General features: G+C 48.8%; 2 protein-coding genes across 4 annotated transcripts in view; one reads left to right on the forward strand and one right to left on the reverse strand.

The window, feature by feature from the left end:
• Nucleotides 1-17,257: 17,257 nt before the first annotated feature.
• Nucleotides 17,258-71,034, forward strand: apcdd1l (adenomatosis polyposis coli down-regulated 1-like). Its single transcript, XM_038802352.1, has 4 exons — nucleotides 17,258-17,336; nucleotides 52,604-52,736; nucleotides 66,582-67,101; nucleotides 70,067-71,034. Exons 1-4 carry the CDS (start codon nucleotides 17,258-17,260, stop codon nucleotides 70,832-70,834), a joined length of 1,500 nt encoding a protein of 499 aa, XP_038658280.1. The 3' UTR covers nucleotides 70,835-71,034.
• A 43,659-nt stretch (nucleotides 71,035-114,693) lies between these two features.
• vapb (VAMP (vesicle-associated membrane protein)-associated protein B and C) overlaps nucleotides 114,694-144,179 on the reverse strand; it is a 147,012-nt gene continuing 117,526 nt past the window's right edge. For 2 of the 3 annotated variants that reach the window (XM_038802953.1, XM_038802955.1), the window contains 5 exons: nucleotides 131,188-131,291; nucleotides 128,682-128,762; nucleotides 126,553-126,579; nucleotides 123,867-124,040; nucleotides 114,694-115,861 (listed from right to left, as the gene is read on the reverse strand). In XM_038802953.1, the coding sequence (XP_038658881.1) occupies nucleotides 115,703-115,861; nucleotides 123,867-124,040; nucleotides 126,553-126,579; nucleotides 128,682-128,762; nucleotides 131,188-131,291 (545 nt within the window). In that variant the 3' untranslated portion in view covers nucleotides 114,694-115,702. The remainder of the gene's footprint in view (nucleotides 115,862-123,866; nucleotides 124,041-126,552; nucleotides 126,580-128,681; nucleotides 128,763-131,187; nucleotides 131,292-144,179) is intronic. The other variant, XM_038802954.1, reaches the window with a different exon arrangement.

The raw sequence follows: 144,179 nt of genomic DNA on the forward strand, positions 1-144,179 counted from the left end.
AACATACAGTAAACATCTTAGCAACCATTAATTCAAATACAGCCCCCAAAGAATACAACACTAAGTAATTATTAAGCTGTCCTTTTAACATCCATAAGACTTTTAAAAAAACCTTCAAAACAGAAAGACATCAGGGTAAACTTCGCTACTGAGAACACTTATAATTCTGAATTCACCAAATGATCAAGGGATAGTCTTTTGATGGCAGAGAGAACAGCAGTACACCTGCTTGGTCTGGCTTCAGCTCCAACACTGAAAACAAAACTAAAACACCCCGTGCAGCAAACAGCCTAAAGTAAAAAGCTGACAGACAGCCCAGCCCCACCTACTCTCTGACATCACTGCAGTAGTAAATACCCATTCTTACAGGTACTCTCACTACAGATATTTATATACACACACATTTATAAACACCCATTTCTTACAGGAGAATGGGCAGGACTGTGGAGTCAAGGTCATGATGAGATCAGCCATGATCATATTGAGTGGTGGAGCAGGCTCGAGAAGCTAAATTGCCTACATCTGCTCCTAGTTCTTATGTTCGAAGATGGAACTACTCTGTCTAATTCCACCTTCCAGCTCTTGGTCTGTAGCCCTGTAGGTAACAGCACCTCAAACACAAATCTGGTGTTCTTGATGAATAAGGGGATCTAGGGTTAAGGGAAGAAGGCAGGAGAATGGGGATGAGGAACATTTCAGCCTTGATCAAATGGCGGAGCAAACTCGATGGGTCGAATGGCCTAATTCAGCTCCTATATCTTATGGTCTTATCGATATGAAAAATGAAAATCGCTTATTGTCACGAGTAGGCTTCAATGAAGTTACTGTGAAAAGCCCCTAGTCGCCACATTCCGGCACCTGTCCGGGGAGGCTGGTATGGGAAATAGCCTGTTGACCAGATTGAACCAAAGATAAAACCTTCTTCAGCAGGGAGGAGGGTGGGGTCAAAGGGCAGAAAGGAAAAGCCTTACGGGAAAAGACACAAATATGAAAATATGAAAGAGGCCAGAATTCGAATGGAGGAAAATTAGCAGGAGAGAAGGAAAGTATTGCAGTAATTATGGCATGAAGAGTAGAGATAGTGCTCAAGCGAAGCTCCATTTTGTCCCAAATCAAGTTGAGGTCAATAATCCACTGCAAAACCTTTTTGGATGTTAACAGTCCAATAGTAGCATGGTAGCATTGTGGATAGCACAATGGCTTCACAGCTCCAGGGTCCCAGGTTCGATTCCGGCTTGGGTCACTGTCTGTGCAGAGTCTGCACATCCTCCCCGTGTGTGCGTGGGTTTCCTCCGGGTGCTCCGGTTTCCTCCCACAGTCCAAAGACAGTTAGGTGGATTGGCCCTGATAATAGATTGCCCTTAGTGACTAAAAAAAGGTTGGGAGGGAGTTGCTTCCGGTCAGCAAGCGGAGCGGTCGCAAGGGCAGGGGCTCCCGTAGCGGCGGAGAACAGGGAAGGGAAGGGAAAGGACGCGCACCCCCCCCCCCCCCCAACAAACCGGTCATCGAAGGATCCTCGGCAGCGGCGGCAGCAGCAGGAGAGGCCCAAGCGGCGGCAGGTCCACACCCCCACCCCAGGGACAGAGCGGAGCGGCGTCTACACCCCCCCCCCCCCCAAGGAGCGGAGCGGCGTCTACACCCCCCCCAAGGGCCGGAGCGGAGTCTACACCCCCCCCCCCAAGGGCCGGAGAGGAACAGAGCGGCGTCTACACCCCCCCCCCCCCACCAAGGGCCGGAGCGGAGCGGCGTCTACACCCCCCCCAAGGGCCAGAGCGGAGCGGCGTCTACACCCCCCCCCAAGGGCCGGAGCGGAGTCTACACCCCCCCCCCCCAAGGGCCGGAGCGGAGCGGAGTGGCGTCTACACCCCCCCCCCCCCACCAAGGGCCGGAGCGGAGCGGCGTCTACACCCCCCCCCAAGGGCCAGAGCGGAGCGGCGTCTACACCCTCCCTCCCAAGGGCTGGAGCGGAGCGGAGACTACCCCCCCCCCCCCCCAGAGCGGAGCGACGTCTCTCCCCCCCCCCCAACAGGCCCAGAGCGGAGAGGCGTCCCCCCCCCAAACAGGCCCGGAGCAGAGCGGCGTCTCCCCCCCCCCCCCAACAGGCCTGGAGCGGAGCGGCGTCTCCCCCCCCCCAAACAGGCCCGGAGCGGAGCGGCATCTCCCCCCCCCCCCCCCCCCAACAGGCCCGGAGCGGAGCGGCGTCTCCCCCCCCCCCCAACAGGCCCGGAGCGGAGCGGCGTCTCCCCCCCCACCCCCCCCAAAAGGCCCGGAGCGGAGCGGCGTCTCCCCCCCCCCCCCAACAGGCCCGGAGCGGAGCGGCATCTCCCCCCCCCCCCCCAACAGGCCCGGAGCGGAGCGGAGTCTCCACACATCCCCCCCCCCAAAACCGGCAGCGACCACCACGTGGCAAGAACAAAGGACTGGACAGAATCCTCTCTCTCTCTCTCTCTCTCCTGCGTGAGAGAGGAAGGGGGAAAGTGGGGGGGGGAAAAAAGAAGAGGACTTTTATTTTAAAAAGAACACTGTTAAAGAGAAAGGGGGAGGGATATATATATTATTTTCTCTCTTTCAACACCCACTCCCATCAAAGTAAGCCCACCTGAGGGGAGTTGCATAAAAGGGGGGGGGGGGGAGAAAATAATTAATAAACAAATAAATAAAATAAAAATCGGGCACGGAAAAAGGGGGAAAAGAAAAACAAGGGCAGAAGAAAAGATGAAAGGGAAGGGGGAGAAAAAAACGCCAGAAGGGAGCCAAGGGAAAGGGGGCACCAAAAGCAGACGGGACAAAGGGCAAGCCAGCTCACGCGAGCGGATTAGCACACGAAGCGGCGGGACGGATGTATCGCCGCATCAAAAAGAGTCGGACAGACAGGTACCCTCTCCCCCGGGACTAGAGGGGGGCCGGAATTGGAAGGAAGCCTTTACTGAGGTGGTGAGGGAGCAGCTGCAGGCAATCAAGGCAGAGTTGAAAGCAGACGCGGAAGCCGCAGTACAGGCAGCAGTGGCCAGGGCCATGTCAGGGGTGCAGCAGGCTCTGACCAGATTGGAGGAGAAAGTGGATGCCCAAGGGAAGAAACTGGAAGCTCAAGGGGGGAAACTGGAAGCCCAAGAGGCAACCATTAAGGAGCTAGAGAAAGCAGCGACAGACATGAGCGACCGGTAGGGACGAGGGGCCCCTGGCAAGGAGCAACGGCACGCCAATGGGTAGGATGGGGGAAGAGCAGGCAGAAAACCGTAGAGGCCAGGCAGAGGAGAAGCGAGACAACAACCTCCGAGAGGGGAGCCACCGTAATAGCAGGAAAGCTAGCGCCGGGGGCACGCAACAAAGCAGGGCCGCAGCGCACCCCCAACAGGGGGGAAGGCGCCAGGCAGGGGAGGGGGGGGGAACACCCATCAAAGTCGGGAGAGCAAACGGGGACAGGAATAGGGTATAGAGGAGCAAAGGAGGGGTATACAGGGGAGGAGGGTAGAGGGAGAGCCCGGGGGGGGGGGGGGGGGGGGCACACACAGGGAGGGAGAGACCAGGGAGGGGAAAGGTAGGGACAAAGGGACAAAAGAGGCCAGAAAAGGAACAGGGCTACAAAGTACCACAACCAAGGGCTCGGAACAAGGAACCGCTGTGAGCACCCACCCAGTACGGTCTGTGGGCAAAGGGGCCCCCCAGAGTGCAGGGGACTACCCGCGTGGCGGACACACAGTGGACGGCCATGGCGGGTGCCCCCAGGACAAGGGGAAACCCCGGAGCGCAGAGACCCGACCGCATGGGGAGAGCAGTGGTAGCGGCCATCCTGGACGGCCCCCTAACAAAGGGAAACCCCGGAGGGCAGGGGCTCGTCCACCAGACAAACATGGTTAATCCCACAGGAACGAGGGGGCAGAAGCCCCCCACCAGGATAATAACCTGGAACGTAAGGGGACTTAACGGCCCAGTGAAGAGTTCTAGAGTCCTCACCCACCTCAGAAACATGAGGGCCGACATAGTCTTCCTCCAAGAGACGCACCTGAGGGAGCAGGACCAACTGCGGGTAAGAAAGGGCTGGGTGGGACAAACCTATCATTCCTGTTATGGGACAAGGGCCAGGGGGGTGGCGATACTGATCGGCAAGAGGACAATGTTTAGGGCGACAAAGACGGTTACGGACCCAGGGGGACGGTATGTCATGGTCAGCGGGGCCCTGGATGGGGCGCCGGTAGTTCTAGTCAACGTGTACGCGCCCAACTGGGACGACGCGAACTTCATCCAAAAGACCATAGCAGAAATCCCGGACATAGCGACGCATCGACTAATCATGGGGGGGGACTTCAACTGTGTACAGGACCCAAAGACGGACAGATCAAACCCCAAAACGGGGAAAACCTCAAACATGGCAAGGGAACTCGGTCACTTTATGGAGCAGATGGGAGCTGTGGACCCCTGGAGGTTCGCCCACCCGGGGGAGAAAGAATTCTCCTTCTTCTCCCCAGTACACAACGTGTTCACCAGAATTGACTTCTTTGTGGTGGGGAAAACGGTGCTTCCAGGGATAGACAAAGTGGAATACTCCGCAATTGTGATATCAGACCACGCCCCACACTACATGGACGTGCGGCTGGAGACGGGAAGGGCCCAGCGCCCCACATGGAGGTTGGACGGTGCCTTACTAGCTGACAAGGCCTTCAGCGAAAGGATAGCGCGGGCCATAGCAGAGAACACGGAGAACAACCAAAACGGGGAGGTATCATCCTCCACGTTCTGGGAAGCGCTTAAGGCCGTACTAAGAGGGGAAATCATTGCCTACAAAGCGCAAAGAGATAGGGAGGAAAGGGTGGCTGGGCAGTGGCTGGAGGTAGACCGTAAATACTCCGAGGCCCCGACCGTAGAGCTCCTGGCGGAGAGAAAAGAATTACAAAGGAACTTTGACCTGCTCTCCACCAGGAAAGCAGTGCACCAACTCCGCCAGGCGCGCGGGACCCTGTACGAACACAGAGACAAAGCCAGCCGCCTGTTGGCACACCAGCTGAGAAAGCAGGCAGCCACCAGAGAAATTGCGCAAATCAGGAGTACCAGAGGCACGTTGGAAACAGAACCAGAGAGGATTAACAAAACCTTCAAGGCCTTCTACCAAGAGCTGTACACCTCAGAGCCCCCAACGGGGAAGGCTGGGATGAACTGGTTCCTTGATGGACTGGACATACCAGTCGTGGGAGAGGGCAGGAAACGGGACCTGGAAGCACCACTAGCACTGGGAGAGATCATGGACAGTATCAGCTCCATGCAGACGGGGAAGGCGCCGGGACCGGACGGATTCCCGGCGGACTGCTGAACGTGATAATGACCCCCTCCGGGGAGAGAACACAAGAGGTGATCGTCTCCCTGGACGCAGAAAAGGCCTTCGACAGAGTCGAATGGAAATACCTCATAGAGGTACTGGAGCGGTTTGGGCTTGGAACAGGGTTCACCGCTTGGGTAAAGCTCCTGTACAACGCTCCCATGGCGAGTGTACAGACCAACAATACCAACTCCCAATACTTCCAGCTGCACAGGGGCACCAGACAAGGATGCCCACTGTCCCCGCTGCTGTTCGCACTAGCAATCGAACCGCGAGCAATTGCGCTCAGGGCAGCAAAAAATTGGAGGGGGATCCGAAGGGGAGGCAGAGAGCACAGAGTCTCACTCTATGCAGATGATCTGCTCCTCTATATCTCGGACCCACAAAGCAGCATGGACGGAATCATCGCGCTCCTGAAAGAGTTTGGAGCCTTCTCGGGCTACAAACTCAACATGAGCAAAAGCGAGATCTTCCCAGTACACCAGCAGGGGGGGGGGAGGGATCTTCCCAGTACACCAGCAAGGGGGGGGGGGGGGGGGGGGGGGCAGCACTAAAGGGGCTGCTGTTCAAACAAGCCCGACATAAATTCCGCTACCTGGGGATCCAAATAGCCCATGACTGGAAAGGGATCCACAAATGGAACCTCACCAGCCTGGCGGAGGAAGTAAAAAAGGACCTGCAAAGATGGAACACACTCCCACTCTCCCTCGCGGGGAGAGTCCAGACGATCAAAATGAACGTATTGCCCAGGTTCCTCTTCCTGTTTAGATCCATTCCGATCTACATCCCCAAGGCCTTCTTCAAAGCGCTGGACAAACTTATCATGGCGTTCGTATGGGGGGTAAAAATGCTAGGATCCCAAAGAAGGTCCTACAGAAAACAAAATCCGGGGGGGGGCTAGCCCTCCCGAATCTACAATTCTACCACTGGGCGGCAACAGCCGAGCGAGTAAGGGGATGGATCCAGGAGCCAGAAGCCGAGTGGGTGCGTGCGGAGGAGGCCTCCTGCATGGGGACCTCCCTCCGGGCCCTCGCCACGGCAGCACTCCCATCCCCACCCAAAAAACACTCCAGCATTCCAGTGGTGACAGCCACCCTCCAATCCTGGAACCAACTGCGGCGGCAATTTGGCCTGAACAAAATATCGGACAAGGCTCCCATCTGCTACAACCATAGGTTCAAACCAGCACTGACTGACGCCACCTTCAAAAGGTGGAGGCAGGACGGGGGGACACTGACAGTCAGGGACCTATACTCCGACGACAGGATCGCAACACTGGACGAACTGACAGAGAAATTTCGGCTAGCTGGGGGGAACGAGCTACGGTACCTGCAGCTCAAAAACTTCCTATGAAAGGAGACAAGGACGTACCCACAACCGCCACGACAGACACTACTGGAAGACCTACTGGACGCAAGTATCGTAGAGAAAGGGAACTGTAGCGACATGTATGACCGACTGGTAGAAAGGGATGACACCGTACTGGACGCAACAAGAAGGAAATGGGAGGACGACTTGGGGATGGAGATAGGGTGGGGACTCTGGAGCGAAGCACTGCATAGGGTCAACTCCACCTCCACGTGCGCAAGGCTCAGCCTGATGCAACTAAAAGTGGTACATAGAGCCCACTTAACGAGAAACCGTATGAGTAGGTTCTTCCCGGAGTTGGAGGACAGATGTGAACGGTGCCAAAGAGGCCCGGCCAACCACGCCCACATGTTCTGGTCTTGCCCCAGACTTGTGGAGTACTGTACAGCCTTCTTCGAGGCTATGTCCAAAGTGGTGGGGGTGAGGGTGGAGCCATGCCCGATAGTGGCGGTCTTCGGAGTTTCAGACCAGCCAGATCTATTCCTGGGGAGGAGGGCGGACGCCCTTGCCTTTGCCTCCCTCATCGCCCGCCGTAGAATCCTGTTTGGCTGGCGGTCAGCAGCACCGCCCAGAGCTGCAGACTGGCTGTCCGACCTCTCGGAATCTCTCCAAATGGAGAAAATCAAATTCGCCATCCGAGGGTCAGATGACGGCTTCCACAGAACGTGGGAGCCATTCATGCAACTGTTCCGGGACCTGTTTGTGGCCAACGTACAAGAGGAAGAATAGTCGGGGGAAGGTAGCCGGGGGGGGGGGGGGGGTGCTATGGGTTCGTTATGGGGGTTTGATGGCTAGCTAAGGCCCAAAACCAAACTAAATAAATGCCAATAAACATGTGCCTCGGCCATATTGGGGAATGTAAAATATGTATGCCGGCTAAAGGGGGGAGGCCACAGTTATTATTACGAAGATGCTTACCTGTAAATATATATGTTAATTTTTGCGTGTTCTTTTTTTTTCTCTCTCTCTAACAATTTGTAATTTGTTCAATATAAAACATGAAAACTGAATAAAAAACATTTATAAAAAAAAAGGTTGGGAGAGGTTATTGGGTTACGGGGATAGTGTGGAAATGAGGGCTCAAGTGGGTCAGTGCAGACTTGATGGGCTGAATGGCCTCCTTCTGCACTGTATGGTCTATGTTCTTGGTCTATGTTCTATAAACTTGGCTCAGGGGTGAAGACACCCTCAACCTTAATAAACCCTCCCCTCCTGGCTATATCTTACAGCACTTACTTGCCTCAATCTGCTATTGTGGCAGTGTTATCCTTATCAGCAGAGTTTTGGCATTAGAATGCCACAGACTCCCTACAGTGCAGAAGGAGGCCATTCAGCCCATTGCACTTGCACTGACACTCTGAAAGAGCTACCTACCTGGGCTCTCTCCCCTGCCCTATCCCTTCAACCCCACCTAAACTGCACATCTTTGGACATGAAGGGGCAATTTTAGCATGGCCAATCAACCTAACCTGCACATCTTTGGACACTAATGGACAATTTAGCATGACCAATCCACCTAAACTGTACATCTTTGGCTATTCTCATTGAATGTCAAGGTGATGGATTGAGACCCTCTCTTGTTGGGAGATGGTCATTGCCTTACATTTATGTGGCATGAATGAATATGGAGTCTCACAAAAACACAGGTAAAATTTTCAACAACTATTTCAGTATTTATGTGTTTTCTATACATTGGGCAATACTTTGAAATTCAAAGTACAATATTGTTCCTCTGGTGTAAAGCCGATGGGCACTATCCTTTCCATCTCAGGTTGTTCCATTACTGCATGGAGATAAAGCCGCAATGGTGTCTGCACTAATTCCTGAGATTTACTGTTATCATTGGAGAGTCTGTGAAGGGTTCTTACATTAAACTGAGTGATTCTATACCTATAATGGGTCCAAGCCCTTGTCGGATTAAAACCATCGACAATCACAGCGGTCGGCAATCAGTGATGTCATTCTGTGTTCAGTGATACTTGTCATGATATGCAAACGTGCATCCAATGAACACTCAGAATAGGACACAACCAATGGGCAGTCAGGACACTCAGAGGTTGCATAACCACATAAACACTATAAAAGGGATGAGGCACACACACCCTGCCTCTTTCCACAGACAGACATCTAGAGAGTTGGACAGGGTTGATCAGCAGCATCACACCCCAGCACGTGGCTTAGAGCAAGCTGGTACAGTTAGACTGAGTTACTACAGTTAGATTAGCAGAGAGTCGAACTCATTGGAAAACTGTGTTAACAGTTCAATAAACATGTTGAACTCATTTCAGAGTCTGGAGCATCCTTTAGTTAAGACTGCATCAAGTAGCAGCCTGTGTTATCTGAATCAGCGTAACACAACAATACTGAGCAATCTGTGGTCTCACCTTATCTTTGGAGATTTTCATGGTTTGGCGCAGTCTTCAAAGGATTTTGTTAACTTGCACAGAATCTGCAGCTGTAGACAGGAATTGCAGTATAGAAAGCTGAATAAACAGCATGGTTAGTTTATATCCATTAGCTGGTTTAGAACATAGAACATAGAAAAATACAGCACAGAACAGGCCCTTCGGCCCACAATGTTGTGAAGAACTTTTGTCCCAGGTTAAGAACAAATTAATCTACACCCCATCATTCTACCGTAATCCATGTACCTATCCAATAGCTGCTTGAAGGTCCCTACTGTGTCCGACTCAACTACTTCCACAGGCAGTGCATTCCATGCCCCCACTACTCTCTGGGTAAATAACTTACCTCTGACATCCCCCCTATATCTTCCACCATTCACCTTAAATCTATGTCCCCTTGTAATGGTTTGATCCACTCGGGGGAAAAGTCTCTGACTGTCTATCTATTCCTCTATCTATCTATAAGTCTCTGTCTATCTTACAAACCTCTATCAAGTCGCCCCTCATCCTTCTCTGTTCTAATGAGAAAAGGCCGAGCACCCTCAACCTTTCCTCGTAAGACCTACTCTCCATTCCAGGCAACATCCTGGTAAATTTCCTTTGCACCTTTTCCAAAGATTCCACATCCTTCTTAAAATGAGGCGACCAGAACTGCACACAGTACTCCAAATGTGGCCTTACCAAGGTTTTGTACAGCTGCATCATCACCTCACGGCTCTTAAATTCAATCCTTCTGCTAATGAACGCGAGCACACCATAGGCCTTCTTCACAGCTCTATCCACTTGAGTGGCAACTTTCAAAGATCTATGAACATAGACCCCAAGATCTCTCTGCTCCTCCACATTGCCAAGAACTCTACCGTTAACCCTGTATTCCGCATTCATATTTGTCCTTCCAAAATGGACAATCTCACAATTTTCATGGTTGAACTCCATCTGCCACTACTCAGCCCAGCTCTGCATCTATCAATGTCTCGTTGCAACCGACAACAGCCCTCCTCACTATCCACAACTCCACCAATCTTCATATCATCTGAAAATTTACTGACCCACCCTTCAACTCCCTCATCCAAGTCATTAATGAAAATCACAAACAGCAGAGGATACAAAACTGATCCCTGCGGTACACCACTGGGAACTGGGCTCCAGGCTGAATATTTGCCATCCACCACCACTCTCTGACTTCTATCGGTTAGCCAGTTTCCCTGGCCAAATTTCCCACTATCCCATGCCTCCTTACTTTCTGCATAAGCCTACCATGGGGAACCTCATCAAATGCCTTACTAAAATCCATTTTATAAAATCCATAAAATTTTCCCCCATCAAGGTCAGACTTAGTCAGCCGTCCTGCACTGGAGAGCTGAGCTCGTCTGCAGGATTGGATCTTTGCAGATTGGGGTATCATTTTGGAAGATTGCCCCGATCTCTTGAACCCCTCCTTTTGGCACCACCCGCCCCGGCTTTCAGGACCTCCCCCTTCACTCCCAACAACCTTTTCTGGGACCCTAAAAACTCCCTTAACCTGCTCTTATGGGCAAGCCAGTCCCAGCCCGACCACTGGCACTGTCAACCTGGCACCTGGGCACCTTATCATTGCCAGCCTGGCACACTGGCCGTGTCCCTACCAGACTCATGGTGCCGGACTGGGGACCCTGGCAGTGCCAGGGTGCCAGGGTTAATCACCTGTAAGCCCCCGCCCCCCCCCCCCCCCCCCCCCCCAAGGTGCCATCACGTTTGTGTGAACCAGTAACGAACAGCAATACTTGAGGCCTTGCAGGGGCTGTGAGATCCAGATCGTGGCAGGCCTCTCGAACCCGGTAACTTTCACGAGGTGTTTTGCCTGCTGCGAAGGCTGATTGCGGCCTTGCCCAGGATTCAAATGTTATGTCCTGACTCCAAGCTGGGTGCAACAAAATCGCTGAATCATGCCCTACCTTTGTCACAGTTACATTGGATTTCATTTGTGACTTTGATAAGAGCTATCAGTGCTGTGGCAAAGGTAGAAACCTGATTGGAAGGAATAATACACTGAGTTCCAGGCAAGAGGAGAAATGACTTGGAAGCAGCAACAAGTTTGAGGAATCTGGGAAAGTTGGTGTGGAGATATGACAGCGCTTTGCAAGGACTGAGGGCCACAGGGTTAGCAAGAGCATGAGAGCTCCAACATGTCTGAATTTTCCTTCACAACATCTTGATTTGGAAATATATCACCTTTCCTCCATCATCACTGGATCATAATCCAGGAACTCATAGAACACTGTGGATGTACCTACACCACAGCGGTTCAAGAAGGCATCTCACCACCACCTTCTCAAGGGCAAATAGGGATGGAAAATAAATGTTGGCTTCGCCAACAAAACCCATGTCCCAAGATTTAAAAAATAAAAGACCGCAGACTGGCTCTGCTCGAATCAATGGCAGCTATGCCCTACATAATACATACAAACATGCAAATTAGGAGCAGGAGTAGGCCACTCGGCCCCTCGAGCCTGCTCTGTCATTCAATAGATCACGGTGAATCTGATTGTAATTTCAACCCCACAGTCCTCCTGACCCCCGATAAGCTTTAACCCCCTTGTTAATCAAGAATCCATCCAGCTTTGCCTTAAAAATATTCAAAGATTCTGCTTCCACTGCCTTTTGTGGATGGAAGTTCCAAAGACTCACAGCCCTTGGAGAGGAAGAGGTCCTCCTCATCTCTGTCTTAAATGGGAAACCCCTTATTTTTAAATAGTGAACATTTGTTGTAGGTTGTCTCAGAAGGGGAAACATTCTTTCCACATCCACCCTGTCAATACCCCTCAGGATCTTATATGTTGGTTTAGCACACTGGCTGGTTTAGCGCAGGGCTAAATAGCTGGCTTTTAAAGCAGAACAAGGCAGGCCAGCAGCACGGTTCAATTCCCGTACCAGCCTCCCCGGACAGGCGCCGGAATGTGGCGACTAGGGGCTTTTCACAGTAACTTCATTGAAGCCTACTCGTGACAATAAGCGATTTTCATTTCATATACCTTCTCTGAACTGTTTCCAATGCATTTACATATTTTCTTAAATAAGGAGATCAATACTATACATAGGGCAGCACGGTAGCATGGTGGTTAGCATAAATGCTTCACAGCTCCAGGGTCCCAGGTTCGGTTCCCGGCTGGGTCACTGTCTGTGTGGAGTCTGCACGTCCTCCCCGTGTGTGTGTGGGTTTCCTCCGGGTACTCCGGTTTCCTCCCACAGTCCAAAGATGTGCGGGTTAGGTGGATTGGCCATGCTAAATTGCCCTTAGTGTCCTAAATAATAAGGTTAATGGGGGGGGGGGGTTACTGGTATAGGGTGGATGCGTTGGCTTGAGTAGGGTGATCATTGCTCGGCACAACATCGAGGGCTGAAGGGCCTGTTCTGTGCTGTACTGTTCTATGTTCTATGTTCTATAGTACTCCAGATGTGGTCTCACCAATACCTTGTATATCTGAAGCATAATATTAGGATCCTGGACCGGACCCCAACAGTGGCTAGGATACAGGACAGAAACCCCAATATTATATTTTAATTTTGTAAGACTGGGAGGAAAGGATATTTCACTCCACGAGTGATTAAACAATGAAATAGGGATATGGTATATTAAAACAAACTTTATTACGAACATATTTTTAAAATATATTTAACATCACACAAGAAAAATAGCTTACAATTACTCTTAAATAATGCGAATCAATACAGTGACACAACGACTCATGTTAAGTAATGGGTTAAGAGACATTCCAATTAGTTGTCTCATTTATGTTAAGTATCCAATAATTGACACTGTTTACGTAAAGAGGCTTCAGGTCGCCTTTGTGTCAGGTGATGTGAAGATAGAGTTTTGTGCAGTCTGTTAAAGTGAAATAAAGGCGTTTGTAAAAAGGAGAAGGACCTTCGACTCTTTGTACAACAGCAGCTAAACGTCTAACAATTCATTAATTAACTGATATCTTTACTTCCATGCAAACAACAGAACACTGTCAGATCTCAATCCACTTGTAAATACAGTTAGCACAGGGCAGCAGTGTTAGCACTATTGCCTCACAGTGCCAAAGTCCCAGTTCAATCCCAGCTCTGGGTTATTGTCCGTGTGGAGACTCCCCGTGTTTGCGTGGGTTTTGCCCCACAACCCAAAGATGTGCAAGGTAGGCGGATTGGCCATGCTAAATTGCCCCTTTAATTGGAAAAAGTGAATTGGGTACGCTAATTTTTTTTAAAAATACAGTTAGCACTCAGGAATATTTACTGTACAGAGATGTCTTGAATATCCACTTTGAACAAGAGAGATCTTTTGACTGCTTTAAAGAAAGAAACCCGACCCCGTCGGAACAATGCAGAAACTTTGGCTGTTTTTCCTCAGAAGCTGCTTCTCAGCTTGTTCCAGATTGCCTTCCAGTCACACAGCTAACTCTGAACTGCTTGGAAAAAGCTGCTAATCTGTCTACAGACAAATCTGCAACTACAGCAGCACGGTAGCAGTGGTTAACACTATGGTTTCATAGCACCATGTTCCCAGGTTCGATTCTCGGCTGGGTCATCATCTGTGGAGTCTGCACAATCTCCTCGTGTCTGCGTGGGTTTCCTCCGGGTGCTCCGGTTTCCTCTAACAAGTCCTGAAAGACGCACTGTTAGGTAATTTGGACATTCTGAATTCTCCCTCTCTGTACCCAAACAGGTGCCGGAATATGGCAACTAGGGGCTTTTCACAGTAACTTCATTGCAGTGTTAATGTATGCCTACTTGTGACAATAAAGATTATTATTATTATTATTAGAACTGTAGAGCAGATGCTTGAGTTTTGTTCACACCCCAATCTAAAATTTAAGCTGCGTTTGTGCAAAATGCCTGGTACTCTTGCTCCTCCCATTAACTGCATAATCTTACTATCTGCACATAATATATCTAATTAACAATTCTGAAAAATGAAATGAAATGAAAATCGCTTATTGTCACAAGTAGGCTTCAAATGAAGTTACTGTGAAAAGCCCATAGTCGCCACAATCCGGCGCCTGTTCGGGGAGGCTGGTACGGGAATTGAACCATGCTGCCGGCCTCCCTTGGTCTGCTTTAAAAACCAGCTCTTTAGCCCTGTGCTAAACCAGCCCCTCATTCTTCAGCGAACCCTCAGAATATTCACAGAAATCCATTCGCCCAAGTTTTTACGATGTCTTAATGCACCACTGGCTCCCAAAAAGCCGAGCTGTCTTGCAAGCCAGGATTTTTTAAAACACTACTACAGCAGTCATACACACACTTACCCAGGCTTTTAACCCTTGCTGTACCAAATATATATAATTAGATAGAATTAGATATAGTGCTTGGGGCTAAAGGGATCAAGGGTGTACGGAGGGAAGGCAAGATCAGGGTATTGAACTTGATTATCAACCATGATCATAATGAATGGCTTGGCTGGCTCGAAGGGCAGAATGGCCTCCTCCTGCTTCTATTTTCTATGTTTCTATGTAATACAATATACTTGAAAATCCCTACATTCATCACAATAACCTTCCTCATTTTGTATTCAATACTCATTGCAATAAACAATAACATTCTATTAGCTTTCCTAATTACTTGCTGTTCCTGCATTCTGACCATTTGCAATTCATGCAACTGGACACCCAGATCTCTCTGTCTCTCAGAACTATGCAATCTCTCACCATTTCGATAATATGCTTCTTTTTTCTTCTTAAATTGACAATTTCATATTTTCCAACATTGTACTCTGCCTAGACCCCTTCAGGGGCCAAACCCTATATTGTATACGGTTCCCCTCCTACACCTTGGAGTACGAACACTCCAGGTAATGGGGGGGGGGGGGGGGGGGGGGGGGGGGGGGGGGGGGGGGTTGGCGGAGCCTCTCCCCTAACTGGGAGGAACCTCACAGGATATAAACCGCAACATGGGAGCAGGTCAGGAAGAGTGATTCTGCAGGGTGAGGTGCAGTGAAATTGTAGTATTGGGATGAGATTAAATTAACCAGGTTGTATCCTGCCTACCTGGTGATGTATGAAGTCCTTACCTTTGGCTATCACATTCTATATTTAGCACATCTTTGCTCATCACTTAACCTATACATATCGCTTTGTGGCCTCCTAATTTTTTCTTCACAAATTGCTTTCCGATCTATTTTTGGGTCATCAGCAAATTTAGCATCCATACATTTGGGCCCTTCATCCAAGCTATTTATATAAATTGTAAAAGCTGTGGTTCCAGCCCTGATCCCTGTGGCACACCATTTGTTACATCTTGTCAAGCAGAAAATAGATGACCTGTTTATGCTGGGTCTCTGTTTTCTGTTAACAAGCCAATCTTCTACCCATGCAATATGGGCTTTTCACAGTAACTTCATTGAAGCCTACTCGTGACAATAAGCGATTTTCATTTTTTCATTTCATATGTTAGCATTGTACACCATGAGCTTTTATGTTGCAATAACCTTTGATGTTGAACTTTATCAAATGCCTTTGTCTTGTGGCGCAGTGGGTAGTGTCCCGGTCTCTCGACCAGAAGTTCCAGATTCGAGTCCCACTCTAGGGCTTGATGGCCAAGAAAGGTAGGTTCGATAACACAGAAAATAGATTGAGTGTGTCAACCTGCAAATACTACCAAACACACCCCTCAAGCTGTACGTCCCTGGCGACAGACTAGCGACCACTTCCGGTAATTACTAGCTATGGAAACAAACGAAAGCCTGCCTTAACGCACCACTAGGTACGGGAAAAGAATTGGAATTGGAAAATGCCTTCTGGAAACCTAAGTACAGTACATTCACCAGTTCCCCTTATCCACAGCACATGTTACATCAAAGAACATCAAAAAAATGATTTCCCTTTCACAAAACCATGTTGACTCTACCTGAATGGGGGCAGCATGGCGGTGCAGTGGTTAGCATTGCAGCCTCAGGTTCGATCCCGGCTCTGGGTCACTGTCCGAGTGGAGTTTGCACATTCTCCCCATGTTTGCGTGGGTTTCGCCCCCACAGCTCAAAGATGTGCAGGCTAGGTGGATTGGCCACGCTAAATTGCCCCTTAATTGGAAAAAATGAATTGGGTACTGTAAATTTATTTTTTAAAAAGACTGCCTGTGGCCTTTGCGTCCCTAGTAGCCCGGCGAAGGATTTTGCTACAGTGGAAGGACGTGAGGCCCCCAAGCGTGGAAACCTGGATCAATGACATGGCGGGCTTCATTAAGCTTGAGAAGGTTAAATTCGCCCTGAGAGGGTCGGTGCAAGGGTTCTTTAAATGGTGGCAACCTTTCCTCGACTTTCTGGCTCAAAGATAGGGTACTGGGACAGTAGCAGCAGCAACCCGGGGTGGGGGGACGTTGATTATGTTTGCTTATTTTATTTAAATTTGATTTATTTAATTTTAATTTATGGTTAAGTTCTCTTGTTGGGGGGGGGTGGGGGGAGTGTGATACATGTGATGTTACGGTATGGGGGGAATTGTGGGTGTTATGGGGCTGTTAGTTGCATATTATTGCCTGTTGCTATACTTGTTATATTTTTATATTTTCTGTAAAAAATTCCAATAAAAATTATTTAAAAAAAAAAAGACTGCCTGATTAGTTTGAATTTTTCTAAATGCCCTGCTATAACGTCTTTAATAATAACTTCTAACATTTTCCCTCTGACAGATGTTAAGCTAACTGGCCTGTGGTTTCCTGCTTTCTGTCTCCCTCCCATTTTGAATAAAGGAGCCACATTTCTAATCTAATGGAGCCTTCTGCAAGTAGGGAATTTTGGAAAATTAAAACTAGCGCATCAAACATCTCACTCGCCACTTCTTTTAAGACCTTAGGGTGAAGTCCATCAGCTCCCAGGGACCTGCCATCCTCAGCACCAACCAGCATTATGTTCAGTACCACTTTCACAGTGATTGTAATTCTCTTCTGTCCCACCCTCCTGATTTACAGCTATTTCTGGGGTGTGACCTGTGTCCTCTGTAGCAGGCATTTTCAAAGTCTGGGGCACGAACCCACGGGTGGGTCATGGACGGGTGTAGGGAGGGTCCTGGAGCCATCCGTCGCGGTGCTCCCAATTGCGCAAATTCGAGTGCAACATCGAGCAGGCACGGATGCGCAATGCAGTCGCATTTTTTTTATATGCTTCCAGCCTTTTTGAAGGCCACAGCAGCCGGCATTGTTAAAAGCCGGCTGCAAAATGTTTGGGGTGAATGATGTGATTGGTTTCTTTCTGAACTTTGATGCTGATGAAGTGGAAGTCTCTTACTCCAAGAATGGTCAGGATCTGGGTGTCGCATTTAAGATTGGGAAAGAGTCTCGCTGACAGAGCCTTATTTCCACAGGTCCTAAATTGTGCTGTGGAGCTTAACTTTGGACAGATGGGGACCATACTTTCCGACACCAGAAGACTTCACCTTAATCCAACAGGTTCCATTGGAACGAGGGCCAAATGGACCCAAACTCATTTCCTCCATTTTGTCAGCAGCAAACAAGGTAAGAGAAAATGGTGGGTCGCGAAGGTCGGCCGGCGTGGATCGCCAGGCGTGGTCGTGAAGGTCGGCTGGGTTGGGTCCCGAAGGTTGGCCGTTTGGTAAAAATGGGTCCCCGGAAAAAAAGTTTGAAAAACACTGCTCTACAGTGATGACCAATGCAAAATACCTGTTCAATTTATTTGCCATCTTATTTTCCATTATTAATTATCCAGACTCACTTTCTACAGCACTCGTTTTGTTAGCTATTTTCTTATTTAAATGTAGAACCTCTTACTGTTTTTATATCTCTAGCTAGCTTTCTGTCGTACTCTGATTTTTCCATCCTTGTCAATATTTTCGTCAGTTTTTGCTGGTTTTTTTATTATCCTGTCCAATATTGGACATTGGACCCTGAACCGATTAGCTTCGTCCCAGGATCCAGCATACCCACAGCCACTTCAATCCACTCCAACATACCCCTCCCCCCCCCCTCAATGGCCAAAGCCCCCCCCACCCCCGCCCCCCAAACAAGGTCAATGCCCCCCCACAAGGGTCCACCTCAACGGGGTAGAGTTTTAAAAACAGTCACAAATCCTTTTTACCCAAAATAGCAGGGCCACTGGAAATCTGAAGGTACAAGCGAAGAAGGTTGAAAATAGTCAGCAGGCCAGGCAGCCTTGGAAAAATAGCAGGTGACATTTCAAAGCATTGGAGCTTTCTCAAGACGAGGGGACTTTTGTCTTGGATGTTGCCGAACACGCTGAGTGTTTTCACAGCTTTGTATTTTCTCTTGCAAAAGATGAAAGAGAACAGAAGATACAGAGTTGCTCACTTCAACTTCCCCCTCCTCAGTTTAAACTGAAGTTTTGTTGTCATTTGTAATTGGAGCAATTCTATAAAATCACAGGTGATCCTTTGGTTTCCGAAGCCAGGTGAATAACTACAAATTCATTATGAACTGAGAGTTTTTACTCCTTCCCCCAGCTTTGAGCCGTTTACCTGAAGGGGAAGATGTTAAAGCATTTAAGCTGCTGTTGCCAAGGAAACAGGAGTGTTCCACCCCCCCCCCCCCCCCCGCACTGTGTTTGTGTGAGATTTGTGTCTCTGAACATGAAAGGAAGTACTTCACAATAGCACAAGCCAAAATAAAACGGTAATGTGAAGCTTGAAAGAAAATGCAGAATGTTCTCCTGACATTAGAGATTGCTTTGGAGATGCACAAACAAGTGAGAAAAGGCAGCACGGTAGCACAAGTGGTTAGCACTGTGGCTTCACAGCGCCAGGGTCCCGGGTTTGATTCCCCGCTGGGTCACTGTCTGTGAGGAGTCTGCACATTCTCCCGTGTCTGCGTGGGTTTCCTCCGCGTGCTCCGGTTTCCTCCCACAGTCCAAAGACGTGCAGGTTAGGTGGATTGGCCATGCTAAATTGCCGTTCGGCAGCACGGTAGCATGGTGGTTAGCATAAATGCTTCACAGCTCCAGGGTCCCAGGTTCGATTCCCGGCTGGGTCACTGTCTGTGTGGAGTCTGCACGTCCTCCCCGTGTGTGCGTGGGTTTTCTCCGGGTGCTCCGGTTTCCTCCCACAGTCCAAAGATCACAGGTTAGTTGGATTGGCCATGCTAAATTGCCCGTAGTGTCCTAATAGTAAGGTTAAGGGGGGGAGTTGTTGGGTTGCGGGTATGGGGTGGATGCGTGGGTTTGAGTGGGGTGATCATTGCTCGGCACAACATCGAGGGCCGAAGGGCCTGTTCTGTGCTGTACTGTTCTATGTTCTATGTTCTATTGGCCATGATATATTGCCCTTCGTGACCAAAAAGATTAGGAGGGGTTATTGGGTTACGGGGATAGGGTGGAAGCGAGGTCTTAAGTGGGCCGGTGCAGACTCGATGTGCCAAATGGCCTCCTTCTGCACTGTATGTTCTATGTTCTATGAAACGTCATAACATTATTAAGGGGTCACCCATTTAGCTCAGTGGGCAACACAGCTGGTTTGTGATGCAGAACAAGGCCAGCAGCACGGGTTCAATTCCCGTACCAGCTTATCCGAACAGGAGCCGGAATGTGGCAACTAAGGACTTTTCACAATAACTTCATTCTTGTGACAATAAAAGGTTATTATTATTAGGGCAGCACGGTGGCACAATGGTTACAATGGCACAATGAGGATCCGGGTTCGAATCCCGGCCCTGGGTCGTTGTCCGTGTGTTGTTTGCACATTCTCCCCATGTTTGTGTGGGTTTTGCCCCCACAGACCAAAGATGTGCAGGGTAGGTAGATTGAACACGCTAAATTGCCCATTAATTGGAAAAAATAATTGGGTACTTTAAATTTATTTTTAAAAACTGTACAAAAAGCTGCAGAATCAGAGAAGGGTAAGGAAGGATTTAGGGCAGCATGGACGAGATCATAGGAAAGGCAATGGCACAAATGTGTCCCCACTCCCTTAGTGGGGCCATCGGATTGGGAGATTCAGAGATTATTTTTTTGGAGCATCACTGTAGCATAGTGGTTAGCACAATTGCCTCACAGCTCCAGGGTCCCAGGTTCGATTCCTGGCTTGGGTCACTGTCTGTGTGGAGTCTGCACGTTCTCCCCGTGTGTGCGTGGGTTTCCTCCGGGTGCTCCGGTTTCCTCCCACAGTCCAAAGATGTGCAGGTTAGGTGGATTGGACATTCTAAATTGCCCTTAGTGCCCAAAATTGCCCTTAGTGTTGGGTGGGGTTACTGGGTTATGGGGATAGGGTGGAGGTGTGGGCTTGGGTAGGGTGCTCTTTCCAAGAGCCGATGCAGACTCGATGGGCCGAATGGCCTCCTTCTGCACTGTAAATTTTATGCAATGTATGAAAGTGTAGCAATCTAAAGAGGTAATGCCAGCTGACTGACTTCACCTCAGGAATGCTGCAGGATGGTCCTGGACTCTGCAGGGAATAAAGATTAATTTCTTGGATCCTGCCAGGATGGAAAGAATGTTCATTTTTCTCATTTTAACTTTGGTTTAGTAGTTACGAAAGAAAAAGAATTTGCATTTGTATAGTGCTTTATACGAAGAGCAGACATCTCAAAGCTCACAGCCAATGAGGTACATTCAAAATGTCATCACTGTTCTAAAGCAGAAAACACGGCAACGACTGGGTGCACAGCATGCTCCCACAAACAGCAATGTGATCTGTGGCGCTAACAATTATACTCAAAGCCGAGAGACTAGTACAATAGAGGCTTTATTGCTGTACGATGTTGTCCCTCCATCCGCAACTGTAGACTGAGGGTCTGAGCAGCTCTCATACATATTTATACACAAGCTCCCTGTGGGCGGAGCTAGCCGGCAGGGGCTGACCGGAGGAACCTGTATTACAGGTACAGGCATACATCCCCCTACTGCAGTACACATAACTACAGTGGTTATCTCACCACATTCACCCCCTGTAAAAAATGAGTCCGGCGGGGGTGACATGTAACTGTAATACAAAGGATGCTATTTACAAGAGGGTCCAACAAGGAAAATCAAGAGTCCATCCGGTCAGCAGGTTACAGGTTGAGCCGAATCGGTGGTCGGACGTTCCGCTGTGATCGGCGTAGCTGTGGTGGTGACGTCGGCACAGGCGGCGAAGGTGCTGGCGGTGTTGGTGCTGGCTGCTGGCGGGATGACTCCGAGAGCAAGCCGAAATCTTCCATGTCCTCCAGGGTCGGCAGGGGGATGAGGGATGGACCTGATGGGGACAAATAGGGGGGCGCTGGGGTTGGCGCAGGAAGGGGTGTGGGCATGGGATCGGCACCTGAGGGAGCCAGGTCCCGGAGCGAGACTGTGTCCTGGCGGCCGTCGGGGAACTCCACGTAGGCATACTGAGGGTTGGCGTGGAGAAGGCGTACTTTGTCCACCAGGGGTTCCGCCTTGTGGTGCCGTACATGCCTACGGAGAAGGACTGGGCCCGGAGTCGTGAGCCAAGTCGGGAGCGACACTCCGGATGTGGACTTCCTAGGGAAGGCAAAAACGCGTTCATGGGGTGTACTGTTGGTTGCGGTGCACAGTAGCGACCGAATGGAATGGAGCGCGTCAGGGAGGACCTGCTGCCAGCGAGCGGCTGGGAGGTTCCTGGACCGTAGGGCCAGCTGGACGGCCCTCCATACAGTCCCGTTCTCCCTCTCTACCTGCCCGTTTCCCCGGGGGTTGTAGCTGGTCGTCCTGCTGGAGGCGATACCCCTGCTGAGCAGGAACTGACGCAGCTCATCGCTCATGAATGAGGATCCCCTGTCACTGTGGATATAGTCGGGGAAACCGAACAGGGCGAAAATGGAATCCAGGGCCTTGATGACGGTGGCAGACGTCATATCTGGGCATGGGATGGCAAAGGGGAACCTAGAAAATTCATCGACCACACTAAGGATGTAGGTGTTGCGGTCGGTAGAGGGAAGGGGCCCTTTGAAGTCCACGCTGAGGCGTTCAAAGGGGCGGGATGCTTTCACCAGGCGCGCGCGATCTGGCCGGTAGAAGTGCGGCTTGCACTCCGCACAGATCTGGCAGTCTCTGGTGACTGTCCGTACTTCCTCGACGGAGTAGGGCAGATTGCGGGCTTTGATCAGATGGTACAAGCGGGTGACCCCCGGATGGCAAAGGCTGTCGTGCAAGGCACGGAGCTGGTTCACTTGTGCACTGGCACATGTACCTCGGGAGAGGGCGTCTGGGGGCTCGTTGAGCTTGCCGGGGCGATACAAGATCTCGTAGTTAAAGGTGGAGAGCTCGATTCTCCACCGCAAGATTTTGTCATTCTTGATCTTGCCCCGCTGCGTGTTGTTGAACATGAAGGCTACCGACCGTTGGTCAGTGAGGAGAGTGAATCTCCTGCCGGCCAGGTAATGCCTCCAGTGCCGCACCGCTTCAACGATTGCCTGGGCTTCCTTTTCGACAGAGGAATGCCGAATTTCGGAGGCGTGGAGGGTGCGTGAAAAGAATGCCACGGGTCTGCCGGCCTGATTCAGCGTGGCGGCAAGGGCGACATCTGAAGCGTCGCTCTCTACGGCGTGCATCCCCGCCCTGGCTATGTCATATCGAATGCAGGCGAAGGCCTGTTGTGCCTCGGCCGAGAGGGGAAAATGTGTGGACTGGATAAGTGGCCGGGCCTTGTCTGCGTATTGCGGGACCCACTGGGCGTAATAAGAGAAAAACCCAAGGCAGCGTTTGAGGGCCTTGGGGCAATGGAAAATTGGGAGCTCCATGAGGGGGCGCATGCGGTCGGGATCGGGCCCCAGTAGTCCGTTTTGGACTACGTAGCCAAGGATGGCTAAGCGGTCTGTGCGGAACACGCATTTCTCCTTGTTGTACGTGAGATTAAGGAGAGATGCGGTGTGGAGGAATTTATAAAGGTTGGCATCATGGTCCTGCTGGTCATGGCCGCAGATGGTGACATTGTCGAGGTACGGGAAGGTGGCCTGCAATCCGTACCGGTCAACCATTCGGTCCATTTCTCGCTGAAAGACCGAGACCCCATTCGTGACACCAAAGGGAACCCTCAGAAATTGGTACAGACGACCGTCCGCCTCAAAGGCAGTATAGGGACGCTCCGATTTATGGATGGGGAGCTGGTGGTAGGCGGATTTCAGGTCAATAGTAGAGAAGACCCGGTACTGTGCAATCTGATTGACCATATCAGAAAGGCGGGGGAGGGGGTACGCGTCGAGCTGTGTGTACCGGTTGATGGTCTGGCTGTAGTCCACGACCATCCTGTGCTTCTCCCCGGTCTTAACCACTACCACCTGGGCTCTCCAAGGGCTGTTGCTGGCCTCGATGATACCCTCCCGAAGCAGCCGCTGGACTTTGGACCTGATGAAGGCCTTGTCCTGGGTGCTGTACCGTCTGCTCCTGGTGGCGACGGGCTTGCAATCCACAGTCAGATTGGCAAAGAGGGAGGGGGGCTCGACCTTGAGGGTCGCGAGGCCGCAAACAGTGAGGGGAGGTAGGGGTCCACCGAATTTGAGGGTGAGGCTCTGGAGATTGCACTGGAAATCCAGGCCTAGTAGGAGTGAAGTGCAGAGGTCGGGGAGAATGTACAGACGGAAACGGTCGAATTCCACACCCTGTACAGTGAGTTTAACCAGGCAGAAACCCCGGATCGGGACAAAGTGGGAACCGGAGGCAAGGGAGATCTGCCGGTCGGCGGGATGGATCGCAAGGGAATAGCGCCTTACCGTGTCCGGGTGGACGAAGCTCTCGGTGCTCCCGGAGTCGATGAGGCAGGAGGTCACATGGCCGTTGACCAGCACCGATGTGGAAGAGGGTGCCAGGTTGCGAGGACGGGACTGGTCGAGCGAAACGGAGGCGAGCAGTGGTTGGTCGGCGGTTGAGTCAGATGAGTCCGACGAGGAGCGGTAGCGACCCGTGTCCCGTGATGGCGGCCCCTGGAGACGAGATGGCGGCATCCGCAGTACCTGTGGGTAAAATGGCGGCGTCCATGGAGCGTTATGGGGTCGGAACAAAATGGCGGCGCCCATGGAACGCACATGGCTGTGGTGGATGAAGATGGCGGCACCCATGGGGTGCACGTGGCGGGGGCGGCAAAAGATGGCGGCGCCCACTGATTGCACGTGGAGTCGGGGGAAGCGGACGGCGGGGCCCATTGAGGGAGCGGCTGAGGCGTGGGGACTGGTGGCGCGATAGCGGCGACCGTCCGGGACTGACACACCACTGCAAAGTGGCCTTTCTTGCCACAAGCTTTGCAGGTCGCTGTGCGGGCCGGGCAGCGTTGGCGAGGGTGCTTCTGTTGGCCGCAGAAGTAACAGTGGGGACCCCCAGGGGGTGCGGTGCGGCGGGCAGCGCAGGCATAGTGCGCGGGGGCGGCTGCTGGGCGGGCCGTTTGCGGGGTCCACGAGGGGTGGGACGGATGGGCCTGGGGAGCCGTTTGCGGGGTCCACGAGGGGTAGGACGGGTGGGCCGAGTGGCTAGCGGAGTAAGTGTGCGCACTACGGGAGGCGGCCGTCATGGAGAGCGCCAGGGCCTTTGCGGCCGCGAGGTCGGGGGCGACCCATTCCAGCAGTCGTTGCCGGATGGGGTCCGATGCAATGCCTGTAACGAAGGCATCGCGCATGAGTAAATCGGAATGTTCCGCGGCTGTGAGGGCCCGGCAGTCGCAGTCTCGTACCAGAGGTATCAGGGCCCTCCAGAAGTCCTCAATCGACTCATCCGGCTGCTGGACGCGAGTAGAAAGTTGATGCCTCGCAAACAGGGTGTTCGTCGATGGTGCATAATTCTCCTTGAGCAGTTCCATAGCTGCGGTGTAGTCGGTCGCATCTCGAATGAGCGGAAAGACGCTGGAGCTAAGTCTGGAGTACAGGAGTTGCTTTTTCTGAGCCTCCGTCGGGGGAGGGCGTGCTGAAGAGATGTAGGCCTCTAAGACTGCGAGCCAGTGATCAAAGTCTTTTCTGGCATGAGGCGAATGTGGATCCAGCTGCAGACGGTCAGGCTTGACTCTGATGTCCATGGTGACTGGGAAATCGTACAGCAATAAATTGTGGCGCTAACAATTATACTCAAAGCCGAGAGACTAGTACAATAGAGGCTTTATTGCTGTACGATGTTGTCCCTCCATCCGCAACTGTAGACTGAGGGTCTGAGCAGCTCTCATACATATTTATACACAAGCTCCCTGTGGGCGGAGCTAGCCGGCAGGGGCTGACCGGAGGAACCTGTATTACAGGTACAGGCATACATCCCCCTACTGCAGTACACATAACTACAGTGGTTATCTCACCACATGATCATAGCCAGATTGTGTGTTTTTGTGATGTTGATTGAGAGATCCCATTCCCATTTCTCCTTGATCTTCACCACCCGTTCGCATCCCTGATCCCCCAGCCACTTGTATATGTCCCCAATTCTTCCCTCTCCTTCCACATCCGGAAGCAGCAGTCGCTCCAGCAGGGTGTATCCTGGCAACCTAGGGAACCCCCTGAAGAACTTTCGCGCGAAGTCCTGAACCTGCAGATACCTGAATTCACTACACCTCGGCAGCTCTATCCTCTCCCTTAGCTCCTCCAGACTGGCGAACCCTTCCTTCAAATACAGATATCTCACCTTGATCAGCCCCACTTCCCTCCACCTCCTGTATACACTATCCATCCCCCCCGGCTCAAACCCATGGTTCTTGCACAGCGGCGTTAGCACCGACATCCCTTCCACCCTAAAATGCCCCCTCAGCTGATTCCATATCTTCACCGTGGACTACACCATCGGGCTCCCTGAATACCTACTCTGAGCCATTGGCAATGCTGCTGTCGCCATAGCCCTCAAACTAGACCCCTCACAAGATTCCTCCTCCATCCTAACCCACTCTACCCCTTCTCCTTCCCACCACCGCCGTACCTTGTCCACATTCGCCGCCCAATAATAATGAAGCAAGTTCGGCAAAGCCAACCTCCCCTGCTGCCTCTGCCTCTGTAGCAGGGTCCTCCCCACCCTCGGCACCTTCCCCGCCCATACAAAGTCAGAGATGATCGTGTCCACTTTCCGAAAAAAGGCCTTTGGTATAAAGATCAGGAGAGCCTGAAAGATAAACAAGAACCTCGGCAGAATATTCATTTTCACCACTTGGACCCTCCCCGCCAACGTTAAGTGCAGTGTATCCCACCTCTTAAGAATCCCCAAATACCTAAACCTATCCCTAGCTACCATAAATGGCATCCCCCCTAAATTAGCCCGCTGTCCCAGCTCATTCACCGGGAATACCTCACTTTTCCCTACATTCAGCTTGTACCCCAAAAACCCTCCAAACGTCCCCAACAGGCCCATAATCCTTCCCATACTCTCCAACGGATCCAAAACGTACAACAATTGGCCATCGGCATAGAGCGACACCCGATGCTCCCTCTGTCCTTGTGGTGATCCACCACTGTGTAATTGTGTGTGTGCCTGTATTAGGGGATGTACAGCAGTACCTGTATTACAGGTTCGTCGGTAGCCCCTGCCGGCTAGCTCCGCCCACAGGGAGCCGTATAAATATGTATGAGTTCTCCTGAGCTGCCATTCTACCAGCCGCAGTCGGAGGTTAAACATCTCACTGTAATAAAGCCTCTCTTGTACCGATTCGAGTCTTTAAGTGCAATTGGTAGCGCTTCAATTTATTAAAGTGAAATTTTCCGCATCATGGACATCAGGATAAAACCAGATCGCTTGCAGCTGGATCCGCAATCGCCAAACGGCAGAAAATACTTTAATCACTGGCTGGCTTGCTTTGAGGCCTACGTCACCTCAGCGGACCCCACACCGACGGAAGCTCAGCCAATTCAACTCCTCTACTCAAGGTTGAGCTCCAGCGTGTTCCCGCTGATACAGGATGCGCTGAATTACGCACGCGCCATGGAACTCCTTAAAGAAAATTACGTCCAGAAGACGAACACTCTGTTTGCGAGGCATGTACTCGCCACTTGCGTACAACTATTTGGTGAGTCGATTGAAGACTTCTGGCGGGCCCTTATCCCTCTGGTACGGGACTGTGACTGTCAGGCCGTCACGGCCACGGAACATTCCAATCTCTTCATGCGTGATGCATTTGTGACGGGGATTGCATCGGACCCCATCCGGCAACTACTGCTGGAAGGGACCGCGCTCGACCTAACAGCGACAAAAACTTTAGCACTCTCCATGATGGTCACTTCCCATAATGTACAGTCCTACCCCGCCCTCCACGCGGCCCACCCATCCTACACCTCGTGGACCCCGCAACCAACCCCCCCAACTGGGGCCGCTCCCGCACAGTATGCCTGCGCTGCTCGCCACACCGCGCACTCTGGGGGTCCCCGCTGTTACTTCTGCGGCCAACAGAAGCACCCCCGCCAGCGCTGCCTGGCCCGTGCCACCACCTGTAAATCCTGTGGCAAGAAGGGCCACTTTGCGGCGGTGTGTCAGGCCCGCGCAGTTGCTGCTCTCGCGCCCAACTTCTCTCCCTTCCCTCAGCCGCCATCCTCTGCTCCCGGGGCCGCGTGCGACCAGTGGGCGCCGCCATCTTCTCCCCCAGGTCCACGTGCGGCCAGTGGGCGCCGCCATCTCGCCCTGCCCCCAAACGTGCGCACCATGGGCGCCGCCATCTTGCCCCACACCCGCAACGTGCGCTGCATGGGCAATGCCATCTTCTTCCCCACAGCTACTTCGGACGCCGCCATTTTGTCCTCCCCTCGGGACTGGACCGTGGGACCCGGGTCGCTGCCGCTCCTCGTCGGAATCCTCGGACAATCGCCCGCAGCTCGCCTCCATGACTCTGGACCAGTCCCGTCCTAACAACCTGGCTACCGCTTCGACGACGGTGCTCATCAACGGCCACGTGACCTCCTGCCTACTGGACTCCGGGAGCACCGATAGCTTCATCCACCCGGACACGGTAAGGCGCTGCTCCCTCGCGGTCCATCCCGCCAACCAGCGGATCTCCCTGGCCTCCGCATCCCACACTGTCCCGATCCGGGGTTTCTGTATGATCAACCTCACTGTACAAAGCGTTGAATTCAGCAGTTTCCGCCTGTACGTTCTCCCCAACCTCTGTGCTACACTATTACTGGGCCTGGATTTCCAATGTAACCTCCAGAGTCTCGCCCTGAAATTTGGTGGGCCCCTACCCCCACTCACCGTTTGTGGCCTCACGACCCTCAAGGTTGACCCTCCCTCCCTCTTTGCCAATCTGACTGCAGATTGCAAGCCCGTCACCACCAGGAGCAGATGGTACAGCACCCAGGACGAGACCTTCATCAGGTTCAAAGTTCAGCGGCTGCTTCGGGAGGGTATTATCGAGGCCAGCAACAACCCCTGGGGAGCCCAAGTGGTGGTGGTTAAAACTGGGGAGAAACACAGAATGGTTGTGGGCTACAGCCAGACCTCAATCGGTACACGCAGCTCGACGCGTACCCCCTCCCTCGCATATCTGATATGGTCAATCAGATTGCACAGTACCGGGTCATCTCAACGGTAGACCTCAAATCCGCCTACCACCAGCTCCCCATTCGTAAATCGGACCGTCCCTACACTGCCTTCGAGGCGGACGGTCGCCTCTATCAATTTCTTAGGGTTCCCTTCGGCGTCACTAACGGGGTCTCGGTATTCGAAAGAGAAATGGACCGAATGGTTGACCGGTATGGACTGTGGGCCACAATTCCGTACCTGGACAATGCCACCATCTGCGGCCATGACCAGCAGGAACACAACGACAACCTTGCCAAATTTCTCCACACCGCATCTCTCCTCAACTTCACTTACAACAAGGAGAAGTGCGTATTCCGCACCAACCGCTTAGCCATCCTCGGCTATGTAGTCCAAAACGGACTCCTGGGGCCCGATCCCGACCGCATGCACCCCCTCATGGAGCTCCCCCTTCCCCACTGCCCCAAGGCCCTCAAACGCTGCCTGGGGTTCTTCTCCTACTACGCCCAGTGGGTCCCACAATACATGGACAAGGCCCGCCCACTGATACAGGCTACTCAATTTCCCCTCACGGCCGAGACACAACATACCTTCGCCCGTATTCGCTCAGACATAGCCAAGGCCGGGATGCACGCAGTAGACGAGACACTGCCCTTCCAAGTAGAGAGCGACACTTCAGATGTCGCCCTTGCCGCCACTCTAAACCAGGCAGGCAGACCCGTGGCATTCTTTTCACGCACCCTCCATGCCTCCGAAATTCGACATTCGTCTGTTGAAAAGGAAGCCCAGGCAATCGTTGAAGCGGTGCGGCACTGGAGGCATTACCTGGCCGGCAGGAGATTCACTCTCCTCACTGACCAACGGTCGGTAGCCTTCATGTTTAACAACATGCAGCGGGGCAAGATCAAAAACGATAAAATCTTGCGGTGGAGAATCGAGCTCTCCACCTATAATTACGAGATCTTGTATCGCCCCGGCAAGCTCAACGAGCCCCCAGACGCCCTCTCCCGAGGTACATGTGCCAGCGCACAAGTGGACCAGCTCTGTGCCCTGCACGACAGCCTTTGCCATCCGGGGGTCACTCGGTTGTACCACCTAGTCAAAGCCCGCAATCTGCCCTACTCCGTCGAGGAAGTACGGACAGTCACCAGAGACTGCCAGGTCTGTGCAGAGTGCAAGCCACACTTCTACCGGCCAGACCGTGCGTGCCTGGTGAAAGCGTCCCGCCCCTTTGAACGCCTCAGTGTGGATTTCAAAGGGCCCCTCCCCTCCACCGACCGCAACACGTATATCCTTAGTGTGGTCGATGAATTCTCTAGGTTCCCCTTCGCCATCCCATTCCCCGATATGACGTCTGCCACCGTCATCAAGGCCCTCGATTCCATATTCGCTCTGTTCGGTTTCCCCGCCTATATCCACAGCGACAGGGGATCCTCATTCATGAGCGATGAGCTGCGTCAGTTTCTGCTCAGCAGGGGTATCGCCTCCAGCAGGATGACCAGCTACAACCCCCGGGGAAACGGGCAGGTAGAGAGGGAGAACGGGACGGTTTGGAGGGCCGTCCAGCTGGCCCTACGTTCCAGAAACCTCCCAGCCGCTCGCTGGCAGCAGGTCCTCCCGGATGCATTGCACTCCATCCGGTCTCTACTATGCACTGCCACGAATAACACACCCCATGAACGTGTTTTTACCTTCCCTAGGAAGTCTACATCCGAGGTGTCGCTCCCGACTTGGCTCGCAGCTCCAGGGCCGGTCCTACTGCGTAGGCATGTCCGGCTCCACAAGGTGGACCCTTTGGTGGACAGGGTACGCCTGCTTCACGCAAACCCCCAGTATGCTTACGTGGAGTTCCCCGTGTAGCCACCGAAGTTGGCCATTCCCTCAATACAAAATGGAGGAACGCAAAGCTTGCAGGGTAAAATGGACAAAGTTTGCAGCACAAGCAGGCTGCAACAAGCCACTGTGTATTCTGTCTGCTTAGAGAGCAGACAGCACCGAAACGAACATTCCATTAGTATGAGGCAATCTCTGGGACAGTTAACATAGTAATGGAACGATCCCAGGGACAATGGACACAAATAGGGAAGTGATTGCAACATTGTATAGGAAGCCAGACACCCCGGCACCAGCGGGGTTCGAAGACAAAGCACCTGAAGGCCCACCCAGTAGCCGAGGGACAGCCTCAGTATTGGGGGGATTCAAACAAATCGATTGGGAAGAGACCCAATCGATCCCTAGCAGATAGAGGGTCCACCCAAAAGGGCGCGAAGCCCTAGGACCTGTAAAAGACAGGTCCCAAACTTAGTTTGTTCTTCTTCACCAGCCCTCCTCTCTTGACCAGCCCTCTCGACCAGTCTTTACCGAAGAAGACCTTGACCGAGAGAGAGGAGAGGTTTGGGACAGCAGCCGCCAGCAAGTAAGTGTCTCACAACGATCGCTACCAGAGATAGACACTCCTGACCCCTTTTAACCCGTACCAACCTGAAGTCTGCGGACCCAGTGCAGAGCAAGAGGCCTTGTCCCCTGATCCGGCAGTTCCTTATTCAGATAAGTATTGGTCTATTTAGTGGTAGGAATAGTTTAGTCATCTTAGGGTGTGCATGAGTAGTTTATAATTGTATTGTAATAAACTCATTTGTTTGAACTTACTAATTGGTGTATGGTTTTATTGCTTTGAACTTGACCTTGAAACTTGTGGTGGTATCTTAACGATACCTGCCGACTCCAAAGCTAAGTAACGAAACAGAGCCAAATTGTTAAGCACACTCATCCAGAACGAGCAACACCCGACAGCCGCCAGGATACGGTCTCGCTCAGGGACCTGGCTCCCTCGGGTGCCGATCCCACTGCCACAAACCTCCCCACCCACGTGCCACCCTCCCCTCCCCCGGCGCTCCCAGCATCAGCCCCACCAGGTCCATCCCTCCTTTCCCTGCCCACGCTAGAGGACATGGAAGATTTCGGCACGCTCCCGGAGTCATCCAGCCACTGGCCAGCACCAACACCGGCAGCACCGATGCCGTCGACGCAGACACCGCCTGTACAGACGTCGCCGCCGCTGTTGCGTCGCACCGGGCACCGGGTTGCAAGATGGACACTTAATTTCCCCCCCCCCCCTCCCCTCGATAAATAATTCACGGATTCTGTATATAGTTCCACGTCACCCCCGCTGGACTCATTTTTAACAGGGGGTGAATGTGGTGATCTACCACTGTGTAATTGTGTGTGTGCCTGTATTAGAGGATGTACAGCAGTACCTGTATTACAGGTTCGTCGGTAGCCCCTGCCACTAGCTCTGCCCACAGGGAGCTGTATAAATATGTATGAGTTCTCCTGAGCTGCCATTCTACCAGCTGCAGTCAGAGGCTAAACATCTCACTGTAATAAAGCCTCTCTTGTACCGATTCGAGTCTTTAAGTGCAATTGATAGTGCTTCAGTCCTCTCATAATCCCCCGTCACTCCTCCAACCCACTGAGACCCATCGCCAATGGCTCTATGGCCAGCGCAAACAGCAGTAGTGACAGCAGGCACCCCTGTCTCGTACCAATGTGTAAGTCAAGGCTTAGTGAGCTCATAACATTCATCCACACTCTCGCCCTTGATAGCACATACAGCAACCGTACCCATGCCACAAATCTCAGTCCAAACCCAAACCTTCCCAAAACCTCAAACAATTACCGCCACTCCATCCGATCAAATGCTTTCTCCGCGTCCATGGACACCACCACCTCTGGTACCAGGGCCCCCGACAGATTCATCACCATCTTCAACAACCGTCTAATATTACTCATGAGCTGCCTGCCCTTCACAAAGCCTCTTTGATGTTCTGAAACCACCCCCAGGACACAATCCTCCATCCTCCCCGCCAACAACTTAGCCAATACTTTCATATCCATGTTCAATAGTGATATGGGCCTATACGACCCACATTCCACCGGATCCTTCCCCTTTTTCGGAATTAGTGTAATTACTGCCTGCGTCATCATTTCCGGCAACTCCCCCTTTTCCAGTGCTTCATTAAACGCCCCCAACAAATGTGGTGCCAGGTCCACCACAAATTCCTTATAAAATTGCACTGGGTACCCATGCAGCCCAGGGGGCTTCCCAGACTTCATACCCCTGATATTTTCCAGCACCTCCCTCAGCCCCAGGGGCTCCTCTCTTTGCTTCCTCCACCTGGGGAAATTCCAGCTCGTCCAGAAACCGCCCCATGTCCCCCTCCTCTCCTCCTGGGTCTGCCTCATAAAGTCCCTGGTAAAACTCTCTAACTGCCTCATTTATCTTCCCTGGCTCTGACACCACATCCCCAGTGATGCGCTAACAATTGCACACAAAGACTCAAACCGGTACAAGAGAGGCTTTATTGCCGTGAGATGTTATCCTCCGACTGCAGCTGGTAGAATGGCAGCTCAGGAGAACTCATGAATATTTATACTGCTCCCTGTGGGTGGAGCTAGCCGGCAGGGGCTTACCGATAAACCTGTAATACAGGTACTGCTGTACATCCTCTAATACAGGCACACACATATATATACAGTGGTGAATCACCACACCCAGCCCCAGTCTGTATCTTCAATATTTCCCTGGATGCAGCCTGCCTTCGCAGCTGGTGCGCCAGCATGCGGCTCACCTTCTCCCCTCTTGCCCTACGCAGTTGCCCTGCCGCCCTCCCCATTGTCAGCCTGTCGAACTGCCCCTGCAACATTTTCTTCCTCGCCAATCCCTCCACGGTGGGCACCCTCGAATATTCCCTGTCCACCTCCACTATCTCGCTCATGAGCTGGTCATGTTCCTTCCTCCTTTCCCTATCCGCACGAGCCTTAAACAAAATAATTTCTCTCCGGACCACTGCCTTCAGTGCTTCCCAAAAAATGGCTGCCAACACCTCCCCACTCTGATTCAACTCCAGTTACTCCTTAATTGCCGCCCACACGTTATCACAAAAACCCCCATCCGCCAACAACCCCGAGTCAAACCTCCACCCCGACCTCTGCTCTCGGATTGAGAGATAAATATTGGCCAGGACACTGGGGATAATTCCCCTGCTCTTTCACGCCCACCTGAGCAGGCAGGTGGGAACTCTATTTAAATTTTGGATCTGGAAGATACCTTCCACAACTGTTCAGTGGTTCCTCGGTACTGCACTGTCAGTGCTGGTTTCTTTACTCTAGCCTAGGACTGGGACTTGAACCCAAGGACCTTGGAGGATGGAGTGCTCCCCACTGTGCCATGGCTGACACTTTTCTGGATGCTTCACCTTCTGATCTCAAGATGTTCCTAGGAATAAGAGGAAGCCGATTAAACTCGTCAGCCTTTCCGCCACTCAATAAGCCCCTGGCTGATTGGTGACCTTTCTCCATATCTGAACCGTTGCCACATATCACAGTGGCACAGTGGTTAGCAGTGCCGCCTCACAGCTCCAGGGTCCCAGGTTCAATTCCCGGCTTGGGTCACTGTCTGTGCGGACTCTGCACGTTCTCCCCGTGTGTGCGTGGGTTTCCTCCGGGTGCTCCGGTTTCCTCCCACAGTCCAAAGATGTGCAGGTTAGGTGGATTGGTCATGCTAAATTGCCCTTCGTGTCCAAAATTGCCCTTAGTGTTGGGTGGGGTTGCGGGGTTATGGGGATAGGTGGAGGTGGAGGTGTGGGCTTGGGTAGGGTGGTCTTTCCAAGAGCCGGTGCAGACTCAATGGGCCGAATGGCCTACTTCTGCACTGTAACGTTTATGAAATGCTCCTATGAAGAGATGTTCCCTCGTTAGCCTTCTAAAACCAACTGCTTCTAGCAGAGCTGTGAGAGGTACCTTCTATCTCACTGCATATCTCCAACTGCAATCGAATTAGCTAAACTAAAACATAAAAGCTTCTCTACCTTACAAGGCCCCAGTGGCTAAGCAACAACAATAAATGTGATTCACACTATATATAGTTGCCAATATCACTCCATGTATATATGTTCGTTATCTACCCGTTGTAAGATCAATGCTGTATATAGTTGCCAATGTAACTCCGTGTATATATGTTCACTATCCACCATTGTAAGTGCAGTTGCACTACCCGAGCACCAGGGGGAGTCGCTCTGGGAGTACGCGAGCGTTTGTACTGGGCTCCTCCCTTGGCTCCGCCCAGGACTCCTCCCCCTGGGACCGATGTATAAAGATCAGTGCCTTAGAGCCAGCCTGCAGTTCATCTGAAGTTCAACGGCGAATAGGCTGGCTCTGTTGTAAGTGTATTAAAGCCTCTGTTCAGATCCAACTACACGTGTTCGCTGAATTGATGGTTCCATCAATGGGCGTGGCAGGTACTAACAAGGAGCAGGTATCTCCGTCCCTGTCCCCTCAGTTTGAACATTGTGACTGCTCTCAGTACATTCACAAGGCTGGTGTTTGGTGCCAGCACTCCCACTTCAACATCCCAGACAGAGATCTTTCGAGTCATTCACTTTTGAGAAAAGCACACTGTTCAGATCGTCTGTTTGATGTGGATTCAGTGACTGCACAATAATGGGGAGTGAACAGAGTGCTGCAACGCTCCACCTTCAATGATCATTGGCTCAGAGATCAGTACCTTCACCAGGTCTCACTCTCTGCTGGATGTTAGGGCGTGTAGCTGGTTCAGTTCCATTGCTGGGAGCTCTTTCATTTCAAGAATTAGGCATGCTTTTTGTGAGGTTTGTAAAGCTGACCCTGAGTGTGTGGATCATAGTGACATTTCCTGGTGAGTACTGACTGCTGCAACTAAGAGATGGGATTAGAGAGAGAACGATGAGGGATAAACAGGGATATAGAGAGAGCGAGGGTTAGGTACCAGACAGAGTGAGGGTTGGGGAATGGAGAGAGAGAGGGGAACTGAGGGAGAGGGGAACAGAGAGAGAGGGGGTTCAGAGAGAGAGGGGGGAATGGGGAGAGGGGGAACAGGGAGAGCGTGGGGGGAACAGAGAGGGGGGAAACAGAGAGAGAGGGGGAAACAGGATGGGGGGACAGAGAGGGGAAACAGAGAGGGAGGGGGAACCGAGAGAGAGAGAGGGGGAACCGAGCAAGAGGGGGGACAGAGAGAGAGGGGGGACAGAGAGAGAAGGGGAGCAGAGAGAGAGGGGAAGGAGAAAAAGAGGGGGAAAAACAGAGAGAGGGGGGAGGAACAGAGAGGGGGGAACACAGAGAGAGGGTGGAACAGAGAGAGAGGGGGACATAGAGAGAGGAGAGGTGGAACGCAGTGACAGAGGGTCAACAGAGGGAGAGAGAGAGGAACAGGGAGAGAGAGGGGGACCAGGGACCAGGGAGAGAGGGGGTAACAGAGGGTGGAACAGAGCGAGAGAGAGAGAGAGAAACGGGACGGGGAGGGGGGGGGGGGGGGGGGGGGGGGGGGAGCATAGAGAGAGAGAGGGAAATGAAATGAAATGAAAATCGCTTATTGTCACAAGTAGGCTTCAAATGCAGTTACTGTGAAAAGCCCCTAGTCGCCACATGCCTGTTCAGGGAGGCTGTTACAGGAATTGAACCGTGCTGCTGGTCTGTCTTGGTCTGCTTTAAAAGCCAGCGATTTAGCCCTGTGCTAAACCAGGAGGAAAGAGACAAGGGGAACATTTAGAGAGGGTGGAATAGAGAGGGGAGGACAACAGACAGAGAGGGGGGAACAGGGAGAGAGGGTGGAACACAGAGAGAGGGGAGGTGGAACACAGAGAGGGGGGGGACAGGGAGAGAGGGAGAACAGGAGAGAAGGGAACAAAGAGGGGGGAACAGGGAGAGAGGGAGAACAGAAGAGAGGGGGGAACACAGAGAGAGGGCAACAGAGGGAGAGAGGGAGGAACAGGGAGAGAGGGGGGAACACAGAGAGAGGGCAACAGAGGGAAAGAGGGAGGAACAGGGAGAGAGGGGGGAACACAGAGAGAGGGCAACAGAGGGAGAGAGGGAGGAACAGGGAGCTAGGGGGGAACAGGGAGCGAGGGGGGAACAGGGAGAGAGGGAGAACAGGAGAGAGGGGGAACATGGAGAGAGTGAGAACAGGAGAGAGGGGGGAACACAGAGAGAGGGGAGGTGGAACACAGAGAGAGGGCAACAGAGGGAAAGAGGGAGGAACAGGGAGAGAGGGGGAACACAGAGAGAGGGCAACAGAGGGAAAGAGGGAGGAACAGGGAGAGAGGGGGAACACAGAGAGAGGGCAACAGAGGGAAAGAGGGAGGAACAGGGAGAGAGGGGGAACAGGGAGAGAGGGAGAACAGGAGAGGGGGGAACAGATTGAGAGGGTGGAACACATAGAGAGGGGCAACAGAGAGACAGAGGGAGGAACAGGGAGAGAGGGGGGAACAGGGAGAGAGGGGGAATAAGGAGAGAGGGGAACAGAGAGGGGGGGCAGAGAGAGAGGGGGTTCAGAGAGAGAGGGGGGAATGGGGAGAGAGGGGTAACAGAGAGAGAGAAGGGAACAGAGAGAGAGGGGCAACAGAGTGGGGGGAACAGAGAGAGGGGGTGGAACACAGAGAGAGGGGCAACAAAGGGAGAGGGGGGGGAACAGGGAGATGAGGGAACATGGAGGGGGAAACAGTGAAGGGGAACATAGAAACAGTGAGGGAGATGGGGGGAACAGAGAGGGGAGGGACAGACAGAGAGGGGGGAACAGAGAGAGAGAGAGAGAGAGAGTGGGAACAGAGAGAGATGGTGAACAGAGAGAGCGAAGGGGGAATAGAAAAATGGGAACAGAGAGAGAGGAGAACAGTGAGGGGGGGAAACAGATAGAAGGCGGCAGGGACAGAGAGAGGGGGGTACAGAGAGAGAGCAAGGTGAACAGAGAGAGAGAGTGGGGTGTAGTGATTTAATGGTTGTGTTGTAATTCACCGACTGACCACTAGGAGTCTCATTAGTACATAAGTGAATGTTAGTGTTAGGTGACCTCAGACTGACTAGGGAGCTGGAAGAGAGAGGTTGCTTGTGCATGTTCATATTGTTATTCATTTGTTGTTTTGTACATATTTGACCTACAGTTTAATAAATCATTTATAACTTTAGCTACAACTGTTCTTGTAATATAAATCAGGCCACCCGACAAGAACATTACATGGTACCAGGGTTGGGTGGTATTAAACACTGAGAAAGCCTGTCATGAGGTCCACAGAGATTTGAAGATTTTGCAGACTGCAAGAATTTAACAACATGGAGTTGTTGAAGCCACCAATGAGTCTCAGATTTCATGGTAATGTGGACAGCATTTAATCTGTTTCTTACTGCAGTAAATTTAGGAGATCAGTCAGATTCGCTTAAGGTAGCGATGGTCCTACAGCAGCAGGGCCCGAAGCAATTGCTGCGTTCAATACGTTTAAATTTACAAACGATAAAGATAGTAAAAGTTTCAACGAAGTAATTCAAAGATTTGATGAACACTGCACCCTCAGAAAGAGTGAAATCTATGAACGCCATGTGTTTAGATCACATTTACAAAAGACAGAAGAGCCCATAGGTCATTTCATAGAACATAGAACATAGAACAGTACAGCACAGAACAGGCCCTTCGGCCCTCAATGTTGTGCCGAGCCATGATCACCCTACTCAAACCCACGTATCCACCCTATACCCATAACCCAACAACCCCCCCCCCCCCCCTTAACCTTACTTTTTTATTAGGACACTACGGGCAATTTAGCATGGCCAATCCACCTAACCCGCACATCTTTGGACTGTGGGAGGAAACCGGAGCACCCAGAGGAAACCCACGCACACAGGGGGAGGACGTGCAGACTCCACACAGACAGTGACCCAGCTGGGAATCGAACCTGGGACCCTGGAGCTGTGAAGCATTTATGCTAACCACCATGCTACCATGCTACCCTGCTGCCCCCATTTCTATGGGTAACATGGTAGCATAGCTGTTAGCATAGTTGCTTCACAGCTCCAGGGTCCCAGGTTCGATTCCCAGCTGGGTCACTGTCTGTGCGGAGTTTGCATGTTCTCCCCCTGCCTGCGTGGGTTTCCTCCGGGTGCTCCGGTTTCCTCCCACAGTCCAAAGATGTGCGGGTTAGGTGGATTGGCCATGCTAAATTGCCCTTAGTGTCCAAAAAATATTAAGTGGGGGTTTCTGGGTTACGGGGATAGGGTAGATATGTGGGCTTCAGTGGGGTGCTCCTTGTAAGGTCCGGTGCAGACTCAATGGGCCGAATGACCTCCTTCTGCACTGTAAATTCTATGAAAATTCTATGATTTCATTACTGATCTAAAGTTAGTAGTTGTGACATTATAGGAAATGTACAGATAACAAGGGGTTAATTAATGTAATGATGTAGATAACCACTAGATGGAGCTTGTTACAGAAATATATAAAGCAGTGACTCACAGATCTCTGGGAGAGAGATGGAGAGGAGAGCTAGAGACGACAGTGATGGAGAGTTCACAACAGTATTAGATAGTGTGTTGAGACTAGTGTAGTTGAGTATAGGTTGTAGATTAGAATATTGTTTACTTTAGGAGTAAGTGGTCAAGCTTAATTTAAGTAGTGTAATAAACGTTGGTTTTGTTTCTGAACATTGCTTTTGTGGTCTTTGTGAACACTACGACATCCATCCTGAGAACAAGAATCACAAAGAACACCACAGTAGTGAAATTTCTGAAGATGTAGATCTGCATGTCAATCTTATTTCCACACTACTACCAGTATCAGATGTGAAACTACGTGAGATCCAAAAAGAGACCAGGAAGAATCAAACTCTTCAAGGGGTGATGACGAATATCAACTCATACTGGCCCAGAGGTCAATGTATGGAGTTCTACAATATAAGATCTGAACTTAGTATTATTAATGGATTGGTACTTCATTTGAACACTATAGTTATATCTCAATCTCTTTGCAAGGATGTACTTAAGATCATATATGAAGGACATCTCAGGATTGAGAAGTTTAAATGGAGAGATCGTGACTCTGTTTACTGGTCAGGTATAAACCAGGATATTGACAGGATGGTCAGTTGTTGTGACACATGCCAGAGGCATCGTCTCAAGCAAACAAGAGAACCTTTGCAAACATCTGATTTACCTACGTCACCATGGCAGAAAGTAGCTAATATCTCTTTCACCTACGAAGGAAAGATTATTTAATTATCATAGATTATTTTTCAAACTATCCCGAAATGGCTCTACTGTCAAGAATAACGGCAAGCAATGTAATACAGTAGTCCCCCGTTATACCGCGCTCCGCAATACCGCGGTTCGCGATATACGGCGGGGGGGCTTATGGACCCCAACTGTCAGCTTCCCTCTCCAGATCAAAGTGAGCCGGCCGCTGAAATTGACACTGCCGGCTGATTGGAGGGAGATTCAGTGAGAGAGGAGCAGCGTTCCTGGTAAGTTTCTGTGGGTTCCCTAATATGAACTAAAGGAACTAGGTGGTGGGTTATGCAGATTCTATTCATATAGTTTAAAGGACCAGGAGAAATTGATGCTGTCAGTTTATTATAGCAATCAAACCTGCAGCCACTGCTGCATATTGGCTCTGCAACTTTTTTTTTGGACCGGAAGCATTGGATAAAACCTTCGATCAGAGTTCTGATAAGAACTTATTTTAGTTGACTGCAGAATTATTACATTATGCTACCATAAGTTAAATATAAGTTAAAGTATCTATGCATGTGCTTCCGATTGTGAGTCTACGGGGGTCTGATCTCTCCCCCCGCCCCCCCATAGACTCACAATGGGAAGCACATGCATAGATTTTTAAATAAATTTAGAAGTGCTACTTTCTTACTTTAACTTATATTTAACTTATGGTAGCATAATGTAATAATTCTGCAGTCAACTAAAGTAAGTTCTTATCAGAACTCTGATCGAAGGTTTTTGTCCAATGCTTCCGGTCCAAAAAAAAAGTTGCAGAGCCAAAAAACCCCCATCGTGGATATCCGCGGCTCGGATGCAACGCGGGTGGCTGTCTTGGACCCCAACACCCGCGTTATAACGGGGGACTACTGTACTGCATACCAAGTCAATTTTTACTAGACACAGAATTCCTCAAGTCGTTGTGAGTGACAATGGTCCTTGTTTTAGCTGTAAAGAGTGGCAACACTTCGCAGTCACGCATGCTTTCAATCACGTCACGTCAAGTCCATTGTACCCACAAGCCAATGGCAAAAGAAAAAAGAATGTACATATTGTAACGCAATTGTTGAAGAAGGCCAATCTGATCCATATCTCGCACTATTGAGTTTCAGAGCATCACCATTATCACATGGTGGATAGTCAACAGAGTTACTCATGAATAGAAGGTTGCGTACCACACTTCCATACTTGGAAAAGCAGGAGGAGAATTCAGTGGTATTGCAGGAATTGCAAAACATTAAAGCAAAACAAAAGCAGTTATATGATAGAGTGTCTGAACCTTTACCACCTCTGAGTAATGATGACATTGTGAGAGTAGAAGATTCAGGCAATTGGTCGAGAAAAGCCATTGTACTTGAAGAAGTAGCACCTCGTTCCTACAATGTACAGATAGAGGGCGGGTTGGTTTTTTAGAGAAAATAGTCGCGCAATCTTGAAAACCAGAGAAAACTTTCACAACAACGTGATGGATGACAAATCTACATCAGAATCAACGTCAGCTGCAGTGACAGATAGTTCAGCAGTTCCTGAGCATGAGAGTGACATGGAGAACATTGAATCTACAAGTTCTGAGCAGCAAGGTCAAACTTTGAGAAGATCAACCAGAGTCAGAAGAAAACCTGATCGACTCAATTTGCAGATTCAGACTATTTGTACATACTATGCTTGATGTTCTGTGTGCATATATAAAAATATATTTATATATATATTTGTTAAAATATTTTAAAACAAATGGACAGCACAGTAACACAGTGGGTAGCATTGTTGCTTCATAGCTCCCTGGTCCCAGGTTCAATTCCCCGCTTGAGTCACTGTCTGTATGGAATCTGTACGTTCTCCCCGTGTCTGCGTGGGTTTCCTCCGGGTGCTCCGGTTTCCTTCCACAAGCCCGAAAGACGTGCTTGTTAGATAATTGGGACGTTCTGAATTCTCCCTCTGTGTACCTGAACAGGCATCGGAATGTGGTGACGAGGGGATTTTCATAGTAACTTCATTGCAGTGTTAATGTAAGCCTACTTGTGACAATAAAGATTATTATATTATTTTAAAAAATTTTAAATTAATATTGTTAGACTCACAGGCTATTGATATCATACTGATGATAATGTATTAATTTATTCCGTCAAAGGAAAGGGTTGTAGTGATAGCATGGTTGTGTTGTAATTCACTAACTGACCACTAGGACTCTCATTAATATATAAGTGAATGTTAGAGTCAGGTGACCTCAGACTGACTAGAGAGCTGGAAGAGAGAGGTTGCTTGTGCATGAGAGGAAGGGGGAACAAAGAGAGGAAGGGGTAACAGAGAGAGAGAAGGGGGTAACAGAACAAGTGAGAGGGAGAACAGAAACAGATGGAGGTAACAGAGAGAGCGAGAGAAGGGGACAGAGAGAGAGGGGGAATGGAGAGAGAAAGTTGGAATGGAGAGAGAGGCTACCTCTGAGAGAGGAGTGGGAAATGAAAGAAAGGGGTGAAGAAAAAGGAGGAAGGGGTGGGGAATTAAATAGAGAGGAGGAACAGAAAGACAGACAAAGAGGCAGACAGACAGACAGGGACAGTGAGAGACTGAGAGAGACAAAGAGGAAAGGAAGCAGAGACAGAGTGGGAGAGAAAGTCGAAAGGTGTCTACATTTAATGGCTGGTTGTAGTTTGTGAAATCTTACCTTGAACGTTCTCTTTCCCAGGAGTGAGCTGAGTTCAGTTATAGGCCAGGGGCTCAAACCCCAGCACCTTCAGCCCTTTTGTTTTGAAAATACCTGTTGTCGATCAGTTTGGTGCATCAACCTGTGTTACGAAACAACACTCAGAATCTAACTGAGGAAAATGCATCGTAAAGATGAAGGATGGTCAGAAGGCCAGAGCAGAGCACTGAGAAACATCTTCCATGATCAGCTCTTCAGTCTCACCTAGACATGAGGGTCAGGCAGCTGGTCAACCTTGGCTGGCCTCACACCTGACCCCTACTCTGTCCTCACCTAGCTTCTTTTCGTAGGGGGGTATGGAGATCGATCAGTGGAGGAAGCCGTACCGAACACCTCCCTTTCCGATCGCCGGGCATTGGGGCCAACTCCTGTCCTGGCAAAGATCACAGGAATGAACAGGGGTCAGGGATCAATGATGGCTCCGATTAGCTCAGGATGATCAGCAACTCATTGGTTAATAATAATGGGGAAGGGTGTGAGGGGAGAATCCTGCTTTGTTCTTCAAATCCAAAAAAGGCAGGTGCACCCTGTGTCTGGCTCATTGCTAAGTTAAATGTCAAAAGCCATGCCCCACGCTCAGGGTTTTGTAAAGAGAAACAGACTTATATTTCTCTAATGGTTCTTACAGCTTAAACCAACTTAAATGAGTATGCCACCACCGTCACAGACTTCATCAGCAAATGTGAGGACGACCGTGTGCCAAAGAAAGAAGTACATACGTTCCCCAACCGGAAACCATGGCTCAATCGCGAGATTGACTCCCTACCGAAAGACAGATCTGAGGCGTTCAAGTTAGGCGACCCTGACCTATACAAGAAATCCAGGAACAACCTCCGCAACCCCATCCGAGATGCCAAGAGAGAATATCAGACCAAGCTAGAGTCACAGACTAGCATTACAGACTCTCGGCGGTTGTGGCAAGGCCTAAACAACATAACTGACTACATAACAAAGCGAAGCCGAGCAGTATCTCCAGAAGCAGCACAAAGCTCCCCGATAAACTCAATGTATTCTATGCTCGGTTTGAGCAGGAAAACAATGATCCATTGTTGAGTGCCCCAGCAGCCCATAACACACCCATACTCACCATCACAGCTTCCGAAATCAGATCGACCTTCCTGAAAGTGAACCCTCGGAAGGCGACGGGCCCGGACGGGATCCTTGGTCGTGCACTCGGAGCCTGTGCGAACCAGCTGGCAGATGTGTTCGTGGACATCTTTAACCTGTCCCTACTCTGCTCCGATGTCCCCACCTGCTTCAAGAAGACCACCATCGTACCGGTGCCAAAGAAGAACCAGGCAACATGCCTCAATGACTACTGTCCGGTGGACCTGACTTCAGTTGTAATGAAGTGCTTCGAGAGGTTGGTCTCTCTCCATTCCCCCTTTCTCTATCCATTGCCCCTCTCTCTCTGTCGCCGTCTCTCTCTCTCTGTTACCCCCTCCGTACTCCCAGAATGCCTTGATACACTGCAATTCGCATACTGCCACAACCGGTCCACAGCAAACGCCATTTCCCTGGCCCTACACTCATCCCTAGAGCATTTCGACAACAAGGGCTCCTACATCAGACCCCTATTTATTGATTACAGCTCCGCCTTCAACACCATAGTCCCAGCCAACCTCATATCAAAGCTCCAAAACCTAGGACTTGGCTCCTCACTCTGCAACTGGATTCTCGACTTTCTGACCCATAGGCCACAATCAGTAAGGATAAACAACAACACCTCCTCCACAATAGTCCTCAATACCGGGGCCCCACAACACTGCATACTTAGCCCCCTCCTATACTCCCTGTACACGCACGACTGCATTGCAAAATTTGGTCCAACTCCATCTACAAGTTTGCTGACGATACGACCATAGTGGGCCGCATCTCGAATAACAAGAGTCAGAATACAGGAGGGAGATAGAGAACCTAGTGGAGTGGTGCAGCGACAACAATCTCTCCCTCAATGCCAGCAAAACTAAAGAGCTGGACATTGACTTCAGGAAGCAAAGTACTGTACACACCACTGTCAGCATCAACGGGGCCGAGGTGGAGATGGTTAGCAGTTTCAAATTCCTAGCTGTACACATCTCCAAAAATCTGTCCTGGTCCACTCACGTCGACGCTACTACCAAAAAAGCCCAACAGCGCCTATTTCCTTAGGAAACAAAGGAAATTCAGCATGTCCACATTAACTCTTACCAACTTTTACAGATGCACCATAGAAAGCATCCTATCGGGCTGCATCATAGCCTGGTATGGCAACTGCTCGGTCCAGGACCGCAAGAAACTTCAGAGAATCGTGAACACAGCCCAGTCCATCACACAAACCTGCCTCCCATCGATTGACTCCATCTACACCTCCCGCTGCCTGGGGAAAGCGGGCAGCATAATCAAAGACCCCTCCCACCCAGCTTACTCACTCTTCCGACTTCTCCCATCAGGCAGGAGAAGTCTCAGCAAAAGTCTGAGAACACGCACGAGCAGACTTAATGGGGCTGTTTAGCACAGGGCTAAATTGCTGGCTTTAAAAGCAGACCAAGCAGGCCAGCAGCACGGTTCGATTCCCGTACCAGCCTCCCCGAACAGGCGCCGGAATGTGGCGACTAGGAGCTTTTCACAGGAACTTCATTTAAAGCCTACTCGTGACAATAAGCGATTTTCATTTATTTTTCTATTTCAAAAGCAGCTTCTTCCCCACTGTTACCAGGCTCCTAAACGACCCTCTTATGGACTGACCTTATTAACACTACACCCCTGTATGCTTCACCCGATGCCGGTGTTTATGTAGGGGCTTTTCACAGTAACTTCATTGAAGTCTACTTGTGACAAGGGATTATTATTATTTGTTACATTGTGTACCTTGTGTTGCCCTATTATGTATTTTTATTTTATTTCCTTTTCTTTTCATGCACTTAATGATCCGCTGAGCTGCTCGCATGAAAATACTTTTCATTGTACCTCAGTACACGTGAGAATAAACAAAATCCAATCCAGATCCAATCCAGCCTCAGTATCCCGATATGCTGCATGCCGACAAAGTACCTTTTTGAAGTGTAGACACGGTGTAGGAAACACAGCAGCCAATTAGCAATCAGGAAGTTCTGACAAACACCACTCCGATAATGACCAAGTCATCCGCTTTTTTATATAAAAACTGAAAATGCTGGAAAAATGCAGCAGGTTTGGCAACATCTGACTGAAGATCTCTAAAGAAGTGTCATACGGACCGGAAATGTTCCCTCTGTTTCTCTCTCCACAGACGCTGTCAGACCTGCTGAGATTTTCCAACATTTTCTGTTTTCATTTCAGATTTCCAGCATCCACAATATTTTGCTTTTATTAATCCAATTTTTACTTTGTTTGACAGTCATGTATTGTCCAGAAAACTGAGGAAACCTACCCTACTCTTTGTCAATTTAAATAATAATATTTTTTTTAAATAATATTTTATTGAAGTTTTCATATTTAACAAACATGAACTGAACTACAACATTGTTCAAACGTGGTACAATTGTCGTGTTAACACCACAAGAAATCAGAGATATAGGGTGCAATTCTCCAGCCTCATTGCGCTCTCGCCCAAGCGAAATGATGCCGGTGAAAAGTGGGAGAGGCAGAAAACGGAAATCATGCCAGGCGCCAAACCATTTGCGATGCAACCGGCTCGCTCCCGTAGGCAAAATCACGATTCCCCCATATCATGGCAAAAAAATAATTATCACCACTTAAGCCCTATTTCCACACAATTAACGGGAGCCACCCCATATCCAACAGACTCCCGTGATTCAGCGGCCTCCCCAGCAAGTGGTCACGCTGGCGCCGAATAGTACATCTTTTGAAAAACGGGATCAGACGTGCGCGGATCTGCCATGTCAACCCCTGGACTGTATGTTCCCGGACCAGGGGCAACCCCAGTCCCTGCCTCTCTGGCCCATCGACCACCCATAACTCCTACTGACCGTGCGGCTGAGGCTACTGCTAATAGGGAATCGGTAATCGTGGTTAAGTAAGCACTTCACCGCAAGTATCCTAGAGAAAGGGAACTGTAGTGACATGTATGACCGACTGGTAGATAGGGACGACACCGTACTGGACGCAACAAGGAGGAAATGGGAGGACGACCTGGGGATGGAGATCGGGTGGGGACTCTGGAGCGAAGCACTGCATAGGGTCAACTCCACCTCCACGTGCGCAAGGCTCAGCCTGACGCAACTAAAAGTGGTACATAGAGCCCACTTAACAAGAACCCGTATGAGTAGGTTCTTCCCGGAGGTGGAAGACAGATGTGAACGGTGCCAAAGAGGCCCGGCCAACCACGCCCACATGTTCTGGTCTTGCCCCAGACTCGTGGAGTACTGGACAGCCTTCTTCGAGGTAATGTCCAAAGTGGTGGGAGTGAGGGTGGAGCCATGCCCGATAGTGGCGGTCTTCGGGGTTTCAGAACAGCCAGATCTATTCCTGGGGAGGAGGGCGGACGCCCTTGCCTTTGCCTCCCTGATCGCCCGCCGTAGAATCCTGTTTGGCTGGCGGTCAGCAGCACCGCCCAGAGCTGCGGACTGGCTGTCCGACCTCTTGGAATCTCTCCAAATGGAGAAAATCAAATTTGCCATCCGAGGGTCGGACGACGGCTTCCACAGAACGTGGGAGCCATTCATGCAACTGTTCCGGGACCTATTTGTGGCCAATGTACAAGAGGAAGAATAGTCGGGGAAGGTAGCGGGAGGGGGGGGGGGGCTACAGGTTCGTTACGGGGGTTCGATGGCTAGCTAAGGCCCAAAACCAAACTAAATAAACATGTTGAGGGGGGGGGGGGGGGGGGGGCGCAGTTACTACTACGAAGATGCTTACCTGTAAATATGTATGTTAATTTTTGGGTGTTTGTTTTTTTTTCTTTTTTCTTTCTCCTAACAATTTGTAATTTGTTCAATATAAAATATGAAAACTGAATAAAAACATTTATAAAAAAAAAAAGGAATGCATTGCACAGTTACCTATGGTGGGAACTGTTGTTTAAACATGGCTGAAGACGTTTTACAGTCTCTCATCATGTTAAAACAGCCTCTTAATTTTATATTAAGTGAGTCAAGGAAAGTACCACTGGTCCTGGTTCTTTTATTTGTGCATGATTGCAACTATATCAATTATGTCAATGTTGTACCTGCCGAGTAGTACAAACCTGAATGTTATTTTCTGATCAAAACTAAATATGATGGCATGTCGTCATCAGTTTTATAGTCATTTTGTACTTGACATGAAATCTGCCTCAACACTCTTTGCTGTCTGAAGATTTACACTTTTTAACTTCCTTAATTTTATTGTGACAAAATGCAGCTGCAATAAAAGTGTTGATGTGATTATCCTCGAAAAAAAAAAAAAAAAAGTAAGCACTTCACACAACCCAAGTGAATCTCTGTGGGTGGGCGGGCCATGTAGTATGTGGGAGTCATTGCCTAGCATCCCAGTCACACCTTGATGCATGGACACTGTGCTTTGAACACTGTGGGAGGCAACACTACAGATACAGCAGCAAAATTTCGATCACCCAAGGGATGGGCCCCAGCAGCGAGCACATGTCCATGGCTGGGTGTATGTGGGCAGGGCATCTCGGGTGGGGGTCGCGGGCAGCTTATGTCTGCGGGGAGAGGACATGGGACCTTTGACTGCCCTGCATCGTGGAATAAAGAGCCAGAGGCGTCACTTTGCTTGTGGTGAAGGTATTTTAATGTTCCTTGTACAACTGTACACCACTGCCTCACTATTCTGATGGTGCCGCTCCACTATCCCCACCCTCTCTCGCTCACGCCCACAAAGCTTCCCAATCCCTCCCCCCGCTCCTTATCCTTCACCTAACCTTGCCCCCTCCCCCAGTGCCCTCAGTGATACTTGATGTGCTTGGCCTTCCTAGCTTTATAGCTACGTCTAGGTGTCTCCCCAGGATGGACATCTGAGTTGATGCAGCCAGCTGCTTACCCCCTTCTGTGGCTTCCGATGCCCCTGGCAGGCATCCTCTAGGGGCAGGAAGGTCCCGGCGTACTTGGCAGGGGTACGTGTACAGCCGTGCTGGCCTGTTTCGGTGCTGACTGTGAGATGTGGCCTCAGCAGAGGGGTGGAACTCGGGGGGAGCTGGAGGCCACCATCAACACTTCATAGGACGGGTCCGGATTGGTACCCAGGCCCCATCCCAATCTGTGCCCATAGGGCCCTGGGGTTCACCTTGGGATAGAGGGGCGGCTGGTTCGAGCTCCACCTGCCCCTGCATCGTCTGGCTCTGCCAGCCCTGGTGGCTCCCCGATGTCTGCGCCATCATGTCGACGCCCTCGGCGATGCTCCTCAGTGACTGGGACATCCTCTGCAGCACCTCGGCCATTCCCATCTGAGAGCGGTACATGTCCCGCAGAACCTCATCAAGGTCAGCCCGGCACTGGGTTACATCGTCCAGCGAGTCGGACATTCTGCCGAGACCCTCAACCATGGCCATCAACGACTGCTCGACGCCTTGGACACCTTCAATCATGGTGCCGACATCATGCCGTTTTCCACCACTGCAGTGTCCGCCTTGGTGCCACTCATTACCAGCGCCATCTCCTGCACCCGTAGCCTCTGGGACTCATCCAAGTGGCTATGGATTAGCTGGAGTGATGCTGACACCTCCCTCTGAATGTCCAGGTTGCTCCCTATCATCTCCATCAGCTCCGGGTACCTCTGTACCACGGGCTCAGCATCAGGCGGGGACCAAGCTGGGTCCTAGGATCCAGCAGCCCTCCGACTGCTGTCTTGCCTGGGGGGGTTCCTGCTTCCACCTGATGTACATGACACCACCTGATGTAACTGTGTGGTGTTCACTAGACTGTGCCCCAGAAGCCTGACCACTAACATTTCCCACCGAGGTGTGTGTATCTGCGCTGGTGGAGGGTGGGGATGACCACTGTACCACTACTACAGTTGCATCCTCGGAGCTCCCCTCCGAGGTGCTGTCCTCGGAGTCAGGAAAGGGGCTGCCCAGGATGGGCCGGCGCCGTTGGCTGGAGGGCCTGCGGGAGAATGGGCATGTGGTTAGTGGGAGGGATGGGTAATCAGTAAGGCAATAACAACTCACGTTTGACAGGCTCCCCCGGCTGGAGCCCGGTGGTTCCTCACCTCTACGGCGTCCGCCAGCCTCTGCGTGGGTGACCACCCTGCCCTCGGCCATGCCGGTCACCTCCAAGGCCTGCTCCTCGAAGGAGGTGAGGGTTCTTATGTATGGCACCACTCCGCCAGTCTGGGCCCTCTCCCAACGGTTATGGGAGAGCTTTTCCTGAGGAGACACAAAGAGGGCATTGTTAGCCACATGTGTGGTTCACAGTGGTGGGAAGGGGGGTGTGAAGCAAGGGCTGGAGGTCCCATGGGGGGAGGAGGGCGTTGGTGTCTACTCACTCGTGTCGGACGTTGACCTTTTATCGGCACGGAAGGCCAGTCCACTTGGTCACACTCCCCGAGCTCACAACTGGCGGCAACTCATCCCAGGCAGCACTGGCTGCCTTGTGGCTGACTCTCTGGGACCCTTGGGGGAACAGGACATTGCTCCTGGCCTCTACAGCATCTAGCAGCCTTCCCAGGTCAGCATCTCTGCTGGTCTCCTGGGAGCTGTTGTTGTGAGCTGGCTGGGGTTGGTTAAGCATGTGCCGCTCGAGCTTGTTAGCGGAGGGTGGGTGAGCGCAGTGCTGGCTAATAAGCTGGCGAGCCTTAATTTGCGCCGAGGAGCTTGTGAGGCCTCGTTAAGTGGGCCAATTAACGTTGAATTGCATTATCGGCTTTGCTGCGCGGCAATTCCCGCTTGCTATCACACTTGGAAATGTTTCCGGAGAATTGCGCCCAAAGTCTCTGTTTAACATATCATGTGACAGGGCAGCATCCGCTCGGTCCTGCACTATAGTACCTGAATGAGAACCATACTATCAAAGGAAATAAGAGCAGAAGTAGACCATTTGGCCCCTCAAGTCTTGGAAAGGTTTATAAGAGATATGATGTATAATCATCTGGAAAGGAATAATTTGATTAGGGATAGTCAAATGGTTTTGTGAAGGGTAGGTCGTGCCTCACAAACCTTATTGAGTTCTTTGAGAAGGTGACCAAACAGGTGGATGAGGGTAAAGCAGTTGATGTGGTGTATATGGATTTCAGTAAAGCGTTTGAAAAGGTTCGCCACGGTGGGCTATTGCAGAAAATACGGAGGCATGGGATTCAGGGTGATTTAGCAGTTTGGATCAGAAATTGGCTAGCTGGAAGAAGACAAAGGGTGGTGGTTGATGGGAAATGTTCAGACTGGAGTCCAGTTACTAGTGGTGTACCACAAGGATCTGTTTTGGGGCCACTGCTGTTTGTCATTTTTATAAATGACCTGGAGGAGGGCGTGGACGCATGGGTGAGTAAATTTGCAGATGACACTAAAGTCGGTGGAGTTGTGGACAGTGCGGAAGGATGTTACAAGTTACAGAGGGACATAGATAAGCTGCAGCGCTGGGCTGAAAGGTGGCAAATGGAGTTTAATGCAGAAAAGTGTGAGGTGATTCATTTTGGAAGGAATAACAGGAATACTGGTCTAATGGGAAGATTCTTGGTAGTGTGGATGAACAGAGAGATCTCGGTGTCCATGTACATAGATCCCTGAAAGTTGCCACCCAGGTTGAGAGGGTTGTTAAGAAGGCGTACGGTGTGTTAGCTTTTATTGGTAGAGGGATTGAGTTTCGGAGCCATGAGGTCATGTTGCAGCTGTACAAAACTCTGGTGCGGCCGCATTTGGAGTATTGCGTGCAGTTCTGGTCGCCGCATTATAGGAAGGATGTGGAAGCATTGGAAAAGATGCAGAGGAGATTTACCAGGGTGTTGCCTGGTATGGAGGGAAGATCTTATGAGGGAAGGCTGAGGGACTTGAGGCTGTTTTCGTTAGAGAGAAGAAGGTTAAGAGGTGACTTAATTGAGGCATACAAGATAATCGGAGGACTAGATAGGGTGGACAGTGAGAGCCTTTTTCCTCGGATGGTGATGTCTAGCACGAGGGGACATAGCTTTACATTGAGGGGAGATAGATATAGGACAGATGTCAGAGGTAGTTTCTTTACTCAGAGAGTATTAAGGGCATGGAATGCCCTGCCTGCAACAGACTCACCAACACTAAGGGCATTTAAATGGTCATTAGATAGACATATGGACGATAAGGGAATAGTTTAGATGGGCTTTCGAGTGGTTTCACAGGTCGGCGCAACATCGACGGCGGAAGGGCCTGTACTGCGCTGTAATGTTCTATGTTCAAGCCATTTAATAAGATATGGTCGCTTTGATTGTGGCCTTAACTCCACTTTCCTGTCTATCCCTTGTAATCATTGATTCCCTTGAAATCTGTCTGTCTCAACATTGAATATATTCAATGATGACCTCCACTGCTCTCTGGGGAAGAAAATTCCACTAACAACCTTCTGAGAGAAGAAATTCTTCCTCCTCTCCCTCTAAATGGGAGATGCCTTATTTTTAAACTGTGCTCCCTAGTTTCCCCCCGAGAGGAAGCATCCCCTCAGTATCCACTCTGTTAAAGTCTCCTCAGAATATTATACATTTCAGTCAGATCACATCTCATTCTTCTAAACTCAAACCCATTTAGGCCCAACCTGCTCAACCTTTCCTCATAGACAACTCATTCATCCCAAGAACCAGCCCAGTGAAGCTCCTCCGAATGGCTTCCAGTTCAAATATATCCTTCCTTAAATAAGGAGACCAAAACTGTACTCAGTTCTCCAGGTGCAGTCTCACCAATATCTTGTTCAGCTGTAGCAAGACTTCGCTGCTTTTATATTCCATTTTTTTGCAATAATGGACAACATTCCAGTTGTCTTCCTAATTACTTGCTCCACCTAAATTTTGGTGATTCATTTACAGGGACACTAAGACCCCTCTGTATTGCAGTGAGAAGTCTAACAACACCAGGTTAAAGTCCAACAGGTTTGTTTCAAACACTAGCTTTCGGAGCACTGCTCCTTCATTCACCTGAGGAAGGAGCAGTGCTCCGAAAGCTAGTGTTTGAAACAAACCTGTTGGACTTTAACCTGGTGTTGTAAGGCTTCTTACTGTGCTCACCCCAGTCCAACACTGGCACCTCCAACTCTGTACTGCAGCATTCTGCAATCTCGCTCCAATTAAATCATGTTCTGCTTTTGTACTCTTCCTGCTAAAATGGATAACCTCACATTTTCCCACGGTATTCCCCATCTGCTGAATTTTAGTCCACTTGCTTACCCTAGCTATATCCCTTTGCAGACTCAGATTATGTACTCAAGTCTCTGAGGTGGGATTCCGAGACAGGATAGCTATACCCAGTGGGCCATGGCTGACATTTTATTTTCAAGCTGGTGCCTGAGTATTGCTCTCAGAAGGTTTCTTCTCTTTGATCCTAGGGCTGCTGAGTGCTGAGGCAGCGAAGCTACACTGGGAACCTCCGTGCCTGCACCAACTGCGACACCTACAGGATGCATCCAGGATTACAATTGTCTTTCCACCCAGGCTGGAGGGGCAGTGGATTTCCACACGGTAAGATAGAAAGCAGCTGGGTGGGAAACAGATGAGTGTACATGGAGTGCTGATATAGAATTCACCTGCATTCACATTGCACTGAATAAAAGCTAATATATTCCATCAGCTGTTTCTAATTTAGAAAGGATGCCAATTCCACACGGTCATTTTCAAAATAAATTGTCCCTGAAAGTATTTGTCGACACCGAAAGATACCGTTGATCCTTGATCACACTGTGGAGACAGAAAGGTACTTGTCGGCACATTTAAAATAAATATATCCCATATTCAATGTGAAATGTGGGGGGGAGTCAGGGTGTGACTTGGGGAGTCGGGATGTGACATGGGGGGGAGTCGGGGTGTGACATGGGGGGGAGTCGGGATGTGACATGGGGGGGAGTCGGGATGTGACATGGGGGGGAGTCGGGGTGTGACATGGGGGGGAGTCGGGGTGTGACATGGGGGGGAGTCGGGGTGTGACATGGGGGGGAGTCGGGGTGTGACATGGGGGGAGTCGGGGTGTGACATGGGGGGGAGTCGGGGTGTGACATGGGGGGGAGTCGGGGTGTGACATGGGGGGGAGTCGGGGTGTGACATGGGGGGGAGTCGGGGTGTGACATGGGGGGGAGTCGGGGTGTGACATGGGGGGGAGTCGGGGTGTGACATGGGGGGGAGTCGGGGTGTGACATGGGGGGGAGTCGGGGTGTGACATGGGGGGGAGTCGGGGTGTGACATGGGGGGGGAGTCAGGGTGTGACATGGGGGGGGAGTCAGGGTGTGATATTGGGGGAGTCAGGGTGTGATATTGGGGGAGTCAGGGTGTGACATGGAGGGGGTAGTCAGGGTGTGACATGGGGGGGAGTCAGGGTGTGATATTGGGGGAGTCCGGGTGTGATATTGGGGGAGTCAGGGTGTGACATGGAGGGGGTAGTCAGGGTGTGACATGGAGGGGGTAGTCAGGGTGTGACATGGGGGGGAGTCAGGGTGTGATATTGGGGGAGTCAGGGTGTGATATTGGGGGAGTCAGGGTGTGATATTGGGGGAGTCAGGGTGTGACATGGGGGGGAGTCAGGGTGTGACATGGGGGGAAGTCAGGGTGTGATATTGGGGGAGTCAGGGTGTGATATTGGGGGAGTCAGGGTGTGATATTGGGGGAGTCAGGGTGTGATATTGGGGGAGTCAGGGTGTGACGTGGGGGGAGTCAGGGTGTGATATTGGGGGAGTCAGGGTGTGACATGGGGGGGAGTCAGGGTGTGACATTGGGGGGGAGTCAGGGTGTGACATGGGGGGGAGTCAGGGTGTGACATTGGGGGGGAGTCAGGGTGTGACGTGGGGGGAGTCAGGGTGTGACGTGGGGGGAGTCAGGGTGTGACATGGGGGGAGTCAGGATGTGACATGGGGGGAGTCAGGATGTGACGTGGGGGAGTCAGGGTGTGATGTGGGGGGAGTCAGGGTGTGATATTGGGGGGAGTCAGGGTGTGACATTGGGGGAGTCAGGGTGCGACATGGAGGAGTCAGGGTGTGACATTGGGGGAGTCAGGGTGTGACATGGAGGAGTCAGGGTGTGACGTGGGGGGAGTCAGGGTGTGACATTGGGGGAGTCAGGGTGTGATGTGGGGGGAGTCAGGGTGTGATATTGGGGGAGTCAGGGTGCGACATGGGGGAGTCAGGGTGTGATATTGGGGGAGTCAGGGTGTGACGTGGGGGGAGTCAGGGTGTGACATGGAGGAGTCAGGGTGTGACATTGGGGGAGTCAGGGTGTGACATGGAGGAGTCAGGGTGTGACGTGGGGGGAGTCAGGGTGTGACATTGGGGGAGTCAGGGTGTGATGTGGGGGGAGTCAGGGTGTGATATTGGGGGGAGTCAGGGTGCGACATGGGGGAGTCAGGGTGTGATATTGGGGGAGTCAGGGTGTGACATGGGGGGGAGTCAGGGTGTGACGTGGGGGAGTCAGGGTGTGATATTGGGGGGAGTCAGGGTGCGACATGGGGAGTCAGGGTGTGATATTGGGGGAGTCAGGGTGTGACATGGGGGGAGTCAGGGTGTGACATGGAGGAGTCAGGGTGTGACATGGGGGGAGTCAGGGTGTGACGTGGGGAGAGTCAGGGTGTGACGTGGGGGGAGTCAGGGTGTGACGTGGGGGGAGTCAGGGTGTGACGTGGGGGGAGTCAGGGTGTGACATTGGGGGAGTCAGGGTGTGATGTGGGGGGAGTCAGGGTGTGACGTGGGGGGAGTCAGGGTGTGACGTGGGGGGAGTCAGGGTGTGACGTGGGGGGAGTCAGGGTGTGATATTGGGGGGAGTCAGGGTGTGACATGGGGGAGTCAGGGTGTGACGTGGGGGAGAGTCAGGGTGTGACGTGGGGGGAGTCAGGGTGTGACGTGGGGGGAGTCAGGGTGTGATATTGGGGGAGTCAGGGTGTGATATTGGGGGAGTCAGGGTGTGACATGGGGGGGAGTCAGGGTGTGACATTGGGGGGGAGTCAGGGTGTGACGTGGGGGGGAGTCAGGGTGTGATATTGGGGGAGTCAGGGTGTGACGTGGGGGGAGTCAGGGTGTGACATGGGGGGGAGTCAGGGTGTGACGTGGGGGGAGTCAGGGTGTGACGTGGGGGGGAGTCAGGGTGTGACATGGGGGGGAGTCAGGGTGTGACGTGGGGGGAGTCAGGGTGTGACATGGGGGGAGTCAGGATGTGACATGGGGGGAGTCAGGATGTGACGTGGGGGAGTCAGGGTGTGACATGGAGGAGTCAGGGTGTGACATGGGGGGAGTCAGGGTGTGACATGGGGGGGAGTCAGGGTGTGATATTGGGGGAGTCAGGGTGTGACATGGGGGGAGTCAGGGTGTGACATGGAGGAGTCAGGGTGTGACATGGGGGGAGTCAGGGTGTGACGTGGGGGGAGTCAGGTTGTGACGTGGGGGGGAGTCAGGGTGTGACATGGAGGAGTCAGGGTGTGACGTGGGGGGAGTCAGGGTGTGACATTGGGGGAGTCAGGGTGTGATGTGGGGGGAGTCAGGGTGTGATATTGGGGGGAGTCAGGGTGTGACATGGGGGGAGTCAGGGTGTGACATGGAGGAGTCAGGGTGTGACGTGGGGGGAGTCAGGGTGTGACATTGGGGGAGTCAGGGTGTGATGTGGGGGGAGTCAGGGTGTGATATTGGGGGGAGTCAGGGTGCGACATGGGGGAGTCAGGGTGTGATATTGGGGGAGTCAGGGTGTGACATGGGGGGAGTCAGGGTGTGACATGGAGGAGTCAGGGTGTGACATGGGGGGAGTCAGGGTGTGACATTGGGGGAGTCAGGGTGTGATGTGGGGGGAGTCAGGGTGTGATATTGGGGGGAGTCAGGGTGTGACATGGGGGGAGTCAGGGTGCGACATGGGGGAGTCAGGGTGTGATATTGGGGGAGTCAGGGTGTGACATTGGGGGAGTCAGGGTGTGACATTGGGGGAGTCAGGGTGTGACATGGGGGGGAGTCAGGGTGTGACGTGGGGGGAGTCAGGGTGTGACGTGGGGGGGAGTCAGGGTGTGACATGGGGGGAGTCAGGGTGTGACGTGGGGGGGAGTCAGGGTGTGATATTGGGGGAGTCAGGGTGTGACATGGGGGGAGAGTCAGGGTGTGACATGGGGGAGTCAGGGTGTGACATTGGGGGAGTCAGGGTGTGACATTGGGGGAGTCAGGGTGTGACGTAGGGGGAGTCAGGGTGTGACATTGGGGGGAGTCAGGGTGTGACATGGGGGAGTCAGGGTGTGATATTGGGGGGAGTCAGGGTGTGACATGGGGGAGTCAGGGTGTGATGTTGGAGGGAGTCAGGGTGTGATATTGGGGGAGTCAGGGTGTGACGTGGGGGGAGTCAGGGTGTGATATTGGAGGGAGTGAGGGTGGGTTGTAGTCAGGGTGTGATATTGGGGGAGTCAGGGTATGACATGGGGGGGAGTCAGGGTGTGACATGGGGGGGAGTCAGGGTGTGACATGGGGGGGGAGTCAGGGTGTGACATGGGGGGGAGTCAGGGTGTGACATGGGGGGGAGTCAGGGTGTGACGTGGGGGGGAGTCAGGGTGTGACATTGGGGGAGTCAGGGTGTGATATTGGGGGAGTCAGGGTGTGACATGGGGGGGAGTCAGGGTGTGACATGGGGGGGAGTCAGGGTGTGACGTGGGGGGGAGTCAGGGTGTGACGTGGGGGGGAGTCAGGGTGTGACATGGGGGGAGTCAGGGAGTGACGTGGGGGGGAGTCAGGGTGTGACATGGGGGAGTCAGGGTGTGACATGGGGGGGAGTCAGGGTGTGACATGGGGGAGTCAGGGTGTGACATTGGGGGAGTCAGGGTGTGACATGGGGGGGAGTCAGGGTGTGACGTGGGGGGGAGTCAGGGTGTGACGTGGGGGAGTCAGGGTGTGACGTGGGGGAGTCAGGGTGTGACGTGGGGGAAGTCAGGGTGTGACGTGGGGGGGAGACAGGGTGTGATGTGGGGGGGAGTCAGGGTGTGACGTGGGGGGGAGTCAGGGTGTGACGTGGCGGAGTCAGGGTGTGACATTGGGGGAGTCAGGGTGTGACGTGGGGGAAGTCAGGGTGTGACATGGAGGAGTCAGGTTGTATTGTTGGAGGGAGTGAGGGTGGGTTGTAGTCAGGGTGTGACATTGGGGGAGTCAGGGTATGATATTGGGGGACTCAGGGTGTGACGTGGGGGGAGTCAGGGTGTGACGTAGGGGGAATCAGGGTGCGACATGGGGGGGAGTCAGGGTGTGACGTGGGGGGGAGTCAGGGTGTGACGTGGGGGAGTCAGGGTGTGACATTGGGGGAGTCAGGGTTTGACGTGGGGAAGTCAGGGTGTGACATGGAGGAGTCAGGTTGTGATGTTGGTGGGAGTCAGGGTGGGTTGTAGTCAGGGTGTGATATTGGGGGAGTCAGGGTGTGATATTGGGGGAGTCAGGGTGTGACGTGGGGGAGTCAGGGTGTGACATTGGGGGAGTGTCAGGGTGAGACGTGGAGGGGTAGTCAGGGTGTGACATGGAGGAGTCAGTTTGTATTGTTGGAGGGAGTGAGGGTGGGTTGTAGTCAGGGTGTGACATTGGGGGAGTCAGGGTATGATATTGGGGGACTCAGGGTGTGACGTGGGGGGAGCCAGGGTGTGACGTAGGGGGAATCAGGGTGTGACGTGGGGGGGGAGTCAGGGTGTGACGTGGGGGGGAGTCAGGGTGTGACGTGGGGGGGAGTCAGGGTGTGACATTGGGGGAGTCAGGGTTTGACGTGGGGAAGTCAGGGTGTGACATGGAGGAGTCAGGTTGTGATGTTGGTGGGAGTCAGGGTGGGTTGTAGTCAGGGTGTGATATTGGGGGAGTCAGGGTGTGATATTGGGGGAGTCAGGGTGTGACGTGGGGGGAGTCAGGGTGTGACATTGGGGGAGTGTCAGGGTGAGACGTGGAGGGGTAGTCAGGGTGTGACGTGGGAGTCAGGGTGTGACGTGGGGGGGGGAGTAAGGGTGTGACATGGAGGAGTCAGGTTGTGATGTTGGAGGGAGTGAGGGTGGGTTGTTGTCAGGGTGTGACATGGGGGGGTAGTCAAGGGGTGACATGGGGGAGTCAGGGTGTGACTTTGGGGGGAGTCAGAATAGGGAGGAGTCCCGTGCTCAATCTAAGTGAAATTCTGAGCCCATCTCATCTGACCCAACTCTTGAAAAGGCTACAATCCACTTTGGTTCCCTGACTTGTAATTCAGTCAAAATTCCCAACCCCGAGCATCAATCCACTGACTCCTTTTTGGAACGTGGATTTATGTTGATTTTGAGTGTGGACAGTCTGAAGCTCAGCTATGGTTCATCCCAAAGCTGAATTAACATCTGACATTGTGGATGGTAAAACAGGAGATTGTGGAATGATTTGATTGAGGTGTTTAAAATTCTGCAGGGTTTGCACAGAGTAGATGTGATCACACGATGAAGGGTGCACATTAAAGGAACATTAATCTAAGGGGGCACTGAGGGTGTAAAGAGCATAGAATGCACTCTGGGTGGGGGACTTCAATGTCCATCACTAAGAGTGGCTGGGTTGTACCACTACAGACTGAGCTGGCAGGGTCCTAAAGGAGGTAGCTGTGAGACTGGGACTGCAGCAGGTGGTGAAGGAACCAACAAGATGGTAAAACATACTTGACCTCATCCTCACCAACCTGCCTGCTGGAAATGCATCTGTCCATGACAGTATCGATAGAAGTGACCACCGCACGATCCTTGTGGAGACAAAGTCCCATCTTCACATTGAGGATACCCTCCATCATGTTGTGTGGCACTACCACCATTCTAAATCGGATAGACTTCGAACAGATCTAGCAACTCAAGACTGGGCATCCATGAGGCGCTATGGTCCATCAGCAGCAGCTGAATAATATTCAACCACAATCTGCAACCTCATGGCCCGGCATATCCCCCACTTTACCATTACCACCAAGCTAGGGGATCAACTCTGGTTTAATGAAGAGTGCAGGAGAGCCAGGAGCAACATCAGGCATACCAAAAAATGAGGTGTCAACCTGGTGAAGCTACAACACAGAACTACTTGTGTGCCAAACGATATAAGCAGCAAGTAATAGACAGAGCTGAGCAATTCCACAACAAGCACATTAGATCTAAACTCTGCAGTAGGGCAGCACGGTAGCACAGTGGTTAGCACTGTTGCTTCACAGCTCCAGGGTCCCAGGTTCGATTCCTGGCTTGGATCACTGTCTGTGCGGAGTTTGCACATTCTCCCCATGGCTCCCCAAAAGCTCCGGGTGCTACAGTTTCCTCCCACAGTCCAAAGATGTGCAGGTTAGGTGGATTGGCCATGCTAAATTGCCCTCAGTGTCCAAAAAAAACGGTTGGATGGTGTTACTGGGTTAAGGGGATGGGGTGGAGGTGTGGGTTTCGGTAAGGTGCTCTTTCCAAGTGCCAGTGCAGACTCGATGGGCCGAATGGCCTCCGTCTGCACTATAAATTCTTTTTTTTTTTAAATAGTTTTCATTGGAATTTTTTACAGAAAATATAACACCAAGTATAGCAAAAAGCAGTAATATGCAACTAACAGCCCCATAACACCCACAATTCCCCCCATACCGTAACATCACATGTATCACATTTCCCCCCCCCCCCCCCCCCCCCCCCCCAACACCCCCGGGTTGCTGCTGCTACTGTCCCAGTATCCTATCGTTGAGCCAGAAAGTCGAGGAAAGGTTGCCACCGTTTAAAGAACCCTTGCACCGATCCTCTCAGGGCGAATTTAACCTTCTCAAGCTTAATGAAGCCCGCCATGTCATTGATCCAGGTCTCCATGCTTGGGGGCCTCGCGTCCTTCCACTGTAGCAAAATCCTTCGCCGGGCTACTAGGGACGCAAAGGCCAGCACACCGGCCTCTTTTGCCTCCTGCACTCCCGGCTCTACCCCAACCCCAAAGATCGCAAGTCCCCATCCTGGCTTGACCCTGGATCCCACCACCCTTGACACCGTCCTCGCCACCCCCTTCCAGAACTCCTCCAATGCCGGGCATGCCCAGAACATATGGGCATGGTTCGCTGGACTCCCCGAGCACCTGGCACACCTATCTTCACCCCCAAAGAACCTACTCATCCTCGTCCCAGTCATGTGGGCCCTATGCAGCACCTTGAATTGGATGAGGCTAAGCCGCACACACGAGGAGGAAAATTTACCCTCTCCAGGGCATCAGCCCATGTCCCGTCTTCGATCTGTTCCCCAAGTTCCCCCTCCCACTTCGTTTTCAGCTCCTCTACTGACGCCTCTTCCACCTCCTGCATAAGCTTGTAGATATCAGATATCTTCCCCTCCCCGACCCAGACCCCCGAGAGCACCCTGTCACTCACCCCCTTCGCGGGGAGCGCAGGGAATCCCTCCACCTGCCGTCTAGCAAATGCCTTTACCTGCAGATATCTAAACATGTTTCCCGGCGGGAGCCCAAATTTCTCCTCCAACTCCCCCAGGCCCGCAAACCTTCCGTCGATAAACAGGTCCCTCAGCTGTCTAATGCCCGCTCTATACCATCCCCGAAATCCCCCATCCATGTTCCCCGGGACGAACCTATGGTTCCCCCTTAACGGAGCCTCCATCGAGCCCCCCACTTCTCCCCTATGTCGCCTCCACTGCCCCCAAATCTTGAGGGTAGCCGCCACCACCGGACTCGTGGTATACCTCGTGGGAGGGAGCAGCCACGGCGCCGTTACCAGGGCCCCCAGGCTTGTATCCCCACAGGACGCTCTCTCCATCCGTTTCCATGCTGCCCCCTCCCTCTCCATCACCCACTTACGCACCATCGACACGTTGGCCGCCCAGTAGTACCCCGAGAGGTTGGGCAACGCCAGCCCCCCCCTATCCCTACTCCGCTCCAAGAAGACCCTCTTCCCCCTCGGGGTGCTTGCACTATAAATTCTATTATTCTATGAGTCCTGCCACATCCAACCTTGAATGGTAGTGGACAATGAAACAACTCACTGGAGGAGGCTCCACAAATATCCCCATCCTCAATGATGGAGGAGCCCAGCACATATGCGCAAAAGACAAGACTGAAACATTCGCAACAACCTTCAGCAAGAAGTGCCAAGTGGATGATTCATCTCCCCCAGTTTGTCCTGTGCACAAAAACAGGACAAATCCAACCCAACCAATTACAGCCCTACTGGCCTACTCTCAATCACGGACGGCATGGTAGCACAGTGGTTAGCACTGCTGCCTCACAGCTCCAGGGTTCAATTCCGGCCTCGGGTGACTGTATGTGTGGAGTTTGCACGTCCTCCCCCTGTCTGCATGAGTTCCCTTTGGGTGCCCCAGTTTCCTCCCACAGACCAAAAATGTGCAGGTTACGTGGATTGGCCATGCTAAATTGCCCTTAGTGTGCAAAATGTTAGTTGGTGTTACTGGATTACGGGATAGGGTGGAGACTTGGGCTTAAGTAGGATGCTCTTTCCAAGGGCTAGTACAGACTCGATGGGCCAAATGGCCTCCTTCTTCACTGTAAATTCTACGATTCTATAAATGATGGCAGGAGTCATCAACAGTGCTACCAAGCGGCACTTACTCAGCAATAACCTGCTCACGGACGCTCAGTTTAGATTCCACCAGGGTCACTCAGCTCCTGACCTCATTACAGCCTTGATTCAAACAGGGACAAAAGAACTCAATTCCACAGGTGAGGTGAGAGTGGCTGCCCTTGACATCAAAACACCATTTGACCCAGTATGGCATCAAGGAGCTCTAGCCAAACTGGAGTCAATGGGAATCAGGGGAAAACTCTCCGCTGATTGGAGTCACACCTGGCAAAAAGAAAGATGGTTGAAAGTAACTGCAGGAGTTCCCTAGGGTTGTCCTAGGCCCAACCATCATCAGCTGCTTCATTAATGACCTCCCTTTCATCATAAGGCAGACGTGGGATAGTTCACTGATTACTGCACTATGCCCACCATTTATGACTCCTCAGACATTGAAGCAGTCCATGCCCAAATGTAGCAAGACTTGGACAAGTCTTGTCAAGTAACATGGCAAGTAACACTCACATCACACAAGTGCCAGGCAATGACCATCTTCAATGAGAAAAAAACTAACCATCACCCTTTGACTTTCAATGACATTACCATCGTTGAATCCTCCTCTATAAATATCCTGGGGATTACCATTGACCATAAACTGAACTGGACTAGCCATATTAATACTGTGGCTACAAGAGCCCATCAGAGGCTAGGAATCCTGCAGTGAGTAACTCACCTCCTGACTCTCCAAAGACTGTCCACCATCTACAAGGCAAAGGTCAGGAGTGTGAGAATGCTCCCTACTTGTCTGGATGAGTGCAGCTCCAACAGCACTCAAGAGGCTCAACACTCACAGCGCCGAGGACCTGGGTTTGACTCCTGCCCCAGGTCACTGCCCATGTGGAGTTTGCACTTTCTCCCCGCAACCAAAAAAAATGCGCAGGTTAGGTGGATTGCCCACCCTAAATTGCCCCTTAATTGAACAAAAGGGGGCGGAATTCTCCCCCCCCCCCCCCCCCCCCCACGCTGGGTGGGAGAATCGCCGGGGCGCCGAGCGAGTCCCGCCATGCCGCCCCGGCACCCGCACGCGATTCTCCCACCCCCCCAAACCGGCGCGGCGAGATTCACGGCTGACCGCTGGGAGAATCGCTGCTTGCCATTTGTAACGGGCGAGTGGCGATTCTCCAGCTCGGATGGGCCGAGCGGCCTGCCCAACACGACAGGTTCCCGCCGGCGCCGTCCAGACCCGGTCGCTGCCGCCCTGAACAGCACGGGAATGCTGGGAGGGCGGCCTGTGGGAGCAGGAGGGGGGTTCTTGCACCGGGCGGGGGGGAGGCTCAAAAGAGGTCTGGCCCGCGATCGGAGCCCACCGATCGGCGGTCCGGCGTCTCTGAAGGAGGACCTCCTTTCCTCCGCCGCCTTGCAAGATCCATCCGATTTCTTCTTGACGGGGCGGCCGCGGGGAGGACGGCAACCGCGCATGCGCGGGTTGGCGCCGGCCAACATGCACATGCGCGGGTGACGTCATTTACGCGGCGCCGCTTTTACACGCGCCAAGGCCCAGCACGCGTAAATGACGCGGCGCCGCTCCTAGCCCCCCAAGGGTGGGAGAATAGGGGGCTGGGAGCGGCCTCCGACGCAGGAGTGAAACACTCCGGTTTTCACTCTGGCGTCGGGACTTAGTCTCCCGATGGGAGAATTGCGCCCAGCGAATTGGGTACTCTAAATTTATTAAAAACACGAAAAATATTTTTTTTAAAGAGTCTCAACACTATCCAAGACAAAGCAACCCATTTGATTGGTACCCATTTTGCAAACATTTAATCTCTCCACCACCAACAATCAGTGGCAGCCGTGTGTACCATCTACAAGATGCACTGCAGGAACTCATCAAGGTTCCTTAGGCAAAACCTTCCAAACCCATGACCACTGACATCTCGAAGGACAAGGGCAGCAGGTATCTGGGAATGCCACCACCAGGTCAATCACCATCCTGACTTGGAAATATATCGCCGTTTCGTCACTGTCACTGGGGAAAAATCTTGGAACTCCCTCCCATACAGCACAGTGGGTGTACCTACACCACAGAGACCGCAGCGGTTCAAAAAGACAGCTCACCACAACCTTGTAAAGAGCAATTAGAGATGGGCAATTAATGCTGGCCGAGCCAGCAATGCCAACATCCTGTCAAAGGTTTTTGAAAAGGATTACATAAAGCAATTTAGGACAGTGATCAATGCCTAAAGGATTGTGAGACTGTGGAAAGCACTGACGGAATTGGTGGCTAAAGCATATGAACTTTTAAGAATGCGTGAGAAAGTTGTTTGATCAGAAGATCATCAGAAACAGGAGCAGGAGTAGGCCATTCGGCCAATTGAGCCTGTTCTCCCATTAAATGAAATAGGTGATTTGGCGGCAGCCTTAAATCCACTTTCTGTCTGTCCTCCATAACTCTTGATTCTCTAGCAGGTCAAAACTGTCTAACTCAGCCTTGAATATATGCAATGGACCAGACTCCACCAAATGTTGGGGAAGAGAAATTCAAAGAATGTCCATCCTCTGTCTGAAGAAATGTATCCTCCCTTCCATCTTAAATGGGAGACCTCTTGTTCTGAAACTATCTTCTGTACTTCTTGATTTCCCCACATGGAGAGACATCCTCCCAGCATCCACCCTGTCAAGTTCCCTCAGATTCTGATGTTTCAATAAGATCACCACTCATTCTTCCGAAACCCCAATGAATACAGGCCCAACCTGTCCAAAGTTTCCTCTTAAGGCAAACCCTTCATAAGACCATAAGACATAGGAGCAGAATTAGGCCACTCGGCCTATCGAGTCTGCTCCGCCATTCAATGATGGCTGATATTTTCTCATCCCCATTCTCCTGCCTTGTCTGATCCCCTTATTAATCAAGAACCTATCTATATCTGTCTTAAAGACACTCAGTGATTTGGCCTCCACAGCCTTCAGCGGCAAAGAGTTCCACAGATTCACCACCCTCTGGCTGAAGAAATTCCTCCTCATTTCTGTTTTAAAGGATCGTCCCTTTAGTCTGAGATTGTGTCCTCTGGTTCTAGTTTCTCCTACAAATGGAAACATCCTCTCCACATCCACTGTATACCAGGCCTCGCAGTATCCTATAAGTTTCAATGAGATCCCCCCTCTTTTTAAACTCACAGAATCACAGAATTTACAGTGCGGAAGGAGGCCATTCGTCCCATCAAGTTTCCACCGGCCCTTGGAAAGAGCACCTACCTAAGCCCACACCTCCACCCTATCCCCACACTTCCACCCTATCCCTGTAACCCCACTTTAGCTTTTGTGGACACTAAGGACAAATTAGCATAGCCAATCCACTAACCCCTGCACATCTAGGAAACCGGAGCATCCGGAGGAAACACACGCAGACCCGGGGAGAACGTGCAGACAGTGACCCAAGCCGGGAATCGAACCTGGGGCCCTGGAACTGTGAAGCCATTGTGCTATCCATTATGCTACCGTGCTGCCCAACGAGTACAGACCCAGAGTCCTCAACCGTTCCTCATACAAGTTCTTCATTCCAGGGATCATTCTTTTGAACTTCCTCTGGACCCTTTCCAAGGCCAGCACATCCTTCCTTAGATATGGGGCCCAAAACTTCAATGACCAGATCCTTATACAGCTTCAGAAGTACGTCCCTGGTCTTGTATTCTAGCCCTCTTGACATGAATGATAACATTGCATTTGTTTTCTTAACTGCCGACTGAACCTGCACATTAAGAGAATCATGAACAATGACTCCCAAGTCCCTTTGTGCTTCTGGTTTCCTAAGCATTTCCCCATTTAGAAAATAGTCTATGCCTAAATTCCTCCTTCCAAAGTGCAAAACCTCACACTTTTCCACATTGTATTCCATCTGCCACTTCATTGCCCACTCTTTCATCCCAGGAATCAGCCTAGTGAACCTTCTCTGAACTGCTTCCAATGCAGCGATATGTCTCTTTACATAAAGAGGGCACAGCATTCGAGGTGCAGTCTCACTAAAGCCCTGTAACAAGACTTCCCGACTTTCGTATACTCCATCTCACCTTGCAATAATGGAAAAGGGAAGAAAGGGAGAGAGGGAGAAAAGGTGGGATCCAAATAACTGATCAAGTGAAGAATAAGTGCCAATACCGATGAGTTGGGACAAACTGTAATATCTGTAATTCCAAGAATTACTTTCCAGCAATCATTGGGTTGAGGAACATGAGGAACTGGCCAGTTGGAAATTAAGAGACACCTGATAGGTCAGTATAGAGCAACATAGGGAGCTATGTCTTAACTAATGGTTCCTGGTGGCTAGTCAAACATAATGGCTACATGGGAATAAAGATGCACCTCCTCTAATAACCATGCCGTATTTAACAATAACAACTTGCATTTATATAACACCATTCATGTAAGACATCCCAAGGCACAGAATTGTCAGAAACCTTTGACACAAAGCTGTGTACGGAGATACTAAAACAGAAAAGAGGCAAGTTTTAAAGAGCAGTTTAACGGCGAGAATGATGGTGAGGTGAAGACGTTGAGGGAAGAAATTCCAGAGCTTACAGCCCAGGCAGCTGAAGGCACAGCCACCAATACTGTGGCAATGGAAATCTGGGGGGGCATAAGAGATCAGAGTTGGAAAAGCACCAAGATCGCGGAGGGTTATAGAGCCAGAGGAGATTACAATCAGAGATAGCGGGGTGTCAATCCATGGAGCTAATGTAAAACAAGAATGAGAATTTTAAAACTGAGTGGTTGTTGGGCTGAGGGCCAGCATAGATTCTCAAGCACAGGGACACTGGTGTGAATTTGGGCAAAGGTTTGTGATTCTTTGTGAACTCCTTCTGCCAGGTGTGAGGTGCGTCCTGGGCCTGAATTCATCACTAGATCCTACATGTTCTACCTGAACGGGACGTTTAAGGCCTACCAGTTCTATTATACTGACCATCAATGCACGAGGCCTGCCTATACCCTGGTGATCAAAGGGAAGATCCGTCTGCGCCAGGCCTCCTGGGTCACTCGCGGAGCCACAGAGGCCAACTACCGCCTGCAGCAAGTGGCCATAGCCTTCCACAGTGGGCAGGCAATGGCGGCCATCTTGGACAGGATGAACCACTCGTGCGCCGGATTCAACCACCTCAGGATAGCCTGGTCGCCGGGAAAAACCTATGAGATCCTGAATGCCAGGACCAACCACGACTGCACAGCTGGACTCGGGTTTGCGATGCACGAGCTCAACCTCGTGCGGGTGGAGGAACGGACCCACCAACAGATGGTGAAGGAGCTCTTCCTGGGAGACATTCATACAAACTGGGCTCAGAGAACCCATTATCGACCTACTGGTTATCAATGCCCCCTGCAGGCTGCTTTGGTAAGTGTGCGGGTGTCCATTACATTTCAACATCGTGAAATTGCATGAGATTCTATGAGACCATTCTCATAGCATCACTACAGTGCAGAAGGAGGCCATTTGGCCCATAGAGTCTGCACTGATCCTCTAAAAGAGTACCCTACCTATGCCCATACCTCCCTGGAACCCCACCCATCCTTTTGTGGGCACCAAGGGCCAATTTAACAAGGCCAATCCACCTAATCTGCACATCTTTGGGCTGTGGGAGGAAACCGGAGCACCCGGAGGAAACCCGCGCAGACACGGGGAGAATGTATGAACTCCACAGGGACAGTCACCCACAAGACCGGAATCGAACCCGGGTCCCCGCCACTATGCAGCAGCAGTGCTAACCACTGTGCTATCGTGCCACCCACTCCCTCATGTATTTATCCAATTTCCTCCTAAATGCATCAATTCTGTTTGCTTAATGACTCCATGAGTTAGTGAGTGCCACATTCTAATCACCCTTCAAGTAAAGACATTTATCGGCGACTATTTTGTATTTATTGCCCCAAATTTTGGAGCCCTCTCCCCCCTAATTGGAAACAGCTTCTGTACATTCACCCCATCAAACTTTGTCATAATTTTCCTAATTAGAGGGAAGAACCTCAATCTCAATCTTTTCCCAGATGAGGTCCATCCAGATCTTCCACCATCCTGCTGGTTGCATGATACAACCATAATGCCGTTGTTGACTAATTGTTCTCAGTTATGAGGGAATGAAAACGCCCAGTGGTAGAAATTTTGCCATGTGCCATGTGATCACCACAACTGCTTGGGTTGGCTTAGTGTATCTAACAATGTACATGTCTCAACCGGCTGAATTTGTAACCAAACCAAAATGGACGAAAGGTGATATCAGGAGTGTCGAACCCTTGGTCAAAGAGGTGGACCTTAAGGAGTGTCTTAAAAGTGAAGGGAAAGTCGGAGAGGTTCAGGGAGTGAGCTGTGACTGTTGAATCATTGTGGACTTGATACAAACTGGGAAGAGCAATAACTGAGGATTAATCCAGCTCGTAACTGTGCAGGGTTCTTCTGGGTAAAGACTATTAGAGCTCCCCTTTTCTAAGTTATTGCCCCATTACAAACAGCTCCTGCAACTAATCTCCTAGCATACCGTGCCAGTTTGCTGGATTCTCTGAGACGAGTAGTCAGTGGAGACGATGTGAGGTGAATGCAAACATAAAACACGGAGTTGAGGGGAAATAGAAAACCTTTCCTGGAGCAATGTGGTGATGACATGGGTTACTCCATTCACACCACCTTTGGTGCCCATGCCTCATCAGCCTAGGCCCCAAGCCTGGGAGTTCCCAAAACCTCTCCATCTCTCTCCTCCTTTAAGACATTCCTTCAAGCCTGACCAGGCTTTTAGTAACTAGTCCTCATTCCTCAGTATTAACTCTGGTCACTCTCCTTATTTTTGTCTGATTAAACAAAGCGAAGGCCTGTGGGAACCTTGGCTACAGCTGCTGACACTGACGTTTACTCTGGCCGTGTGTTTGGATTGTTCTCAAACTGCTGAATGACTCGTGACAATAAGCGATTTTCATTTTTCAACAGATAATTAAGTATATGGGAAGAAAAGGGAATAAAAGAAAATACATAATAGGGCAACACACGGTATATAATGTAACTACATAAGCACTGGCATCGGATGAAGCATACAGGGTGTAGTGTTAATGAGATCAGTTCACAAGAGGGTCATTTAGGAGTCTGGTAATAGCGGGGAAGAAGCTGTTTTTGAGTCTGTTCGTGCGTGTTCTCAGACTTCTGTATCTGCTGTCCGATGCAAGAAGATGGGGTCAATATAGAGGGTACTTACCCCCTCCAGGATCTTGCATAGTTTTTAATGCATAGAAACTGGCCATTCAACCCAACTGGTCAATGCTGGCATTTATGCTCCTCCTAGCCTTTCTCTTTTAACTATCATCTTAATCCTCTATTCCCGTTTCCCTCACGTGCTTGTCTAACCTTTACGGAAATGCGTCTATGTTATTCATCTCAACTAATCTCTGTTGTACAAGGTTGCACCATCTAAGCACTCTCTGTGTAAATAAGCTGTTCCAGAACTCATCTAATGGTTTCACTACATGAAAATGAAATGAAAATCGCTTATTGTCACGAGTAGGCTTCAATGAAGTTACTGTGAAAAGCCCCTAGTCGCCACATTCCGGCGCCTGTCCGGGGAGGCTGTTACGGGAATCGAACCGTGCTGCTGGCCTGCTTGGTCTGCTTTAAAAGCCAGCGATTTAGCTGAGTGAGCTAAACCAGCCCATTGTAAAGGTCTTTAATGGGTGGCAGTGGTTAGCACGGCTACCTCACAACACAAGGGCCTCAGGTGACTGTCTGAGTTTGCACGTTCTACCTGTGTCTGCGTAGGTTTCCTCCGGTTTCCCCCCACAGTCCAAAGATGTGCAGGTTTGGTGGATTAGCCATGATAAATGGCATCCCCGCCACCCCCCCCCCCCCCCCCCCCATGTGCCCACACACCCCCACACCCACCCCCAATTCGTCCAGTAGTTAAAAAAAATATATATATAGAGTACCCAATATTTTTTTTCCAATTCAGGGGCAATTTAGCGTGGCCAATCCACCTATCTCACACATCTTTGGGTTGTGGGAGTGAGACCCACACAGACACGGGAAGAACATGCAAATTCCACATGGACAGTGACTCGGGGCCAAGATCGAACCCGGGTCCTCGGCACCGTGAGGCAGCAGTGCTAACCACTGTGCCGCCACAATCCGTCCTGTAGTTATGGCCTTATCAACCAGCATTGTTCCATTTAATGATTTGTGTTCTAATTTCTCCTCAGAGTGAGCACAAACAATTCTTCCCATGAATGACCAGGTGAACTCTGACCAACTGCAGATGCTCAGAGTGGTTTTGCTGTTTATTCTGCTCATGTTTGCTGATGGAGATTCTCCTCTTTCTGCTCCACAGCATCACGTGCACCCGTGTGTGGCCTGCGGGATCATCTACCGGGCAGATGAGCACCATCCGCCGACCCTGCCCGCCCAACAGGAGGTCGTCGCCCGCCTGGGCGGGCAGTGGGCAAGCCGGTTGTGCGAGGGGCGCCCTGCTGTCCTCTTCCTCACCAGGTATTTTGTGTTTCACGACAGCAGCCACACCTGGGAGGGTCACTACACCCACTACTCTGACCCAGCCTGCAGGAGACCCACGTTCCTGGTCCGTGCCTGGGGTGACTACAGCAAGGGTAGTTCCTCCACCCAGGTAAGGGGAGGCACCGACTTCACATTCACAGCACGGCGGGCGTGGGTGACGCCTTTGGACGTGACCATGACCTTGCTGTTGAACGTCTCTACCGAAGGATCCTGCGGGATGGCTGCCCCTTGGTTGCTGGGGCAGGAGCAGGAGGTCAGCTCCACCAATGGCTGCCTGGCACTGGGCATCCAGCTCCCTCACACTGAGTACGAACTGGTCAGGATCGAAGTAGACTCGGCCAATCGCCGCCTGTTGTTCCTCGGCGAGCGGCCCACGGACGGAACAAGTCCCAACACTCCAGGCAAACGGGCCACCTCTCACCAGACTCCACTCCTTCAGTGCTCCATGGAGACTGTAGGGTTCGCCATGCAAGTGAGGCGACACCAGGACAGAGTGACTGGGAACTATGGAGCAATGACATGGGAAAACCGCTGGGTGGTGGGACTCGGGTTACTGTTGGCGTTCACAGAGTTGTTCCTGAACTAAACTAACACCGATTGCTGAAACGATGCAAGGACTCTTTCCAGGTGGCCATTGCAGGCAGAATATTTCTCTGCTCTTCATCCCACAGCAAGCAAACATCACACTATTTGTGAAATGATCCATTTTCAGCTCAATTTTTGTTAAAACTGAGAATAAATAGTATTAAATTGATGCAGGCACTCACCTGCATCATTATACGCCTATTGATTTTCTCATTTGTGAGGATCTAGTCCAGTTAAGCTGATGCCAGGTCCACATTGCAGGACTGTGTTAAATATTAATAAGTGAGATGATCTGAGATTAAAATACATCTGATTTGATTCCTAACAACGGGACCAGTAACCCTCTATAAAAATGGGGCTGAAATGAGGAATTTGAGACTGTGAGGATTGCAATGTAATGGTTTCACTTTTCGTATTTACATTGATGCTGAAACACACTGGGTCACAGGGAAACACCGGGACATCAACATACAACACCACGTACCAACATACAACACCACGTACCAACATACAACACCACGTACCAACATACAACACCACGTACCAACATACAACACCACACACCAGCATAGTAACACCATGCACCAACATAGGTGTTGTAATATGGATTCTTTTAGATGTCTGAATAATGAGATCTTGAGACTTATATGTTTAAATGTGAACTGTTTATTGTTTGCCTTCAGCTATTTACAGATCCCAGGTTCCTGATATGCATGAAGTTGCTGCCATGTAGGTAGGCTGCTTCCAGAGTGTGCTCTCTGAGTCTGTTACCAGGTGACTCAGGACATCATACCGTGGGCGATGCTATTCCCCGGTCCTACATTGGCCCTTCCTCTGCGAAGCACCTTTATATTACAATGGCATGCAGAAACATAACACTTCATCTCCAAAGAAAACTCCCGTACAATGAAGTATTACCATACAATCTTTCCCTGCTCCCCCACTCCAAGCTTTTACAAATTCAGATGGTCTTGTTACTTAATAGTTCTTCCACATCTTAGTCTGTCATGTTGCGAGGAATGATAATTGTACTCTGTGTTTCTGCTACTTGGTTATCCCCAGTTGCTTTGATTTTTGTGTTCCTCAGAGCTGCATTTCTCTTTGATCTTTTTAAAATGTATTTTATTACAACATGAATCAAAACAGGTTGCAGCGAATAAATACCCTGGGAAACATACTTCCCAACAATCAACTATACAGTCTGTACAGATTTTTCCCCTTTTTCACCCCCCCTCCCCCACGATGAACACCCCCTCAAATGCAATCACAAACATCCCCCACCTTTCCTCAAACCCCCCTGAAGAGCCCCTCCGGGTCCACTCCCTCCTCCACTATCCTGGCTAAGACCGTGAACACTGCCACCCAGAATCTTCCCAATTTTTTGCAACTCCAAAACATGTGCGCGTGATTCACACCTCTCACACTCATCTGTTACCCCCTGAAAGAATCCACTCATTCTCACCTGAGTCACATGCAACCTGTGCACCGCCTTAAACTGTATCCGACTCATCCTTGAACAAGAGGAGGTCCCGTTTACCCTCAGCAGTGCCTCACTCCATACTCCCCAATTGATCTCTCCTCCCAACTTTGCTTCCCATGTCTCCTTGATCTTCACCACCCGCTCACCTCCCTCCCCCAGCCACTTGTATATGTCCCCAGTCGCTTCAGCAGGGTGTATCCCGGCAACTTAGGGAACCCCCTCCAGTCCTTTCGCGCAAAGTCCAGAACCTGCAGATACCTGAACTCACTCCACCCCGGCAGCTCTAATCTCTCCTTTAGCTCCTCCAGACTGGCGAATCCTGCTTCCAAATACAGATCCCTCAACTTGACCAGCCCCACTTCCCTCCACCTGTATACACTATCTACCCACTCCCCGGCTCAAACCCATGATTCTCACACAGCGGCGTTAGCACCGACATCCTTTCCACCCTAAAATGCCCCCTCAACTGATTCCATATCTTCACCGTAGACTGCACCACTGGGCTCCCTGAATACCTCCTCGGAGCCATTGGCAATGCTGCCATCACCATAGCCCTCAAACTAGACCCCTTATAAGATTCCTCCTCCATTCTAACCCACTCTACCCCTTCTCCTTCCCACCACTGCCGCAACGTATCCACATTCGCCATCCAATAATAATGAAACAAGTTTGGCAATGCCAACGCCCCCTGCTGCCTCTGCCTCTGTAGCAGGATCCTCCCCACCCTCAGCACCTTCCCCGCCCATACAAAGTCAGAAATGATTGTGTCCACTTTCCGAAAAAAAGGCCTTTGGTATAAAGATCGGGAGAGTCTGAAAGATAAACAAGAACCTCGGCAGAATATTAATTTTCACCACTTGGACCCTCCCCGCCAGCGTTAAGTGCAGTGTATCCCACCTCTTAAGATCCTCCCTGGCCTCCTCCACCAGCTTTGTTAAGTTCCACTTATGGAGCCCCCTATGGATTCCCTCGCTACCTGAGTCCCCAAATACATAAACCTATCCCTCGCTACCGTAAATATCATCCCCTCTAAATTAGCCCGCTGTGCCAGTTCATTCACCGGGAATACCTCACTTTTCCCTACATTCGGCTTGTACTCCGAAAACCCTCCAAACCTCCCCAACAGGCCCATAAACCTTTCCATACTCTCCAACGGATCCGAAACAGACAGCAAGAGATCATCGGCATAGAACAACACCCAAAGCTCCTTCTGTCCCCAGATAATCCCCCACCACTCTGCTGATCCCCAGAGAGCCATCGGCAATGGCTCTCCGGCCAGCACACACAGCAATGGCGACTACGGGCACCCCAGCCTCGTACCACTGTGTAAGTCAAAGCCTTGTGAGCTCATATCATTTGCCCTCATCCTCACCCTTGATGCCACATACAGCAACTGCACCCGTGCCACAAATCTTGGCCCAAACCCAAACCTTCCCAAAACTTCGAACAAGTACCGCCACTCCACCCAATCAAATGCCTTCTCAGCATCCATAGACACCACCACCTGCGGTACCAGAGCCCCCAACGGATTCATCACCACATTCAACGGCCGTCCTATATTACTCGCGAGCTGCTTGCCCATCACGAAGCCTGTTTGATCTTCTGCAACCACCCCCGGGACACAATCCTCCATCCTCCCCGCCAACAACTTAGCCAATACTTTGACATCCATGTTCAATAGTGATGTTGGACTATGCGACCCACATTCCACCGGATCCTTCCCTTTTTTTGGGATTAGTGTGATTACTGCTTGCGCCATCGTTTCCTGCAACTCCTCTTTCTCCAGTGCTTCATTAAACGCCCCCAACAGGTGTGCTTCCAGGTCCACCGCAAATTCTTCATAAAATTCTGCCGGGTACCCATCCGGCCCAGGGGCATTCCCCGACCTCATATCCCGGATACTATCCAGCACCTCCCTGAGCCCCAGAGGCTCCTCCAACGCCTGCCTCTTTGCTTCCTCCGTCTAGGGAAATTCGAGCTTGTCCAGAAACCACCCCATGTCCCCCTCCTCTCCTCCTGGGTCTGCCTCATAGAGTCCCTGGTAATACTCTCTTAATTCCTCATTTATCTTCCCTGGCTCTGACACCACATCCCAGCCCCAGTCTGTATCTTCAATATTTCCCTGGACGCAGCCTGCCTCCGCAGTTGGTGCGCCAGCTTGCAGCTCTCCTTCTCCCCATAATCATATTGCACCCCTCTTGCCCTACGCAGTTGCCTTACCGCCCTCCCTGTTGTCAGCCTGTCGAACTGCCCCTGCAACATTTTCCTCCTCGCCAATCCCTCCACGGTGGACACCCTCGAATATTCCCTGTCCACCTCCACTATCTCACTCATGAGCTGGTCATGTTCCGCCCTCCTTTCCTTATCCGCATGAGCCTTAAAGAAAATAATTCAATTCCCCCCCTCCGGACCACTGCCTTCAGTGCTTCCCAAAAAATGCCCGCCAACACCTCCCCATTCTGATTGAACTCCACATAATCCCTAATCGCCAACCGCACCTTATCACAAAAACCTCCATCCACCAACAACCCCGAGTCAAACCTGTACCCCGGCCTCTGCTCTCATCCCGTACTGAACCGAATATCCAGCCAGTGGGGCGCATGGTCCGAGATAACTATCCCCACATACTCTGCCCCCTCCACCCCAACCAAAATCTCCCGACTCACTGCAAAGTAATCAATCCTCTAATACACTTTATAGACATGTGAACAGAAGGAATATTCCCTTCCCCCTGGGTTCTGAAAGCGCCATGGATCCCCCATAACCATCCTCTCCATAAACACCCCCCCCCAGCTCCCTTGCCATTTGTACCCTACCCATCAACCTGGGCCTCGATCTATCCACCCTCGGCTCCAGGACACAGTTAAAATCTCTTCCCATGATCAATTGGTACGTGACCAAATCCGGGATTGCTGCCAGCAACCCCCTCATAAAACCCACATCATCCCAATTTGGGGCACATTTACCAACACTACCGGTGCCCCTTCCAATACCCCACTCACAATCACATATCTCCCACCCGGATCCCTCACCTCCTTCGCACTCACAAATCCCATTTTGTTGCTCATTAAAATCATCACTCCCCTCAATTTCGAATCAAACCCTGAGTGAAAAACCTGCCCGACCCACCCCTTCCTTAACCTAACCTGGTCCTTCACACAGAGGTGCATCTCCTGCAGAAAGGCAACTTCCGCTTTCAAGGTCCTGAGGTGCGCGAACACCCGTGACCTCAGTCCCCGTACATTCCACGTTACCAGCCTTTACGATGGCTTACGCCTCCAATCCCCTCTACCATCTGTCATCTTCCCCACTTAACTACTGCCCCTTTAATTCCACCCTATACCTAGCCCATCCCACATGGCCCCTTTCTCCGCCCATGACCATGTCATCTCTCTGCCCTTGCCACGTCGCAACAAGCATTTCTCTTTGTTAACAACTTAACAATGTCAGAGATCAGAGGGATGTCCAAGGTAGGTTCTTTACCCAGAGAGTAGTGGGGGCATGGAATGCACTGCCTGTGGAAGTAGTTGAGTCAGAATCATTAGGGACCTTCAAGCGGCTATTGGATAGGTACATGGATTACGGTAGAATGATGGGGTGTAGATTAATTTGTTCTTAATCTCGGACAAAAGTTCGGCACAACATCGTGGGCTGAAGGGCCTGTTCTGTGCTGTATTCTTCTATGTTCTATGTTCTAATACTTTTTTTGGACGCTGTTGATTTGTCCCATTCCTGCCGAGGGGAATGTGCACTCCTCTAATTCCTAAAGTGGACTTGAATTTTCCTTTTCGATGGAATCCGCCATGGTTCCACTGGATGTTTACGTTTTCCAGTTGGAACCTTTATTTTCATTTGTTTCACAATCCCCAGTTAAATATTTGTTTATTATTTTACTTTCAATTTCTTTTGATGAATCTTTTCAATCAGCTCAAAGTTTCCCAGCACATCTGAGACATCCAGTTCCCCAACCAGTGCCTTGTTCTTCAGTGTCGGATTTATCGTTTCTGATCTTTTTTTTCTATCTTTTCTTTCTCTGTGTGCAGCTGGGAATGCTCAGCAGCTTTCTCTTTCAAGTCTCTTTCTTTCCATTCAACTGCTTCTGTCGTGTTATACACCCTGGGGTAACACGGGCTGCAACACAATGCAGATAAACGATAAAGCATACACCAGTTACCAGTGGAAAGAGGCAGAGTGCTGATGCTTCATGTGTTTTATAGTTGGAAGCCCCCCCTCTGGTGTTCTGTCTGGTGATTGGTTGTATTCTGTTCTGTCTGTTGATTGGCTCATCTGGGTGTCTGTCACTGCCTGTTTTTACCTCATGATGTGCATGGGGGCATATTATGACAGTTTCTTGTGCTCTTCAGTCTCTTTCTTGTATCTTTCTGCATCCTCCTGGAATATGGAAATTGCTGAGCACCTGCTCTGCCAACTGGTTCTTCAACTTGTTCAGAGTGACATTAAACCCATTCCCCTTCTCTTCGGAATTTTCCAGAAGAATAAACTTTGACCTGTAGAGTGCGAAGGTTTTCAACGGGTTTTCCTTTTCTTCATGAAGCTTCTTTACTTCAGCAAAGTCTCCTCGCTGTTCTTCTGCTGTTTAAGATAATCTTTGCTTCTTCATGTTGCTGAATCTTGAAGGACAATCAGTATTCTTTCGACTGTTTATTTTCTTGTTGACCTCTTTCCAGCACACTCTGGGTTTCAATGCATCGTCATATTGACTCAGCTTGAATCTTGTGCTTCAAATCTTCCAGTTCAGCTCTGATGGGAATGTGTTCCTGTGGAACAGCTTCAATTACCTTTTGCATGTTTTGCCTGTTTTGAGTTACGTCAGATATCGTTCCTTCATTCACAGCCAATCTTCCCCACTTAACTACTGCCCCTTTAATTCCACCCTATACCTAGCCCATCCCACATGGCCCCTTTCTCCGCCCATGACCATGTCATCTCTCTGCCCTTGCCACGTCGCAACAAGCATTTCTCTTTGTTAACAACTTAACAATGTCAGAGATCAGAGGGATGTCCAAGGTAGGTTCTTTACCCAGAGAGTAGTGGGGGCATGGAATGCACTGCCTGTGGAAGTAGTTGAGTCAGAATCATTAGGGACCTTCAAGCGGCTATTGGATAGGTACATGGATTACGGTAGAATGATGGGGTGTAGATTAATTTGTTCTTAATCTCGGACAAAAGTTCGGCACAACATCGTGGGCTGAAGGGCCTGTTCTGTGCTGTATTCTTCTATGTTCTATGTTCTAATACTTTTTTTGGACGCTGTTGATTTGTCCCATTCCTGCCGAGGGGAATGTGCACTCCTCTAATTCCTAAAGTGGACTTGAATTTTCCTTTTCGATGGAATCCGCCATGGTTCCACTGGATGTTTACGTTTTCCAGTTGGAACCTTTATTTTCATTTGTTTCACAATCCCCAGTTAAATATTTGTTTATTATTTTACTTTCAATTTCTTTTGATGAATCTTTTCAATCAGCTCAAAGTTTCCCAGCACATCTGAGACATCCAGTTCCCCAACCAGTGCCTTGTTCTTCAGTGTCGGATTTATCGTTTCTGATCTTTTTTTTCTATCTTTTCTTTCTCTGTGTGCAGCTGGGAATGCTCAGCAGCTTTCTCTTTCAAGTCTCTTTCTTTCCATTCAACTGCTTCTGTCGTGTTATACACCCTGGGGTAACACGGGCTGCAACACAATGCAGATAAACGATAAAGCATACACCAGTTACCAGTGGAAAGAGGCAGAGTGCTGATGCTTCATGTGTTTTATAGTTGGAAGCCCCCCCTCTGGTGTTCTGTCTGGTGATTGGTTGTATTCTGTTCTGTCTGTTGATTGGCTCATCTGGGTGTCTGTCACTGCCTGTTTTTACCTCATGATGTGCATGGGGGCATATTATGACAGTTTCTTGTGCTCTTCAGTCTCTTTCTTGTATCTTTCTGCATCCTCCTGGAATATGGAAATTGCTGAGCACCTGCTCTGCCAACTGGTTCTTCAACTTGTTCAGAGTGACATTAAACCCATTCCCCTTCTCTTCGGAATTTTCCAGAAGAATAAACTTTGACCTATAGAGTGCGAAGGTTTTCAACGGGTTTTCCTTTTCTTCATGAAGCTTCTTTACTTCAGCAAAGTCTCCTCGCTGTTCTTCTGCTGTTTAAGATAATCTTTGCTTCTTCATGTTGCTGAATCTTGAAGGACAATCAGTATTCTTTCGACTGTTTATTTTCTTGTTGACCTCTTTCCAGCACACTCTGGGTTTCAATGCATCGTCATATTGACTCAGCTTGAATCTTGTGCTTCAAATCTTCCAGTTCAGCTCTGATGGGAATGTGTTCCTGTGGAACAGCTTCAATTACCTTTTGCATGTTTTGCCTGTTTTGAGTTACGTCAGATATCGTTCCTTCATTCACAGCCAACTGCACACTCCGCACTGCCATCTGCTGTTGTCAGCATTTTCAAGAAACCCAATTTTTAAGCCTTTCTGCTGCTTCTCAGCTATTTCTTTGTTCTGCACTAAACTCTTTGGCTCACACATTCATTGCACTGGTGTGGATAGCAACCAACTTGTGGTTTATTTGAATATTGTCTCCCTTGCTCTGCGGTCTTCTGTCTTTTGGGGTATCTTGTTGCCCTTGGTTCTTTACTGGGACTTGCCCTTTCTCTGGGGGTCCTGTGTTGTCCTCGGTGCTTTACTGGGAGTTGTCCTTTCTCTGGGAGTCTCCTGTTGCCCTCGACACTTTACTGGGAGTTGCCCTTTCTCTGGGGTCTCCTGTTGCCCTCGACACTTTACTGGGAGTTGCCCTTTCTCTGGGGTATCTTGTTGCCCTCGACACTTTACTGGGACTTGCCCTTTCTCTGGGGGTCTTGTATTGTCCTCGGTGCTTTACTGGGAGTTGCCCTTTCTCTGGGGGTCTTGTGTTGTCCTCGGTGCTTTACTGGGAGTTGCCCTTTCTCTGGGAGTCTCCTGTTGCCCTCGACACTTTACTGGGAGTTGCCCTTTCTCTGGGGGTCTTGTGTTGTCCTCGGTGCTTTACTGGGAGTTGCCCTTCCTCTGGGAGTCTCCTGTTGCCCGTGACACTTTATTAGGAGTTGCCCTTTCTCTGGGAGTCTCCAGATGTCCTTGGTGCTTTACTGGGAGTTGCTCTTTCTCTGGGAGTCTCCTGTTGCCCTCGACACTTTATTGGAGGTGCTCTTTCTCTGGGGTATCTTTTAATTTTCTGTCCATGGTTTTTTTGTAGTTACAGCTTTAAATGTAATTTCCACTTTAAGATTGTAAGTGCAGTAACCATCTTTTCTCTCTCACACGGGTTGTCTCTGCAGCTGTCAGTTTCTTGTCTTTGATTTTCCCATGCTTTTCCAGGTACAGTGGGCTCTCTGGTGATCGGCCACTCGTTTTTAAAGCTTTTTTGAACACCGCTGTGTTGATTTTCGGAGCATGCTTTTTTCAGGACCATGGGCATTATATTCAAACTTTATTAAATATTTCAAAACAGCAGCAACTCTTTTCTGGGTGGTTATTTTTATTTCTCTTTCTGACTCCTGTAGGCATTTTTGTTCTCTGTGAACGTCCCACGCTTTGGGAGTTTCACCGGTCTGATGAGGGCGTGTTTTCTTTTAACTTTAAGTTATGGGGAGAAGGCAGGAGAATGGGGATGAGAAACATATCAGCCATGATTGAATGGCGGAGCAGAACAAATGGGTCAAAAGGTTTAATTCTGCTTCTATGTCTTATGTCTTATACCATTGTAATGTAAGGCAGAGCAAGGAGAATAGCACTGCTCACAGTTTGATGTAGTCATATGGTAACACTCTATAAGGTTCTCTATGGATATGCTGAGCTGGGAACGGTGTCTCGCAGTCATCATCGCAGTGAAGCAGTCTGGGAACAGTGCTCTGGCAGTGAGCATCGCAGAGAAGCAGTTGTGAATTTAAAAGCGTGTTTTTTGGAAGGGATTAACTGAGAAACAACATAAATAAGTGAAAGTCAGAGTCATTATGGTGAAGTAATATAAGTAAACAAAGTAGGGCAAGGGAAGTAAAGTTAGAATAAGGGAAGTAAGTTCATGGTATTCTTTTCTGGAATAGCATACTTTTCTGGAAAAAAGTGAGTAAATACGGGGCTTAAGGGCAGCACGGTAGCATTGTGGATAGCACAATCGCTTCACAGCTCCAGGGTCCCAGGTTCGATTCCGGCTTGGGTCACTGTCTGTGCGGAGTCTGCACATCCTCCCCGTGTGTGCGTGGGTTTCCTCCGGGTGCTCCGGTTTCCTCCCACAGTCCAAAGATGTGCAGGTTAGGTGGATTGGCCATGATAAATTGCCCTTAGTGTCCAAAATTGCCCTTAGTGTTGGGTGGGGTTACTGGGTTATGGGGATAGGGTGGAGGTGTTAACCTTGGGTAGGGTGCTCTTTCCAGGAGCCGGTGCAGACTCGATGGGCCGAATGGCCTCCTTCTGCACTGTAAATTCTATGTAAATTAAGGGCCATGGCAGGAGAGTTTGCACCCATGATATGGTACTCCTGTACTATGTGGCAAATCATGGAAGCTTCAGTTGGCTCTGGTGACCACGTGTGCAGGAAGTGTGTCAAACTGCAGCTACTGACCAACTACGTTTCGGCGCTGGAGCAGAGGGTGGATTCACTGTGGAGCATCCATGATGCTGAGCAGGTCGTGGATGGCACGTTCAGTGAGGTGGTCACTGCAGGTGAGGATTGAACAGGCAGAAAGGGCATGGGTGACCATTAGGCAGTGTCAAGGAAGGCAGGTAGTGCAGGAGTCCCGTATGGCCATCCCCCTTTCTAACAGTTTTACCATTTTAGATACCGTTGGGGGAGATGACTGTGTAGGGAAAAACAGTGGCAGCCAACTTTTGACACCAGGAGTGGACGTGCTGCACAAGAGAGGAGGAGGAAGAACGACAGGGCTATAGCGGTTGGGGATTCCATTGTAAGGGGAACAGATAGGCGTTTCTGTGGCTGTAAAAGAAACTCCAGGATGGTACGTTGCCTTTCTAGTGCAGGGTCAGGGATGTAACTGATCATACTGAAGTGGGAGGGTAAACAAACAGTTAATATGGTACATATTGGTACCAACGATATAGGCAGAGAAAGGGATGAGGTCCTGGAAGCAGAATTCAGGGAGCTAAGAAGTAGATTAAAAAACAGGACCCAGAAGATAGTAATAATCTCTGGATTACTTCCGGTGCCACATACCAGTAAGTACTGAAATAGGTTAGTCCAGGTGAATTTGTGGTTGGAGAGACAGTGCAGGTGGGTGGACTTTAGATTTCTGGGACATTGGGACCGTTTTTGGGGCTGGTGGGACCTGTACATGGCGGACAGGTTGCACCTGAACCGAAATGGGACACGTGTCCTTCCAGGGAGGTTTAACCCTAACCCTAACCCTTCCAGGTAGGTTTGCTAGTGTTGTGGGGGGGGGGGGGGGGGGGGGGGGGGGGCAGGTAGGTTTGCTAGTGTTGTGGGGGGGGGGGGGGGTTTAAACTGACTTGGCAGGGGGAAGGAATCCTGAGACAGGGTTCAGCAGAGACAGCCAAAATTAGAAGAGATAGAGGGCAGCATTAAAAAATTACAGTTGTAACTCTTACCTGGAAGCACTACATGCCCATTGCTGGAAAGAGAACAGCTGTGGCCTGTGTGTAAACCCCTCAGATCCTTTAGCAGCAAGCCATTCATTAATTTCTGGTAGTGGTTTGTAAGTGACAACTTCCACAAAAACAGCTGTTAGCCTTGCTTCATTCATCTTCTTCACTCTAAGTGCTGTAACCACAATGCTTCCAAAATCAACCACATCAAAGAGAGTTAAGTGCTGTCAATCACACCCCTTCACACTTGAGTGATTTTGAAGTGCTGAGCTGGCATGGAAGTACAGTGGTTAGCACTGTTGCTTCACAGTGCCAGGGTTTCAGGTTTGATTCCTGGCTTGGGTCACTGTCTGTGTGGAGTCTGCACGTTCTCCCCATGTATGCGTGGGTTTCGTCCGGGTACTCCGGTTTCCTCCCACAATTCCCGAAAGACGTGCTTGTTAGATGAATTGGACATTCTGAATTCTCCCTCTGTGTACCCGAACAGGCGCCGGAGTGTGGTGACTAGGGGCTTTTCACAGTAACTTTGTTGCAGCGTTAATGCAAGCCTACTTGTTACAATAAAAAAGATTATTATTATTATTATTCTAAATTGACAGCTCTCAAATTCCTCAAGATTAACTGGGTAGTCACAGTGTGAAATGTTTAGAGGGAGCAGAATTCTTAAAATTCATCCAGGGTAACCTTTCAAGCCAGTACACAGAAGGTGCTACAACAGATTTCATTTTAAGTAACAAAGCTGGGAAAGTGGTTGAAGAATCAGTGGGGGAACATTTTGCAGACAGTGATCATAACTCCATTAGATTCAATATTGTTATGGAAAAGGACAACGATGGGCCTGAGATTAAACTTCTAGACTGGGGAAAGGCCGATTTTAATAAGATCTGATTCTATTTGGCCCGGGTAGACTGGGAGCAGACACATTCTGGCTAAATCTGTGGTAGAACAGTGGGATGCATTCAAGAAGGGAATAGGGAGAGTGAAGGGCCAAAATGTTCCCATCAGGAAAAAGGGTGGGACCAACAAATCCAGTGAACCCTGGATATTGAGGGATATACAGCATTGGATCAAGAGAAAAAGGGAAGCTTGTGACAGATATCGAGGGCTCAAAACAGCAGAAGCCCTAGAGGCTTATAAAATGTGCAAAAGGGAACTAAAAAAGGAAATTAGGAGAGTAATAAGGAGACATGAAAGAATACTGGCAGGTAGAATAAAGGAAAATCCTAAGTTGCTTTACAAGTACATTACGGGTAAAAGGATAATTAGGGAAAATGTAGGGTCCTTTAAGGACTACATTAGTAATTTGTGTGTGGAGCCAGAGGATGCAGATAGGGTTCTAAATGAATACATTCTGTTGGTGTTTACCTGTGAGAGGGACAGTGTGGTTGTAGAAATCAGGGAGAAGGACTGTGATAGAAGGAGACAGTGCAGGGGAGGTTTACCAGGATGCTGCCTCGTCTGGAGGGTGTTAGCTTTGTGGAAGGCTGAATAGACTCGGACTGTTTACATGAGAACGGCGGAGGTTGAGGGGTGACCTGATAGAGGTCTACAAGATTATGAGAGGCGTGGAAATAATGGATGGGCAGGCACTCTTTCCCAGGGTAGAGGGGTCAATCACTAGGGGGCAGAGGTTTAAGGTCCTTGGGGCAAAGTTTAGAGGAGATATGCGAGGCAGGTTTTTTACACAGAGGGTGGTGAGTGCCTGGAATGCGTTGCCAGGCGAGGTTGTGGAAGCAGATACATTAACGTCGTTCAAAAGGCACCTCGACAAATACATGGATCGGACGAGTAGAGAGGGATATGGCACTAGGAAGTGCTGAGGGTTTTGGCTCAGGGTGGTAATCATGACCGGTACAGCTTGGAGGGCCAAACGGCCTTTTCCTGTGCTGTATTGTTCTTTGTTCATATTATAGGAAGGATGTGATAGCACTGGAAATGGTGCAGAGAAGATTTACCAGGATGTTGCCTGGGCTGTAGAGTTTTAACTATGAAAAGAGATTAGAACATAGAACACTACAGCGCAGTACGGGCCCTTCGGCCCTCGATGTTGCGCCGACCTGTGAAACCATCTGAAGCCTATCTGACCTACACTATTCCATTTTCATCCATATGTCTATCCAGTGACCACTTAAATGCCCTTAAAGTTGGCGAGTCTACTACTGTTGCAGGCAGGGCGTTCCACACCCCTACTACTCTCTGAGTAAAGAAACTGCCTCTGATATCTGTCCTATATCTATCACCCCTCAATTTAAAGCTATGTCCCCTCATGTTGGTCATCACCATCCGAGGAAAAAGACTCTCACTGTCCACCCTATCTAACCCTCTGACTATCTTATATGTCTCTATTAAGTCACCTCTCAGCCTTCTCCTCTCTAACGAAAACAACCTCAATTCCCTGAGCCTTTCCTCGTAAGACCTTCCCTCCATACCAGGCAACATCCTAGTAAATCTCCTCTGAACCCTTTCCAAAGCTTCCACATCCTTCCTATAATGTGGTGACCAGAACTGCATGCAGTACTCCAGGTGCGGCCGCACCAGAGTTATGTACAGCTGCAGCATGACCTTGTGGTTCCGAAACTCAATCCCCCTGCTTATAAAGGCTAGCACACCATATGCCTTCTTAACAGCCCTATTAACCTGGGTGGCAACTTTCAGGGATTTATGTACCTGGATGCCGAGATCTCTCTGTTCATCTACACTACCAAGAATCTTGCCATTAGCCCAGTACTCTGCATTCCTGTTACTCCTTCCAAAGCGAACCACCTCACACTTTTCCGCATTAAACTCCATCTGCCACCTCTCAGCCCAGCTCTGCAGCTTATCTATGTCCCTCTGAATCCTATCACGTCCTTCAGCACTATCCATAACTCCACCGACCTTCGTGTCATCTGCAAATTTACTAACCCATCCTTCTACACCAGGGGTGGGCAAACTACGGCCCGCGGGCCGCATGCAGCCCGCCAAAGGTATTTCTGCGGCCCACCAAGTCATTTAAAAAAAAAAAAAAAAAAAAATTAAATTTTTTTTTTTTTTTCTTTTTTTTTAAGGTTAATGGGGGGGGCTGTTGGGTTACTTACTGGTATAGGGTGGATATGTTGACTTGAGTAGGGTGATCATTGCTCGGCACAACATCGAGGGCCGAAGGGCCTGTTCTGTGCTGTACTGTTCTATGTTCTATATGAGGCACCCAGAATCATAACCGGGTGAAGTAATTATTTTACTTAATATACTATGCGGCCCTTTGTGAATTGTGAATTTCTGAATGTGGCCCTTGCACGGAAAAGTTTGCCCACCCCTGTTCTACACCCTCTTCCAGGTCATTTATAAAAATGACAAACAGCAGTGGCCCCAAAACAGATCCTTGCGGTACACCACTAGTAACTGAACTCCAGGATGAACATTTGCCATCAACCACCACCCTCTGTCTTCTTTCAGCTAGCCAATTACTGATCCAAACCGCTAAATCACCTTCAATTCCATACTTCCTTATTTTCTGCAATAGCCTACCGTGGGGAACCTTATCAAACGCCTTACTGAAATCCATATACACCACATCAACAGCTTTACCCTGATCCACCTGTTTGGTCACCTTCTCAAAAAATTCAATAATGTTTGTGAGGCATGACCTACCCTTCATAAAACCATGTTGACTATCGCTAATCAACTTGTTCTTTTCAAGATGATTATAAACCCTATCTCTTATAACCTTTTCCAACATTTTACCCACAACCGAAGTAAGGCTCACAGGTCTATAATTACCAGGGTTGTCTCTACTCCCCTTCTTGAACAAGGGGACAACATTTGCTATCCTCCAGTCTTCCGGCACTATTCCTGTCGACAAAGACGACATAAAGATCAAGGACAAAGGCTCTGCAATCTCCTCCCTGGCTTCCCAGAGAATCCTAAAATAAATCCCATCTGGCCCAGGGGACTTATCTATTTTGACATTTTCCAAAATTGCTAACACCTCCTCCTTTTGAACCTCAATTCCATCTAGCCTGGTCGACTGAACCTGAGTGTTCTCCTCGACAACATTGTCTTTCTCCAGTGTAAACACTGACGAAAAATATCCATTTAACGCTTCCCCTATCTCCTCTGATTCCACACACAACTTTCCACTACTATCCTTGATTGGCCCTAATCTTACTCTAGTCATTCTTTTGTTCCTGATATACCTATAGAAAGCCTTAGGGTTTTCCTTGATCCTATCCGCCAACGACTTTTCGTGTCCTCTCCTCGTTCTTCTTAACTCTCCCTTTAGGTCCTTCCTGGCTAACTTGTAACTCTCAAGTGCCCTAACTGAGCCTTCATGTCTCATCCTAACATAAGCCTTCTTCTTCCTCTTGACAAGATTGGAAAGACTGGGGTTGTTTTCCTTGGAACAGAGGAGATTGCCGGGGGGGGGGGGGGGGGGGGGGGGGGGGGGGGAGACGACGACACATGATTTGGGTGTATAAAATTATGAGGGGCATAGATATAGTAGAGAGGAAGGAACCTTTCCCCTTGGTGGAGGGATCGATGACCAGGAAGCTTAGATTTAAGGTGAGGGGCAGGAGGTTTCGACGGGTTGCGAGGAAAAACCTTTTAACCCAGCTTGTGGTGGGAGTCTGGAACTCGCTGCCTGAAAGGGTGGTGGAGGCAGAGACCCTCATAACATTTAAGAAGTATTTAGATGTGCACTTGTGATGCTAAGGCATACGAGGCTTTGGGCCAAGTGCTGGAAATTGGATTAGAATAGTTTGGTGGTTGTTTGTGACCAGTGCAGATGCGATGGGCCGAAGACTGTGCTTAGACCTCTATGACTCATGGGACTGCCATCTATCCTATGATGTGAGTACAGCTTCTCTTTTATAATATTTGCTCACCATCTTGTGAACTGTCCAGTATTCTTCACACTACATCACTCAGAATCTTGCAATTTTGTAGTTATGCTCACAGTCTTGTGATCTAAGTGTCATATTCAACATCACTCAGGGTTTTGTAATCTGTAGTGTTCATAGAATTTGCAGTGCAGAAGGAGGCCATTCGGCCCATCGAGTCTGCACCAGCTCTTGGAAAGAGCACCCTACGAAGGTCAACAACTCCACCCTATCCCCATAACCCAGTAACCCCACCCAACACTAAGGGCAATTTGGGAGCAGTCGCACGGAGGGGAGCGGTCGCACAGAGAGGGGCTCCCGCAAGGTAACGAAGTCGGGGCCTTTCTCTCCGTAGCGGCAAAGAGCAGGGAAGGGAAGGAAAGGGATGCCACCCCCCCAACAAACCTGTCGGCGGTGGCAGCGGGAGCGGTTTGGCGGCGGCGGCGGCAGCAGTTCGGCGGCGGCGGCGGCGGCAGTGGTTCGGGGGCGGCAGGTCCACCCCCCCCCCCCCCCCCCCCCACCAAACCGGTGGCGACCACCACGAGGCAAGGACAAAGGGACTGGGCAAAAGCCTCTCTCTCTCTCTCTCCTGGGTGAGTGAGGAGAAAGAAAGGGGGGGGGGGGGGGGGGGAAGGACTTTTATTTTTAAAAAACCAAAAGAAAACTGTAAGAGGAGAGGGGGGAGGGGTATATTATTATTTTCTCTCTTTTTTACACTCACTCCCATCCAAAGTAAGCCCACCTGAGAGGAGTTGCATAAAAGAGGGGGGGGGGGGGGGGAAGAAAATAATAAATAAATAAATAAATAAAATTAAGTGGGAAAGGAAAGAAGGGAAGGGGGGGGGGGAAGAAAAAGGAAGAGACAAAAAAAAAGTATTAAAAAAAAAAATAATAAATAAATAAATAAAATAAAAATAGGGTGCGGAAAAGGGGGGGAAAAGAAAAAACAAGGGGAGAAGAAAAGATGAAAGGGAAGGGGGAGAAAAAAACGTCAGAAGGGAGCCAGGGGAGAGGGGGCACCAGAAGCAGAAGGGACAAAGGGCAAGCCAGCTCAGGCGAGCGAGAATCAGCGCACGAAGCGGCGGAGCGGATGTATCGCCGCATCAAAAAGAGTCGGACAGACAGGTGCACTCACCCCTGGGGCTAGAGAGGGGCTGGAATTGGAAGGCAGCCTTTACCGAGTTGCTGAGGGAGCAGCTGCAGGCAATCAAGGCCGAGGTGCAAGCAGACGCAGAGGCAGCAGTGACCAGGGCCATGTCAGGGGTGCAGCAGGCTCTGACCAGATTGGAGGAGAAAGTGGATGCCCAAGGGGAGAAACTGGAAGCCCATGAGGCAACCATTAATGAGCTGGAGAAAGCAGCGACCGACATGAGCGACCAGGTCACGGCCCTGGAGAGGGAAGTGGCGAGACTGGGCGCAACACAGGGGAGCCTGAAGGGCAGGGTAGAAGACCAAGAAACCAGCTCGAGAAGGCAAAATGTTAGGATAGTGGGCCTGCCAGAGGGGACCGAGGGTAGAAACCCCACAGCATACATGGCTGAGATGCTGGGCAACTTAGTGGGGAGGAACACTTTCCCCACCCCACCGGAAATGGACAGAGCACATCGGTCGCTGCGCCCGAAGCCCAAGGCAGGGGAACAACCGAGAGCAGTCATAGCCAAACTGCACCGGTACCGGGATAGGGAGACAATCCTGCGCTGGGCCAAGGAAAATAGAGCCTGCAAATGGGAAGGGCACGCCATCCGAATCTATGAGGATCTTGGAGCAGACATAACTAAGAGATGGGCTGAGTTCAACAGAGCGAAAGCAGCTCTCTACAGGAGCAGAGTGCGTTTTGGTATGCTGTACCCAGCGAAACTCTGGGTCACATACCGAAACAAGGAATATTTCTTTACAGCCCCAGCTGAGGCGAATAGGTTCGTCGAGGAGCACGGGCTGGGAAAATACCAGGGGGGGTAGGGACGAGGGGCCCCTGGCAAGGGGCAACGACACGCCAACGGGGGGGTGGGAAGGGGCGAGGCAAAGCCAGCCCCCCCCCCCCCCCCCCCCCCGGCAGGAGCACCCAGAAGAAAAAACAACCCACTGCCCAAGGGACCGCTCCAGGTGGGAGGCCAGGCCCCAGCACGAGGGAACGAGAGTATTGGAGAAGGGAGAGCAGGCGAGAGGGATGCAGGGTAGGATAGGGGAAGAGCGGGCAGAAAACCGTAGAGGCCAGGCAGAGGAGAAGCGAGACAACAACCCCCGAGAGGGGAGCTACCGTACTAGCAGGAAAGCTAGCGCCGGGGGCACGCAACAAAGCAGGGCCGCAGCGCTCCCCCAACAGGGGGGAAGGCGCCAGGCAGGGGAGGGGGGGGGAACACCCATCAAAGTCGGGGAGAGCAAATGGGGACAGGAATAGGGGATAGAGGGGCAAAGGAGGGGTATACAGGGGAGGAGGGAAAAGGGAGAGACCGGCGGGGGGGGGGGGGGGGGGGGGGGGGGGGGGGGGGGGGGGGGGGGGGGGGGGGGGGGCACACAGGGAGTGAGAGACCAGGGAGGGGAAATGCAGGGACAAAGGGACAAAAGAGGCCAGAAAAGGAACAGGGCTACAAAGTGCCACAGCCAAGGGCTCGAAACAAGGAACCGCTGCAAGCACCCACCCAGTACGGTCTGTGGGCGAAGGGGGCTCCCGGAGTGCAGGGGACTACCCGCGTGGCGGACACACAGTGGACGGCCATGGCGGGTGCCCCCGGGACAAGGGGAAACCCCGGAGCGCAGAGACCCGACCGCATGGGGAGAGCAGTGATAGCGGACATCCTGGACGGCCCCCTAACAAAGGGAAACCCCGGAGGGCAGGGGCGCGTCCACCAGATAAATATGGTTAATCCCACAGGAACGAGGGGGCAGAAGTCCCCCACCAGGATAATCACCTGGAACGTAAGGGGACTTAATGGCCCAGTGAAGAGATCTAGAGTCCTCACACACCTCAGAAACATGAGGGCCGACATAGTCTTCCTCCAAGAGACGCACCTGAGGGAGCAGGACCAACTGCGGGTAAGAAAGGGCTGGGTGGGACAAACCTACCATTCCTGCTATGGGACAAGGGCCAGGGGGGTGGCGATCCTGATTGGCAAGAGGACAATGTTTAGGGCGACAAAGACGGTTACAGACCCAGGGGGGCGGTATGTCATGGTCAGCGGGGCCCTGGATGGGGCGCCGGTAGTTCTAGTCAATGTGTACGCGCCCAACTGGGACGACACGAGTTTCATCAAAAAGACCATGGCAGAAATCCCGGACATAGCGACGCATCGACTAATCATGGGGGGGACTTCAACTGTGTACAGGATCCAAAGATGGACAGATCAAACCCCAAAATGGGGAAAACCTCAAGCATGGCAAGGGAACTCAGTCACTTTATGGAGCAGATGGGAGCAGTGGACCCCTGGAGGTTCGGCCACCCGGGGGAGAAAGAATTCTCCTTCTTCTCCCCAGTACACAACGTGTACACCAGAATTGACTTCTTTGTGGTGGGGAAAACGGTGCTTCCAGGGATAGACAAGGTGGAATATTCCGCAATTGTGATATCAGACCACGCCCCACACTACATGGATGTGCGGCTGGAGACGGGAAGGGCCCAGCACCCCACATGGAGGTTGGACGGTGCCTTACTAGCTGACAAGGCCTTCAGCGAAAGGATAGCGCGGGCCATAGCAGAGTACACGGAGAACAACCAAAATGGGGAGGTCTCATCCTCCACGTTCTGGGAAGCGCTTAAGGCCGTACTAAGAGGGGAAATCATTGCCTACAAAGTGCAAAGAGATAGGGAGGAAAGGGTGGCTAGGCAGAAGCTGGTCGACTCCATACTGGAGGTAAACCGTAAATACTCCGAGGCCCCGACCGTAGAGCTCCTGGCGGAGAGAAAAGAACTACAAAGGAACTTTGACCTGCTCTCCACCAGGAAAGCAGTGCACCAACTCCGCCAGGCACGCGGGGCCCTGTACGAACACGGAGACAAAGCCAGCCGCCTGTTGGCACACCAGCTGAGAAAGCAGGCAGCCACCAGAGAAATTGTGCAAATCAGGGGTACCGGAGGCACGTTGGAAACAGAACCAGAGAGGATTAACAAAACCTTCAAGGCCTTCTACCAAGAGCTGTACACCTCAGAGCCCCCAACGGGGAAGGCTGGGATGAACCGGTTCCTTGATGGACTGGACATACCAGTCGTGGGAGAGGGCAGAAAACGGGACCTGGAAGCACCACTAGCACTGGGAGAGATCATGGACAGCATTAGCTCCATGCAGACGGGGAAGGCGCCGGGACCTGACGGATTCCCGGCGGACTTCTACAAAAAATTCGCACCACGGGAGATGTTCACAGACTCGCTAGCTAGGGGCACACTGCCACCCACGTTAGCACAGGCTTCAATCTCGCTGATACCTAAGAAAGACAAAGACCCAACGGAATGTGGGTCATACAGACCCATATCTCTGCTGAACGCAGACACCAAAATACTGGCCAAAATCCTAGCCAAAAGGCTAGAAGACTGTGTACCTGAGGTGGTCACAGAGGACCAGACGGGCTTCGTCAAAGGTGGACAGCTTACCTCGAACATCAGGCGCCTGCTGAACGTGATAATGACCCCCTCCGGGGAGAGAACACAAGAGGTGATCGTCTCCCTGGACGCAGAAAAGGCCTTCGACAGAGTCGAATGGAAATACCTCATAGAGGTACTGGAGCGGTTCGGGCTTGGAACAGGGTTCACCGCTTGGGTAAAGCTCCTATACAACGCTCCCATGGCGAGTGTACGGACCAACAATACCAACTCCCAATACTTCCAGCTGCACAGGGGCACCAGACAAGGATGCCCACTGTCCCCACTGCTGTTCGCACTAGCAATCGAACCGCTAGCAATCGCGCTCAGGGCAGCAAAAAATTGGAGGGGGATCCGAAGGGGAGGCAGAGAGCACAGAGTCTCACTCTATGCAGATGATCTGCTCCTCTACATCTCGGACCCACAAAGCAGCATGGATGGAATCATCGTGCTCCTGAAAGTGTTTGGAGCCTTCTCGGGCTACAACTCACCTTACTTGAGAAAGGACGTACTGGCGCTGGAGGGTGTGCAGAGGAGATTCACTAGGTTAATCCCAGAGCTGAAGGGGTTGGATTATGAGGAGAGGTTGAGTAGACTGGGACTGTACTCGTTGGAATTTGGAAGGATGAGGGGGGATCTTATAGAAACATTTAAAATTATGAAGGGAATAGATAGGATAGATGTGGACAGGTTGTTTCCACTGGCGGGTGACAGCAGAACTAGGGGACATAGCCTCAAAATAAGGGGAAGTAGATTTAGGACCGAGTTTAGGAGGAACTTCTTCACCCAAAGGGTTGTGAATCTGTGGAATTCCTTGCCGAGTGAAGCAGTTGAGGCTCCTTCATTACATGTTTTTAAGGTAAAGATAGATAGTTTTTTGAAGAATAAAGGGATTAAGGGTTATGGTGTTCGGGCCGGAAAGTGGAGCTGAGTCCACAAAAGATCAGCCATGATCTAATTGAATGGCGGAGCAGGCTCGAGGGGCCAGATGGCCTACTCCTGCTCCTAGTTCTTATGTTCTTATGTTCTTATGTTCAACATGAGCAAAAGCGAGATCTTCCCAGTACACCCGCAAGGGTGTACTGGGGGGGCTAGCCCTCACGAATCTACAATTCTACCACTGGGCGGCAACAGCCGAACGAGTAAGGGGATGGATCCAGGAGCCAGAAGCCGAGTGGGTGCGTGCGGAGGAGGCCTCCTGCATGGGAACCTCCCTCCGGGCCCTCGCCATGGCAGCACTCCCATCCCCACCCAAAAAACACTCCAGCAGCCCAGTGGTGACAGCCACCCTCCAATCCTGGAACCAACTGCGGTAGCAATTTGGCCTAACCAAAATGTCGGACAAGGCTCCCATCTGCAACAACCATAGGTTCACACCAGCACTGACTGACGCCACCTTCAAAAGGTGGAGGCAGGACGGGGGGACACTGACAGTCAGGGACCTATACACGGACGTCAGGATCGCAACACTGGACGAACTGACAGAGAAATTTCGGCTAGCCAGGGGGAACGGGCTACGGTACCTGCAGCTGAAAAACTTTCTACGAAAGGAGACAAGGACGTACCCACAACCGCCATGACAGACACTACTGGAAGACCTACTGGAAGCAAGTATCCTCGAGAAAGGGAACTGTAGCGACATGTATGACCGACTGGTAGAAAGGGACGACACGACTTCCGGTTGCGGCTATGACTAGCTAAGCCGCACATTTGGAAGCTCCTGCAACAAAGGTGTTTTTGGGCCAATTGGAGGGCCCCAACGGCGCTGAAAAACGAATCCCGGTGGGGGAAGGTCCCCTGAGGAGAACTAGACCGATTTTATGGTCGGTACCCGGAGTGGAGCGGCAAGAAAAACGGCAGCAGCTCCCCAAAAAAAGCGGGGGAAGAAAATCAAAATGGCGGCCGGCGGTGCACCGGAGGAGTGGAAGAAATGGGCGGAGGAGCAGCAGGCCGCTCTCCTCCGTTTTTTCACGGAGATGAAAGTGGAACTCTTAGAGTCCATGAACGCGACGGCCACCAGGTTGGTGGGAGCCCAGGCGATCCAAGAGGCGTCGATTAAAGATCTGCAGCAGGAGATGGCCGCGAGGGAGGAGGAGGCCACAGTCATCGGGGCAAAGGTGGAGGTGCACGAGGCACTCCACATGAAGTGGCAGAGCCGCTTCGAGGAGCTGGACACTCGGATGAGGAGGAAAAATTTGAGGATCCTGGGCCTGGAAGAAGGCCTGGAGGGGTCGGATCTCCCGGGATATGTGGCGGAGATGTTGAGCTCCCTGATGGGGGAAGGGGCCGGTCCGGCGCCCCTGGAATTGGAAGAGGCATACCGGGTCATGGCCAGGAGGCCTAGGGCAAACGAGCCCCCGAGGGCGGTGCTGGTGCGGTTCCAGCGGCTAAGTGATCGAGAGAAAGTCCTGAGGTGGGCTAAAAGGGAGAAAAGCAGCAAGTGGCAGAACTCGACGGTAAGGGTGTACCAGGACTGGAGTGCGGAGGTGGCAAAGCGGCGGGCCCGGTACAACCGGACAAAGGCGGTGCTACACGCGAAAAGATCAATTTGGAATGTTGCAACCGGCGCGCTTGTGGGTCACCTACAAGGACCAACATCATTATTTCGAGTCCCCAGAGGAGGCCTGGACCTTTGTACAAGAGGAAAAGTTGGACACGAACTAAACCTGGGAGCACCGGCGGTCGTAGCCGCCGGGGGACTCTTGATTGTGCAAGTGGCCCTTTTCTTTTTCAGGCCAGGTCGGAACTGGGTAACAGTTTCGTGGAGTGTTTGGGGTGTTTTTTCTCGAACGGTTGACTTTTCTGAATATTTTGAAGGTTTCGAGTTGTTGGGTGTTTCTGTATATTTGTACTGTTGAAATCTCTATTGTGGGTCGTTGGCTTCTTATGGGGTGTTTTTTCCCGTTTCCAATTTCCCTTAGTTATTTACCCCTCTTACCCTTTTTCTTTGGGTGCTTGGGGGGGTTTTTTGGTTCTTTTTTTTTCTTTTCGGGTTATGGTTATCTGCGGTTATTATACTGTTTGATGGAGGGTGATGGTTGGGCACACTGTTAGTTGATAGTTAGTTAATTATTTTGTTATTTAAGTATGTAGTTAAGTATTTATGTATTTAGTTGCCATTGGGTATTTGTATTTATATCGTTAAGTTGGGGAGACGGGACGGGGGGGAGCGGGTTGATTATGCGGGTCTTTCTCGGGGGTTTTAAGGGGATCTTTCACGGGCGCAGATGGGGTGAACCGGGAGGAGTCGGAATGTGGCAGGAGCAGCCGGGTCAGCGGAGACCAGCTGACTCTCGGGAGTACGATGTGGGGTACATCGCGGCTAGGAGGGGTCCTAGCCAGGGGGGGGGGGGGGGGGGAAGGGGGGGGGGGACTGGGGGGGGACACCGGGTTGCTGCTAGAAAGACCAGGGACGAGAAGGGGAGAGCCGGGAGGGGTGGGGGGGGGGGGCCATCGCTATGGGAAGCGGGTCAGAAAAGAAGGGATGACCCGGGGCGAGCAAGGGACAAGACATGGCTAATCGACAGGGAGTAGGGACGGGTCGCTCTGCGACCCGATTGATCACGTGGAACGTAAGGGGGCTGAATGGGCCGGTCAAAAGATCAAGGGTCTTCTCACACCTGAAGGGACTGAAGGCTGATGTAGCAATGCTGCAGGAGACTCATTTGAGGGTAGCAGATCAGGTCCGCCTGAGAAGGGGGTGGGTGGGACAGGTGTTCCACTCAGGCTTGGATATCAAGAACCGGGGGGGGTGGCGATTTTGGTGGGAAAGAGAGTGTCGTTTGTGGCGGCAGAGGTGGTGGCAGACAAGGAGGGCAGGTACGTGATGGTGAGGGGTAGGCTGCAGGGAGAGAGTGTGGTACTGGTAAATGTGTATGCCCCGAACTGGGACGACGCGGGTTTTATGAGGCGCCTGCTGGGCCTCATCCCGGGACTGGAGGCAGGGGGCCTGATCATGGGAGGGGACTTTAATACGGTGTTAGACCCTGGGCTGGATAGATCGAGTTCCAGGACGAATAGGAGGCCGGCAGCGGCAGAGGTGTTAAGGGGGTTCATGGAGCAGATGGGAGGGGTAGACCCATGGAGATTTGGTAGGCCTAGGGCGAGGGAGTATTCTTTTTTCTCCCACGTCCACAGAGTGTACTCTAGGATCGATTTTTTCGTATTGAACAGGGGGCTGATACCGAGAGTGCAGGACACGGAGTACTCGGCCATTGCGATATCGGACCATGCACCACATTGGGTGGACGTGGACATGGGGGAGGCGCGGGACCAACGCCCGTTTGTGGCGCCTGGATGTAGGGCTGTTGGCGGACGAAGAGGTGTGCAGAAGGGTGAGAACGGGCATTGAGAACTATCTGGGTACGAATGACACAGGTGAGGTGCAGGTGGGGACGGTCTGGGAGGCCTGAAAGCAGTGATTAGAGGAGAGCTGATCTCCATAAGGGCACACAGAGAGAGGAAGGAGAGGCAGGAAAGGGAGAGGCTGGTGGGGGAGCTCCTAGAAGTAGATAGGAAATATGCGGCGGCGCCAGAGGAGGGGCTATTAAGGGAGCGGCGTAGCTTGCAGGCCAGGTTCGACCTACTGACCACTAGGAAGGCGGAAATGCAGTGGAGAAGGGCGCAGGGTGCGGCGTATGAGTACGGGGAAAAGGCGAGCAGGATGCTGGCACACCAGCTTCGTAAGCGAGATGCAGCCAGAGAGATTGGGGGAGTGAGAGAGAGGGGTGGGGATGTAGTGCAGAAGGGGCAAGAGGTGAATAGGGTCTTTAGGGACTTCTATAGGGAATTGTATAGGTCTGAACCGCCCGAAGAGGAGAGGGGGAATGAAGAACTTTCTCGACAAATTGGGGTTCCCAAAGGTACAGGAGGAGCTGGTGGAAGGGTTGGGGGCGCCGATAGAGCTGCAGGAGCTAATTAAAGGGATAGGCCAGATGCAGGCGGGGAAGGCGCCGGGGCCGGATGGGTTCCCGGTGGAGTTTTACAGGAAATTTGTGGACTTGGTGGGTCCAGTGCTGGTGCGAGCCTTCAATGAGGCGCGCGAGGGGGGGGGTTCTGCCTCCAACAATGTCGCAGGCCCTGATCTCCTTGATTTTGAAGCGGGACAAGGACCCGGTCCAGTGCGGGTCCTACAGGCCTATCTCCCTCTTAAATGTAGATGCCAAGCTGTTAGCAAAGGTCCTGGCAACCAGGATAGAGGACTGTGTGCCAGGGGTAGTCCATGAAGACCAGACGGGGTTTGTGAAGGGACGCCAACTTAACACAAATGTCCGGAGATTGTTAAATGTGATTATGATGCCAGCAGTGGAAGGGGAGGCGGAGATAGTGGTAGCGCTGGACGCGGAGAAGGCATTTGACAGGGTGGAGTGGGAATACTTGTGGGAGACGTTGGAAAGGTTTGGGTTTGGGGAGGGATTTATCAAGTGGGTAAAACTGCTCTATTCAGCTCCGATGGCAAGTGTGGTAACAAACGGGAGGAGGTCAGAATATTTTGGGCTCCATCGAGGTACTAGGCAGGGATGTCCCCTATCTCCCTTACTCTTTGCATTAGCGATTGAGCCGTTGGCGATGGCACTGAGGGGTTCAGGGGGGTGGAGAGGACTGACAAGGGGAGGGGAGGAACATCGGGTCTCGCTCTATGCGGATGATTTGTTGTTGTATGTGGCAGACCCGGAGGGGGGAATGCCGGAGGTAATGGGGATACTAGCGGAGTTCGGGGACTTTTCGGGATATAAATTAAATCTGGGGAAAAGTGAGGTCTTTGTAATACACCCGGGAGACCAAGGGGAGGGAATTGGGAGGCTCCCCTTCAAAAGAGCAGTTAAAGTTTTAGGTATTTGGGGGTGCAGGTGGCAAAGAACTGGGGGACCCTACACAAGTTGAACTTTTCCAGACTGGTGGAGCAGATGGAGGAGGAGTTTAAGAGGTGGGACATGGTGCCGCTGTCGCTAGCAGGGAGGGTGCAGTCAGTTAAAATGACGGTCCTCCCGAGGTTCTTGTTTTTGTTCCAGTGTCTGCCCATCTTCCTCCCCAGGGCCTTTTTCAAGAAGGTAACGAGTAGTATCATGGGGTATGTGTGGGCACATGGCACCCCGAGAGTTAGAAGGGTCTTTTTGGAGCGGAGTAGGGATAGTGGAGGGCTGGCGTTACCCAACCTTTCAGGATATTACTGGGCGGCAAATACATCGATGGTACGAAAGTGGATGATGGAAGGGGAGGGGGCAGCCTGGAAGCGCATGGAGAGGGCGTCCTGCGGCAACATAAGCTTAGGGGCACTGGTAACGGCACCATGGCCGCTCCCTCCCACGAGGTATACCACGAGCCCGGTGGTGGCGGCCACCCTCAAGATCTGGGGGCAGTGGAGGCGACACAGGGGGGAAGTGGGAGGTCTGATAGGGGCACCACTAAGAGGGAACCACAGATTTGCGCCGGGAAACACAGGAGGGGGATTCCAGAGCTGGCAGAGGGCGGGTATTAGACAACTGAGGGACTTGTTTATAGAGGGGAGGTTTGCGAGCCTGGGAGAGCTGGAGGAGAAATTTGGGCTCCCCCCGGGGAACACGTTCAGGTACCTCCAAGTGAAGGCATTTGCCAGACGACAGGTAGCGGGGTTCCCCGCGCTCCCCGACAGGGGGGTGAGTGATAGGGTGCTATCAGGGGTCTGGGTCGGGGAGGGGAAGATCTCGGACATCTATAAGATTATGCAGGAGGTGGAGGAGGTACCAGTAGAGGAGCTGAAGATAAGTGGGAGTTAGAGCTGGGGGAACAGATAGAGGACGGGACATGGGCAGACGCCCTGGAGAGGGTTAACTCGTCGTCGTCATGTGCGAGACTAAGTCTCATTCAATTTAAGGTACTGCATAGAGCCCACATGACGGGGACAAGGATGAGTCGGTTTTTCGGGGGTGAAGACAGGTGTATTAGATGTTCGGGAAGCCCTGCGAATCATGCACATATGTTTTGGGCATGTCCGGCACTGGAGGAGTTCTGGAAGGGGGTGGCAGGGACGGTGTCGAGAGTGGTGGGGTCCAGGGTCAAGCCAGGATGGGGACTTGCGATCTTCGGGGTTGGGGTGGAACCGGGGGTACAGGAGGCGAGGGAGGCTGGAATATTAGCCTTTGCGTCCTTGGTGGCTCGGAGGAGGATCCTGATTCAGTGGAGGGACGAAAGGCCCTCCGAGTGTTAACACCTGGTTAAACGACATGGCAAACTTCATCCAATTGGAAAGGATCAAATTCGCCCTGAGAGGGTCGGTGCAGGGGTTTTCCAGGCGATGGCAACCCTTCCTAGACCTCTTGGATCAGAGATAGAAACTGAGGCCATGACAGCAGCAACCCGGGAGGGGAGGGGAGGGCGGGGAGGGGGGGAGGGGGGGGGGGGGGAGGGGGACAACGACGAAGGAAGTACGGTAGCGGCGGTGGCACGGGCAAGGCCTGCCGAGGACGCTGCTAGAAATGATAAGTTGGTCTGACTGTCGGTTCGCCGGCGGGGGGGGGGGGGGGGGGGGGGGGGGGACGCGCGGGTAGGGGGGGGGGGATTCTTTTTCTTTTTCTTGTTAAGTAGGGGGGTTTGACTTTGTTTGTTATAATTTAAATGTAAATGTAGGGGGGTTAAAATGTTTGTATTTTGAAAAATTCAATAAAAATTATTTAAAAAAAAAAAAAAAAAAAAAAAAAAAGAAAGGGACGACACCGTACTGGACGCAACAAGAATGAAATGGGAGGACAACCTGGGGATTGAGATAGGGTGGGGACTCTGGAGCGAAGCACCGCATAGGGTCAACTCCACCTCCACGTGCGCAAGGCTCAGCCTGACGCAACTAAAAGTGGTACAGAGAGCCCACTTAACGAGAAACCGTATGAGTAGGTTCTTCCCGGAGGTGGAGGACAGATGTGAACGGTGCCAAAGAGGCCCGGCCAACCACGCCCACATGTTCTGGTCTTGCCCCAGACTTGTGGAGTACTGGACAGCCTTCTTCGAGGCAATGTCCAAAGTGGTGGGGGTGAGGGTGGAGCCATGCCCGATTGTGGCGGTCTTCGGGGTTTCAGACCAGCCAGATCTATTCCTGGGGAGGAGGGCAGATGCCCTTGCCTTTGCCTCCCTGATCGCCCGCCATAGAATCCTGTTTGGCTGGCGGTCAGCAGCACCGCCCAGAGCTGCAGACTGGCTGTCTGACCTCTCGGAATCTCTCCAAATGGAGAAAATCAAATTCGCCATCCGAGGGTCAGACAACGGCTTCCACAGAACGTGGGAGCCATTCATGCAATTGTTCCGGGACCTGTTTGTGGCCAACGAACAAGAGGAAGAATAGTCGGATGGCCAAGAATCAGGGGAAAATGGACGGGAATCGGGGGAAGGTAGCCGGAGGGGGGGGGGGGGGGGGGGGGAGAGGGAGGGCTACGGGTTTGTTATGGGGGTTTGATGGCTAGCTAAGGCCCAAAACCAAACTGTAAATAATTGCCTATAAACATGTGCCTCGGCCATATTGGGGAATGTAAAATATGTATGCCGGCTAAAGGGGGTGGCCACAGTTGTTAATTTTTGCGTGGTTTTTTTTTCTTTTTATCTACTAATTTGTAATTTGTTGGATATAAAATATGGAAACGCAATAAAAAACATTTTTTAAAAAACGCTCAGGGCAATTTTGGACACTAAGGGCAATTTATCATGGCCAATCCACCTAACCTGCACATCTTTGGACTGTGGGAGGAAACCGGAGCACCCGGAGGAAACCCACGCACACACGGGGAGGATGTGCAGACTCCGCACAGACAGTGACCCAAGCCGAATTGAACCTGGGACCCTGGAGCTGTGAAGCAATTGTGCTATCCACAATGCTACCGTGCTGCCCCGTAAACAAGTGTTGCTCACTTGTCTTGTGACTTAAGCAGTTTTGTTACTCTGTGTTACTTAGGAGTCTCTCAATGGACATTCCACACACTCTGGTGGATTCCTCAACTTCCAGGTCTGTAGCAAAGTTTGTTCAACTGTTCCTTCCATTTGTTATCTGAGGTGAATGTCTGTCTAGTTCGGCTTCAGTTTTTCATATCTTGGGATACTGTTTAGCATTCATCACTTAAAATGCCACCTTTGGCAGCCTCACGGCGCCGAGGTCCCAGGTTCGATCCCGGCTCTGGGTCACTGTCTGTGTGGAGTTTGCACATTCTCCCCGTGTCTGCGTGGGTTTCGCCCCCACAACCCAAAGATGTGCAGGCTAGGTGGATTGGCCACGCTAAATTGCCCCTTAATTGGAAAAAATGAATTGGATACTCTAAATTTTAAACAAAATGCCACCTTCGGGCAGCAGAGAGGCCCAGTGGTTAGCACTGCTGCCTCACGGGGCCGAGGAACCCGGGTTCGATCCTGGCCCCAGGTCACTGTCTGTGTGGAGTTTGCACATTCGCCCTGTGTCTGTGTGGGTCTCACCCCCACAACCCAAAGATGTGCAGGGTTGGTGGATTGGCCACGCTAAATTGCCTCTTAATTGGGAATAAACAGAATTGGGTAGTCTAAATTTAAAAATAAATAAATAGTCACCTTCTATATTACTGCTGATCACCATGGCGTATGATGATCCCACTGTTGCAACCATGTTGTAATACGGGTTCTTTAGATGTTGCCTGAGTAGATCTTTTTTTTTTAGATTAGCCAATTATTTTTTCCAATTAAGGGGCAATTTAGCATGGCCAATCCACCTACTCTGCACATTTTTTTTTGGGTTGTGGGGGCGAAACCCACGCAGACACGGGGAGAACGTGCAAACTCCACACGGACAGTGACCCAGAGCCGGGATCGAACCTGGGACCTCAGCGCCGTGAGGCGGTTGTGCTAACCACTAGGCCACCGTGCTGCCCTGCCTGAGTAGATCTTAATAGTCATAGAATTTACAGTGCAGAACTAGGACATGTGGCCCTTTGGATTGGATTGGAATGGATTTGTTTATTGTCACGTGTACCGAGGTACAGTGAGAAGTATTTTTCTGCCAGCAGCTCAACAGATCATTAAGTACATCGGAAGAAAAGGGAATAAAGAAAATACATAATAGGGCAACACAAGATATACAATGTAACTACATAAGCACTGGCATCGGATGAAGCATACAAGGTGTAGTGTTAATGAGGTCAGGCCATAAGAGGGTCATTTAGGAGTCTGGTGACAGTCTGATGCGTGTGCTCAGACTTCTGTATCTCCTGCCCGATGGAAGAAGTTGGAAGAGTGAGTAAGCCGGGTGGAAGGGATCTTTGATTACGCTGCCTGCTTTCCCCAGGCAGCGGGAGGTGTAGATGGAGTCAATGGATGGGAGGCAGGTTTGTGTGATGGACTGGCCGATATTCACGACTCTCTGAAGTTTCTTGCGGTCCTGGGCCGAGCAGTTCCATACCAGGCTGTGATGCAGCCAGATAGGATGCTTGAGTCTGCACTGGCCCTTGGAAAGAGCACCCTACTTTAGCCCACGCCTCCACCCTATCACCTACTCGTATATTTAAACGTGAATCGTTTATTGTCAGTCTTTAGCTACTTACAGATGCCAGAGTCTCTCACAGTGAGAACTGCTGTTGTATTTGGGCTGTGCCATGACTGAGTTGCTGGTATGGAGAGGCAGAAACAGTCAGTGATGTGGGGATAAATAGCTGTTCATTACTGTTTCTCAGCACAGACCTGTTGCCTGCTGTAATGAAAACAGAAAATGCAGGAAATACTCAGCAGGTCTGGCAGCATCAGGGAAGAGAGAAACAGTTAGTATTTCAAATTGTACACGACTCTTCTTCAGAACCTGTTGTACTTAGCGGGGAGAATGCTGCACTTTTGAACAAGCTTGGAGTCTCCATTCAATTCAACGGTGCTCACTTTACAGCCTATAATCCCAGTGCTGGCTTGTAAGCAGGATGTGGAGTTGGAATAGGTCAGAGTTCATGAGAGGACAGCTCTCTACAGACATCAGACTTGACAGACCTTGCACTGTTTGGCATGGAGATGATTAGCTGTTATGTTAATACCTTCCTTACGAGACTCACAGCGAGCCCTGTGATTCAGTCTGAAGAGGTGATGCTTCCAACAGAGGGGACGCTGACTCATGCTACTGTCCCCGGGTAAGACAGAGGCTCCTGTCGCCAGCTGGCTGGGAGGAGCTGAAAACCCCCTCTGCACAATTCCCCGGCCTTCTGTGCGAAAGACGTGGTGACGCAGAGCCTCAAAGAGGCAGCCACCTCTCCTCAGGGACATTCACTTTCAGGAGAAGCTGGTTTCAAAATGCAGTCGAACTCGCCACGTGGATTCTTGTCAAGCACGGCTCAGGTGGATTCTTGTCAAGCACGGCTCAGGGAGCAGCACTCTCAACCCTGACTCAGAAGGTTTCTATGCCACTCCAGAGGTACGAGCCCATAATCCAGGCTAACAGTTCAGTGCCACCGTACACCATACTGAGGGAGGGCCGTGCTGATGGAGGTGTCTGTCCTATGAGAGGCAGGGGAGTTTCCATGGTATTAGAGTCATAGAGGTTTACAGCATGAAAACAGACCCTCCATATTATTCAGAGAGAAGGAGATTCTTCCCCAACCAATATTTATTTTGTAACAAACATCACTATAAAAGTAAAAAATGCTCTCTCGTTATTGCGGGAGCTTGCTGCCTGCAAATTGTTTGTCATGTTTCCAACATTACAGCAGTGACTACATTTCAGAAATACTTAGCTGTAAAAGGGGATTCTTGCGCTCTATATTAAAACTCTTTCTTACTCAAGTCATGATGTGGAAATGCTGGCGTTGGACTGGGGTGAGCATAGTAAGAAGTCTTACAACACCAGGTTAAAGTCCAATATGTTTGTTTCGAATCACTAGCTTTTGGAGCACTGCTCCTTCCTCAGGTGAATGATGAAGGAGCTGCGCTCCATAAGCTAGTGATTCAAATCAAACCTGTTGGACTTCAACCTGGTGTTGTAAGACTTCTTACTCAAGTCAGACATACCTACTCTCAAATTCATGGAGAGAGACACACAATTTTCGAAGCACATGCTTGGACTTCTGAATCTCAGTTTCATTTCTTTCTAAATATCTACATTTTCCCAATAAGCTGACTGGCTTTGTTAGTCATGTGGAAGGTGGCTCACATGTGGGGTTGGGGCTGATGATCACCATTCCTTAAAAAGCCTGTCTGCTAATAAGTTCATAAGATATAGGACCAGAATCAGGCCATTCAGCCCAGTGAGTCTGCTCCGCCATTCGATCATGGCTGATCCCTTCCTGGCCTCAACTCCACCGTCCTGCCCCTTCTCCATAACCCTTCAACCCATAATTCAATGGTTCCCACACTGGGTCTGTGGGGGTGCTGGGGAGGGGGTGCAGAGACTTTCCAGGGATCTGCAAAATAATCTCTCCAGTGGGCAACGGAGAGCGAAAAACATAGGGGGGGGGGGGGGGGGTTGGAGAAGAGAAAAAGAGAAATGAAGATACCAGTTGTTGTCTTTTTATAAATTAACGCTAGTGTCAGTGCCGCACAATTAGGATGCCCCTATTTCCCTGCGATGAAGATGGCACTGCTGGCAAAACTACCCGTCTTCAGGCAACTTCAACAGCAATCAATCAGAACTATGCTGTACAAACGTTCCAATTAAGATGAGGTTCACTGAACTCATTAGAAATAGAAATCCTCTGTGGAAATGTACATCCCCCTTTCCCTCCTGCCGGCAGGTTTATCCAGTCCCGCTGAAAAGCTCGTCACATTTAACATTCTGCTCACTGCTTTATTGTGATACTGATTACAATAAAAGTAAAAAGAAACGTCAGTATATGCCTTCAATTTTGTGATAACAGCTATTTCGAAATGTCCTCATCTTGCTGTTGTCCACAGTCTGATGTTTCTTCTGGAATGTATTTCCTGCTTGAATCATTTTTTCAAAGGTGCTAATTGTCTTTTAGCAGCAGCCTGACATAGAATACAGTCCAATCCAGGTCAAAATTCACTCGTACATATAGAACAACCTTCAAGGGAGAAACACTGGGACGCAAATTTTCAGGTGGCCAAACTGCGTCTATTACTGAAAAGACATAGAACATAGAACATAGAACAGTACAGCACAGAACAGGCCCTTCGGCCCTCGATGTTTATCATATGGCAAACACAAACAAATTCGACTGTCTTTGCCAAATTTGATCACTATCATCCATTTTGTTCTGTTGAATATGTTCCACCTCCTTTCAGGTGCTTTTTGAGTGTTCCAGTCTGACATGTGATGGGAGATTATTAGTTTTGCATTTGCCCTTTTGTCAAAAAGACCCTTGTTGATCTGATTCAGGATGGGAATTCATGTGGCAAGCAGCAATGCTGCTTTGTACATTATCCCACAATAGCTTGCTTCTCAACAAGGCCCACTTGAGTTGTTCCGGCACTCCAAAAGGCACTTTTCCAAAGCTCCCAAGCATTTCTGGATTGCATTGTACAATTCCTCTTCCTCAATTTCTCTACTCTGTGTGTCTGATGTGACAAATCTTTATTTGAACCTCTCTGCAAAAACTATCTTGAAGGCTACGAATATGAATGTGCAGTGCAATTTCTGTCACCCACGTGTGGTTTTTCTCGATTGCCTTTGCCACGTTTTTCAAAGGTGGCTGCTTGCTTAATAGCAAAAGGAAGGCACAGTTTCATATAATTTTCTCTAAGTGTTGGACAATAGTATTGAGAGAGAAAATAGGCCTCGAGCCGATCAAAAATGAACAAAATCCGTCTGCATTCAGATCCGAGTGGAAGGAATCATATGCTGTCCTGCTGTAGCAATTAAGAGTACCCAAGATCGACAATTTGACCAAAGCCTTTTACTGTTTTGTCAGAGTAAATGTTATAAACTTTCCTGGTAAAGAACTCTATGTCAATCAGAAGACAGACAGCTGTTGTTGTTTGCAGACAGTTGTGGATGGTGTAAGCACTGCAACCAAAATCTAAAGATTTCCTTCCCACATTTAAGTTACAGTTTTCACCATACGTTCATTTTCTCATCATGTTTAGTGCCACCGAAGTTTGTACTGAAGATGTCAGTGCAAAGCCCAAACTTTTCACTGAGAGAATGTTTCTCAATCAATTGATGTGGAAATTGTCGCCGCCCATGAAAAGCTTTGCCTGGTGGAGAAGAAAACTTTACCCCATTATTTGGGAGAAAATAGCACAGAAGAGCAAGGTCATTTTTGTTTGAGGCCAGACTTAAGTGTGCTCAACAAGCACTTCTCTAAGTCACACTGCAATTCTTCTCTCAATAATGGAGCTTATACGTTGCAAATTATTATCTCATATTTTCCCTACAGTGCCATTTGGTCCTTCGAGTCCGCACTGACCCCCCAAAAAGAGCACACTAGCCTGTCCGACTCCCCCGCCCTATCCATGTCACCACACCTAACCTGCATATCTTTGGGCACTAAGGGGCAATTTAGCATGGCCAATCCACCTGACCTGACCTGATCTGTGGAAGGAAACCGGAGCACCCGGAGGGCAGACATGGGGAAAAAGTGCAAACTCCACACAGTCAACCAAGGCTGGAATTGAACCCGAGTCACTTGTGCTGTAAGGCAGCAGTGTTTTATTTAAAATTTAGAGTGCCCAATTTGTTTTATCCAATTAAGGGGCAACTTAGCGTGGCCAATCCACCTCCCCTGCACATGTTTGGGTTGTGGGGGCGAAACCCACGCCAACATGGGAAAAATGTGCAAACTCCACACGGACAGTGACCCAGAGCCAGGATCGATCCTGGGACCTCGGTGCCATGAGGCAGCAATGCTAATTACTATGCTACGTGCTGCAGATGCAAACTTTGGTTGGTAATGTGTTTTAATCAATTGAGAAGTACAATCAATAGTTCTGAATATGTACTTGTGGACATGGTATACAGGGTACAAACAAACAGTTCCTCACTTGCATATCTTTGATTGGCCTCTGTTTTTCTCAACAAAAATATCCAAAATGTTTAGGAGGTAGCCTCTTTTCCATAGAATCTCAACATTGCAGAAGGAGGCCATTTGGTCCATTGAGTCTACACTGACCCGCTGGCTTTTTTTGAAAAGCGTTCAGCGCATATTTGACATAAAACCTGTTACCACAGTTACCCAGTGTCAGCTACTGAAGAGTCTGCTTAAATTGTTTTTGTAGGTCATCGGTGAAAATATTGCACATTTAAAAAATATTTCCAAAGCAAAGATTGAACTTACTGCACATGGGTACAGTATTGCAATAGTTAGCACCTAAAACTGATTCAGGGAGTCCAGAGAAACTGCTGCTGATACCTAATGGTAATTTCAACATTGTAAAAATGCTATTGTGAGTGTTTTTGCACATCTGTGTTACAAAACTTCTAACTTCCTGTTATGTCTTGCATTTCCCAGAAGTTTGAAATAATCACTTTTTAACTTAGATATTGGAGCTTACATCAAATGTAATCTTCATACCTTTCCATGTGTAAGTACTGGAATGATATAGCATTAAGTTTGGTATGTTGACAATATAGCTCCCAAACCATTTTGGAATATAACAATATAAAATGTTTACCCTTAGTTTTATTTCAGGAACAGTAAAGACATTTGGCAAACTCGACCATCTTGAAATGCAACAGGAAGTGATCAGGGCTGAATCGGTTTTAAAGATTGTCAAATTTCACATCGGTTTTACCCACTTTCTCTTAATTGTTTACTTTACGGTGGGCGGTTCATGAAAGACTTATCAGGTCCTTGGTGTACATATTCTACGATTATTCTGTGCAACACCTGCGGCAGTTCAAGAAAGTGGATCATCCGGGCGGCAAGGTGGCGCAATGGTTAGCACTGCTGCCTCATGGTGCTGAGGACCCGGGTTCAATCTTGGCCCTGGCTCACTGTCTATGTGGAGTTTGTGTATTCTCCCCGTGTCTGCGTGGGTCTCACCCACAACCCAAAGATGTGCAGGATAGGTGAATTGGCCACGCTAAATTGCCCCTTAATTGGAAAAACGAATTGGGCACTGCAAATCTATTAAAATGGTGGATCACTACCACTTTCTCAAGGACAATTAGGGATGGGCAATAAATGCTAGCTTAGCCAGCGACACCCACATCCCATTAGTGAATTTAAAAAAAGACACCTAACAACCCTAACAGAAGTTATTTCTGCTGTTTACAGACAGTAGGCCTTCTAATATATCCTTGTAGAGTATGTTAATACATTAAGTATTGCCTAGACTATGTATCACTATGGTACAGTACTTCTCCTGGAGGGCAAATGAGATCATTACTTCCAATTCCCTTAATATTTGAGATTACAAGGAGATGGCTTTATAATGTGACCATTCAAAAATATGACATATGACACTGAGTGTCTTTAAGACAGAGATAGATAGGTTCTTGATAATTAAGGGGAGAAGGGGTTCTGAGAGAAGGCAGGAGAATGGAGCTGAGAAATCTGGCAGCCAAGCGATAGCCCATATGGCCCAATTCTGCTCCTATATATTATGGTCTTATTATGATATTTGCTTTTTCAGGTGTTACTTTTTTATATTGGGGAAAAATGCAACTCATGGTTTCAATCCTGCATCTTTAGATTGTAGAAAGACATCTTTCGTGATTTAGGAGATGATGGGGTTGGTATTATTGTCAAGTTCACATTGCGACAGGTACATGTTTCCTAGGGTTAGCAGGTTTTATTTTAGTATTTTGGGACAACTATATTTTCTCAGGAATTTAATCTGCAGTTTGGTTAAAATTTAAAGATCAAAAGTGAAAGATCTAACATGAAAAACACTGACACAATAAAGGTGAAATAATCTATACTACTACAAGTGAGGAACTGGAATTGCCTCCGCCATCCCAGTTAGAGATCTTCCTTTGAAAACTACTGGCAATTTCTCTTCAGCTCAATCATTGATGATGGCAGGATTTTAAGGGGTCTGCCTAATCAAAATGTCCTGAAAAGAAAAATAACCAGCACTATAGATCGTGGCATATAACTTAACCTTTGAATCATTGAAACATCCTTCTGCGTGGGTTTCCTCCAGGTGCTCCGGTTTCCTCCCACAAGTCCCGAAAGACGCGCTGTTAGATTATTTAGACATTCTGAATTCTCCCTCTGTGTACCCGAACAAGCGCCAGAGTGCGGCGACTAGGGGATTTTCACAGTAACTTCATTGCAGTGTTAATGTAAGCCTACTTGTGACAATAAAGATTATTATTACAAACGCGCGTATGAAATGCTTACTGCCTATTAGTATTGGTGGCTTGCCATTCTGAAATGTGAAAAAAAACACAGGTAATTCAAATTAATTAAATTTCTCCTTGGCCACATGGTCCGCACGGTCTGCTTGATTCCATGTGCCAACCTAAAAGGCGAGCTATCCCCAAACATGTATCTGTGAGCTGAAAAACTGAGATTGACTCCTATAGTCCAAAATTGTGCATTTATTGGCTGAAAAATGGATGTCGACCTTCATGCCAAGGCCCAAACATGCATTTCAGAGCTGAAAAAAATGGGGTTGTCTTACACACCAGGTAAATCTATACCTGTTATGTATTGTATTTATATACAGTCTAAGAGTTCTTCTTGAACATTTCCTTTGATCCCATTTATTTTATTGTTTTGGTTCGTGGATCAATAATTGGGATGTGCTTTTAAATAGAGAGAGGAAAGCAGAAGACTCAAAATTTAAAACTGGGACAATGTATACTCAGGTTTTGTGTTTGGGAGGAGAAGTCAGACTCTTGGCACCAAGGAGATGGGAGGAACCGACTTTGGTGGTCATCAGTTTGATTGGTTAACTGGCACGCAATGGGCTGGCCAGTGACAGTATTCTGCCTGACAAGTCAGTGATTGATTCCTGCCAGGTGATGTTTGTGAGAGAACTTTCCATAAGACCTCATAAACAAAGAGAGCTGTTAATCTCTCTGCTACCTGCTGGTAGAATCTGAAGATCGTTTAAGTGCATCAAAACCAGCAGCTCGTTAGTCTTCAGGAGCTGAAGTAAAATAACTGATCTATGGTTTTGAAAGCAGTGTCTAACATAACCTTTGATGTGAACCTGAAATGATGCTGAGTCTGCAGGGAAGGTAGACAACCTCGCCAGAGATCATATCAAGCCTGGAAGAAAGAAAGTACCAAACCTGAAGCCTGAACTTCAGAAGGCCATGGACTGGAAGTCATCCTTGTGATCAAATATCCTTATCCTTTTATTTTTTATTAATATTTTCTTTCCACCACGCTTTCCCCTATATGTGGTTTGTCTGTGTGTAAATAAAGAGTGGGGCAAGTTAAAAAGGTGGGGTGGGGATGGGCGGTGAGCTAATAGGTAGTAGATAGCCAGCTGTATGTTCTGTCTAATTGAAGAAACTGTGCATAATAAAAGATTACATGCTGTTTTAAAGCTATAAACCTGGTGACTGTACTGTATTGGACTCAACCAGAGACCTCGGGTATTTAAATAAAGCTAATTTCACTGGTGTTTCGACTCCGGGTCAAGTGGGGCTGTAATTGACTGTGCACTAACCCAGGGTGTCGTAACAGCAGCTTTTTACGATAAAGTATTTGTAATGCAGAAACCGCAGCAATTTGCACACAGTGAGAGCTCACAAACAGCAATGAAATGTAACCGGATAATCTGTTTTAGCAATGATGGTTGAGGGACAAATATTAGCCAGCACACCCTACTCGTCTTCAAAACAGTGTTATGGGAACTTTTACATACGCTCAAGAGGCCTGGGGAGATCTGTTCAGTATCTTATCTGAATGCCAGCACTGGAAATCTCAGCTTGAATTATGTGCCGAAATCTCTGGGATGGGATTTAAACTCATGAATGTCTGACCTAGAAATAGGAACATTGCAGAAGGCCATTCGGTCCATTGAGTCTTCTTCGCCATTGAATTAGACCATGACTGATTCATCTACCACTGAGCCAATCCCAGCCTTATGAATGCTTCCGATTGGGAGCTTGTGTATTTTGCAGGGTGCTGGGAAACAAGTTGCATCCCTGTCTAACTTCAGCACCTTAAAGGGTCAGGCATCCTCTGGATCTATTTTTAGGTTGTCAGGTAAAATTAAGAATCATCGTACCATGCCTGCAAGAGATCTGCAGGAAACTGAAACCCAAGTTCTCAGAAGCATCAGTGGGAGGGGTGTATAGCCCAATCAAAAAGTGAGGGAGAAGAAAAAGGTACCCAGAAATGAGTGGATGCTGGTGACTATGGCAGTGACCCAACAGCATAGTGCTGCAAGGAATCTAATGATCTGATCAGGTCAAGCAAGTTAAGAGTCAGTCACACCTCCAAAGGTGTGTTCACAAGCTGCTCACAACAACCGTCCTCTCGCTGGATTGATGGGGCTTCAGGAACTGGCGACGAAGGTCCAGGAGGTTTCTTTGCTGCCTTTCCACCCACCAACCTTCACCAAATGTTATTTTATTTAAGAAACTGGTGTTTACATGATAAAATGGAGTACAGGTTGCATCACTCTGGCTTGTATTCCATTCATATAATAGAGGTATTTAAAACGATAAATGGATTTCAGTGTAGATGGAAATAAATCATTTCCTCTGGAGGGAATCCAGAATGAGGAGCCAAAATGTTAAATTAGAGCCAGGCCATTGAGGAGCGATGTCAAGGAGATATGCAAATATGGAATTCTCCTCAAAATGTTGCTAATGCCTGGGGTCAATAAAAACTTTCAAGATTGAGATTGCTAACATTTTATTTGATTAGCAAGAGATATGTACTAACAGATAAATGGTGTCGACATGCACATCAGACATGCCCCTGCCCCCTCATTCAATTAGATCAAGAGGCTGAAAGCTGACACTTGTTCCTATGTTCCCTCACAGTCTTACCGGCACACACTAAAAACTCCACCAAAAACGTTATATGATACATAATTCCTTTGTTTCGTTAATCTTATGACCTGCCCGCTTATTGACATCTGGTTTCAACTGCATCCCAGGGCAACATTTGTTACAGGAAATTAAAGCTCCTGACATGAGGGGGAATATTGGTTTGCAAAACCCAAACTTCATCCTCTCACCTGCTCAGAGGGGAGCATTGGGAGTTCCTGAAGAAGCAGATGGAAAAGGGTGACAGGGAATACAGAAAAATTAATTTATATCATTGTAACATTCTGTTTACCTTTCTCAAGCTGTTGAAGAGCACAAGAATGGTCAGCAAGACAGTGAAAATGTTAGAATTCCTTCTGCTGAAAGTCATGTGCTGCTCAACAACCCGTTCTAGCAACTTCCTCCCTGATGAGAGGTCAAATCGAGGCCCTGTGTGCACTCGAGGTGGATGTGAAAGATCCCATTCAGGAAAGAGGATCAAAATGAACCGAGTCCCTATATTGCACGAGTCACTGGGTCAGAATTCTGGAACTCCCTCCCTAACAGCACTGCCTAAGTACCAACACCAAATAGACGACAGAGGTTCAAGCAGCGAGCTTACCACCACCTTCTTCAGTGACAATTAGGGATCAGCAATAAATACTATACTGCATCTTTGCTCAGCGACATCCATTAAACTGTTATTTATCTCTGTACACTTCAGCTCATTCAAAATTCTACTCCCCAACTCTCAACCCAGTCCCATTCACCCACCTGCTCTGCTCATCCACATTTGCTTCCAGCAATGCCTCGATTTTAAAATGATCCATTTTTTGCTCCAGCTGTAACAACTCTCAATTACCATCACTCCTCCAATCTTGGTCTCCTCTTCAAATTTGTTCTTGGGATGTGGGTGTCACTGGCAAGGCCAGCATTTATTGCCCATAATCTGCTTACCCCTGAACTGAGTAGCCATTTCAAAGGGGTATCTAAAGCTGTGAGTCTGTCACATGCTGGCCAGACCAGGTAAGGAAAGCAAATTTCCTTCCCTAAAGGGTAACAGTGAACTTACGGGTTTTTACGACAATTACTGATAATTTTATGGTCCTAATTGAACTTAAACTCCACCAGCTGCCGTGGTGGTATTCAAACCCATGTAGCCTGTCTTTGAAAGCGTCTGGAACCCCCTCAGTTGCAGTCAAACAGCCGAATTACCAGTCACTGTTTCTCCAGTACCAGAACTTGCTCTGCGACACTAAAGTACCAAGTCCCAGAATCATGCGCTCTCTCCGGTACAGCGCATCCTTTTTCATTGTCCCAGAAATCTAAGCATAGAAAGAGGCCTCATAGCCTACGCAGGAACTATCCACTTCTTTCGCTGCTTCCCTTTAGTCCCTAGTGGCCCTTTTTCTGAGCAGGCAACTAATTCAGCTTCCATCTCAATTTGTCTGATGATGCGCAGCACGTTCAAGATTAGGCCTCTAGAAATAGGAAGACTGATTGGCCAGTGATCAATAATAAGTTTGCCATAACTGGTATATGCTCTTTAAATACTCTTTTGCTTAACTTTGTTGTTTCAGAAGCTGGGACCCTTCAGTGAATGTTCAGTAATTGCTGATCCCATCCTTGTTAATGAATGTTCCTCCATAGAGCTTTGCTGTTTCTTGTTCTATTAGTCATCAGATTTTGTTTATCTGCACTAAAACCACCTGATCAGACCCAATCATTTGCAAGTCAGGTTCAAATTAAATTGTTTCGAATTTGTTGAGTCTGTCAGGATTTATGTATGGGATTTACAATGAACAGAGGTTCGATATTTTTAAAGAGAAGTTTTGATGTCTGGCCCGTTGACTCAGGAGGACACGTGCCTCGGAGTCAGCAGGTTCACAAGTAACTGCACTTGGGAAAATTTCTAAAGTCAATTGCACCTGCATGTAAATTTCAGGCTCAAAAATCTGACCGGAGTCAACTGCAGTCATCAGTCAACCTCTTGCAGAGTAACTCTAAACTGCTTTTCAACTTTTTAAAAGTTGCTTCACAGAGAGTAGGTTATGTGACAGATGTTTCTTTTTTTTCTTTTGTGGGATGTGGCCTCAGCATTTATTTCCCATCCCCAATTGCCCTCAAGCAAGGGTGAGAGCTGCCTTCTTTGAACCGCTGCAGTCCATGGGTGTAGGTACATCGAAAATAGAAGCTGGAGGCCATTCGGCCCTTCAAGCCTGCTGTCATTCATTATGATCATGGTTGAGCATGAAATTCAATACCCTGATCTCTCCCCCCCCCCCCCCCCCCCCCCCCCCACCCATATCCCTTTAGCCCCAAGATCTATATCTAATTCCTTCTTGAAATTTACACGTTTTGGCCTCAACTACTTTCTGTCGTCGTCAATTCCACAGATTCACGACTCTCTGGGTGAAGAAATTTCTTCTCACCTCAGTCCCAAAAGGTTTACCCCTTATCCTCAAACTATGACCCCTAGTTCTGGACTCCCCCACCATCGGGAACATTCTTTCTGAATCTACCCTGTCTAATACTGTTAGAATTTTATACGCTTCTATGAGATCCCTCTCACTCTTATAAACTCAAATGAATATAATCTCATTGTCTCTCCTCATATGACAGTCCACCATCCCAGGAATCAGTCTGGTAAACCTTCGCTGCACTCCCTCCATAGCAAGAACATACTTCCTCAGATAAGGACACCAAAACTGCACACAATACTCCAGGTGTGGCCTCACTAATGCCCTATACAACTGCAGTAAAACATCCCTCTCCTATACTCAAATCCTCTCGCTGCCATTTGCCTTCTTTACTGCCTGCTGTACCTGTGCGCTTACTTTCAGCGACTGATGTACTGAGTATCCACCTCTCTCAGTTTATACCCATTCAAATAATGTCTTCCTATTTTTGCTACCAAAGCAGATAACCCATAGCGGTACACTCTCAGTGCTGTTTGGAAGTTCCAAGATTTTGACCCAGTGACAGTGAAGGGACAATGATATATTTCCAAGTCACGATGGTGTGCAGCTTGGAAAGGAACTTGCAGCTGGTGGTGTTCTCATGCATCTGCTGCCCATACCCTTCTAGGCAGTAGCGTTCGCAGGTTTGGACAGTGCTGTTGAAGGAGCCTTGGTGAGTTGCTGCAATTAATCTTCTAGATAGTACACAGTGCTGTCACCGTGTGTCGGTGGTGGAGGAAGCAAGTGAATTAAGTGGACTGTCTTGTCCTGGATGGTGTTGAACTGCCCGAGTGTTGCTGGAGCTGCACTCATCCAGGTAAGTGGATGAGCAAAAGGGTCACCCTGCAGTAAAACTGATGGGCATCTTGGGTTCTATCTGGAATGAGCATTTGAAGCTGCACGTTATTCAGGTGACTTGCTGTTGGATGGTCATGATAGGAAGAGTGACAACACTGCTCTCGCGTTGTAGCAGTATTTGTTGAAATATCTGACCCCAGTCAGGTGCAGTGACCATTTAATCTCAAGAAACAACTGCTCACAGAACGTCCAGATACAAGCAAAAACAATTTCAGAAAATAATTAGATTAAGCAAAATCAATTAAATTTGGGGCTTTATTAAGATGCTACATAGCCAAACAGGATTGGTCATTACAGCATAGACTATTTAACTACTAATATTCATTGTATTCTCTCTGATAAACAGTTAATTATATACAAAATAGTTGCCCAACTGCTGTAGCCCAATATTGGATGATCAAAGCTGATAGTACATATCTAATTTCACTGTAGTGCCTAAGGCATGTGTGGGGACGACTATCCCACAATGTGGTTCTCAGCAGCAATGGCCATTCAGTCAATCCACCGAGCTCCCAAGTGTGGGTTGAGCAAATAGCAGGAACAGTATTTGACTTTAGTTACTTGTATTAAGTGTGAAATGGAATACAGGAAGTCCTTTATTATTTGTCAAATAAAAGCATGGGACAACACGTTAAGGAGTAAATGGATCTAGCCATTTTTTTTTTTGTTGATATATTGTATTTTCTTTCTAAACCCTGACACAGGCCACTTTGAAAAACTGCATCGACAGAAACTATTCAACACTTTTGCCTTTTGGGATGGGAAGAAAAGGGCTCTTTTTAAAGTATTACATGGCATTGGCAGCCCAACCTTCCCAGCCACCCAGTCCAGTTTTACACACCAGATGGAAGAGGCAGCACCAGCATTCATTTAGTGTACTTAAAAGAGGTAATCCTGCGACAGGTACCAGAATTTAACATGATTAAAATTACACCTAGAATATGCCGTCACCACATCGAAATGTCCTCCCTCATCCCCCACCCACCCCCCGCCCACCCAATAACGTGAGCACTCTGCGCGTGCAACTTACTGTACAACTTTATAATTAACACAAGGTTTCTCCCAATTATCTTACTGTACTTGTGCAAAGGGGTAACTGAAAGGCAAGAACCTGTGAGATGCTGTACATTAAAGTGTTTTTTTTATGTATTTTAATTTTTGATCATGAAATCATTTCTACCCCATGATATGGCAGATCAAACAAAAAACAACCCAAGCTAACAGATCACCAGCATGCTGCCTTGCTCTACAACACCAGCTTTCCTACAATTGTCCCCAGGATAAAGAACAGGACAACCACAGCGATCATCCGAGTGGCAGGTCCTTCTTCTTTCATCATAATGTTCTTGGATGGCATAGGATTACCAGACTGAGGCATCCTCCTCATTCGCACCCCGTCATCCTCCTGTAGTACAAGGAAAGATTCAACAGATTCTTTAATCATTAGTGTATGTTAATCGAGGTGGGAAAGCACAGGTTAAATACAGGATAGGGTTAGATAACAGAGTAAAGCTCCGTTAAATTGACCACATCAAATACTGCAGGTATAACACAGGATCGGATATAGAGTAACGCTCCCTCTACGCTGTCCCATCATACACTCCAGGACAGGTACAGCACAGGGTTATGTACAGAGTAAAGCTCCCTCTACACAACCCAATAATGCAGCACTGCTTCAAGCTGGGAGCTCCAGCAAGACATTGTCTTCATTTCATATTGCAGCCATCCCATACCGTTCATTAGGTGAATGTCAATAGTGGGACATTTTTGTCATGTGGGGCTAATGCCCACTTACTATAGATCAAGACTGCCAAAGTAATTCGACATGTGAAAACACAGAGACTTTCAACCCATGATTGGATTCAGACTGGAGTTCCAGTGATAAGTTGGCGAGTGTAGGGGTCTCCAACCTGATGCTCCCAGCCTTTCCCAGTCGGATCGTATTAACATAAAAAAAGTTCAAACAAAATTAAGTCAAGTAAGAGGTGTGTTTTCTTTGTGGGAATAAAAAGCTAATCGTTAAGCTGTAACTTACGGTTTAAAATCAGTATTTTAAACATAAACATCATTGTGTCTCAATAAACCAGTTTGAGTGGTACAGCTATTCTGTGGTCATGGGTAATGCTTTTGATTCAAGGAACCAGTTTCATGGTTGCACCTTTATCGCTTCTAATATAACCGAGATGATAAATTATTCTGAATGTGTGCTATCAGAAGTTTTTTTTAAATGAAGTTGCATGCCAGAAATAGAGGATGAGCAAGTGACGAATGAGAGTGAGAAACTTAAGGTACCTTATATCATCAAGAAAGAGAGTACTGGAGAAATGCAAGGGAATAAAATTCGAAGAATCTCTAAAACCTGATTGCCTACATCTTAGGGTTTGAAAAGAGATAACTGCAGAGTTTGCGGATGCTCTGGCTACGATTTTCCATTTTGGACTGTCCCTGCAGATTGAAAGTTAGCAAATCTAACATTGCTATTCAAACAGGGAGGGACAAAATTGGGAACTACAGGCCAGTCTGATATCAGTCAAGTATTGGAAAGTGGAAAGTATTGCAATCTACTGGCCAGCAAATCTTAATGCAATGAAAGCATTGTATGATTAGATCAAGTTGGCATGGTTTTACACAAGGGAAATCTTGTTTGACACATTTATCAGTGGTTTGTGAGGATGTAATTAGTCAGCTAAATAAAAAGGAACCAGTACATGTTGTATACCTGGATTTTCATGGCATTTGAGGTGCTGCACAAAAGGTTATTAGGCAAGGTGAGGGCTCATGCAGTTGAGGGTAATATTTTAGCATGGATTGAGGATTGGTTAAAGGGCAAGAGGTGGCACAGCTACCTCACACTGCCAGGGACACCTAGGTTCAATTCTGACTTTGGGTTTGTGTGTGGAGTTTATGTGTTCTCATCGTATCTGTGTGGGTTTCCTCTGGGTGCCTCCGGTATTCTCCCACAGTCCAAAGATGTGCAGGTTAGGTGGATTGTTTTTGCTAAATTACCCCTTAGTGTCCAGGGGTGTGCATGTTAGGTGGGGTTAGAGTAATATGGGGACAGGGCAGGGGAGTGGTGTAGCGTGCTCTTTAATAGGGTTGGTGCAGACTTGATCGGCCAAAAGGCCTTCTTCTCCACTGTGGGGTTTCTATGGTTCTAAGAAGCAAAGAGTAGGCTTAAATGGGCATTCTCAAACAGGAAGACTATGACTAGTAAATTACCATAAGGATCAGTGCTGTGGCCTCATCAATTTGCATTCTATATTAATGAATTAGACAGAGGGCAGAGAGTACAGTAGTCCCCCTTTATAACGCGGGTGTTGGGGTCCAAGACAGCCACCCGCGTTGCATCCGAGCAGCGGATATTCACGATGGGGGTTTTAAATTTATTTAAAAATCTATGCATGCGCTTCCCATTATGAGTCTACGGGGGGGGGGGGGGGGGGGGAGAGGTCAGACCCCCGTAGACTCACAATGGGAAGCGCATGCATAGATTTTTAAATAAATTTAAAACCCCCATCGTGGATCTAATTAAAACGAGCACTGCTGCATTTTTAACAACTTAAAAGTTGGATTGGAGGGAGAGAGCAGCCGGCAGTGTCAATTTCAGCGGCCGGCTGATTGTTTCAGTGAGAGAGCAGCTTCCCTCTCCGGATCAAAGTGAGCCGGCCGCAGAAATTGACACTGCCGGCTGATTGGAGGGAGAGAGCAGCCGGCAGTGTCAATTTCAGCGGCCGACTCACTTTGATCCGGAGAGGGAAGCTGACAGTTGGGGTCCATAAGCCCCCCCGCCGTATATCGCGAACCGCGGTATTGCGGAGCGCGGTATAACGGGGGACTACTGTAATAAGTTTGCTGACAATAGAAAGTTAAATGGGAATGCAAGCTGTGAGGAGTGCACAAGAGGTCGCAAAGACATACAGACAACTTAAATGAGTAGCCAACAAGATGGCTGGATGAGTGTAATGTGGGAAATGTGAGGTTATTCACTTTGGTCATAAGAATAGAACAGTAGAATATGTTTTTAAAAGGTGTTAAAGGTTTTAAAAGAGATTTGCGTGTGCTCATACAAGGAACTCAAAGTTAGCATGCAAGAACATCAAGAAAACAAGTGGTCTGTTGGCCTTTTTGGAAGGGGATTGTGGTACATGAATAAATTGGTCATGCTACAATTGTACAGGGCTTAGGTGAGACCATACCTCAAATACTGTGCGCAGTTTTGACCTTCATATTTAAAGGATATACTTGCTTTTAGCCAAGATTCACTAGGCTGGTCCCTAAGATGAGAGGGTTGTCCTCTGATGAGAGGCTAAGTAAATTGGGTTTATATTCTCTGGAGTTTAGAAGAATAAGCAATGATCTTATTAATACATTCAAGATTACTTGAAGGGGTTTGACAGGGTAGACATAAAGGTTGTTTTCCCTGACTGGAAAGTCAGAATACTGGGACACAGTTATCAGGATAAGGAGGTGATCATTAGGACTGACATGTGGAGAAATCTCATCACTCAAAGGGTTATGAATCTCTGGAATTTGCGACCCCAGGGAGTTTTGTGAGGGACTAAGACCTTGCATTATTTATTTTTATAAAATATATAATATAGATGTGCTCATCGCAATTTCTAAAACTGGGCAAAAACATATAAAATGGCTGCATCTGTGTGTGTACCTGACCTCTGAACAAAAGAAGCCATGTTGCAGTGCAGCCACTAACAACTCCCTGCAGACTACAAAGGCCACCTGCATTTAATAACCAAGCGTGGCCAGAAGGAAATGGATTGCCTGCTAAGACAAAGGCCCTGCAACTGCCCTTTCAATTCCTAATCACTAGAACTCTTTGGAATCCAGAGGTTGGATACACATCTTTTGTCAAAGATGGAGGAGAGGAGGGAGTCATGTGATATGGGCCTCTGGCTTGTGGAACAAGTAACAGTGACTTGCTGAACTTCATAGCTCAGTCTGCTGTCTACCATATTCTAGCAGGCCACACCGAAGGAGCTCTGGCTCAAGGTGACCACTTGGTCCCACCCACACGGTTCCTGTTGGAAGTTCTGTGCAATTACCTACAAGACTAATTAATCTCTGGGTGCCTCTCATCTTGTGAAGTCAACACCACCATAAAAGTGAATTATACAGCCTCAGATTTCATCCCACCCATCTCCGTGAAAACATATCTAATTGGATTTTGATTCTGGACTCTGGAACCCATGTGAAACATTATTCATTTTTTCTGTGATCTCTGTACTGTAACCTCCTTTTTCTATTTGTCTTTTTACTTCCCGAGTATGGAGGCAATGTTGTGAACCCTCCTCCTACATTTTGAGTGTGTGCAAATAAACTAACCCTCTGAGTTTATCCTATCTCAAGTTTGCTGCAGGGTTATTAAAAGAAGATTGGATCACACCAAGACAGAAGGATGGGAAACTCACCACCGTTTATAAAAAGGGAAACAAATCACCTTTCTGGGGACGTGATGTAGGCGCAGGAATAGTCGCTTTCCTGCGGGCTCTGGCGTTGCCTACTTATAATCAGTCATTTATCTTGATTATTTGGCACTCCTAATCCTTGAATTAATAATTGATATCATCTCGCTGGAAGACTTCAGGATGCGCATTGATAAGAATATGCTGAAAAATGTTAAGAAATCCGGTGATAAAGGGGTATAGGTGGATTCAGCGGGAGTGGAGCTGCCCTTTTAATATGTCAGCCTGATCCCTGAGCAGTTTCTCGACCCAGTGGTTAAAATGACTCGCGACATTATCCGTGTTACTGACTAGAAGGTCGGTGTGCATCTGTGCTCATGAAGCAGAGTTGCAGAATACAAATAAAGGGCTTGATAATATGGAGGAGTGAATCCTGAAAGCCAAACATGTTGCTTCCTTGGCAGAAACTCAAATTTAATCCTTGGAAAACCAGCTATGTGGTATGTCAGAAATCTTGGAAAATTTGGAGAATGGAGGTCGAAGAAAAAATACCCAAGTCGTCGGTCTGCTTGAGGGGGAGAAATGGCTGCCGCGTTTTATTAAGTTGGATGTTAAGGCTGGGTGTTTCAAATTGGAAAAGATACCCTGTACCCTGTCATTAAGATCAAGGGAAAATCTTCGTCCCAGGCCTAATTGTTTGCTTCCACAAGTTTAAAGATCGCCAGAAGGTCCTGGAATGGTGAGTGGCGTGGGACCTGGCTCCACAAGGGAGCGAGCATTTCCTTCTTCAAGGAATTTTCAACAGCAACACAGATGAAGCGTAAAGGCTGGCGCGGTACGTGACGCAGTGGTTAGCTCTATTGCCTCATGGCGCTGAGGACCTGGGTTTGATTCAGGCCCCGGGTCACGGTCCATGTAGAGTTTGCATGTTCTCCACATGTTTGCGTGGGACTCACCCCCACAAACCAAAGATCTGCAGGGTAGGTGGGTTGGACATGCTAAATTTCCCCTTAATTAGAAAAAAAATAATTGGGTACTGTAAATATATATATTTTTTTAAGTGTTGAGGCTTCAATGAAGTTCTACGGCAACTCTAGACAACTGGAGTGAATTATGTTATGCTTTATCCTGTGACCCTGAAAGTTATATCCAACGGCTCCATGAAGTCTTGTGATAGTCCAAGCACTGTCTTGCCTTCAAGACCATGAGGGACAAGATAGATGCTGGCGTTGGACTGGGGTGAGCACAGTAAGAAGTCTTACAATACCAGGTTAAAGTCCAACAGGTTTGTTTCAAATCACTAGCTTTCGGAGCACTGCTCCTTCCTCAGGTGGAGGAGTGCTGAGGAAGGAGCAGGCCCCATATAACCCACACATACATGGGGAGAACGTGCAGACTCCGCACAGACAGTGAGCCAAGCCGGGAATCGAACCTGAAACCCTGGAGCTGTGAAGCAACAATGCTAACCACTATGCTACCGTGTCGCCCATGATGGGCCAAATGGCCTCCTTCTGCACTGTAGGGATTCTATGATTCAAAAAGATTCCCTAATATCAGGGCAGGAGTGTGGGGGTTGGCAGCACAAGATCACGCTTTATCCGGATAATATGCTGCTGTTTGTGTGGAACCCAGGTGTCTTGGTTCTCGCCATTATTATTGTGGTGGATCGATTTAGTGCCTTCTCCAGTTATAAGATCAACTTTACTAAGTATGAGGCTACGTCAGCAGGTGAGTTGAGAGGCAAACCTCCTCCTCTATCTAATTTCCCTGTTAGATGATCCCCTTGGAGGTGTGTGTGTGTGTGTGTGTGTGTGTGGTGGGGGGGGGGGGAGGTATCCTTTAATTCAATGGGATTCCTGACCTTTGTGATCTGTTCCGTAAAGTATGGGACCTGTTATGACAGGCAGATATTAGGAAATTGGACCGGAGCTGTATTGGGCAATTTAGGGGTTAAAGACGGAAGGTAAAACTGCTAGCTGTGAGTTAAAGGTATACACCCATACATGGCCTGAGTTACATTGTCCCATTCTGATTCAAACTTGTTAATGGGGATAAACAGGATACCCCTGTTCAGCCGGTGTGATTTACTCAAGGTCGATTGTCCTTCGGCATACTCTGATCTGACCAGCCATTAGGATCTGATGACGTCTTTTGTTCATAAATTGGAAGTTATTTGCATATTCATAGCATGGCCATGTTCTTTTGTGTAAACGTGAGTGGGCAATCAAAAGTCCAGATATCGATGATGAGAGATTAGAGCTTAGAGAGATAAAAGAATCCTGTTCGAACAGGTGCAGGCAGAAGGATTTGGAAATTGGCAGGGGGAGGTCATGTAAAGCTGCCACAGAGACGGGCTTTTGGAAAGGGATCTGAAGGAGCTGCACTAACAGCAGGACTACGTTCTATCAATGCAGGAATCATTTTTGCCTGCCTGCATAAGTGGAGTTGAGAGCTGTATGTTAATTTTACGTGCTGTTTAATGGGAAATGTGCAAGAGATACATACAAGCTGTTCTTGTTACCGATTCGAATTTGAAAATAAATATTGTTTTTCTTTTATTTTAATATAGTTTTGTTTGTAAAAATAACCAAGCCTTATTTCTCATGCAATTACTCCTGGAACGAATCGATCTTTCCAGAGTCTTAAAAATGAAAAAAACATTGCAGTTCGGGTCCAGTATCTTAGCCACTGTTGGGATCTGACCAGGCGTCCATAACAGATCCCGATCTTAAATTCATAGATTCCCCCTTGCCTGACTTACTCCTGTTAGGTTTTGCATGAGCTATTTCATTTTGTTAGTAAATATTGCAATACATAAAGGCTTGCGTGCTGAACTATTTTTGCTTTCCCCACTCAATGTGTTAATCTGTTGTTGAATTGATTTGTTATATAAACTAGAGGCACCAGTTCCTTACGTATACTGTTCTGAATTTATTCTGTCTTGCTTGTTCCTGTGTTTGCTATAACTCTTGCTCTGTTTTGGAACTGTTTTGCACCAATTGGTTTGTTACTTTGTTGTGTTTGTTGTTAAACAAATTGTTAAAAATTAGGGCAGCACAGTAGCACAGTGGATAGCACTGGGTCACAGTGCCAGGGTCCCATGTTCGATTCCCCGCTGGGTCAGTGTCTGTGCGGAGTCTGCACGTTCTCCCCGTGCCTGCATGGGTTTCCTCCGGTTTCCTCCCACATCCAAAGACATGCAGGTTAGGTGGATTGGCCACGCTAAATTGCTCTTAGTGACCAAAAAAAAAAGGTTAGGAGGGGTTATTGGGTTACAGGGGTACGGTGGAAGTGAGGGCTTAAGTGGGTCGGTGCAGTCTCGATGGCCCGAATGGCCTCCTTCTGCACTGTATGTTCGATGTTCTATGTTAAAAATTAATTTAAAAATATATATTTAAAAAAACACCTTTCTGTTTAGGGATGGAGAGAGGAGAAATACGAGTTCAAATGAATCCCTGATTGTTGAATGGATTTAAAGCTGGGATGGACAGAATTTTGGTGCGTCTGGGAACTGAAGGATTTGGGCTGTTGGTGGGAAAGTGGAGTTGAAGTCCAAATGGTTGAACAGGCTCGAGGGACCATATGGTTCACTCCCGTCCCTATCTCTTGACTTCTTGTACTATGTTGCAACAGCCACTCTTGAAAGCACCCTGCACTTTCATCTTGTCAACTGCCAGCTATTCCATCTTGCACACCTAGGAATTGAGGAAATTTGAGCTGGATTTTCCGAAGAAACCAATCCCTCTCAGATGGGTATTAAAGTGGCACTATTTTGAAGTGCTGGGGAATTTGCCATGTTGTCCTGGCCAAACATTAGCCCTCGGTCATTGGCAATAACCAGATGATCTTGCTATGTGTAGATTGGTTCCCAGGTTTCCTATCTTACAACAGCAATTGCAGTTCCAAAGTACTTTAGAAGTTGTAAAGTGCTTTGGGATGTTCTGAGGTTGTAAATGCAAGCTCTTTCTTTCGGTTTTCAGGAAACCTCACCTTTAACTGTTTGTTCTCCTCACGAAGTCTCTGAACCTCTGACTTAAGTATCCTGCAGTCATCCATCACTTTCCTCAAGTCTAAATCATCCAAGGAAGAGCTGGTTGATTTTGTCATCATGGAGGTTTCGGTTTTCAGTGAAGTGGAAGTGACTTTATTCATCTCCAGCTCATGCTGCAGAAATTCAGAGAAACTTAATAAGTAAAAAACGCCACTTTCAAGTTTAAACCCATCTAAAATTATTTGGATTAGAATTATGAACCTAGGTGTCAGTTCTGTTAGAAACTAGAGGTTAGTGACACAGGAGACTGGGATTTTTGCTCATGGTCAGTTTGGATCAGTAGTAGTATTCTCACCTCAGAGTGAGGGTGTCGTGGGTTCAAGCCCTCCTTTAGGACACAATCTTGGCCAACACTCTCGAGTGCTACATTGTTGAAGGTGTCATCTTCTAGATGAGATGTCAAGCTAAGGTCCTGTGGACACAAGAGATCCCACAGCAGGGGAGCTCTCCTGCTTTATGTTTACTCCTTAGCCAACATCAAAAACAATTTAACAGCTCAGTCGTCTGTTGTTTGGGGAATTTTTGCCATATTTGTGTTGCCTACTCCGGCTACCCAAAATAAGAATGTACTGCTGTAAAGTACTTTGGGGTGTCATGAGAATGTGAAAGGCTGCTGTTCAAAAAAACAAGTTATTTCTTCCATTGAGTTGTGGGATAGGAAGTTCCCTTCCATCCCGTCTAGGTATGGACTGTTCCCAGGTCAGGAACTGAATAATGAGGATCCCAGGCTCCAAATATTGCCACTTGCTGTATCTGACAGTACACGGCCTCTTGAGAAAGGTGACGGGGGTGAGAAGAAGCAGTCAGATATTGTTCAGTCACTGCTCAGAGAATAATGCTCTCGGACTAAGAATTCTCGCTCTCACTTTGTTTCTTTTGTCTGGGCCCAGGAGCAAAGAGAGTACGTTGCATTCCACTCGGGTATCGTAGGGATTTCAGCGACTGGTATAACATTCCAATACAAACAACAGAATCAGCGACTGATGTCAATGAAAAATCATCAACAACTGGAGCAAGTTTCTTTGAAGGGTGAGGGATCCCTGTGGGGTGCAACCCATTCCTTCTCACTGCCCCATTGTGTTATTAAATAATATAAAGAAACCTCAATAAAGGGAGTGGCCAAAAATGGAGAGCAGAAGCAGTTCAGATGTGAAAGGTGAAAAAACAGACTAAAGTATTGGATTGCTCACTGGGGTGTTGACAGCCATTGGCTGATCAGTCATATTTTTCCAGCATTTGCAGTTTTTAGTTTGGACAACAAAAAGTTATTTTGTAAACAAAATTGCGGGAAGAGAACTTGGGAGGTGGTGAATGCTCGGCTGATTTATTTTGTGCTCCCTTGGCCAAGGGCAATCACAGAGCTTTTAGTTTGGAACGGGTACACTGTTTAGTTTTCAGGTAGGTCACATGCCTTATGGGTATTACTACAAATCACTTAAAACTCGCTTTAATGAGTCTTCACACACACACACACACACACACACTGAAGTGCGCACAAGCACTTGTTTAGTACACAAGATATCTGGCATGGACCTTGAACAGATAGTACTTTTCACATGCACAGATACATTATATCAAGGGTAGGGATGCCATGATAATGCTTGAACATTTCAATTACTGTTGCAAGAACAAACCTAATGCGTCAAGAAGTATATTTACAATCTTGTACTTCCCCATATCATGTGCGCTGTAATATGTCATATCAAATAAAATGGGGCTAGTGTGAATTGTCAGAGCTGCCCAGTCATGGTAGTTCTGGTATTTATTTTTGTAACACATTGCAGATCATCAGGTTTCGATGGGTGACTGAGAGGGGTGATGTATCACAGAGTTATGATGCCTCACGTTGCAGAGTACACTGCACAATATCAACATGGAGTAATGGAATCCCTCACACAATTCACAGCATGTTGTATATCAACTCTGAGCCGAGAGGACCCACTTTCAGGAATACTGCAACACACAATGACAAAAATTGCAGTCGGTCAGTGCCTGCTATGCTCCTACTCTGAGCTCCTGATTTCCACTGTGGGCAGCTCCAGAGGCTGGGAATCTTTCATGCGAGCAGAAAAAAGAATATGGCAGGAAGAATAATTGCATCCATGGAGTGGAAACTGGGATGACCTCTCCCTTATACCCTGTTCCTGGCGGACAAGAAAAGGAAAAGGTAAAGAAAAGGATTTACATATCGATCAATATCCCACCGGAAGTGAATGGAACTCCAGGGGCATCCAAAATGGCCAAGTCTGATAAGGATTGCCGGTGAAGGGAATCACCATTTACTGGACTCCAATGGGAGTCTCACTAACATATACTAATATCATATGTCGGGTTTATATTATTTGGTTCTTTAAACTAGGCTAGAGGTACAGGTCTGGGAGAAACATGATATCGAGGACAGTTTTTTCAATGGATTCACACCATAAAACAACCGTGGCACTGGACCAACGATGTGAACTGTTGAATTAATGGACTGAGGTCAGTGTGTATTTACACGGGAATACCATAGCACAGGTTACATTATGTATCATGTCATCACTACACCTGAGAACTGGTTAGGACATAGTGATCAGTCCAAGACAACATTAATCTCATAAGCATGAAAGTTTACACCAGTACCCTTACATTTCTCTTTTTGTGCACTGGACGCCACTGGAACATTAAGAGAAAACGGTGAAGTGTTAAACATTCAGTAGTATAGCACCTCTGGTCCCTTAAACTCTGAGACAAATATCACTCATTGGCTGTCTCCACCTCTATCACTGATGCTGCAAGAATAAAATGCCCTTTAAGTCATTACTGTGTCGAAGAGAAGCAATTCATAGGGTCAGTTCCAGACAAGGGCCCTCCTTTCACAGCTTGGATGAATTGTAGGCACTTTAGATAAATTTTCACAGAATCTTGCAGCTCGAAAGGTCATTCAGCCCTTTATGTCTTCGCTGGTTCCTTAGCTCAGCTATGTAATTAGTCCCACTCGCCTGGTCTTTCCCCAAAGTCCTTCAAGTGGGAACCAGAATGGAAGCCTGAACAATGGGAAAAGGTGTATTCCCCCATTTACAAGTCTTTGCATTCCCAAAGAGATTTGATATCGAGCGACATAAAAGAAAGGTTATTGCACAAGATAAGAATTCATGGTTTTGGGGATAATATATTTATAGATAACTGGCTAACAGGAAACATAGTCGGGATAAATGGGTTATTTTCAATTTAGCAAACTGTAACTAGTGGAGTGTCGCAGGACCTGTTTGTTTCTCAACTATTCCCAATCTATATCAGTAACTTGGGTGAAGGGACCAAGTGTATTGCAGCCAAATTTGCCGACGATACAAAGATAGGTAGGAAAGCAAATTGTGAGGATGCAGCAAAACAAATTTGCAAAATGGTTAAGTAAGCGTGCAAAAATTTGAAAAATGGCGTATAACGTAGGAAAATGTGAGATAGTCTACTTTGGTGGGAAAAATAGAAAAACAAAATATTATTTCGAGAGAGGCGGCAGAATGCTCCATTCAGAGGGAAGTGGGTGCCCTTGTACATGGATCACCAAAAATTAGCACATAGGTACAGCAAATAATTGGGAAGGCAAATGGAATGTTGACCGTTACTACAAGCAAGATGGAATACAAGAACAGAAAAGTCTTGTTACAACTTTACAGGGCATTACTAAGACCACATCCAGAGCATTGCATACAGTTTTGGCCTCCTCATTTAAAGAGGAATATCCTTACAATTGGAAGCAGTTCAGAGGAGCTTCACAAGGTTAATTCCTGGGGCAGGAAAGGGGGTGTCTTATGAGGAAAGGTTGACCAAGTAGGACCTATACACATTGCAGTTTGAGGGAATTTGAGGGGATTGTGTTGAAATCCAAAAGATTTATGTGAGAGCTTGGCAGGATGGGTGGGGGCGGCGAATGTGGGACAGGGCACAGGCAGCAAAAGTACAGTTGATGCAAAAATATGATCAAATATTATTGAATAGCAAAACCAGCTCGAGGAGCGATAAGGCCTATTCTTGTTCCTATTTTGTACATTAAGGCCAATCGCAATATTTTAATTGCATTGCTTTTCAAAATGAAATAATGCATAACAACTACTTGAGAGTGAGAGACACATTTAGGAAAGTGATTTAAATTTATGACAGAAAATAAATACATGAAGTGTCAGGTTTCTGTGAAATTCTGCTGGCAATGGCAGGATGTGACATTACAGTGAATATACAGGAGCCTCCAATTATTAAAGCAGACACGGTCATAGAAATCTACCTGAGCCAAGTGTCAATGGCCAATACCCATTAAGTACGTGTACTCCACATGCGGTCAAAGTGATTAAAGGTGGATGAAGGCACAATAGCAAGGCCAACAAGAAACAATGTACCAAAGCAAAATCTGATCCTGACAATGCTTAAATTCGATAGATTAGCCAATACAAAAGCGAGCAGTGTGAAGCTGTGAAAGTTTGCACATTTACTTGACTCTACGTTAGTGAGTTTTCTGCCATTTCCATGAAACTGCAACCTTCAAAGTAACTGTGGTTTAAATTAGACTGAGCTATGATTCGGTTAGGTGTCTAATTGCCCTAACATAAAATGTTTACTGCTACTTCCTGGCTGCTTCAGGTGGCCACTGCTGTCACAAAGATTCCATAGCCAATCAGTATCATGTGATCAATGGGTGCTGAACTTCCCCATTCTTCTCAATGGGAAAATCATCAGGGCTGGGGCCCCTCCCTCAGTTCCAGACAAAACTCTTTTAAACTTACTGTTTTCTCATTCTCAGAGGGCAGCTCAAAGACACACCGCAGCTTGGAGTCCATTAAATCATCTAGTTTTGCCTCTTTCCACTGTAAAGAATTAGAGTGAAGAGGTTAAGCATTTAATCATCATCAACCTTTTGTAGTCCAGCACACAGAGTAGCTACTGTTAATGTATTTCACATGAAGGAGGTCTGTTGCAGCAGGAAATGAGGAGTCTGGAGGATTTCACACACTTCAACGTGGTGTTCAGTGGGAGCCCAGCCTGACGGCCCTACAGATGGCCATGCTGTGCACCAGCCAGAATCCATTTTCACTTAGATGTGCCTGCCCAGGATTCTCAGCTTGCAAGCTGGGAATTCTCAAATGGAAAAGGCTGAGAGCGCAACAGCAGCAAGTTGAGAAGACTGAATATGGGCTGCAATATTTTACAAAAGTGACACAGGTAGAAATTTGCATATAAATCCCAATAAACGCAAAACTCGAGACATTTTATATTATTTATAAAACTAATTTTTAATGACATTTACAATCAAAATTACCATTAGTGTCTGCATCAAACACTCCGAAATCAGGTGCAATGTAGAATAAATGAGAAGTAACGCTCCTGCGATATTTTTTTAAAATCCGTTCACAGGACATAGGCATCACTGGCTAGGCCAGCATTTATTGCACATCCCTAGATGGTGGTGGTGAGCTACCTTCCTAAACTGCTGCAGTCCTTGTGGTGTTGGTACACCCCTAGTGCTGTCAGAGAGAGAATTCCAGTCTTTTAACCCAGTAACAATGAAGGAGCTTTGCCTCAAACTCATTGAAATCTGCACAAATGTGACACATCAGCCATGCTTGCAGATGTGATGACTGAGATTGTTCTAGTCTTGCAGGTGGCACAAAGCTAGGAGGCACATAATATTCCGAAGATGGGAGCAGGGTGCTACAAAGGGACACAGATAGACTAAGCTCTTGGATAAATAAAGCTGTGGCAGATTGAGTCCAATGTAGGGAAGTGTGAGGCCAACCACTTTAAATCCCCAAAAAGACAAATTGGAATATTTTCTTAATGATGAGAGTCTAAGAACTGAGGAGGAGGAAAGGGGTGCATGTGTTAATGTACACCATTACTGGAAGACTGATGCAGACATTTTTTAAAAATCAAAATGGTTAATGCCTGTTGGCCTTTACCTCAAGAGTACTGGAATAAGTTGTACAGGGGCTTGGTCAGACCCTAACAGGAACACCAGGGGCTGGTTTAGCACAGTGGGCTAAACAGCTGGCTTGTAATGCAGAACAAGGCAGCAGCGCGGGTTCAATTCCCGTACCGGCCCCCCGATCAGGCGCCTGAATGTAACGACTGGGGGCTTTTCACAATAACTTCATTGAGCCAACTTGTTACAATAAGCGATTATTATTATTCAGTGCTAGCAGCACATCTCAGAGGAGAGATATGGACTCTGGACAGTATGAAGCACAGATTCACGCAAATTACAGCAGGACTGAAATGGCAAAGTATTCTTATATTTTCTGGAGTTTAGAAGAATGAGGAGTGATCTGAGACATTCAAAATGATTTAGGGAGGCGTTGGTGGTGGGGTGTGGATGGTGGCAGTGATAATGTCACTGGACTAGTAATCCAGAGGCCCAGGCTAATGCTCTGGAGTCATGGGTTCAAATCCCACCAGGCAGCCAGTAGAATTTAAATTCAATTCATAAAAATCAGAAACTGAAAGCTGGTCTCGGTAATCGTGAGCATGAAACTGTCGATTGTTGCGAAACCCCATCTGGTTCACTACTGTCCTTCAGGGAAGGAAATCTGCCATCCTTACCCGGTCTGACCTACATGTGACTCCAGATTCCAGCAATCCGATTGACTCTTAACAACCCTCTGAAATGGATGAGGAAGCCACTCAGCTCAACGGCAATTAGGGATGGATAACAAATGCTGACCTTGCCAGCAATGCCCACATCAGCGATGCCCACATCCCACGAAAGAGTAAAAAGGGGGAGATAGAGAAATTATTTCCTCAGGAAGGGGAAGGGGGGAATCCAGAATAAGAACGTATAGTCTTAATATTGGAGAAAGGACATTCAGGAATTAAATCAGGAAACATTGTTCCCTCAAAGGGTAGTGGAAAAGGAGAGTGGTAAAGTGGATCTCTCTCTCTCAAAAAGGGTCAGAATGGTGCGGCAATTTAAATTTTCTAACCGAAACGGCTCCTGAAATGAAAACTAAATAAGTTTTTTTATTTTTTATTTTAGAGTACCCAATTATTTTTTCCAATTAAGGGGGCAATTTAGCATGGCCAATCCACCTAGCCTACACATCTTTTGGGTTGTGGGGGCGAAACCCACGCAGACACGGGGAGAATGTGCAAACTCCGTACAGACAATGACCCAGGGCCGGGATTCGAACCCGGGTCCTCGGCGGCGTAGACAGCAATGCTAACCACTGTGCCACCGTGCTGCCCTCTGAAATGAAAACTAAAGAGATAATGTAGTAATAAAAGTGGTGTACGTACCACTGCTTCCATGTCCTGGCAGTCCGGTGGAGCAAACAGGGACTGGACCATAAATTTGTGCTTGCTTTTCTCATTAGGGTCATAGTCAAATGGTTGTAGCATCACTGTGAAAAGGAAAGAATATCACGGATTAGGAGAGAGGTGTGCAATGCTCCAAATACCATCTTGCTCTGCCAACTGAGCACTAGTTACTCCACAACAGCCACCCGATCATCAGCAAGTTTACATCGCACACAAATATGACCCACATTCTGGCCTCTTTCTGTTTTTCCATGCGGCGGTAACAAGATTCCCATTAGAGATCATTAGGAATATCCTCAAAGGAAAATCTAACCTTCAAGTGCAATGCTTTGACTGGCTGAACATCTTGTGAAACACCAGTTTATAGGAACACAGCAGCGCATGATTTCCAAGACGTTCCATTCAAATATAACTTTCTCTTTTAAGAGAAACGCTAGGGAGACAATAAACCAAAACCCTGACATGACGGGATCTAGTAAGTAGCCTAGGTTCAGACAAAATCAGTCACAATTCCACTGCAGTCTCCTGGGAGTGCCCATTCATTGCAAGAGGACATGAGTACAGGAGCAAGGATGTCTTACTGAAGCTGTACAGGGCCTTGGAGGGACCACACATGGAGTATTGTGTGCAATTTTGGCCTCGCTATCTAGGAAACTTGCCACAAAGGGAGTGCAGCAGAGATTTACCAGTCTGATTCCTGGGGTGGCAGGACTGTCGCATTAGGAGAGATTGGGCGGGCCAGGTTTGTATTCACTAAAATTTAGAAGAATGAAAGAGGATGTAACGTATAAAATTCTGACAGGCTGGACAGACTGGATGCAGGGATGTTGTTTCCTCTGACTGATGGGGTCTAGAACAAGAGGTCACAGTCTCAGGATGCGGGGTAGGCCATTTAGAACTGAGATGAGAAGAGTTTCCTTACTCAGAGGGTGGTGAACTTGTGGAATTCTCTGCCACAGAAAGCTGTGGAGGCCAAATAACTGAATATACTTAAGAAATAAATAAATAGATTTCTAGATTCTAACGGTGTTGAGGGGCAGGGGGAGAGAGCTGTTGAGATAGAGGATCAGCCATCATGTTGAATGGCAGAACAGGCTCAAAGGGCCAAATGGCTTATTCCTGTTGCCATCTTCTATACTTCACAGGCACATCTTTGGACACATGCGGGCGCTTTGACACCTTTTAAGCCCCGATATATGTTGTGGGAAAGGGGAGGCGATACTCTACCGTCAATCCTTACCGAACATGAAATGGAGGCTCCACAAGAGCCTATTATGATGGCTCACACGAGATAAATCACCACACAGAAGCAACACCCCCCCCCCCCCCCCCACACACACACACACACACACACACACAAACAGTATAATGTTTGGCTGACAGGAAATGATTAATTTTTTTATTATCTTGTTGCTTTATCAGGCACAATCCCAATTTAGGTTAAGGAAAGCACATGCTGCAATTACAATATCGTCATTCAGTCTAAGATATGGATGGCATTTCAAAGATGGTGTCGCCATGTCCTTTCCAATAAAAACATTCAGCAGGCTGTTCAGGGGAAGGAACTGTTGAGCACTGATTTGAACTCTGCATTCATGACATAAATGATACTAACTAGCTGCTCTAAGAACAAAACCTGCTGGCATGTTTCTTGCCAGGCCCTGGTCTTTCCAGGAATATCTCCAATGTGAGATTTGAAGTTGTAACAGCCAGGATCAGAAAACATAGTATACTAGCTTAAAAAGAATGCTTTTCATCAATTCCAAACCGAGAGGACAGTGGAATGTGAAGTTTCAGTTCAGTGTGGGAGGTGCCATGTTCTTTTTTCTATTTATTAAACATTTAAGAGAAACCAGTTTCTTTAATGTTGGGCGGGATGCCTAAAGTCTAGAATGTGCAGCACCTGGTGACACGAGAGATCGGGAGGCTTCAAACATCTCAGTTTCAGCTTAAGGCTTCAGATCGGAGGGTGCAGTTGGTGACACTTTATAGGAAGCAGCAAAGTAAGTTAGTAAAGGAGGAAAGTGGGGGAGTAAAATGTGTAGACAGGTACTCAGTGCATGGATCTTTCAAATTCACCAACAGGCAATGACACAGGAAAGAAAGAGAGCTGAAGTCTTGTATATGTACTTTCAGCAATTCGGAGATAACATAAAAAGCTATGGTAGGAACATGGGATCCTGAATCCTCACATTCCGGTTGAGGACAAGGCAGATTCTGGGAATTGAAGTCCCAACACATCCATTTATGTAATGCTCTCGTAAAAACACAGTTGATTCATTAAAGGACAGGAGAGATGGGTTTAGATTAGGGCGGCACAGTAGCAAATTGGTTAGCACAGCTGCTTCACAGCTCCAGAGTCCCGGGTTCGATTCCTGGTTTGGGTCAGTGTCTGTGTGGAGTCTGCACGTTCTCTCCGTATCTGCGTGGTTTTCCTCTGGATGCTCCGGTTTCCTCCCACAGTCCAAAGATGTGCATGTTAGGTGGATTGATCATTCTAAATTGCCCTTAGCGTCCAAAAAAGTAATGTGGGGTTACTGGGAAAGGGTGGAGGTGCGGGCTTAAGTGGGTGCTCTTTTCAAGAGCTGGTGCAGACCCGATGGGCCGAATGATCTCCTTTTGCACTGTAAATTCTATGTTTCTAAGAGATTCTTGGGACATTGGGGCTAGTTCTGTTGGTAAATGATTAAGTTATCAGGAAAATGTGCAAATTGACTACCACGTTTCTATATTAGTGACTGTACTGCAAAAACACTTTGGCAATTTTTCCTTCCTCAGTCCTTAAATCTTATTGGTTAAGGCCTATTGGTCCATCATTCTCCAAAATCGGCATGGTGGCACAGTAGTTAGCACTGCTACATCGCAGTGACAGGGACCCGGGTTCAATTCCGGCCTTGCATGACTGTGTGGAGTTTGCACATTCTCCCAGTGTCTGTGTGGGTTTCCTCCGGGTGCTCCGGTTTCCTCCGACTGTCCAAAAGATGTGCAAGTAAGGTGGATTGGCCACGTTAAATTGTTCCTTAGTGTCCCAAGATACACGGGTTAGGTGGGGTTTTGAGGATAGGGTGGAGTGTGGACTAGGTAGGGTGCTCTTTAGTGCAGACTCAATGGGCCAAATGGACTCCTTCTGCACTGCAGAGATTCAATGGAAAGAAAATCCCTGTAGCCCTATCTACTCCTCGAATAACTTGCACTTCCAGCAGAGTGAAGGATTGGAGTGGGGAAAGGGGGGCTGAATCTAAAACGTGCTATCTTAGTTCTGAGCTAATGAGCAATTTTAACAATGAGATAGATTAGAGTAAAGGTAATGTTTATGGTCACAAAGTGGAGTATGCATTTTAAAAAGGGTCCAACATTGGCTCCTAGACTATTATCTATCTAGCTCAACTAGAAAAGATGCCTTGTTTGAACTAACACTGAAAAATGTTGGAGAAACGTACGAAGGTAGAACAACTGGGAAATAGTAATTAATTAACTAATAAACATTTAAGTTTCGTGTCAGAATAGAATGAAGAGTCCAAAATAAAGATGCTAGCAAAAGACAAGTTAAGTGGAATAAAAAGGAATCTGGTTTGAAAGCACTGGGTAGGCAGGTTGACAGGGCAGCTGTAGGAAATACTCAAACAGGATGGATGCAATACAATATAAATATAGTCTGAAAGGTCAAAGTTAAGGACTGTGGGTGAAGATATTAACACTAGACTTAAATGAGTAGGCACTTGACAAAATCAGGGTTAACAACAACAAAGATAATCATGATGTGGAGATGCCGGCGTTGGACTGGGGTGAGCACAGTAAGAAGTCTTATAACACCAGGTTAAAATCCAACAGGTTTGTTTCGAATCACTAGCTTTTGAAGCACAGCTCCTTCGTCAGGTGAATGAAGAGGTGTGTTCCACAAACACGTATAGAGACAAAGTCAAAGATGCAAGACGATAATTTGAATGCAAGTCTTTGCAGGTAATTAAGCCTTTACAGGTCCACATGGAGCAACTGGAGAGAGGGATAATCACAGGTTAAAGATGTGTGAATTGTCGCGCGATGTTCGTTCGCTGCAACAACGGATGAACGGACATATGCGACAATCACCAGGCAGGAATGTTCCCTTCCAGTTGGTGAACACTTTAGCAGTCAAGGACATTCAACCTCTGATCTACTGGTAAGCCTTCTCCAAGGCGGCCTTCAGGAACCGCGACAACGCAGAATCGCCGAGCAGAAACTTATAGCCAAGTTCCGCACACATGAGTACGCCCTCAACTGGGACCTTGGATTCATTTCGCATTACATTCACCCCCCACCATCTGGCCTGGGCTTCCGAAATCCTATCAACTGTCCTGGCTTGAGACAATTCGCACCTCTGATGTTTAAAATACTCTTTAGTACTGCGCTGGAGTGTCAGCCTAGATTACTTGTTCATGTCTTGAGTGGGATTTGTACCCATAATCTTCTGACTCAAAGGTAATAACGTGACCACTAAGTGAAGGTTAATACTTGAAGTGAGGAAGAGAAGCAAGAACTATGGAGATGAAATTATGGTGGAGATATTAAATATCTTAAATCAGCTTCCCTTTACAGCAATGCAGGTGTACATTGACACAATTGTTGGACATTTGCAGAGGGTTTGATTCAGTCTGACACAGGGTGGTTAGGAAAGGATGCATTTGGGTTCTAGTCAGTGATGAGAGAAGAGGTTTAACAATATAAATGGGGTATGGGACATAGCTAAGCAAAGCAGTATTGGAAGGAAGAGAACCTTTCTGACTAATTCCATTGGGTTCCCAATTGCCTGTTTTTGTTCAGTCCATCAGTCCCACTCCCACACAAGGCCCCTATAGCACGATAAGGTTCAGAAAGCCAATGGCATATGTGCAGCATCATGGTTTAAAGAGTCAGATAAAACTTAAATGGTGTCAAGATTAAAATATACCATTGAGAGTTTCAAGGCTGTATTCACAGTTGTATTTTTTATGCGCTGTAATTGTTCAACAAAGGTTAACGTTTATTTGACAAAGAAACCACCCAGTCACTTGGAACTGGAGGCATCCTGTGGTTTTCCCACTGGCTCGGAGGAAGGAGCGCAAACGGAACAGGGCAGTTATTTTAAAACTTTTCCTATTTGAAGAATCTCTGGGGTTCTTGGGTCATTACCATTCCTCTGCCAAGTAACAGTTTCTGGGCAATGGATGGAACTAAGGAGCACCTTGCTAAAAATTCAAGTTGCTGTTATTGTTGTAAACAAGCATTCCCGAAGATAAAACTGAGAGCTGCTGTTTAGTTTAATACAAAATCTCCAGTTAGGTAGATCAGAAATCCTTCTTCACACTGACTGGCCTGATCGCCACGATGAGTACGGATATCCAAATCACTAACAGAATATGTCCTTTTGAAGAGGCTGAGAGCTCTGTGAATGAAATCTTTTAGGACAAGGACTATACAGTAGCACATATCTTGTAATTCTCAGAATGGCACAGCACAGGAGTCTATTGGGCCCATAATGCTTCTTTGGAAAAGCTATCTAATTAGTTCTACAGAGCCACTCCTTTATTACAGTCTTGCAATTTATTCTTTTCAAGAACCCATCCAGCTCCATTTTGAATTTCTTTCCCATGCCTTTCCAGACTGTGCCTTCCTGATCATACCTCGCTGAGTTCCTTTGCCAATCATCTTGACTCTCTGTATACTGACCAGTTGAAACAGTTTCTCCTCACCCACTATATCCTTGAAATGCTTCCATATAGCAACCCAGACTGCCAGGATTGCAGATGGGTTCAACAACATTCGAGCTCTCACAGTTTATCCAACTGGGCATGTATTTCGTGACTTTCACATTCTCAGGCTCCCTTGAGGTGCTTTATAGCCGTTAAAAGATACTCACTGCTGTTACATAGACATACACAGCAGCTAGGAATGTCCCACAGACAGCAAGTGATTCGTTAATATGCTTGGGCCCTTATTCTGGGGGAAGGGGTTTGAAATCACTGGGGTATTTCTATCAGGCACCACCCCACACATCGGCAGTACAACCAAATGCAGAGCTGCAACCCTGAATTTAGCGTTGCAGCTGGACAAGAGCGATATTAAGTTTCTCATGAGCAAACAAGAGTCGCTTTGTTGGCTCACGGTATGAACTCCTCAGTGATGCCAGAAGAAAAACCAGAGCATTAGGTGGTACCGCAGGGTGGGAATTGTTTGGAGGGAGGAATCATCAGCCAGGAATGCCACCTCCCCCCCCCCCCCCCCCCAAAGCTGGTTTCAGAGTTTGCAATCAAGACAGTCAAATGTTCCAAAGTAAATTCAAAGGAAAAACTCCCGATTATAATTTTACATGAATTGTGTCTCTTTATTCGATCATTTCAATGTCACAGTCAGATGTTCTTTGATGAACATCACTTCAGTAAATGCTCCCAAATGCCATTTGCATCTGCAGTCCCTTTACCAGTGTGGTTACAGTGCAACTGTGTGGACAGAATTCGATCAAGGTTCTGCTGTACTCCATCATTTGTAACTGAATTAAAGCCTTGTTATTGCTCACACAGTAACCATTATTCAGCATTAACTGCTGCATTTCCTGTTGTTTCCTTCACAGAGAAAAATGTTGTAACAAAATTAGGACATTATTAAAATTGGCTATTGTGAAAATGTTGCTCATTGTTTTCATTGTCTCTTCAGGCCATTGCTTCCTGGCTCTGGTTGAGGTTTTGTTTTCAATGTTTTGTACCTCCTTGATTTTATTCAACCTTTTTCTCTGTATTTCAACATATCGTCTTCTATACACTGATTTTTTTTCCTTGTGGAGTCTTGTTTGTGCTTTAGCATTGTTCAAAGCTATCCATGATTCTTGAATAAAACAGTAACTGAGGGAGGAAGCACAGGAGTATGGAAGGGACAAATTTTCAGGAGCTGCACAAGAGCGGAGTAGCAGGAGTGGCTCAGAGCAGTAATAAGTTACAGGAGCAACAGTGTAGGGCGGCATGGTGGTGCAGTGGTTAGCACTGCTCCCTGCGGCGCCAAGAACCCGGGTTCGAATCCCGGCCCCAGGTCGCTGTCCGTGTGGAGTTTGCACATTCTCTCCGTGCCTGTGTGGGTTTTGTCCCCCCCCCCAACCCAAAGATATGCAGGGTAGGTGGATTGGCCACGTTTAATTGCCCCTTAATTGGGGGAAAAAAAAAGAATTGGGTACTCTAAATTTATATTTAAAAAAACTGGAGCAACAGTGTCTGATCAGATGTGCCAAGGAATAGGTGAAGGCACACAAATGAATCACTGAAACCAAAAGGAATGACCTACAACACAGTTGTGAAGCCGGCCTTGTTATAAGTGCAGAAATGTGGACAACATCAAGAAGAGAGGAACAAAGACTGGATACTAATGAGATGTGGATGCCAAGATGGATGAGTGGAGTGACAAGCAAGGACAAGATCAGGAACCAACAAATCAATGGGTCAGTAAGGTTGTAGGAGCATCGAATAGCCAAGAAGAGATTGAAATTGTCTGGTCACGGCAGCACGGTGGCCTAGTGGTTAGCACAACCGCCTCACGGCGCTGAGGTCCCAGGTTCGATCCCGGCTCTGGGTCACTGTCCGTGTGGAGTTTGTACGTTCTCCCCATGTCTGCGTGGGTTTCGCCCCCACAACCCAAAAATGTGCAGAGTAGGTGGATTGGCCACACTAAATTGCCCCTTAATTGGAAAAAATAATTGGCTAATCTAAATTTAAAAAAAAAAGAAATTGTCTGGTCATCTGTTGCGGGGAGGAAGAAATGTAGTGCCATGAGTGATAGAGATGGGACTGACAGGAAGAAGAGGAAAACCAAATGGAAAGATGTGCCGACAAGAGACTTAAATGCGGCCCGATTGGAAGAGGAATGGGTGGCTAATGGGAGGAGATGAGGACGGGTGATAATCAGCATTGTGGCCATCCCAAATAAAACAAAACAAGCTGAAAGACGGTGGTGGCACATACTCCCACATATCCTGACTTTACCAGTAATAGATTGGAGTCCCAACAAACAAGAACATTCTGTATTTATATAGAGCCTTTGACTTACTAAAACGTTTCAAGGTACTTCACAGGAGCATCATAAAAAGATATGGCACCGGACCATATAAGGAGATATGGTTGGATAGCAAGAAGCTATTTCCCCAGAGTGGGGGACTCAATTACTAAGGGTCACGAGTTCAAGGTGAGAGGGGAAAAGTTTAAGGGAAATATGCGTGGAAAGTTCTTTACGCAGAGGGCGGTGGGTGCCTGGAACGCATTGCCAGCGGAGGTGGTAGAGGCGGGCACGATAGCATCATTTAAGATGTATCTAGACAGATACATGAATGTGCAGGGAGCAAAGGGATACATATCCTTAGAAAATAGGCGACAGTTTGAGATAGAGGATCTGGATCGGCGCAGGCTTGGAGGGCCGAAGGCCATGTTCCTGTGCTGTAATTTTTCTTTGTTCTTTGAGATGTTCAGGTTGGCTGACCAACAGTTTGGTCAATAAGGTATGTTTTAAGGAAGAAGGTGAGGTAGAGGGATGGGGAGGTTTAGGGTGGGTGTTCGAAAGCTTGGTGCCCATGCAGCTTAAGTCACAGCCAACAACGATGCAGCTGTTAAAACCGAAAGGGCAGAATGCGAGGAGAACAAATATTCTGAGAAGGCGGTGGGACTGGAGTAGGTTGCCGAGATAGAGAGGGTAAAGCCAGAGAGTTCTGAAAACAAGGATGAGAATGTTAAACTCAAGACACTGCTTAACAGGGAGTCGTCAGTTAGTAAACACAGAGGTGATAGGTGAACAGGACTTGGTGTGAATTAAGACATCATCAGCAGAATTTTGGATGACACTTCCAGGAGGGTAACATGTGGGAAAAGGTATTATGATGCAGTGGACATTGTCCCTACTTATGGGCCAAAATCTCTGGGTTCAAGTCCCACTTCAGGACTTGATGGCCATGGAAGGTGTGTTCATAAAATGGCCAAAACAGGTTGATTATTAGCCTGCAACTCCTTCCAATATGTTTGATGGCAGACAGTGAGAGAGAGCATTTCCTGGTCAGCCACACTGGGGGTAAGGCAACAGAAAACCAATGCAGCACTTTGCCAAGTGTAATTAGAACATAGAACAGTACAGCACAGAACAGGCTGTTGTGGAGTAATCCAATATGAATCCATGGTCACAAACACCCTCTTAGGGCCACAGTACTTGGGGGAGGACAAGGCAAGAGTGCTTTGGAACAGTCAAATCTAGAGGTAAGAAGGGCATGGATGATGGTTTCAGCAGATGAACTGAGGCAGGGGCAGTTTAGGGTGATGTTATGGAGCAAGGCATTGATGGTCCTAGTGTGGATGTGATTGGAAGCCCGTCTTGGGATCTAATATGGCACCAAGGTGGCAAACAGCTGGACGAGCCCAGACAGTTGCCAGTGAGAGAGATGCAGTCTGTGGCTAAGGAGTGGAGTTTGCAGCAAGGATTTTGTTCTTCCCAATTGTGACGAATGCAGGATTTTGGATACATTGGATTATAAACATTTAGTAATTTAAGGGTTAGAGCGTGTTTGACTGCAGTAGTCATGTTTTTAAAGATAATCTTGTTTTGCAAGACCAGAAAGCTTTCAGCAGCCAGAGGTGAAATTGACCAGTGTTTTCAGCCTGGGCTAATGCAATGTTGTTTGACTAGTGGGGAGTCCCTGGGGAGTTGATGTGTTTTCGTTTTCAGTTTGGGGAGATGATGTTATTGCTGGGTGGAACTAGGTTACGCGAGACATTTTTTGAGAAAGCTTTTTGAGTTGAATTCTGATCTGACTAACCCTTTACACCACAAGTAAAGCATTTTGTTCTCACAGTAAGATAGTTTGAAAAAGAGTAATAGCATTTAAAGGAGAGCAGACTAGTCTGAGGACAAGGGGAGAGCTGAAAAAACACAGTTGAAACAGCTTTTTGAAGATGTCCAGCCAGAGTCTGCAGGGGTTCTAACAGGAGCCAAATCTGTTCTGGAAAGTCAGCATTAATCTGTGCCATTGGGATGTGGGATGGATTGAGAGCTGTATATTTTTCCTTTCTTGTTGTTTAATTGGGAATAGAGATAGTAATTAAGGATATTGTGTTTACTACATTGAATTGTATTGTTTATGGGGTAACAGTAAGCTATTTCCAGGTGTGATGTTAAAGAGTTTATAATGTATTAATAATAATAATAGAGTTTTATTTTAAAATACCAAAACCTAATTTCTTCGTGCAACCACTCCTGGAGCAGAATATTCTTTACACAGTCTTACAAAAATAAAATATTGGGGTTTCGGTCCAGTATCTTCACCATTGTGGGGTCTGAACAAAGAACAGTACAGCACAGGAACATACCCTTCGGCCCTCCAAGCCTGTACCGATCATGTGATCTCTGGACCTAACAGTAAGATAGTTTTTTAAAAGAGTAATATAATTTAAAGGAGAGGAGACTGTTCTGAGGACAAGGGGAAAGCTGAAAAAAATCCAGTTGAAACAGCTTTTTGAAGATGTCCAGCCAGAGTCTGCAGGGGTTCTAACAGGAGCCAACCCTGTTCTAGAAAGCCAGTATTAATCTGTGCCATTGGGATGTACCCCGTCTGTTCATGTGCCTATCCAGATAAGTCTTAAAGGTCACTAACATATCTGCCTCAACCACCTCACTTGGCAGCGCATTCCAGGCCACCACCACCCTCTGTATAAAATAACTTCCCCCGCATATTTCTACTGAACTTGTGCCCCTTGTAATAGTAATTTCTGCTCTGGGAAAAAGCCTACAACTGTTCACTCTATCTATGTCGTCGTCCCCCAGTAATTTTATAAAATTCTATCAGGAAGCCCCTCAGCCTCTGTCTCTCTAGGGAGAACAATCCCAATGTATTCATTCTCTCCTCATAGCTAATATTCTCCATACCAGGCAACATCCTGTAAACTTTTTCTGTACTCTCTCCAAAGCCTTCTGGTAGTATGGTGATCAGAATTGGACCAAGTATTCCAAATGTGGCCTAACCAACGTTATGTATAACTAACATAATTTGCGAGATTTTATATGATACCCCGTCCGATGACAGCATGTCATATGCTTTCTTTACCACCATTTCCACCTATGCTGCCACTTTTAAGGATCTGTGGACCTGCATGCCATGATCACTCTCGTGTCTCTATGCTCCTATGGTTCTGCCATTTATTTTATAGCTCCCATCTAAATTGGATCTATCAAAATGCATCACATCGCATTTATCTGGGTTAAATTCCATCTGCCATTTCTACACCCAATTTTGCAGCCCATCTAGATCCTGCTGTATTCTCTGACAATCTTCATCACTATCCGCAACTCCTGCAATCTTAGTATCATCCGCGAACTTGTGAATCAGACCAGCTACATTTTCTTCCAAGTCATTTATATAGGTTACAAGCAGAGGTCCCAGTACTGATCCCTGTGGAACACGACTAGTTACAGACCTCCATTCTGAAAAACACCCCTCCACTGCTACCTCTGTCTTCTATGGCCAAGCCAGTTCTGAATCCATTCAGCTAGTTCACCCCTGACCCCATGTGATTTAATCTTTTGCACCAGCCTGCCATGAGGGACCTTGTCAAATGCTTTACTGAAGTCCATGTAGACATCATCCACATCCCTTCCCATGTCAATCATTTTTGTCACCTCATCAAAAAACTCAATTAAATTCGTGAGACGTTACCTCCCTTGTACAAAACCATGCTTTCTGCCATTAAGAAGACCATTCACTTCCAAATGTGCATAGATTCTATCTCTGAGAATCTTTTCTAACAATTTCACTATCACTGACGCAAGCTCACTGGCCTATAATTACCTGGGTTATCCTTGCAACCCTTCTTAAATAATGGGACAATTTTGGCTATCCTCTAATCCTGTGGGATCTCGCCTGTGGCCAATGAGGAAACAAGGATTTCTGCTAGAGGCCCAGCAATTTAATCTCTTGTCCCTCGGTAAGCTGGGATAGATGCCATCTGGCCCTGGGGATTTGTCTACCTTAATGCTTTTTAACACACCAATACTTCCTCCCTCACAATAACGACCTGTTCTAAAGTGTTTAAACATCCATCTGAGGCACCACAAATCAACATGTCCCTCTCCTTTGTGAATACCGATGCAAAATACTCATTTAGCATCTCACCTACTTCCTTTGGTTGTACACACAATTTCTCTCCTTTGTCCTTAAGTGGACCAACTCTTTCTCTAGCTACCCTCTTGTTCCTAACATACGTATAAAATGCCGTGGCATGCTCCTTAATCCTGTCTGCCAAGGACATTTTGTGATCTTTTTGCCCTCCTAACTCCCTGCTTGAGCTCTTTTCTACTTTCCTTGCATTGTTCAAGTGCTTTATCTGTTTTTAGTTTCCTAGACCTCACGCATGCATCCTTTTTCTTTTTGACTAGACTCGCAATTCCTCTGGTCATCCACAGTTCCTGAATCCTGCCTTTCCTTTTCACCGGCTCATGCCTGTCCTGCACTCCCATCAACTGCTCCTTAAAAGACTCCCACGTAGCAAATGTGGATTTACCCTCAAACAGCCCCTCCCAAACAACAGCCTCCAAATCCTGCCTAATCTAGTTGTAGTTAGCTTTCCTTTAATTTAGCACCTTAACCCTAGGACAACACTCGCCCTTTTCCATGAGTATCTGCAAATTTGCTAAATGTGGTCAATGATCCCCCACTGCAATTTTAATGACCTGGCCGGGCTCGTCCCCTAGTACTAGGTCCAGTACAGCCCCCTCTCTAGTTGGACAATCCATATATTGTTCCAAAAAACCTTCCTTGACGCACTTAACAAATTCCTCACCATCCGGATCCCTAGCCCGTGGGGATTTTCAGTTCATACGAGGAAAATTAAAGTCTCCCACTACAACAACTCTATTATTTCTACATATATCCAGAATCTGCTTCCATATATTCTTCAACTTCCCGTGGGCTGCTGGGAGGCCTGTAGTATACCCCCATCACA

This window comes from Scyliorhinus canicula, chromosome 7, assembly GCF_902713615.1.
Source record: "Scyliorhinus canicula chromosome 7, sScyCan1.1, whole genome shotgun sequence".
NCBI classification, from domain to species: domain Eukaryota; kingdom Metazoa; phylum Chordata; class Chondrichthyes; order Carcharhiniformes; family Scyliorhinidae; genus Scyliorhinus; species Scyliorhinus canicula.

Excerpts from the sequence above, each read along its gene's own strand:
- apcdd1l (XM_038802352.1), top strand. The coding sequence starts at position 17,258 with ATGTTTGGGGTGAATGATGTGATTGGTTTCTTTCTGAACTTTGATGCT. Across the intron at positions 52,737-66,581 it reads GGGCAGTGGATTTCCACACG|GTGTGAGGTGCGTCCTGGGC; the intron begins GTAAGATAGAAA and ends TCCTTCTGCCAG. Across the intron at positions 67,102-70,066 it reads GCCCCCTGCAGGCTGCTTTG|CATCACGTGCACCCGTGTGT; the intron begins GTAAGTGTGCGG and ends TCTGCTCCACAG.